Below are 118,574 nucleotides of genomic sequence, written 5' to 3' on the forward strand. Positions count from 1 at the left end.
TTCGAATTATGAGCTGAAACTTTTTGATATTGTACATCAAACATGGATATGTAGCTGCAAATATTTTTAAATTTTTTAAACATGTTTTATGTTATCGAAACGATTGATCTCACCTAAAGGTAAATCCTATACTAGTCTCCTCAATTCTTTTTGTGTTACATCTCAGCGTGCGCGTGTGTGTTGTTTGCTTGTGGTCGATTAGTTTTGTGGGCTACAAAGGGGCTCACTGACCACCACTGGTTGCCACCAAGACTACAATGTGTAATAATACCATAGCCACGCCTCACGTCTGACATCACGCGAGACAAACAAGGGTGTCGCACGAATCTCAAAGGGAACCCTGGATCCAACGACTACAACGGTGAATGAGATCATAATAAAAACTCAGCTAGTTGAGTTTGAGCAAAACCGTTTTAAATTTCGGGCCCGCTAAAAATCAGTCGACTGAGATATAACCAAGTCTCAGCCGACCATGCAACTTTTTTGCCATCATTTACAACATTTTTTCCTACTGGTTGCAACATTCGGCTTGTTGGTTGAAGCATGTCATCCCTCATCGGTTGTAGCACGTCATCTCATCGGTTGCAACATCCTTCATTGACGGTTGTAGCATTTTTTTGCGGTTACTTGTAGCATTTTTGTTAGAACGGTTGTAGCATTTGTTGTTGTTGCCTGCAATACCATCGCAACACTTTTTGTCACCGTTTATAGCATCCAGCCATGCTGCTTGTAGTAAAAAAAACCACGCTGACATCACTCGATTGAGACTTTGTTAAGTTTCAATCGACTGAGGTCTAGACACACCCTTTAAATTTTTATTGGAGCCTCGAAAATTAAGTGGCTCGGCTGATGAGCACGTACAAGCTGGACGTGGGATGCAAGGGGCATGCACCGATGAACATACACATAAATGCACGTACTCCATACATAATTGTACGTACGTCGATCAAATAGTGTACTGTGTAGCAGCAGGCGCCGCGTGGTTGCACGAGACAAATGATGGAAGGGAACAAGGCATTGGAGGCCAGGTGTACGTACATGCCATGCATGCATGCATTTTGTAATGATCCTAGCCGGCCGGCCGGCGGTCGCCCCTGACCCTGCTCCGTGTTGTTTGTTGCTGTGCAGCTGGTCAGGTGTCCGTGCACGCACACTACGGCCGGCAGGGCCTGTCGGCCGGCAACTCCAGCATCCATGCATATCGACATATCGTAGCTGAGCCAAATAATTTCATGGCTGTCGTGACTCGCGAGCGAGAGCAAGGAATATGCAACAATGCAAGGAGGGCGACCGCCGACACGACACGTAGGCATGCAATGCATGCATATGGCCGGCTATGGGCCAAGGTGATGTCCCGTCTCCTTCACATCGATCCAACATCTCCTTTCAATCCTCCTCGCTCTGGTCCGATATGTGATTATTTTTTGAGTTGTTCATTGTTTTCTAGATAACTATCTGCTTATTTCTTTTCTTTTGCAGGAAATTATGAAAGCTTTATTCGAACAAAAGCATTCGCTGAGCAATCAGCCAGAAGGCCAATGATCTGCTTATTTCAAACGGTGCGATATGCGCATCTTGGTTGCCCTTTTCTACGTATATACGTACGTGATACAAGTGGTCGTAAGATTTGTTTCTACACCCTCTACCCTCTGACCGATAATATAAAAACATTTTTGAAGCTAATATAGTTTAAAAAACCATTTTTATATTATGGAAGGAAGAGAGTACTAGTTTAATTTGCAACATCATGACACTACATTACTCCCTTCGTCCAAAAAAACTTGTCCCTAAAATGGATGTACCTAGCACTAACTTGGTGCTAGATACATATCCATTCGGAGGACAAGCTTTTTCATTTTCAGACGAAGGGAGTACATGATACATCCAATGACGAACGAACGAACGGTCCATCGATGGAGGCACTCGAGCAGTGTAGCTAGCAGCAGGCGTCGCACGAGACAATATTAATACTATCTTACATATACATGCAGGAGACAATCTCTCACTAGCTCAGTGAGCCACCCTACCCTGTACGTGTTGCGCAGGTAAGGCGTAGTACAAGCATGCCTTGATTGCATTTCCTATGGATCTATAGACGGTCAGACCATGCACAGCCGGCCGGCAACAGCCATGCATGTGCCGACACAGGCGAGCTTAACTTGCATGGCTGTCGCCCGCCGGTAGAGGCCAACAGGGCCATGCAACGAGGACCCGGCGACACCGGCCCGACACGTAGGCATGCATGCATCCTCATCGTACGGTACAGGTGCATGCATGCATGCATGAATACATATGGCCGGAGCCGGAGCCGGAGCTGGTCCTGGTCCAGGCCGACCGGCGAGGTGACGTCCCGTCCCCATCACAGCTCGTGCGATCATCCATTCATCCATTCATCGGCCTTCACATTCACTGTCCGATCCTCCTCCGGCAGCAGCCTCCTCGTCGTCGTGGACGACGTGGACACGAGCAGCAGCAGCAGCAGGAGGCATAGGCATGGCGCGGCCTCGAGGGTCGAGCACAAGAGACGGAGGCGGCAGCTTGGCCTGCTGGAGCATGTGGACGACCTCGCGCATGGTGGGGCGCTCCACGCTCTGCTCCTGCACGCACAGCATCCCCACGAACAGCGCCTGCGCCGCCTCCCACGCCGGCACGTCGCCGCCCAGCCGCGGGTCCAGAACCGCCTCCACTCCGCCACCATGGCCGACGGCGTCCACCCGGGCGCGCACCCACTGCACCAGGTCCAGGCTGCCGTCCTCTCCCAGGTGCGGGCCCACCGGGCGGTGCCCCGTGATGAGCTCCAGCAAGACCACGCCGAAGCTGTACACGTCGCTCTTCTCGTCCACCTTGAGCGTGTACGCGTACTCTGCAATGCCATGCCATGCGTTACATTGTCAGTGTCAGTGTCAGTGTACATACATAGAGTGTATTGGTATTGACAAAGGAAGATCACGGAGGAAGGACAAAACAAGATGATGGAGAGCTACGTAGGTAGTACTACTAGGTTAGCTAGAGAGGTGAAGGAGTAGTCGATCTCTCTAGGATTCGATCGATCGTCGAAAGCAATTGAACAAAAGCTTGGTCGTGGATTTGATGTAAAGGAAAGCAAGCGAGGGCCGGCTGGGCGGTCATGCCACGTACTTTACTAGTGTTACTAGGATCGATCAGTCTGTGTACACAAAGCAAAGCAAAGCAAAGCAAAAGTGCTACTACTACTAGCACGTAGTCCTAGCTAAAGCCTAACTAAAGTCTAAAGTATATATACGCATGGCAGTAAAAGAGTAACGCAGCTAGACCCGGGCGGGCGGATGATGGATGCTCGCTGGTAATTTCCTAGTAGCTACTCTAGCTAGAGAGAAAGATATGCATGTCAGATGAGGATCGATCAGCATGCATGGATGCGTTGGCCGACCATGCATGGATACACTAGCCACGATATAAACTTTGTAAAGCAATGCACGTGATTGTTGAACTCATGATTAGTGTGGTCAAAGACAAAGAGGGACTTGCTAATCCCTTCCTTTTAGGCATGCAAGCAGCAGTGAGCTAAATATAAGTCTAGAGTATTCTACTGGCAAGCATGTGGGACATTGTGATGCAGGAGCGCTTCGTTTGAGGCAGCAAGGGGTACGTCTAGTCATCATCAGATCTTTCTTTCCTTGTCTCTTTCTTCCTTTCATCACTCGCTCTCTCTCCAACATCGAATCGATCGCCATTCACCATCCATCCATGCATGCCACAGCCATGCCCAACGGACTCGACCAACATACATTGGACGCAGCAGCAGCCATGGACGGACACGACCCGTACCGACGTACCGTACGTACAAACCAAATGCATTCCCCCCCACAAAAACACAAGGAAATTTGATGCTCACCATGCATGCAAAAACTCATCGAGACGTGAGCAACGTTCAAGATGCATGCACCGACAATGAGCAAACAGTAAGTAGTAGCAGTGGAACGTACGTACCTGGCGCGATGTAGCCGTAGGATCCGGCGATGGCGGACATGCACTCGGACGCGGCGCCATGCCGGAGGTACTTGGCCAGCCCGAAGTCCGCCACGTGGGCCTCCATGCCTTGATCAAGCAGGATGTTGTTGGACTTGACGTCCCGGTGCAGGATCGCCGGCGAGCAGTCGTGGTGCAGGTAGCACAGCCCCATCGCCGCCTCCGTCGCCACCCGCAGCCGCGTCGCCCACGCCATCACATTTCCCTCGCCGCCTTCCCCATGCAGCACGTCCCCCAGGCTCCCCTGAGCCATGTACTCGTACACCAGAAGGTTGCTCTTCCCGTCCCCCGACGAGCAGATGGCCAGCAGCCGCACGATGTGCCGGTGCCGGATCCTGCCCAGCGTCCGCACCTCCGCCGAGAACCCGCCGTCGTCCCCTCCCCCGCCCCCCGTCGCCGTGATGCGCTTGACGGCCACGGACTCGCCGCCGGGCATCGTGCCGCGGTACACCGTGCCGGCCCCGCCGCGCCCCACCACGTGGTTCTCCTTCACGCACTGCACCACGTCCGACCACCCGAACGACACCTTCTGCTGGAACGCCGTCATCCGCCACCCGCCGCTGCCCCGCTGCCGCCGCCGCCTCTGCATCGCCGACCGCGTCGTCGCCACCGCCGCCGCCGCGAACGCCACCGAGCAAGCCAGCAGCCCCAGCGCCGCCGCCAGCTTCAGCCGCCCCACCGACGACGTCGTAGACGCGGGCTGCTTGCCGCCGCCGTCCGGCCAGAGGCGCGGCCCGGACATGGACGTCAGGTTGCACGGGTTGGACGACGCGATCGTCGTCCCGCACAGCCGCGGGTTGCCGGCGAACGACGTCGCGTTGAAGTAGGCGAACTGCCCGCTCTGCGGCACCACGCCGGACAGGTCGTTGTGGGAGAAGTCGGCGGCGGTCAGGCTCTTCATCCCGCCCATCTCCGCCGGGACGCCGCCGTCCAGCTTGTTCCACGACACGTTCAGGTAGTTGAGCACCTTGATCTCCGCCAGCCGCGCCCCCGGGATCGCGCCCGTCAGCTGGTTCACGCTCAGGTCCAGGAACGTCAGCGACGTGCACTCGCCGATCTCACCGGGGACCTCGCCGGTGAGGTTGTTGCCGCTCAGGTCCAGCTTCAGCAGCCGCTTCAGCCGACCGACCTCCGGCGGGATCCCGCCGGCGAGCTGGTTGCCGCTGAGGAGAAGCGTCTGCAGCGACGAGAAGCTGCCGACGGACGACGGCAGCGAGCCGTTGAACCTGTTGCTGGACAGGTTCAGCAGCGACAGCATCTTCCTTTCCTCCGCCGGGATGCTGTCGTCCTCTGGAAGATGGCCGGTGAGGTAGTTGCTCTGCAGCTCGACGGTGGTGAGCGCCGGCAGGTAGAGGAATCCGCGAGGGAGCTCGCCGGTGAGGTAGTTGTTGCTGATGCGCACCCGCGTGAGCGTCGGGCAGTCGCCGAGCCCCTCCGGCACCGGGCCGAAGAGGAAGTTGTTGAGGAGGATGAGGATCTGGAGCTGGCCGCGCGCGCACAGCCACCGCGGCACCTCGCCGGTCAGCCTGTTCGTCGACAAGTCCACCTCCTGGAGCGGCGCCGCGCGGCCGAGCGTCGCCGGGATGGAGCCCGTGAAGTTGTTCTGCCACAGCTTGAGCACCTGGAGATGCTCCAGATCGCCGAGGAACTCCGGGACGCCGCCGCGGAAGCGGTTGATGAACATGTTGACGAGCCTGAGCTCCCGGAGCGCGGCGAGCTGCGGCGGGACCTCGCCCGTGAGCGCGTTGTTGGAGACGTCGAGGAAGCGGAGGGCGGTGAGGTTGCCGAGCTCCGGCGGGATGGTGCCGTTGAGCTGGTTGGTCTGGAGGTAGAGCGTGTCGAGCCTGGTGAGCGCGCCGAGCGCCGGCGGGATGCCGCCCTGCAGGCCGCAGCTGGCGAGGTCGAGGTGGACGAGGCTGGCAAGCCTGCCGAGCTCGGCGGGTATGCCGCCGTCGAACTGGTTGAAGTAGCCGAGGAAGAGCTGGCGGAGGGCGGTGAGGTTTCCGAGCTCCGGAGGGATGGCGCCGGTGAGGCTGTTGCCGGCTACAGAGAGGAACTGGACGGCCTCCAAGGAGCCGAAGCTTCGCGGGATGGTGCCGGAGAAGAAGTTGCCGCCGAGGTCGAGGTGGACGAGCGTTTTGACCGGCAGCTTACCGGCGTCCGGGAGCGGGCCGGCGAGGTCGTTGTCGTAGAGGTCGAGCACCTGGAGCGCGGCCATCGCGGAGAGGTCGAGGCGCTGCAGGGTGCCGTTGAACTGGTTGTTGGAGAGGTTGAGGTGGCGGAGGTCCCTGAGCGCGGCGAGGGCGGGGGGCAGGTCGCCGGCGAGCGCGTTGTTGGAGAGGGAGAGGAAGCGGAGGCCGGTGAGGTTGGCGACGGCCGGGGAGAGCGCGCCGGAGAGGTTGTGCGCGGAGAGGTCGAGCGAGACGACGGTGCCGCCGCGGGCGTCGCAGGCGACGGCCGGCCAGGAGCGGCACAGGCCGGCGTGGTTGGCGAGCGTCCAGGAGGCGTGCAGCGCCGGCGGCGAGGAGGTGAAGGAGCCCTTGATGGCCACCAGGGCGGCCGCCTGCCGCTGCCTCCAGTGGGAGTCGGAGTCGGGGTCGGGGCTGGAGGCCGTGGCGACGGCGAGGTGATCGAGGCGGCAGAGCAAGACAAGCACTAGTGCCAGCAGTGGGAGGACGGATGCCGCCATGCGATGGATGGATGGATGGAATGATGGTTGCTCTGCTCTGCTCTTGGGAGGGAGCGGGAGGTGTGTGTGCGTAATGATGAAGACGACTGGGTGGCTAACTCTAGCAGCTCAGGCCTCCATGGATGGATGGATGGATGCTTTTGCTTTCCCTGTGGGTGTGGGAATGGCGGCAAATGGCGATGGGGTTTGGGCTTTGGGGCTTTGATCATGCATGGGGTAGGGTTTCATGCAGTGCAACGTTGCTTTCTCTTCTTTTGGAGGCGAAAGCAAAAGCAACCGAAAGCCATCGAGTGCTCTGCCTCTGGGAATGTTTCAGCTCAGTCTTGGTCAGCACCACCACTGGATTTCGTGCTACCAGAATTAGTTAGTAGCTCAAAAATCACCAACGATCTTTTTTGTTAGTACTACAAAAGATAGGACTACTTTTTAAGAGGGTTCACTAGTTACTTTTTTTATAATGATGTTTATTTTATAAACATTGTTGAAAACATCTGCTTTGGCGCCCGATTACAATCATCAACATAATCCTTTTGGGTGAAAAATCCAGCGCCCCAAAAATTTGGCCCTGCTTTATGGAGCAAAAGCTAACAAACGTGGGACATGTGATCCGTTGCTCCCACCAGATCTTACATCTTTTCTAGGGAATGCCTGTAAATTTTCTAAAACATACTTCATTTTCCCTATTCAATCTTCATTTAAGGAATACTCTTCATATCATATATACGTGAACAGTGGCCGAGCTGTGCACAGACGCCCAAAGTCATGACGAAAACACTAGGTGTGAGGGTAAATTTGGCCCAAGAGGTAAAAATTCCATGCTCCCCTCTAGCTTAGCCGATTCTGGCCCGCCCAACATACTGTCCGTAGCTCCACCATTGCAAGATTCACACATTTCTCTCATTCAGTCCAACTGACAAGCATGGTGAGGGAAGCCATCACCTTTCTATGCCCTCTTGTTACACTACACATGTTGTTCGACCAAACTGAGATTGCTTCATCGCCCAAGTGGATGTGTTCATACTCTTGAGATAATGCCACTCATTTAGTCCAACTGACAAGCATGGTGAAGGTTGCCAAATTCAGGATGTCTCGGAAGAACTTTGACCCGAGTGGAGAGAAGCCCCTATGAAGATGATCAGTAAACACAATGACTTCTTTCGAGCCGGGTTGAGGGGAGTCTTCTAAACCATGTGCTCGCCAGCTAATTTCTTGTTGGGTTGGTAGTAGACCTTGACCCATGAGATCATCTAGCATAAGTTGGGAAACTTGGGATTGCACCCAGTTGCAGGTTGTGGTTTTTGCCATAATGAGTCGCCTAAGCAAACCGAAGAACTGCAGAAGTATAAATGGCGGGTCATTTACGAACAAACGACTTGCCTAGTGATCTATGTGATGAGGCAAGGCAATACAATGGCTATGGTTAAACAAGACACGTCTATAGGTCACAGATAAGCCGCTCGACAAATAAGCCGGTGTGATGAAAAGACGACTTCTAAGTCAGGCGGGTCACATGACACAATCATGAGACGACATGATATGAAGGCACCTTATTCTACACTAAGGACTTCTGTTTTTCAGCTAAGTGTTGAACAAACAGGTTTCCGCTGAGACACCTACAATTACGGACCTACAAAATGGTCTATAAAACAAAATAATTGCTAAACCTAAGGTGAAGCCCTGGAAGCAGTGGTCGTCCTACTTACGGATTCTAAAAGGGATATGCGGCTCTTAGATGCAAAAATGGAATTGAGGCTAGCACCGCTCTATTCCTACAAGGAAGTCATTGGAAACTGGATCTAAACAACAGTAGCAGCGAAGAACCAATGAACCGCGAAGAACTCCGATGAACTACAGCAGGGTAAATGTGGATCTGGAGATGTGTTTCAACATACCTGGACGCAGCAAAAGCTTTGAAGTGGTCTTGGATGGTGTCGACAGCGGTGCGCGCAGGGTCGATGAAGCAGTTAACGTCGCCGGGGCACTCGAGGTCACGCAGCAGCTGAGCTCTGTTCGCAGAGCGGCGCAAGGAAGAAGACGCGAGGAGATAGAAAGGTAAAAGTGAGAAAAGAACCCCCTCGGGCATATTTAAAATGAAAGTAAGGAGGAGAAGAGGCAGGCGCGAAAATCAAGAAGGGGCAGTAACTTTTTGAGTAAGGGACGCCTTGATTTTCGGGATAGACAGATATAAGCAAAGATCCGTTGTGATGTCATGATGAAATTCCTGGTTTTACGGAAGATGACGTCATGGTTTATGAACTTGGAAAAACAACAAGTGCGGATTATCGTAAGCCAGAATCTTGAACCCGGCAATGAAGCGATTCTGGAAAAACAACAAGACTCAAGACCTGACCACGGCAGAAGAGAGAGAAAGGACGAAGGTCGTCCCCTATGCTTTAGACGTAGGCTCTGCAGTATGCTATGCTGTGTACCGCACCTGAAGTGTGCCTTGCCATGAGTTAGTCAAGGGGTACAAGAGTGATCCAGGAATGGATCACATGACAGCGTCGAACTTATCCTTAGTATCTAGTGGACTAAGGAATTTTCTCGATTATGGAGGTGGTAAAAGAGTTCGTCGTAAGGGGTTACGTCGATGCAAACTTTGACACTAATCCGGATGACTCTGAGTAGTAAACCGGATTCGTATAGTAGAGCAGTTATTTGGAATAGTTCCAAGTGGCGCGTGGTAGCTACAACTACAAGATGACATAGAGATTTGTAAAGCACACACGGATCTGAATGTTGTAGACCCGTTGACTAAAACCTCTCTCGTAAGCATAACATGATCAAACCCTAAAACTCATTGAGTGTTAATCACATGGTGATGTGGACTAGATTATTGACTCTAGTAAACTCTTGGGTATTAGTCACATGGCGATGTGAACTTTGAGTGTTAATCACATGGTGATGTGAACTAGATTATTGACTCTAGTGCAAGTGGGAGACTGTTGGAAATATGCCCTAGAGCCAATAATAAAATGGTTATTATTGTATTTCCTTGTTCATGATAATTGTCTGTTGTTCATGCTATAATTGTATTAACTGGAAACCGTAATACATGTGTGAATACATAGACCACAACATGTCCCTAGTAAGCCTCTAGTTGACTAGCTCGTTGATCAATAGATGGTTATGGTTTCTTGACCATGGACATTGGATGTCATTGATAACAGGATCACATCATTAGGAGAATGATGTGATGGACAAGACCCAATCCTAAACATAGCACAAGATCGTGTAGTTCGTTTGCTAAGAGCTTTTCTAATGTCAAGTATCGTTTCCTTAGACCATGAGATTGTGCAACTCCCGGATACCGTAGGAATGCTTTAGGTGTACCAAACGTCACAACGTAACTGGGTGGCTATAAAGGTGCACTACAGGTATCTCCGAAAGTGTCTGTTGGGTTGGCACGAATCGAGACTGGGATTTGTCACTCCGTATGACGGAGAGGTATCTCTGGGCCCACTCGGTAATGCATCATCATAATGAGCTCAATGTGACTAAGGAGTTAGCCACGGGATCATGCGTTACGGAACGAGTAAAGAGACTTGCCGGTAACAAGATTAAACGAGGTATTGGGATACCGACGATCGAATCTCGGGCAAGCAACATGCCGATAGACAAAGGGAATTGTATACGGGATTGATTGAATCCCCGACATCGTGGTTCATCCGATGAGATCATCATGGAACATGTGGGAGCCAATATGGGTATCTAGATCCCGCTATTGGTTATTGGCCCGAGAGGTGTCTCGGTCATGTCTGCATGGTTCCCGAACCCGTAGGGTCTACACACTTAAGGTTCGGTGACGCTAGAGTTGTTATGGGAAATAGTACATGGTTACCGAAGGTTGTTCGGAGTCCCGGATGAGATCCCGGACATGACGAGGAGCTCCGGAATGGTCCGGCGGTGAAGATCGATATATTGGACGAAGGGTATTGGAGTCCGGAAGTGTTCCGGGGGTACCAGGCTATGGCCAGCATGACCAAAAGGTGTTTCGGGAGTCCCGGCAAGTGTTGGAGGGCCTCATGGGCCAAAGGGGAATGGGCAAACCAGCCCACTAAGGGGTGGTGCGCCCCCCCACCCTTTCCCACGTTACTTGGGAGGTGGGGCGCCTCCACCTGGCTTGGGAGGCAAGCCTCCACCTGCTTGGCTTGGGGGCAAGTCTCCCTAGGATTTTCCCTAGGGAGATCCAATCTGCTTGGCCGCCGCCCCTAGGGGAAACCCTAGGGCGCCTCCCCCTCTCCCCTTGCCCCTATATATAGTGGAGGGGTGGGAGGGCAGCCGCACCTCTTCCCTGGCGCAGCCCTCCCTCCTCATACACCTCCTCCTCCTCCTCCTCCGTAGTGCTTAGCGAAGCTCTGCCGAAGAACCACGAGCTCCATTGCCACCACGCCGTCTTGCTGCTGGAGTTCTCCCTCAACTTCTCCTCTCCCCTTGCTGGATCAAGAAGGAGGAGACGTCCCCGGGCTGTACGTGTGTTGAACGCGGAGGCGCCGTCCGTTCGGCGCTAGATCGGATCTTCCGCGATTTGAATCGCTGCGAGTACGACTCCATCAACCGCGTTCTTGTAACGCTTCCGCTTAGCGATCTTCAAGGGTATGAAGATGCACTCCCTCTCTCTCGTTGCTAGCATCTCCTAGATTGATCTTGGTGACACGTAGGAAAATTTTAAATTATTGCTACGTTCCCCAACACTACCATCAGAATTATCATTGTTCTTCTCTTCTTGGTGTCTAATGATATTGAAATCTCCCCCCTACCAACATAGGGAGAGTTTCCGAAGAACAAATGCGAACAAGTTCTGCTAAAAAGGCGGGGCTGAGTTCTGGTTGAGCAGTCCCATAGATTGACACAAGTACCCATTCGAAATCATCAACCTTAGAACGAACTTGCAATTTGACACAGAAATCCCAGCATCAATCCTTTGTTGCTGTTTTGCGGGAAAAGAACTTTTCATTAATCAGCTATGATGATTACATTCAGAATCAACAATGCTAGCTATCTCCATAGGGGAGTTTCGGAGCCAACATGTTGTGCGCTGTTGCGATCGACCCATACAAGCAAGGGTGTGACTCGCCACATTCGCGTGCCTACTAATCTTAGCTAGACTAATGTTCCTTTCTTGAGCCAGAATTCGTCTGATCTCATTAACCTGATATGCATACCTCGATCGATCACCGTCTTTGGATTGAACCAACTTCAGCAGCTCGGCACAATCCGTTTCCACAATCAGCGGCAGGTTCGTCCATTGTAGAGAAAGCCGCAATCCTTCCTCCATGGCTGCCATCTCAGCTTCTAAGGGGTCGCCACAATTAAATAGCGCCCGTGTCGCGGTGAAGATGACACCACCTTCATGATCCTGCAAGATCATCCCAGCCCCAGCCGTACCATTTTCCTTCACAAAAGCACCATCGACATTCACAAAAGCATCAGTCCTTTGGACAGGGATAGAACGCCTATTGACACCCACCATGATCCCCCAGATCAAAGAACGCCGCTCAAAGTTGTTGATGTTGTGCAGGGTAGCGGTCAGTTGCAGGGTAGCGGGCAGGATGCAAGGGAAGTGGCATGGTATACCACTTGCGAAATGAGAATTTTTGCATCAGGGTACCGGTGAAACAAAGACTCTCAATCCACGTGATATGTTCTCAACATACATACACATGCATGCCATCAAAACTGCAGTGTGATCCTACAGGAAAGCAAATAGTAAAATAACTTCCAGTGAGATCCAAATAGTAAAGCTTGTTCTTTTACATACAGTATGAAGCTATAGTTTTGTCAGTTTTGGCAAGTAGAGCGACAAGTCGACCAACTAAAACAGCCGCATGCATGCAGCACCACGCTTTGCTCCTGGCCCGACTGCTCACCAGCTGACGATTCTAGCTCCTCCTAGTACTATAGCTGCGGGCCAGCGGTACACAATTCCAAGCTATACATAGAGCGGGGCCCTAAAAATCAAAAAAAATAATATTTATAGGCATGTAGAAAACTTTTATATGTACCCATCGACCTCTTGAGCGACGAATGAGGCGAAGACGAAGACGACGGTGACAACAACGACAGAGGCCCCGACCTAATGATCAGAGGGTTGTCCATAAGGGATTGGAAGAGACTCGCTGAAGAGTCGTATGACGACTAGGTTTCGAATTTCGTTTTAGTACTTTTATGTAAAATATTTCAAGTTTACACCGAATTTCATTGAGTGAACCTTTCGAATATAAAGTATTTCGGATTTGCAACGAACTTTGACTTTGCTCGGTTAAGTGCTACGGTTCGGTTAGAAACACCATTTTTTTGGAAGAGCAAATGCGCTCTTCTAAAGCATACTTGGCCATTTACTCGTCCAAATTTTAGGGGATGAGCTAGAGTTGCTCTTAAGCGCACTTAGCTGCTTGTTCCTCTTTTAAAGATTTTTAGAGGATTGGTTAGAGATGCTCTAAGGACATCTCTAGCCGGTCCCCTAAATTTTAGAGAAGTAAACGGCTGAATAAACCTAAGTGGAGTATTTTTTACTCCTCTAAGTTTTGGTCATTTCTAGCCGATACCCTAACCTTGGGGGAGTAAAGTTTTGTTTTTTGTCAAATTATTTCAATTCTAGTTACATTGCAACTACATATTAGCACACATATAAAAACCAAAGATAATTGTGAAGGTTCACACAATTCACGAATAATACAAATTCATATTTTAAAAACAAAATTATTCAAATTCAAACACACCACAAGGTTCAGATCAACTAAATAGAATGATAAAAGCACAACTATGAAGTGCTATGGAGATGCCACGACTAATGCTCGACAAGATCATCTTGGAGTGGGGTATCTCTGGATCTTGCGATGCGCTTCGAGGAATCTCTGGATCCTATTTACATCGTGCTCTGGCTCAACAGGATTTCCATTGGTGATGCATCGAAAGTTCTCAGACATGTCTCTCTCATCTTCAATGATCATGTTACGCATGATGATGCAACAAGTCATGATTTTCAATACAAGTCATGATTTGCCATAGATCCTTGGAGTTCCAATACGCGACAAGGCCACGAAAATTTACAAAGCGCTTCTGAAGCACAGCGGAAGGTCTCTCCACATCCTTCCTAGTCTTTCCTCTCCTACGCATAGCTTTGGTCTTATATGACTTTGCTATTGTCGGCGTGTTTTCGCGTGTGTGTGAGTTGGTGTTCGTTGTGTGCATCTTAGTTATGCAAAGGATGGATGTGTGCTCATTTTTGGGGCAAATAAAATCCACCCGTTGTCGAAAAACATCCTTCCTAGTTGACTATTGACGTGTTGGAAATGTGGCCCACGAACGATAGATGTCATTCGCAAGGTAGTAACCCATCGTGTACTCACAACCATTGACAATATAGTGCAAGGAGGAGCATCTCCGGGAACAAGCCTAGCAAACAGTGGTGATCTCGACAACACATTCAGGTAATTGTGAGAGCCAGACAATCTAAAGAATGAATGTCAGATCCATAGATCCTCCGATGTAACAGCCTCAAGAATGATCGTTGCAGTGGCCTTTGTACTGACCTTTCTACCTTGCAGGACAGTTCTTCCAGGTCCAGTGCATGTAGTCAACTGATTCTAGCATCCCTGGCCATCCTCTTTCTTCATTCGCTGCCATAAGCCTCTCGGTGTCCTCCTTGTTGGGTGCCTCAAGTACTTCGGCCCAACGATATCAATCATCGCTTTTGTGAACCTTCAAATGGCCTCCAAGATTGTACCTTGTCCAATGCAGACATAGTCGTCAATTGCATCTCCTGAACACCCATATGCCAGAACACGAGCAATCACAATACACTTCATCATAGGGCTCACAGTTATATCTCTGCATGCATTCCTTCTAAGCTTGAACCAATTGTCATGCTTCTCCACGGATTTTGCAATGGTGAGAAAGAGACTTGTGTGCATTCGAAAGAAGTGGCAAAAAATACTTCTTCAGATTGGCCGGATTAGGGTCCAAATAATCTCTCATAATCTTGGCATGGCCCTCCGCTCTATCATGGTTGAGTTGTATGCGGTGGCCAAACTGTGATCCTCTCCTCGGCCGCTGAATATCATCGTTGAAAATCATGCCAATGAAAATTTTGAAGTCATCATCATCTTCTTCCTCCTCAGATGACGATGAGTTTGGCCGCAACTTTTATTAGAGCTGCCGGGAGGCCGAGTATTTTTGGGCGTCCCCGGGCCTAGGAGTAAAAAAATTACGTGCCTAACGATTTTAGGACTTCTGCTAGGTAGCGGTTAGAGGAGTAAAATGATATTTTTTACTCCGTTTTTAGAGGATCGGCTAGAGATAGAGTTGGACCCTCATCTCAACTTCTTATCCATGGGCACAACACCTCATATGCTCCTCCTCCTCCGATCTGCCTTCCCCATTGCACCTTTACGCTGCCCCTGCTTCGCACGTACTTCCTCCGTTCCTAAATATAAGCCCTTTTAGGCATTTCAAATGAAATACAACCTACCACTAGTAGGAAAAGGGGCTTTTACCCCGGTTCATAAGGGCCTTTAGTCCCGGTTCTGGAACCGGGACTAAAGGGTCGTTACTAATGCCCTAGCCCTTTAGTCCCGGTTCTTACATGAACCGGGACTAAAGGCCGTCCATGTGGCCGGTGCGGGGAGCCCAGGCAGGAGGGCCTTTGGTCCCGGTTGGTGCCACCAACCGGGACCAATAGGCATCCACGCGTCAGCACCTGGCAGGAGCTGAGGTTTTTGTTTTTTTTGAAAGGGGGTGGTTTAGGGGTTTTGGGGGGTTAATTTAGGTGTTTCATATATTGTGTTAGCTAGCTAATTAATAGAGAGAAGTGTCCTCTCTTAACTCCGTGCTTGGTCGACGCTACGTACTATATACGTATGGAGAGGAGTAGACACGCTAGCTAGTAATCAAATGAAGTAAACAGAGATTGTCATGAACATATGCATACAGAGAGAAGTGATATCGACCACCTCTCCTTCTCCGAGATATTGGTCGAACAACAAGTTCTCGTATATCTATCCGACACTACCGGCTACATATATACAATAATTATCTCTTACAATACAATCTCCTAATTATATTGTAGGAACACAGGGTCCACATAGTATTCTCCGTTTTCAGCGATCACGTGGTCAAGGAAGAATGCCGCCAATTCCTCTTGAATTCCTCGCATACGATCTTCTGCTAGGAGTTGATCCCGCTTCCGAAAAATCTAATTTGAAGAAGGGGGTCAATACATATATATATGAATAAATGAAACTCAACACAAATGATGGTAATAAAATAAAATTGTGAATATTATTGCTTACGCACTTCATATTGTTCTTCAGTGTAGCCCCGCTCACAGGTATGGTAGCGGATGGACTCGCAAACGTAGTATCCACAGTAATTATTCCCGGGTTGCTGCCACAACCACTTTACAAGAAATAGAGGTCAATCAAACTGATAAGCAAGCATGCTAAATGGTATTGATCAAACTAGCGCTTGAATCACTAGGAGATGCGCGGAACATGCTACTATAGTACTTACTTTCGGGTGTCTAAATTGCAGCTGGTTCGGCAGTCCCGGGGCTTTTGAGGTGAATTTTCTCCAAACCCTGCCAGACAAAGAAAACAATTACTTGATATCAGGAAATGAACAAAGTTGCTGATATGGTGGATAATGATCGATTTAACTTACTTCTGGAGCATTTGAGTCATGTTCGCATAGTCCTGGGGATCTTTTCGTCTCGAGTCTAAGACGGTTACTACTCCCGGCTCAAGCTTAATCTCTAGGAGAATATAGTGGAAGCTGCGCATGCATGCATAAGTCATCAATTACATTACCATAACCTGGACTAATAAGGGAAACCGAATATGCAGAAGACAGTAACACTCACTTGAAGTTGTAAGGAAAGAGTATTATATCTTTGTTTTGATTTAATACCAACGATTGTAGCAAGTTGGCCTCGGCTTCTTTGGGATGTTTTTCAACCGTATATGCATCTATGAGATTTGTGTTAATGAACCCAATATCACCGATTTGTCTTTTCTTCAATTCGGCGATCTTCAATCTGCATAATATAGTGAGGATAAGTATAAATACATGCAATGAAAGAGCTGACCTATATAGAGAGACTTAATGACAGAAGTAGTACTACTTACAGACAGTAGCAAGTGATCGTTGTTTTATCGAGGGACTTTAGATTGTAAAACTGGAAGAAATCCTCAAATGGAACATTCAGCAGTTCAATTCCAACGAGGTCATGCTCCGGTTTAACTCTCAGCGTCAAAGTACTCATCCCATCAGACTCTCTGCAGGTTTTCATGTACCAATCATGTAGTCTTCGCATCATCGTGCTTAGAGATCTGACATCTTTGACGAGAGGCTTCCCGTAATGGTATTTGTGTTCGTCCACCTCCATGATTTCATAATGTACATCGTCGGGCAGGTAATCTCCAAGATTGCTATAACCGGGCACCATACCCGGATCATTAGCGACGATGTCTTTTGACACCTTGAGCGGGGGGCACGATTGGTTCGCTTGTTCGCCGAGCTGGGCAATTTTTTTCCCAGCTCGTCGTTCTTTCATCCTTTTATCACTGACAGTACTTCCCGACCGCTCCGCTTCGGCATATGCCTTTCCAAGAACGCGCTCATAGTTGCCTCTCGGCGGAGACTTTGGTGGTTTTGTCAGGGCAGCCAGAGTGCGCTTTGCTTTCACCGGATCTACCTTCTCCTCCGGAGGTGGATGTTTCTTTGCTTTGACCCCTTCAAAGAAGTTCTTCACTTCGGCTCGCACGATCTTCGCGTTCTCCTCCTCGGTCCTCTCATATGGTAACTTCTCTGGAGTCTTCAGAGAAGGACCGAATCTGTATTGCCTCCCGCCTCTGGCAGCTGTACTGCTAGACGCCGGCAGAGCAGACGGAGCGGCTGCGGCTGTCTTCTTTCCTTGCTTACGAGGCGGAGGAGAAGGACTACGACGCGCCGGAGCAGCCGCAGCGGCGGCGGGTCTCTTCCGCCCTTGCTGACGAGGCGGAGAAGGAGGAGGCTGGCTGCTCTGGCGCGCCGGCGCTGGCGGAGAAGGAGGCGGAGTGCCGCCACGCGCCGGAGAAGGAGGCTGAGTGCCCTGATCACTCGCCGGAGGAGGAGGCGGAGTGCCCTTACTCGCCGGAGCCGTCCAGTTCGGAAGCTTGATGAGCTCCTTCCGCCATAGGCATGGAGTCTTCAGAGCTAAACCCAGCCGAGTCTCCCCTTCACCGGTAGGGTGGTCAAGCTGGAGGTCCTCAAATCCCTCCGTTATTTCATCCACCATCACCCTAGCATATCCTTCTGGAATCGGCCGGCAGTGGTAGGTTGCGCCGGGTTCAGTAGGTAAAACAGAGCCAACAGCCGCCTTGACTTTCAAGTTCTGCCATTCCGCCATAAGGTGGCAATGTTGAGACTCCGTGATAGCATCCACGGGGTAGCTAGGAGTAGCCGCATGCTCCAGCTGAGGCAGCTCGGTGGAAGCCACGCTGCTTCTACGCTGAGATGGCGGTGTAGCTTCGGGGGCAGTTTCGGCATCTCTATTGCCGTCTCGTTCCTCTAGCACTTGAACCCTTTCGTGCAGACGCTGAATTTGGATCTGCTCCACTTTTTTCCTCCTCTCCTGGGTTTTGTAACCGCCCGCGTCCGGAAAACCAGCCTTCCACGGAACGGAGCCTGGCGTGCCTCGTGTCCGTCCAGGGTGCTCAGGATTCCCGAGGGCCATTGTGAGCTCGTCGTTCTCTCTGTCTGGAACGAACGTCCCTTGCTGCGCTGCATCGATATAGTGCTTAAGCTTCTTGACGGGTATTGCAAGTTGCTCGTCCGTCCAACGACACCTCCCTGATACAGGGTCCAAGGTTCCGCCAGCCCCGAAGAACCAAGTCCGGCAACGGTCTGGCCAGTTCATTGTCTCTGGTTCGATCCCTTTATCAAGCAGATCCCTCTCAGACTTGGCCCACTTAGGCCGGGCTTTGAGGTAGCCACCTGACCCCGTGCGATGGTGAAGCTTCTTCTTCGCAGCATTCTTCTTGTTTGTCGCTGACATCTTCTTACTCTTTTCCGATGTCTTGTGGGCCACAAATGCGGGCCAGTGATCTCTGATCTTCTCATACCGGCCGATGAATTCTGGTGTCTCTTCTTTGTCGACAAACGTTTTCAGCTCATTCTTCCACCTCCTGAATAGGTCTGCCATCTTCTTAAGAGCATGAGACTTGATTAATTGCTCTATAACTGGCTTCTCCGGATCCTCCTCTGGCGGTAGGGTGAAATTTGCCTTCAGCTCAGTCCAAAGATCATCTTTCTGCATATCATTGACATAAGACACCTCAGGGTCTTCCTTCTTAGGCTTATACCATTGGTGGATGCTGATCGGGATCTTGTCCCTAACTAGAACCCCGCACTGAGCAGCAAAAGCATCCTTTGTCCGGAGGGGTTCAATCGGTTGGCCGTCGCGCGCGATTGCTGTGATCTCAAACCTTTCATCCGAGCGCAACTTTCTCTTCGGGCCTCGTCTCTTTACCGCAGTTGTGCTCGATCCGGAGGGCTAGAAAAAAGAAGAAAGACGAGTGTTAATTAATATGTGTACATACCAAAACAATGAATGCATCAATTAGCTAGTCAGCACAGGCTTAACTAATATATTTACCTGGCCGGACTCTGTTCGGTCACCGGAGCCGTCACCACGGGCTCCTTCTTGCACCAGCATTGGGTCACCGGAGCCATCATAATCATGTCTTTCCTCCTCCACTCTTCGATCACCGCAGCCTGCTTCTTCACCCTGTTCTTCCAGACCATCATTGTCGTTAAGATACGACAAGATATCACCTCCGGCTAAGATTATGTCCCCCAACACATCTTCTGCTTGCTCATCTCGTCCGTGCTCCATTGTTTCTGCAAATATTACAACATGGCAATTATTACACAAACATGACAGCAGGTGGATATATTAGTGCAAACGTAGACCTAGCTTATTCCGGGTTTGGGGTGGCCTAGGCAACGCTTCAAGGGTAGGGGCGCGGCGGGAGGGGGTAGGAGACCGACATCGTTTTTTCTAGGGTTTGGGTGTCCTCGAGAGTTTTGGTCGAGCGAGAGGGCCGGGGGGTGCTCCCGTGGTATAAGTTATCACGGTCGAGAGGGGGTATACATATCGACCGTCCATCATGTCGAAGTTATCTGGGAGGGAGTTATATATATCGACAACGACGACATACATACACGGGAAAATAATGTTATCGGGGAGGGGGTATATATCGCCCCCCCCCCACGTGTTGAAGTTATCGGGAGGGGGTTTTATATCGACAACGACGACATACATACACGGGAAAATAATGTTATCGAGGAGGGGGTATATCGACCCCCCTCGTGTTGAAGTTATCCCCCCTCGTGTTGAAGTTATCGGGAGGGGGTAATATCGACAACGACAACATACATACACGGGAAAATAATGTTATCGGGGAGGGGGTATATCGACCCCCCCATGTGTTGAAGTTATCAGGAGGGGGTTATATCGACAACGACGACATATATACACGGGAAAATAATGTTATCGGGGAGGGGGTATATCGACCCCCCCCTCGTGTTGAAGTTATCCCCCCTCGTGTTGAAGTTATCGGGAGGGGTATATATCGACGACGACAGACCCGATAAAACATAAGAAAACGAAGAAGAAATAAAAAGAGGAGAGAAGAAGAAAGGAATAGAGGAGAGGGTTGAAGAAAAAGAAAGAAGAAAAAAAAGAGGAGAAGAAGAAAGGAATAGAGGAGAAGAAGAAAAAATAGATCTTCTTCTCCTCTTCTTTTTCTTCGTTTTCCTCTTCTTATTTATTTCTCCTCTTCTTCCTCTCCTCTTCTTCTTTCTTTCCTCTTCTTATTTTCTTCTTTCCTATCCTTCTTTTTCTTCTTCTTCCCTTCCTAGCTAGATATATAAAACTTTTCTAAAATTGTAACTTTTGCATATATAAAACTTTTCCATGTGGATCATCATTTCTCATATATATCGAATATATATCCATTGTCATATATAAAAACTTTCTATATATGAACAAAAAACTTTCTATGAACAAAGAAACATTTTTGACATATATATTCATACATTTTGAACATCTACATACATACAAAATTTTTTTTGTTCACATATACATTATAGCCACATACACATATACATCACATATGAACAAAAAAATTAAACTAATAAAAATAAAAAAACAGAGCCGGGGCGGCGGCTCTCACAGCGGGGGCGGCTAGGACGATGGCGACGGCGGGGGCGGCGAGGGCGCCGGCGCGCGGGGCCGGGACGGGGCGGGGGCGGCGAGGGCGCCGGCGAGCACGCGCGGGCCGGGCAGGGGGGCTCGGGGCGCCGAGGCGGCGCGCGCGAGCAGGGGAGCACGAGGCGGGGCGGCGCGTGGGGGCAGGGCGACGGCGACGAGCACCGGGCGGCGACCCGTCGAGGCAAGGGCGCGGGGCGACGGCGACGAGGAGCGGGCGGCGACGGCGAGCACGGGCAGCCTGGCGGCGTCGGGGGCAACTGGCGAGGTATGTCGAAAATTTCCTAAGTGTGGACTTATATAGAAAAGCCTTTAGTCCCGGTTCGTGGCACCAACCGGGACTAAAGGTGGGCATTAGTCCCGGTTGGTGCCACCAACCGGGACCAAAGGCCCCTTTTCAGCAGCCCAAAGGGCGGGAAGCGGCGGCCTTTGGTCCCGGTTGGTGGCACCAACCGGGACTAAAGGGGGGCATTGGTCCCGGTTGGTGGCACCAACCGGGACCAAAGGCCTTGCGCTGCCCGCGGCCAAAAGTTTAGTCCCACCTCGCTAGTTGAGAGGGGCTCGGAGTGGTTTATAAGCCCCACTGCGGCTGCCCTCTCGAGCTCCTCTCAAATGCAGGCTTACGGGCCTAATGTCACACTGTGCTGTCTGTTGGCCTATTGGGCCTTCTGCGGGCCTGAATCCTGGCCCAGGTTGGGTTTCTAGTCGTATTCAGGCCGTGGTGGCCCAATAGGTGGCAGTTTTTTTAAAAAAATCCAGTTTTTGGTTCTGTTTTTTGCATTATTTATTTTCTTTTGTTTTTTGCTTTATTTTTTAATTCTTTTTGCTTTTAGGTCAGCAAAATTATAAACTGTCTGTTAGTGCCATTAGTTTTAGAAAACATATAAACTTTCTATTAGTGCCATTAGTTCTTTATGAAAATTCTTTTTGCTGTATTTAGTTTTTTTGTTTTCTTTTTTGCTATATTTATTTTGTTTTGTTTCTACTTACAACAAAAAACTTATTTATTTTATTTTATTTTGTTTCTAATTACTTATTTATTTTACTTTATGATAATTCTTTCTGCTATTAAAGTTTCTATCAAAAAAAGTTCTTTATGAAAATTCTTTTTGCTTTTAATGATTAAAAATAAAAAAGAGGCGCAATGCGCGTTGATTTGCTTCAAGCCTTTCGGAATAGTGTAGACTGCACTGCACATAGCTCGATGCAGTCTACCTTATTCCTCAAGGCTTGAAGCTAAGCAACGTGAGCATTGCGCCTCTTCTTCATCGTCTCTGCACTCAGGGCTTATAAACCGCTCCTAGTGCCTCTCAGCTAGCGAGGTGGGACTAAAAAACTGCTTAGCTAGTAAGAAACTCTAGTACCGGTTCGTGCCACGAACAGGTACTAAAGGTGCTCGTGGGGCCACAGCCTCATTAGTACCGGTTCGTGGCACCAACAGGGACCAAAGGGTGGAATTGGTCCCGGTTCGTGCCACCAACCGGGACCAATGGCCTTGCACAGCGGCGTGGTGGTGAGTTTAGTCCCACCTCGCTAGCTAAGAGAGAGCCGCACCTGTTTATAAGGTGCGGTGCGCCTGAGCTGTCGAGCTCCTCTCTAAAGCAGGCTTACGGGCCTAACCTCTCTGCACTCAGGGCTTATAAAGCATTTCAAATGAACTCTGAAAAGGTTGAAAGTTGGCATGGTATCATCATTTCATCCACATAGCATGTGCAAGAAAGTTGAGAGGGTTACGGCAAAAACTAGATGCACTTCTTGTACAAAACGGACAATGGTATCATACTCGTCTATTACAAAGTTGGCATGGTATCATCATAATAGTTGCGGGAGAAAGTCTTCACTTTTTCTTCGCTTGTGTCATTTGCTTATTGCGCCGTAACCATGGATAATCTTCATCGTTTATCAGGATGCTTGGGTCAGCCTTGACTTTGAAGGGAGGAATTTCATGAAACTTTTCATAATCTTCAGACATGTCTGTCTTGCCCTCCACTCCCACAATGTCCCTTTTTCCTGAAAGAACTATGTGCCGCTTTGGCTCATCGTATGATGTATTCGCTTCCTTATCTTTTCTTTTCCTCGGTCTGGTAGACATGTCCTTCACATAGATAACCTGTGCCACATCATTGGCTAGGACGAACGGTTCGTCAGTGTACCCAAGATTGTTCAGATCCACTGTTGTCATTCCGTACTGTGGGTCTACCTGTACCCCGCCTCCTGACAGATTGACCCATTTGCACTTAAACAAAGGGACCTTAAAATCATGTCCGTAGTCAAGTTCCCATATGTCCATTATGTAACCATAATATGTGTCCTTTCCCCTCTCGGTTGCTGCATCAAAGCGGACACCGCTGTTTTGGTTGGTGCTCTTTTGATCTTGGGCGATCGTGTAAAATGTATTCCCATTTATCTCGTATCCTTTGTAAGTCAATACAGTCGAAGATGGTCCCCTGGACAACGAGTACAACTCATCACAAACAGTGGTGTCACCTCTGAGACGTGTTTCCAACCAACTGCTGAAAGTCCTGATGTGTTCACATGTAATCCAGTCGTCACACTGCTCCGGGTGTTTGGAGCGCAGACTGTTCTTGTGTTCATCGACATACGGGGTCACCAAGGTAGAGTTCTGTAGAACTGTGTAGTGTGCTTCAGACCAAGAATATCCGTCCCTGCATATTATTGAGTCCCCCCTCCAAGCGTGCCTTTTCCAGTCAGTCTCCCCTCATACCGCGATTTAGGGAGACCTATCTTCTTAAGGCCAGGAATGAAGTCAACACAAAACCCAATGACATCCTCTGTTTGATGGCCCATGGAGATGCTTCCTTCTGGCCTAGCGCGGTTACGGACATATTTCTTTAGGACTCCCATGAACCTCTCAAAGGGGAACATATTGTGTAGAAATACGGGCCCCAGAATGACAATCTCGTCGACTAGATGAACTAGGACGTGCGTCATGATATTGAAGAAGGATGGTGGGAACACCAGCTCGAAACTGACAAGACATTGCGCCACATCACTCCTTAGCCTTGGTATGATTTCTGGATCGATCACCTTCTGAGAGATTGCATTGAGGAATGCACATAGCTTCACAATGGCTAATCGGACGTTTTCCGGTAGAAGCCCCCTCAATGCAACCGGAAGCAGTTGCGTCATAATCACGTGGCAGTCATGAGACTTTAGGTTCTGGAACTTTTTCTCTGGCATATTTATTATTCCCTTTATATTCGACGAGAAGCCAGTCGGGACCTTCATACTGAGCAGGCATTCAAAGAAGATTTCTTTCTCTTCTTTCGTAAGAGCGTAGCTGGCAGGACCTTCATACTGCTTCGGAGGCATGCCGTCTTTTTCGTGCAAACGTTGCAGGTCCTCCCGTGCCTCAGGTGTATCTTTTGTCTTCCCATACACGCCCAAGAAGCCTAGCAGGTTCACGCAAAGGTTCTTCGTCACGTGCATCACGTCGATTGAAGAGCGGACCTCTAGCTCTTTCCAGTAGGGTAGGTCCCAAAATATAGATTTCTTCTTCCACATGGGTGCGTGTCCCTCAGCGTCATTCGGAACAGCTAGTCCGCCGGGACCCTTTCCAAAGATTACGTGTAAATCATTGACCATAGCAAGTACGTGATCACCGGTACGCATGGCGGGCTTCTTCCGGTGATCTGCCTCGCCTTTGAAATGCTTGCCTTTCTTTCGACATTGATGGTTGGTCGGAAGAAATCGACGATGGCCCAGGTACACATTCTTCCTGCTTTTGTCCAGGTATATACTTTCAGTGTCATCTAAACAGTGCGTGCATGCGTGGTATCCCTTGTTTGTCTGTCCTGAAAGGTTACTGAGAGCGGGCCAATCGTTGATGGTTACAAACAGCAACGCGTGCAGGTTAAATTCCTCCTGTTTGTGCTCATCCCACGTACGTACACCGTTTCCATTCCACAGCTGTAAAAGTTCTTCAACTAATGGCCTTAGGTACACATCAATGTCGTTGCCGGGTTGCTTAGGGCCTTGGATGAGAACTGGCATCATAATGAACTTCCGCTTCATGCACATCCAAGGAGGAAGGTTATACATACATAGAGTCACGGGCCAGGTGCTGTGATTGCTGCTCTGCTCCCCGAAAGGATTAATGCCATCCGCGCTTAAACCAAACCATACGTTCCTTGGGTCAGCTGCAAACTCAGCCCAGTACTTTCTCTCGATTTTTCTCCACTGCGACCCGTCAGCGGGTGCTCTCAACTTCCCGTCTTTCTTACGGTCCTCACTGTGCCATCGCATCAACTTGGCATGCTCTTCGTTTCTGAACAGACGTTTCAACCGTGGTATTATAGGAGCATACCACATCACCTTCGCAGGAACCCTCTTCCTGGGGGGCTCGCCGTCAACATCACCAGGGTCATCTCGTCTGATCTTATACCGCAATGCACCGCATACCGGGCATGCGTTCAGATCCTTGTACGCACCGCGGTAGAGGATGCAGTCATTAGGGCATGCATGTATCTTCTGCACCTCCAATCCTAGAGGGCATACGACCTTCTTTGCTGCGTATGTACTGTCGGGCAATTCGTTATCCTTTGGAAGCTTCTTCTTCAATATTTTCAATAGCTTCTCAAATCCTTTGTCAGGCACAGCATTCTCTGCCTTCCACTGCAGCAATTCCAGTACGGTACCGAGCTTTGTGTTGCCATCTTCGCAATTGGGGTACAACCCTTTTTTGTGATCCTCTAACATGCGATCGAACTTCAGCTTCTCCTTTTGACTTTCGCATTGCGTCCTTGCATCGACTATGACCCGGCGGAGATCATCATCATCGGGCACTGGTTCCTCTTGATCTTCAGCAGCTTCCCCCCTTGCAGCATCATTGGGCACATCGTCTGGTTCCTCTTGATCTTCAGCAGCTTCCCCCGTTGCAGCATCACCGTATTCAGGGGGCACATAGTTGTCATCGTCCTCTTCTTCTTCGCCGTCTTCCATCATAACCCCCATTTCTCCGTGCCTCGTCCAAACATTATAGTGTGGCATGAAACCCTTGTAAAGCAGGTGGGCGTGAAGGATTTTCCGGTCAGAGTAAGACTTCGTATTCCCACATATAGGGCATGGACAACACATAAAACCATTCTGCTTGTTTGCCTCAGCCACTTCGAGAAAATCATGCACGCCCTTAATGTACTCGGAGGTGTGTCTGTCACCGTACATCCATTGCCGGTTCATCTGCGTGCATTATATATAATTAAGTGTGTCAAAAACCATTACAGAACATCATGAATAGATAATTAAGTGACCAAATTAATAGAAGTTCATCATCACATTAGAACCAAAGTACATACATAGTTCTCATCTAACAACATATATATAGCTCTCCAGAGCATCTAATTAATTAAACCATACATTGAAACTATGTAAAACATTTCAATGCGAAAACAAATGCGATCATAATCGCAACCAAGGTAACAATTGATCCAACGGCATAATGATACCAAGCCTCGGTATGAATGGCATATTTTCTAATCTTTCTAATCTTCAAGCGCATTGCATCCATCTTGATCTTGTGATCATCGACGACATCCGCAACATGCAACTCCAATATCATCTTCTCCTCCTCAATTTTTTTTATTTTTTCCTTCAAGTAATTGTTTTCTTCTTCAACTAAATTTAACCTCTCGACAATAGGGTCGGTTAGAATTTCCGGTTCAACCACCTCCTAGATAAATAAAATCTATGCCACGCTGGTCGGTATATTTGTCATAAACAATAAATGAATCAAATAGTTATAAAAAGATAATATATACCACATCCGAATCATAGACAGGACGAGGGCCGACGGGGGCGGATACCAAAACCATCGCACTATGTAATAAGAAGGAATAAAATAGTAAGAAAATTAGACAAGTATCTATCTAAAGTAAGAATTTTTTTCTTTCAAAAAGAAGATAAGAACAAGAGGCTCACCACGGTGGTGCCGGCGACGAGATCGGCGCGGACGGTCGACGGCGGTGAAGACGGGAATGGGACGTGATGGGCCGCTAAACCTAGACAAATCTCGAGGAAAATGGAGATTTGAGGTCGAGCTTCGAGAGGACAAAGCTTAACTAGTGTGGCTCGGGCATTTCATCGAACACCTCATGTGCATAGGAGGTGAGCTAGAGCACCACAAAGCCCTCCCCTCGCCGGCCAGAGAAAAACAGAGCACTGGAGTGCTCTGCTCGCGGGCGAGGGGTATATATAGGCACCTCATTGGTCCCGGTTCGTGGCATGAACCGATACTAAATCCGGGCCTTCTGTCCCGGTTCATGCCAAGAACCGGGACAAATGGTTGTGGGCCAGGAGAGAGGACCATTAGTCCCGGTTCGTGGCTCGAACCGGGACAAATGGTTCCATACGAACCGGGACCAATGCCCACGAGGCCCCGGCAGGCCCCCTGGGCTCACGAACCGGGACGAATGCCCCCATGGGTCCCGGTTCGTGACTGAACCGGGGCTAATGTGAAAACTGCCCTGTGACCTAAGCCTTGTTTTCTACTAGCGTACGGATATATGTAGACATATTTTAAAATATAGATTCACTCATTCTACTCCGTATGTAGTCATTTGTTGGAATTTCTAGAAAAACTTATATTTGGAAACAGAGGGAGTACAAAAGTATTCACACGCCATGACCTCGAGTTGGAGTTCAAAAAAGGAAGTCCTCGATGGATGATGGCGGGGCTAATGCAAGCCAGATTCGCTGTCGGCGCACCGGGTGGACGCTGGTGACCAACACTAGTAGAAAAAGGGTCAAATGTCAAGCACATTAGTGCTGGTTTGCTTTTGAGCCGGCACTAATGTGTGCATTAGTGCCGGTTCCAACGGCTAGCCGGCCGCTTTCATTAGTACCGGTTCGTGGCCGACCTTTAGCACCGGTTCGTGCCACGGACCGGTACTAAAGTGAGTGGTGGCAGGATGTTGTCAGTCCGGGGCCCCTCCAGCACCTTTAGTACCGGTTCGTGGAACAGAACCGGTGCTAAAGGTCGTCCTACATAAACCCTTCGTCCACCCGAGCTCGCTCTGTTCTTCCCCTTTCCCCTCTCCTCTCTGTTCTTCCCCTCTTCCTCTCGAGCTCATCACACATTTTGCCCAAAATTTGTCAAGATTTGAAGGCCCCCATCCATTCAAATGATCACAAAGGTTAGCAACTTTGTCCTTTCATCTCTCATTGCTAGATTAGCTCTTGCAATGCTTTGTATAGTGATTAATTTATGAGTTTAGTAATTTGGGAGGAAATATATGTGCTAGTATTTGATTTATATGCAATTTGAGGTCAAAAATAACACTTAGTTTGCATATGTAGGTGTGGTTTACTTAGTGCCTTCTAAATCTCCGTCGTAACCACAGTCGATCGCCCGCACCGTTCCGTTGCCGGCACCACCTTGTGGTGAGCCTCCTGTTCATGAATGTTTTACATTACCAAATTGATGTTTGTGTGATTTGGATATATAGTTACTCGTATAATTATCTTACCCGTACGTTGTTTGTTATACATAGTGCCATGGTTTTGATATCCGTCCCTGTCGGCCCTCGTCCTTGTTATGATTCGGATGTGGTATATTCTCTTTTAAAACTAGTTGTTGCATTTCGTGTTTATGACAAATTATGCCCATCAAGTTGACATAGATATTTTTGTCTAGGAGGTTTGTGAACCGGAAATTCCAACCGACCCTATTGTCGAGAGGTTAAATTTAGTTGAAAGAGAAAACGAGTATTTGAAAGAAAAATTGAAAAGAATTGAGGGGGAGAAGATGGAATTGGAGTTGCATGTTGCCTATGTCATCGATGATCACAAGATCAAGATGGAGAAAATGCGCTTGAAGATTAGAAAGATTAGAAAATATGCCATTGATAGTGAGGCTTGGTATCATTATGTTGTTGGATCAATTGTTACCTTAGTTGCGATCTTGATCGCATTTGTTGTTGCATTTAAATTCTTTAGTTAGAGAGTTATTTGTTTGTTGCATTTAAGTCTTGTATGAACTTTATGTATGAACTTGTATTAATTTGGTCTTTTCGGTGTTGTGTAATGAAGATGAGCCGATAATGGATGTACGATGACCGATGCTCTCCCGAGTTCATTAATGGCGTGCAAACTTTTCTGCTTGCGGCTGAGGCAAACAAGCGGGCGGATGGTTTTATGCCTTGTCCATGTTTAGTATGTAAGAATGATCACAATTACTCTACGTCAAGAACCATTCACGTCCACCTGTTTAAGTCCGGTTTCATGCCCCACTATAATGTTTGGACCAAGCACGGAGAAAGAGGGGTTATGATGGAAGACAATGAAGAAGAAGAGGACGACGACAACTATCCTGGCCATGGGTTCCCTGAATACGATGATACAACAATGGGGGAAGAAGCTGAGCCGGCAATGCGGGAAGAAGCTGAAGAAGAGGCATCAGATGAGCCCGCTGATGATCTAGGTCGGGCCATTGCCAATGCAAAGAGAAACTGTGCAAGTGATTTGGAGAAGAAGAAGTTGCAGCGCATGTTAGGGGATCACAAGAAATTGTTGTACCCGAATTGCGAAGCTGACAAGAAAAAGTTGGGCACCACACTGGAATTGCTGCAATGGAAGGCAGAGAATGGTGTATCTGACAAGGGATTTGAAAAGTTGCTGGTAATGATAAAGAATATGCTTCCAAAGGACAACGAATTGCCCGAGAGTACGTACGAAGCAAAGAAGGTTGTCTGCCCTCTAGGGTTAGAGGTGCAGAAGATACATGCATGCCCTAATGACTGCATCCTCTACCGCGGTGAGTACGAGGATTTGAACGCTTGCCCGGTATGCGGTGCATTGCGCTATAAGATCAAATGCGATGACCCTGGTGATGTCGAGGGCGAGCGCCCCAGGAAGAAGATTCCTGCCAAGGTGATGTGGTATGCTCCTATAATACCACGGTTGAAACGTTTGTTCCAAAACAAAGAGCATGCCAAGGCGATGCGATGGCACAGAGAAGACCGTAAGAAAGACGGAAAGTTGAGAGTACCCGCTGACGGGTCGCAGTGGAGAAAAATTGAGAGAAAGTACGGGAAGGAGTTTGCAGATGACGCAAGGAACGTATGGTTTGGTCTAAGCGCAGATGTCATTAATCCTTTTGGGGAGCAGAGCAGCAACCATAGCACCTGGACTGTGACTCTATGTTTGTATAATCTTCCTCCTTGGTTGTGCATGAAGCGGAAGTTCATTATGATGCCAGTGCTCATCCAAGGCCCTAAGCAACCCGGCAACGATATTGATGTGTACCTAAGGCCATTAGTTGAAGAACTCTTACAGCTGTGGAATGGAACAGGTGTACGTGCGTGGGATGAGCACATGGGGGAAGAATTTGACCTAAATGCCTTGCTGTTCGTGACCATCAATGATTGGCCTGCTGTCAGTAACCTTTCAGGACAGACAAACAAGGGATACCACGCATGCACGCACTGTTTGGATGATACCGACAGTATATATTTGGACAATTGTAGGAAGAATGTGTACCTGGTACATCGTCGATTTCTTCCGAGCAGGCATCCCGTAAGAAAGAAAGGCAAGCATTTCAAAGGTGAGGCGGATCACCGGACGAAGCCTCGCCACCATACCGGTGCTGATGTACATGATATGGTCAAGGATTTGAAGGTAGTCTTTGGAAAGGGTCCTGGCGGACAACCTGTTCTGAATGACGCTGACGGACGCGCACCCATGTGGAAGAAGAAATCTATATTTTGGGACCTGCCCTATTGGAAAGACCTAGAGGTCCGCTCTGCAATCGACGTGATGCACGTGACGAAGAATCTTTGCGTGACCCTGCTTGGCTTCTTGGGCGTGTATTGGAAGACAAAAGATACACCTGAGGCACGGGAGGACCAGCAACGTATGCATGGAAAAGACGGCATACATCAGGGTCATGCCAGCTACGCTCTTACCAAAGAGGAGAAGGAAATCTTCTTTGAATGCCTGCTCAGTATTAAGGTACCATCTGGCTTCTCGTCGAATATAAAGGGAATAATAAACATGGCAGAGAAAAAGTTCCAGAACCTAAAGTCTCATAACTGCCACGTGATTATGACGCAACTGCTTCCGGTTGCATTGAGGGGGCTTCTACCGGATAACGTTCGATTAGCCATTGTGAAGCTATGTGCATTCCCCAATGCAATCTCTCAGAAGGTAATCAAGCAAGAAATCATACCAAGGTTAGAGAATAATTTGGTGCAATGTCTTGTCAATTTCGAGTTGGTGTTCCCACCATCCTTCTTCAACATCATGACACACGTCCTAGTTCACCTATGCGAAGAGATTAACGTTTTGGGTCCTGTATTTCTACACAATATGTTCCCCTTTGAGAGGTTCATGGGAGTCTTAAAGAAATATGTTCATAACCGTGCTAGGCCAGAAGGAAGCATCTCCAAGGGCCATGAAAATGAGGAGGTCATTGAGTTTTGTATTGACTTTATTCCTGACCTTAAGCCGATTGCTGTTCCTGAATCGCGGCATAAGGGCAGACTGGATGGAAAAAGCACGCTAGGAGGGAATCAAATAATATGTATGGACGGACATTCTCTCACTGAAGCACACTACACAGTTCTACAGAATTCCGCCTTGGTGGCTCCGTATATGGACGAACACAAGAATTTTCTACGCTCCAAACACCCGGAGCAGTCTGATGACTGGATTACACGTGAACAAACCAGGAGTTTCGCCGGCTGGTTGCAGACACGTACCATGCATGACGCCTCTATTGAAGATGACCTATACTCGCTGTCCCAGTTACCATCTTCGAATATAATGACTTTCAAAGGGTACGAGATAAATGGTAATACATTTTACACGATCGCCCAAGATAAGAAGAGCACCAACCAAAACAGTGGTGTCCGCTTTGATATAATGCAGGCTGAAATGCTCAAGATCACAGTTGGACAACTCCTCGATATCGAGCCCATGTCTCCGCTTAGAGAGAAGGAAATAAAACGGAAATATGTCCGGGGCCAACCTTTGGTCGAGCCCGAGGAGGTCAAGAACCTCCCAACGAGAATGTATGAATTGCATGATTGGTACATGAAAATTACCAAGATTTCCAATCGAGAGTCCCTCATGGTGCAAGTCGAGGAAGATCATTACTTCAATAAGAAAGCTCTGTCCGTTGAGTATTCAGAACTATTTCAGTTATTCAATCAAGATGCACTCGACAAATCCATCGTCAGTTGTTATTGTCTGTAAGTGATTTATTTCTATAATTTAAGTCTCAAGCTAGCTCTAGTGCTCATTGATTGATCATTAATTACCTCTAATTATATATCCTCACTATATATTCTTTTCTGTGGTATTATGCAGGATGAAGATGTATGAATGAAAAAAGCTGGACGCTATGGCATTGGGTTCATTGACCCAAATACCGTTAATGAATACACATGGAAATTGGAATGGTGTAGACAAGATGTAGAGAAATGCATGGTAGAGTTCTTGAAGCGCCTCAATAGCAATGAAGATATACTACTTCCTTACAACTTCGAGTGAGTCACACTGTCTTGTACTACAAATTCTGTTTTTGCTTACTAGCTAGATGTTAATAAGTGTATAGGGTTTAGGGTTATAGTTGATTAGTGTTATGCACATGCCCGCTTAATTTATACATGCAAACGTATGCGCATGCAGTTTCCACTGGATCTTGTTAGACATTAAAGTTGACGAAGGAAAAGTTGAAGTACTGGACTCACTACTTAAAAAAGATAGTGACTACAGCATCGTGAAGGGAATAGTCGACAGGTAATTTCAATCATTATTAACTATATCTCGGCCTATTTAGTTCGTCATTTCCTGATATGAACTTTTTAATAACCCCTTTATTATTTTTTTTTGCCGGCGGGCAGGGCTTGGGCAAAGTACATCAAGGTGACTCCAGGAAAATGGCGACAAAAGCTATGTTGGTATCGACCCAAGGTAAGTAATTAAGTAGTACTAGCTAGCTAGCTACCATCTCTTTAATTCTTGTTTCAATACCGTTAATTAATTAACATGCTTGATTAATTATTATCTGATTAAATTCTATTCTCGTAAAGGCCCTGAAGCAGGCGCCGGGGACTGAAGTGTGTGCATACTACGTTTGCGAGAACATTCGCATGATGGCGTTCGAAAGGAGCAGATCTGATAGACAGGACTGGGTACGTTTGCCAGAACACTATTCACAAATCTTACATGATTGTCGATATCTAGTCACACAACTAATACACATGCATATTGATCTCCTTCTTAACAGTTCAAAGAGGTGCGGGACCAGCTCCTACCAGAGGAGCACATACGAGCACTTCAAGAGGAAATAGCGGGATTTTTGCTCGACCAGGTCATAGATCCCAAAGGAGAATACTATTACCCGCTACCGCCCCATGAACCATTTGTCATCGTGCTCCGAAGTCACCAAGGCAACATGTAGGAGAAATTGTATATATATATACATGTGTATGTATGAATAATTAATGGTGGTTGTGAGACATTCGATTATATATATATATGATCGGTTCTACGAGAAAATCTATTTATATATATGCATAACGTGTACAATATGTAGTATCGTAAAATACCAGCAAACAAAAAATAATTAAATGGAAAACACAAAATTAATGGAACAATAAAAATTAAAACCAAACCCCCCCCCCCTCCCCCAACATTTAGTACCGGTTGGTGCTACCAACCGGTACTAATGGTATACCAGCACCCGGGCCTGGCTCGTGCCACGTGGTGGCATTTTAGCGCCGGTTCATGCCGAACCGGTAGTAAAGGGGGCCTTTAGTCTCCACTCTTTAGTGCCGGTTGCAGAACCGGCACTAAAGACCCTTACGCAGCGACGTGCCGGCGCGGGAGGCGGCGCCCCACCATGCGCGAGGTCGTCCACATGCATGCTCCAGCAGGCCAAGCTGCCGCCTCCATCCATGCACGCTTCTCCACGCGGCGCCATGCCTATGCCTCCCGCTGCTGCTTCTCGTGTCCACGTCGTCCACGACGAGGTAGGGGGATCGGACAGTGAATGCGAAGGCCGATGAATGAATGAATGTGGCAGGAGCTGTGATGGAGACGGGACGTCACCTCGCCGGTCGGCCTGGACCAACTCCGGCCATGCATGCACCTGCTGCATCGAACGTACGTGTCGGGTGGGTGTCGATGAGCCCTCTTACGATCCACAGCCAAATTAATCTCATTAGATCATCCTACGAGATGCATCCGTCAGAGACCGTCCGCCTATCTATCTATCTATCTATCTATCTATCCCTGTGTGTGTGTAAGAACACACAGCAGGTTGAGGCTGTCTGTCTGCTTGCAAGATATTCCTTGCATAGTTTGTCTCAAGCAAACTTTGTCCATCTGTATCTGCATCTCGCCATCTCGTATGTATGCATATATATATTCAGTGAGACATTTCGAGATTTCCAACAGAAAGTGTGTTGATGAACAAATACATCATATATACTACCAGATGTGTCCCTGGTCGTGACGTAATACGTAGAAAGACGGAACATGCAAGCGATGTCAGATGTACTATGTGTACATACATATACATACTACCCCAGAAAAAGATGTATTGTATGTGTCTGTGGAATACGATGGATGTGAGGGAGACGGGACGTCACCTGGCCCGGCGCCGGCCGGCCATGTGCGTGCATGCATGCAGACGACGAGCATGCATATGCATGCGTGCGTACGTGTCGTGTCGGGTCGATGTCGCGCACGCGGCGGTCGTCCTTCCTTCCTCCTTGCATCGACAGACATGCATGCAACTCAAGCCCAGCAGCTACCATGTTCATGATGCCCATGCTGCCGCCCAACCGGCCGGCCGGAGATCATCACGAAACGCATGCATTGCATATACACCTGACCTGCACTGCACAAGGCAGGGTGACCGCCGGCCGGCCGGGCCGCCGGATCATTAGGCCAACTTCACCACGCGACCCCATTCTGTCCGGCCCCGTCCGTTTGGGGTAAAAGGAACAGACCGGTCGGCCCAGCGTGCGACGGCCCGGACCCATCTGATCCGTTTTGTGTCCGGACCGACCCATTTCGAGCGCAAACATGCGTCGGGTTTAGCTCACGGCGGACAACAAACGGACGCGCGCCTCGTCCGCGTCGGGGCCGCGTGGCAGGCGGCCACTTACCTCCCACCCGCCCACATCAATGCGCACGCGCAAGCAGCCCCGCCTGTCATTCGCCCAGGCAAACGGTCGCGGTCCTTCTTAAATGGGAACCCGTGGGCCGGTCGTCGTCCACACTGCCCCACTCCACAACCCGACAACCCCAGACCCCAAACCCTAGCCTCGAACTCGCCGGCAGGACACCCGCAGCCATGGGGCTATGGAACTACGGCCGCAAAGGCAAGCACGACCGCGAGGCTGGCTTCTCGTCGGGACGCCGCCGCGGCTCCGTGAAGAAGGAGGAGTCCGCATCGCCACCGCGTCGGGCCTCCGCGCCGCCCGCGTTCTCCATCGCGCCCACGGCCGCCGGCGAGCGCGACCGGCACTACATCGAGGCGGCCGTATGCCGCCGCTATTGGGAGACGAGGACGCCGCTACGCTGGAGCGACGTCTACCTCCCCAACAATTGGTACTTGTCGGCCAACCGGGTGCCGATCCCGCCGGTCCCGCTGAGCGGCCGTGCACGCCGTGATGAGGCTCGGACTAGCGAGATACTAATTCGCGCGTGTAGATGGTTCACGGCGATGCTTGATCGACAGTTCGTCCCCTGGTTCCTCCTCGCAACCTTCAAGATAATTTTCACCTGTGTATGAAAATACACAAATGAAAATAATGACCCCCTCGGATCAGCACGTAGGCGTTGATGTGATGATCAACCCTCCGTCACTAGTAAATTTACACGATAAAAAAATCACAGATAATACACAAGATATGGCCGCCCATAACTCAGACGTTTTTATGTATATCTCATACTCTAAAATAAAACTCAAAACTCATCCCTACATCGGCCGGGGCCGAGCCCTTTTTGTAGGCGATGCAAACTTATGAAATGGACTCTTCTATAACCAACTAACTAAGGATTTAACTAATTAATTATCGGGCCACATTGATTACCTTGCAACTAACCTTGACTCAAAACGTGTACGTAACTAGTAGCACAACTTGACACTCACGGCTGCCACGTACAAGGAAAACTACAAGTCTATGGAATTCATGTGACCTATCTCTATAGATAAATATACTTGATTAAATAAAACATGGAAACTTATCCTTTGCAGATCTCATCAAATATATTGGCTTGCATGGAGTTTAAAATAGAAGCTGCCGATCCTGATCTTCTCTGGAGGTGTACCAAATGTAGGAATTACATCTTCTGGCTTCGGTATCTCATTAGCATCCGATCTGAACCTTTTGTTGTATTCTTAGGTACATGCACGGTACGACGAGAATCAACATGTACTAATTCCTTCTCATATAGAGGAGCAATTTTTGGTCCACAAAACTGACGCACACGACCATCGTTTCCTCGACATAATTTGGTCGCATGCTTTACATTATTTTCCGCAATTTTTTCATGACTTGACTCATTAAATGGCTCAGGTTCAGTAGGATTATCGATCAATGGTGTCATGCCCGCATCACACCGCCGCCACCTCCTCCCAGACGACCTCTACTACGACGAGAGGTACGCCCCCGACTCGCCCCTGTGGGACACTTGGTTCTGGGATGAGCACGACATGCGGCGGGCGTCCTTCTTCGCCGGCACGTCGATGGGGCCGCGGCGGCCACGTGAGCACCGAGCGGCTGCTCCCCAGGCGCACGGGCGTACGCGGGTGCGCGGCCTCACGCCCACGCCGTCGCCGTCGCCATCTCCATCGCCACCACCACCTCCTCGACGGGCGCGGCAGGAGCGCGCGGGGGGCGTTTTTTTAATTTTGTTTTTATGTTAATTATGGAACTAGGCCGTTTAAGTGGACCGTGAAACTGGGCCGTTTTGTGGCCGTGACCCCTAAATTATGTTTTAAGTTTTTTTAACTACGTTTATTTACTTTTTAGGCATTTTATTTAAGTTTTTTTTGTTTTTTTTAATCACGTCCACCCCGAACATAATTTGGGGTGCGGCCGCGCATTGGGCGCACCCACGATCCAACGGACAAACGCGAACATGAGTGAACCCATTGCCGCCTCAAAGAGACAAAATCCGGCCAAACCAAACGTCCGTTTAGGGTCGTGGGCCTTACAATCTACAAAACGCATGCATGCATGCATGCATTGTGGAGTGGTACACCTGACCTGACCTGATCTGCACTGCTCAGAGTCACAGGCACTGTGTGTAAGACGTGCTGTTCCCTTTGATTGCTTGTCTCCTACCACGACGCCTACCTGCTGGCTGCTACATACTCCACATACGTAACGTATACAGTGCGTACGTACACGATTGTCCACATTATTAACTGCACCCGAAAGGGCCTCCGGTTTCTATAATATTTCAATCTCTCTCAGGGAAGAACAAGTAATGAATGAGCGAGTGGATAGACGATTCTCGTAAATGTCTTGATGGTGGATTGCCTTTCTACCAGCACTCCAAATTGCCCCTTTTTTTTTTTTTTCTGAGGAACAGCACTCCAAATTGCCCAAAGCACGACAATCATCCTAGACTCCTCTGCGGACACATCTTCATGCATGGGAACAAGCCAGTTCTTGGCATTGGGAAGGGCAGATCATATTCCCCGTGCAGGTTGTGGGATAGTGATCAAACCCGCACCCTCGCCCGCGGGAATGGGCCAGTCTGTTCGTGTGTTGTGTGTTTTCTCTGTCTTTTTTGTTTTTTTTCTTCAAATTAATGAAAATTTTCTAAATAATTCTTTGAATTTATGATTTTTCGAAAATGTTGAACAACTTCCAAATTCATTTATTTTTAAAAAAATTTGTGAATATTTTTTGAATTTGAAAACAATTTTGGAAATTCGTGAATATTTTATCAAACTCGTAAACATTGTTTTTGAAAGTCGTGAGCACTTTTAAAATTTTCTCAAATTTTCTCAAATTCATGATTTATTTTATTTCGTGAATTTTTCTGAAATTAGTGAAAAAAAGAACTCATGAATAGTTTTTGTATTCGCAAACATTTTTTTAAAGTCATTAACATTTTTTGAACACACAAGTTTTTTTAATTCATATTTTTGTTTTGAATTAACATTGTGTTGAAGGACGAGCATTTTTAGGAAATCATGAACATTATATAGTTTCCAAATCTGTGAACATTTTATATATAGCAAACATTTTGTGAACTCACGAACATTTTTCAGAATTCACAAACTCTTTTAAAACTAAGAATTGTTTTCAAAAAATTATTTTTTATTTCTGCAGCATCTGATTTTAGTCCGTTTTGGAGGAGAAGCAACAAAATGGGCCGGCCTACAAAGCAGCGTCTCGCCCGTCAGGAGGACTCTTCTCCAACCTAGCCTAGCGCCACCCACCCCAAAAAAACCCAGGAGGCCCGCCGCAGATCAGACAGAGTCCATCCCTGCTGCCTGCTGCCTCCAAAGAAACTCCGACACGATCGACTTGGCCTCCAGAGAAACTCCGACCCTGCTCCAAAGAAAGAAATTATACTACCCTCCGTCCCAAAATTCTTGTCTTAGATTTGTCTAAATGCGGATGTAGATACATCCGCATTTAGACAAATCTAAGACAAGAATTTTGGGACATCCGCATTTAGACAAATCTAAGACAAGAATTTTGGGACGGAGGGAGTATTAAAGCTTTCAATCTGGATCGCCGGAACTGAGGCACAGTACTACTGTACGTTACAAGTGAGTCTTCTTTGCCACCTAATTTTGCTGCTCCTGCTTGCAAAATGCTAATGCTACACACCCCAATTTTCTTCATTCATTCAATTCATACACTCCTCATTCTGTACGTACGTGTGTCGTAGTAATGTTCTTCATTAGTTCTTGCCTGCCTGCACGTCACTCTCTACTCTCAACATAATCTAAGATGTTCCTGCGCACCTTACACTTTTTGATTGACTCATCAACTGTCCACCCACCCATCCACCCATGTATGTGCACAAGCAATTGAATTCAGAATACAATTCATCACAAATTTTATTCTTATAATTGTTTTTGTGCTCCCTTTGATTCTTTTTCAGCTTGTTGCATACTTACATTTGTTGGCTCAATGAATTGGGAATTGAAGCAGACCAGCTCTTGATACGTTACGTATGTGTGCCTGCTTCCTTACATTCGTATCATCATTCATTGAAACACAGGGATTTCTTCTTCTTGCAAGTTAAGGATGACGGCATCCAACGGAAATTCCTCATGTAATTGGTAACCCATTTTGCTTTTTGCCTATTCTATTTCTATTTCCCACACCTACCTTGCTATATGCTTATACATATATCTATATATATATGCTCAACACTTCGGAATTTTTTTAATACACAAGTTCAAATACCCGGTCCTCGGAGGGGGCAGCTGACCAGGGTGATAACCCTTCGAGTCTGTTCACGAACTTCGCCGTGGACAACAACACGTTCGCAGAGGCACGTATCAGGGCTGCTTTCTACCCCAAATTCGAAAATGACAATTCCGATCGAGAGGTTTTTAATCAAGGCTTGCTCTCTAAATCTTCCATTGCTTAATTGCACTTTGGGACTCCCATTTAGATTTTGGGAATGGGATTTTAATTAAAAACCTTTAGTGGGAACCTAACCTTACCCCCTGTTTTGTGATGGCAGACAAGGACTCGGATGATTGAGATGGTGTCGTGTGGCTCAGCTACCATGGAGGTATGTTTGATTTCTTCTTCTTTTGCCGTTTGATTAATTACTGGTTTTATTTTAGCTAACGGCTTGCAGTGATGATGGTTAAAAAGTGTTCACCCTACAAAGATAAGTTTTTCTCCAGGTTACGCTTAAGCATTCAGGATCTCTATTCATGTATGCCGGTCACCGTGGTGGAGCACATTCCAAGAACAGCTTTGGAAATATGTAGGTTCCGCTAGTTTGTCTTGTTGATCTCTGTTTGTTGAGCTGTTTATTTAACTGAATGAAGGTGTAATTCCTTACTTCTTTGGGGATATGTAGCTACACTGCTGTGGGCGTTTTTGTCCTGGACCGTATGTTTCGTGAAGCTTGGGGGAAGGAAGCTCCTAAAAAGCAAGCCGAATTTAATGATGTTATTGAGGTATCCCATGCATCCCGGTGCAACTTTCTTTGATACATACTACTAGTTTATTGGAATTTTAAACACTCATCAAGAATGTTCAGTTTACTATTAGGGCTTTTCATCGGTTGCATTTCTGCTTGTCAGCTGTTTCCTTATCCTGATTTTGCTTCTAGGAAAACCAGATAAACATTTCAATGGAACTTGTGACGGCTGTATTAGGAGACCATGGGCAAAGGCCAAAGGATGATTATGGTATGATGCCCGATTACTTCACCTATTTAACCGTGACATCAATTTTCAGTCCATGAATTTTACCATTCTTGCTAGTCCTTTTTTTGCACAAAATCTCTTTTGAATGCATATTTATATCAGTTTTATTTTGGCCTTTATGCAGCCGTGGTTATAGCTGTAACAGAGTTAGGTCATGGCAAACCAAGGTTCTATTCTACTCCCCAAGTGATTGCCTTTTGTCAAGAATGGCGCCTACCAACAAATCATGTGTGGCTATTTTCCACAAGGTGGTCATCTGACAAGTTTATGTTTCCTACGCCAAAGTATTCGACTGCCTTGCTTGATATAAGTTTCCATCTTCATAATTGTTCTTTTAATGAGACCACAAGAGGGTTAAGCAGTTTGTTGCCATTAATTTAGACTAAATTAGTTATTAATATTCCTTGAGCATGAGCCATTATTATTGCCGTGCCCTTAAAAAGTGCATATCTCTTCAGTCTTCACTGCTGGGTCTTGTTTTAATTTATTAATATTTATCTTTACATCTTTGCAAGGAAATCTGCCACTTCTTTTTTCGCTGCCTACGATGCATTGTGTGAAGAGGGGACTGCCACGCCGGTTTGCACAGCCCTTGGCGAAATAGCTGATATAGCTATACCAGGTAAGTCTACTATCTTGAATAATAATTGCTGTATTACACTCTCACTGCTGTTCTAATATGTTTTCATGTCTCTATTTATTTGTAGGGTCAAAGGATCATGTGATGGTACAGGGTGAGATTCTTGAAGGCCTGGTTGCCCGTATTGTTAGTCGTGAAAGTTTGGTTCAAATGGAACAAGTCTTGAAAAACTTCTCACATCCTCCACTAGATGGAGGTAAGCCAGTAAAATGATGTTGCCTTGTTATCTGTGCCATACAAGAGGGTTTCTGTTTGTTTGCGAAGTTTTCATCTCAATATTAAGGTTCTTGTTCAAAGACTGGCTACTTCTCATTTGTTCGCATACATTTACCATGTGGAAGTGCTAGGCCTGTTAGGATGCTATTGAGCATGGTAACTGAATCAGATCATCATGAATTAAAGATACGAGCAAAATTCTCCATATTCAGCTGTATTTTTCTTAATACGGGAGCGGAAAGGACAGAATAAAAAAATAAGAAAGGAGAAGAAGTGAAATACTGAAAATAAAATACAAAAATTATAGACGTATAGATATATAATAATCCAAGTATTATCCTTGTTTGGTCATCCCCCCTACCTTCTCATGTGATTGCTATAGACGTATAGATAATAATAGCATGTTGCATTTCTGAACCTTCAATTTTTTAAAAGCTTCTTATCTATGCTTTTGTCGTAATAAATATTTTCCGATGCATCTGAACATGTTGTAGGAAATAATTTTTAATGCAGTCGACTTGTGAAGTTGTTAATGCATTAGCTTTTAATTGATTTAGAAAGTTACTCTCCTATGCAGTTGACTCTGATTTAGGGCCAAGTTTACGTGAAATATGCGCCGCTAATAGGTCAGATGAAAACCAGGTACTGTGTAATGTTGTCAAGTACTATTCGCCTTTTTCATGATTCGTCTTAGTATTGTAGTGATTCTATCTTTCTATAACTTATTAATTACATGAACAGCAAATCAAAGAACTTCTCGAAAATGCTGGATCTTCAATGTGTCCAGACCATTCTGATTGGTTTGGAAATAGTGGTCTTGATGCTCAGTCTCGAGACGCTGATGAATCGGTTGTCACTTGCTTTTTGCAAGCACATCCTACTGACAATGCAACTAAGAAATTGCAGGTTAGTAGTTTTTTATCTGTTCCTGTTCAACAGTAAGTACTTTTTACTTACATTGTAAATGTTTTATAACTGCAAATGTCAATAATTCAACAACTAGTACATGATAACTAATTTCTTCTGCACTGTTACAGGAGATGATTCGTGTGATCAAGCAAAGAAATTTCCGTGTAGCACTCAAATGTTACCAAAAAGTTGATTCTCTTTCAAATGATAACTTGTATTACAAGATGGTTATCCATGTGCACAGTGATTATGTTTTTACAAGTTATCGGCAAGAGATGAGGTAAGATTGCAAAGTCAGTGTCGCATACCTAATTAGCTCATTGCAGCACTGGATGTTTTTTTTTGCTTTATGGGATTTATTATCTCTGTTATTAGATTTAATTGGTCATGTACTTTTTAGGAAAAAGCAAGGGTTATGGCCACTGTATAGGGGTAAGATGGACCATGTGACTCAAAATTCTTGTCAATACAATAAGTCAGCGTGGCTTCGACTGACATAGTTTTTCATGATTAGGTTTCTTCGTTGATGTAAACCTGTTCAAGGCGAACAATAGGAAGGCTGCTGAACATCCCAAAGACAGTAACACTTTACTGAAAAATATTGATGGTGACGAGGATTCAAATTTGATGGTCAAACTAAAATTCCTGACTTATAAGGTAACTTCACTGCCATGGTTTCAGCTTCTTTCAGGGCTTAGGTGTTGATGTATGGATACAATGCTGTTACTCTGGATTGCTTGCTTTCCTTTTAACATTTGATTGATGCACCTGTAAAATAAGTATTGCAGTGTCACTATAATTAATGCTGCCTATAAGCTTGGCATATCTGTGTGGTGGCCTTGTTTCCTTTAGAATCTTCTTTGTTAATTCTTGCACGCCGGAGAGTACTGCATCGTATAAGTTTTAACTAATGGATATGCATATGTATCTTCTAACAATTCTCTTACATGACTACCTGCCTGACAGGTAAGGACATTTTTAATTCGGAATGGCCTCTCCACCCTCTTCGAAGATGGCCCATCTGATTATAGAGATGATTGCCTGAGGTATGTCATGTATTCAAATCTCAAAGTAGGAAATGCATATTAGTAGGAAAAGTTAATATCTCTAAAGCGAGGCCGCTCACATGTAGGATGTGGTATTCAAGAATTTTTCTGCCATGTGAAATATGTGTAGTTTTGTCAATTGTGACTAGTTAAAATTTAAATTGAATACAAAGAGTGCTACCTCTGACATCAACGGTCCTGAATGTGTTAATAGGCAAATGGAGAATTGGGGAACATCAGCAAGTAAACAGAAAGAGCTTTGCGAACTGTTGGATGAATGGTATATTACTAACTTCTTTCTCTTCGTTCATAGGAGTTTACCAAACTACATATGTTTCTTTTAATTTAATTGGTTTGCCAAACAAAATAGGGCTGTGTATATTACAAGCAAGTGCGGAAATAAGCCACCCTCGTGCTCAGAGTATCTTAGCGAGGCAGAGCCTTTCCTTGAACAATATGCTAAAGCAAACCAGGATTTGATAGGGGCTCCTGGTGACTTGGTTCAACCGTCTAGTCCTACTACGTCCCTCAATGGTGTTTCAAAACCCGAGGGCCTTATCGTCTTCTTTCCTGGTCATTTCTGTTTTTCCTTATAACAGTTTTTAAGGTTTACGTTTCATCTTGAGTTGCTTTCAGTCATTAGAATAACTGAGGATATTACTCTTAAGCAAGATTAAAAAACTTGATGAATCATCATTCATATAAATCATCTTTTCACTGCCAAGTTTCAATTTAATGATGATTTTCTAATTCCCATTATGTCCTTGTTATATTATTTTGTTCTCCGTCAGGTATACCTGGTTGTGCAAAGTCTGCTCTATGCAAGGAACTATTGAAAATGCCTGGTGGCCTTGGTGATAATCGCACTCTTCATTGTTTGATGGGAGATCTTATTAAAAAAGGTATGCAGCATTTGGCAGTATTCTTTGGTTGAAATGTTTATCATAGGACCAAAATATAGATTCAGTACACTTCTATTTTGCCCTTTTTGCAAACTGTCTGCCCTTACAGGAAAATACTGGAAAAAGGTTGCTGACGACCGGAAAAAGGAACCATTTACAATAACCCTTGCTGACAAAAACGCACCAAATGAGCAAGTGTGGTGGCAGGCAAGATTGCTACTTTCAAATTAGAAGATGGAGTCAATGTTGTTTCTTTCACATGCTACATACAGTTTAGAAAGAAAGAACTGAACTTGTCGTCCATTTATATATTGTAGATTGAGAATATGTGTGGGACCACAAAAGCGGCTGCTGTTCCTGTTGTTCCTGATTCTGAAGGTAATTAATTATCTGTATGCTTTATTAATTTGTTTTTTTTCATGCTTTTTCTGCTACTTGACACAAAAAACAAGTATGTACAAAACCCCAGATTATTTAGATTCTACTAGAAGAATGTCATTCCCGTCTTCACTGTCTATATCTCTATTTATGAAGCGTTTGTAATTTTTCTTCATTTCCTTGAAACCGATACAAATCCATTTTCTTTTGAAGCTCTTGCTGTTTTCATGTTTCCTGTGCTCCAGAGGGTCAATCATGAGGTATACTAATCCATTTTCTCTTGAAGCTCTTGCTGTTATCTTGTTTGCTGCATATTGTAAATTTCTGTCCTCTAACGTGTTATGACTATATACCTACATATAAAGGGAAATCTGGACAAGGCATCACCGACTGCTGGTAAAGTTTTGCTAAAGTTTTACAACCTCTATGATGACAAGGTATGCCCTTTCCCAAAAATACAGTTTCAGATCATATTGGAATGTTATACCATGTTGTTATCAATGTTACGTTCAAGAAAAATGCACTTCCAGAATCGAAGAGAATTCAAAGGCCGACTGCATGAGCGTTTCGGCTACTTGGTTAAGATGCCTCTCCTCAAGCCAGATAGGTAGAGATTTTCACATATTCCTCAAGCCCGAGAAACATGCCGTGATGAGACTGCCTGCCTTCATTTTCGGTTTTTAAAAAAACTGCTACTTGGCTTCTCCTATTTTTAGAGCTCCATTGCCTGGTGATGTCAAAAGTATCTTAGACGAGGGGCTTAGCTTATTCATATTGCATCGAAGCAGGCATTTAAGAAGGTACGGAACTGTTACCTCTTAACCCCTGAGTACAAATTAAGCTACTGCTGTGTCAGCTGATAATGTTCGCAAAACTAGTGTGGAATAGTCAAATAGTCATCAAAATCATGATTCTTTATAATCTGGCTGATTTGATCAATAATGTCGAATCAGAGTGGAGCCATCAGAATGGGCACAGTGGGAGGAGAGGTTGCGCGAGATCTTGTTTGAGAATGCTGATTATCTTAAATCCATTCAGGTAAACATATCCCATGTATTTATTTGTCAGTGAAAATCTGTATTCTTTTCAGGAAACACTTAACTTTATGGACTGACGTGTTCTGTTGATTTGAATCGATGTACATACACTAGGCTTACAAGAGAACACACACAAACCCTAAACTTGGTGTGAAATACCATATATTAATTGTACCACCGTCTCTACTTTCGGCACCTCACATTTGGGCACCAACCTCATCCATTGGCTCTGATTTAGGCACCTCACATTTGGGCACCCTTTTTACAGTCACAAGTTTGGAATATTAGCCTTAACATTTAATCTCATCTCTGATTTAGCAATAGCAATTGAGATGACTTTACATTGCTATGTGAGGTGCTTTGATCAGGGAGTTATTGGCTAGCAATAGCATTCACCGATCCTGCCTACCAAAAGTCTGAAACCATCAAAGTTTACAATTTCAGCGCACAGAAAGATGATGCTTTTGTTCCCTGAGGAAAAAGATAATTGATTTCTTTGGCTCTAATGTCTAGGTTCCGTTTGAGGCTGCGGTGAAAGAAGTAGTGGAACAGTTAAAGGCCGTGGCAAAAGGTGATATCAAACCACCTGATACTGCGAAGCGGAGGTCCGGCAATATCGTTTTTGCTGCTGTTACGTTATCCCCGGCAGATGTATTGGGCCTTGTCCGGAAGGTAACAAGTGTATGCTCATCTTATATGGTAGTCTCCAATAAGATGTATTGGACGATGCTCTGAATCTAACCGGATCATGCATATTGCACAACTGAACTCAACAGGTTGCAGAGAAGGACACTGATGTCGACAATTTTCTCAACGGCCTAAAATTAGAGGATAGCCTGAAGAACAAGGTGCATGTCACCCTCGCCCACAAAAGGGCCCAATACAAAATATGCAAAGCTTTAGGCTTTTCGGTGACTCCGGATGAAAACGTTCGGTGGCTCCGAGTTGTGTGACCTAAGCACTTTACACTTTGGTATCACCGACTGAAACTATTTGGAAATTCTGAACAAGTTGCACTAGGACAAAGGGCCAACTCGGTGAGACCAAGGTTTTAGGTTTTTAGGCAACGACGATGTCATGGATGAATCGGTGACTCCGGGTGTGAATGGTTCGGTGAGTCCGACTAGTATTTAGGGTTTGTGACCGTGGGAGTGTGAGAATCTGTACGAGGCTTTTGGAGCTTGATCTCTAAATACTTGAGCAGTGAATCCATTATCACAACCTTATTTCCTTTTTGATAGTATTGGCATATCTATGGACTCAATGTCTTGGACCATAAATATAAAAAGGAGTCTTGAGGCTTGACCAACACTTGTCCTTAGCATCTTGAGGGGTAGTTGAACTTTAATGAAATATACTCAAGCAAAACATTAGTCCAACAATATGTATGTTGACATGAATACCAAAACCATCAGGGAGTGGACGTGCTTTCACTCTTCTTCCTTGACTTGACAACATATCAAGGCTGATGTTCGTACAACACCACGACCTTTTCTGATGGCTGATGTTCCACAAGTAATCTGAGTCGTGATTTGGTTTGGTAATGTTAAAATCCTGATGTCAGATTTCTAATCATGGCAAATTGAACGTTTTTTTAATCATGGCAGCGTGTTTTCATTTATGTTTTGGTTGGGATGAGAAATGGGGAGGTGCTTATTATAGGCGGCCGGAGAGCGGCGTTGCATCCTGAAAAAGCTCATGGCCGCTCGAATTAAGAAGGAGGCAGGCAGGCAGACGTAGGTAACAATGGCGACCTCACATCTCTAATACGCATGGACAGGACAAGCTTAAGGTAGGGGCCGGGAGAAGATGCAGCATGTCGATCCATCAATAGCAGCTAGCTATTACTAACTAGCAAAACAAATTTACAAAGGTCGATCAATGACCAAGATGCACGGCCATTACGTCGCCGCCGCCTTCGCCGCCGTGGTGGTGGTGCTCCTCCTCCCCGGCTGCCTCGATGCCTACCCGGACCCGGATGAGGTAGTCGTCGTCGACGTGGGGGCGCTGGAGGAGGGCAGCAGCTGCTACTTCCCGATGACGGCGCCGGTGGTGCCGGAGTCCCCCGAGGCGCGCCGCGAGCACTACCGAGCCATTGCGGCCAAGGACCTGGCTCGGCACCGGCGGATGGCCAGGAGGAGGCAGCTGGCGGCGTCGGGCATGCCGGATCTTTTGGCGGCCACGAGCGGGAGCGGGAGCGGCACGCCCCTGTCCACGTTCGAGCTGCCGATGCAGAGCGCCCTGGACTCGATGGACGTGGGCATGTACCTGGTGACGGTGCACTTCGGCACGCCGGCGGTGGCCTTCAGCATGGCCCTGGACACCGCCAACGACCTGACCTGGCTCAACTGCCGCCTCCGCGGCCACCGGCGGCACAGGGACAGGGGCAACGCCAACGCCAAGACCATGTCCCTGGAGCAGGCGCTGGAGCCACCCTTGGTGAAGAAGACCTGGTACCGTCCGGCGCGGTCGTCGTCGTGGCGGCGGTACCGGTGCTCCATGCGGGACAGCTGCGCCCGTTTCCCGCACGTTGCGTGCAAGACGCCCAACCACAACGAGTCGTGCAGCTACCACCAGCAGCTGCAGGACGGCACGAATACCCGCGGCATCTTCGGGCGCGAGACGGCGACGGTGGCGGTGTCGGGCGGGAGGCAGGCGCGGCTGCCGGGGCTGGTGCTGGGGTGCTCCACGTTCGAGGCCGGCGGGACCGTGGACGCGCACGACGGCGTGCTCACGCTGGGCAACGCCAACGTGTCCTTCAGCAAGATCGCCGGGAAGAGCTTCCAGGGCCTCTTCTCCTTCTGCCTGCTGGCCACGCACAGCGGCCGCGACGCCTTCAGCTACCTCACCTTCGGGCCCAACCCGGCCATGGTGGCCGGCGCCGGGTTCGGCGAGACAGACATCGTGTACATGCAGAACGAACCGTCCATGGGCGTGCAAGTCACGGGCGTCTTCGTCAACGGGCAGCGCCTCAACATCCCGCCGGAGGTGTGGAACTACCGCGTTCACGGCGGGCTCAACCTGGACACGGGCACCTCCGTGTCGTCGCTGCTGGAGCCGGCGTACGGCACGGTCACGCGAGCGCTGGCGAGCCTCCTAGACCCAAAGCTGGAGAAGGCGGCGGAGGAGGTGATCCCGTTCGAGCACTGCTACAAGTGGGACGGCAAGAACCCGGCGCCGGAAGCCATTGTGCCAAAGGTGGAGCTGGTGTTGATGGGCGGCGCGAGGCTGGAGCCGAGCCCCAAAGGCGTGCTCATGCCGGAGGTGGTGCCCGGGATCGCCTGCATCGGCTTCTTTAAACGGGAGGCGGGGCCCAACATCCTCGGCAACGTGCACATGCAAGAGCACATCTGGGAGTTCGACGACGTCAAGGGCAAGCTCCGGTTCAAGAAGGACAAGTGCACCACCCACATTAATATTTCTCCTCCTAATGCTAATCCCAAACCCAATCCCAATCCCAATCCCAATCCCACCAACAACTAATCAAAAACCATCTTCTCTGTATGTATGTATTCATGTATCATATCATTCATCTCTCATCTGTATGTATGTATGTAATCCGAAAACCGAATCTTTTCTGAATCCATTCCCCCTCTCCCTCGGCATCCCTAGCTGGTGCAGAGTCCGGAACAACTGAAATATTCTTTCAATTTTTAAGATAAAACTTAATTTGTACAAGGTCCTCCTCCTAGTGATGCAAACAAACAAAAAACGACGTCTAGCTCCGCCGGCCTTCGCCAATGGCATGCCCGAATGGCGTCTAGGCTACCTATGGCCAGGCACACGTGACTAGGTCACATAGATACCGGAACATGTCAACGAGAAAGAACAACAAAACCGGTTACAAGGAGACAGTATACGGAGCATGAGAATTACTCAAGAGGATATCGATATATATATATATATATATATATATATATATATATATATATATATATATATATATATATATATATATATATATATAGGAATAGCACATGATAACCACGGGTTCACTCGAATATCATTCGTGTATTATAGGTATCAATATGGATATCCACGATACCGCTATTGATCATTGAACGAAAGGGTGTTTATGTTCATGTCTATGTTTTACCAAACCTATAGGGTCACACGCTTAAGGGATTCACGATTTGATGACTATTATTGGAGTAAGAGTTGTGAGAAAATATTCACGAAATAGTTTCAGGAATATTAGAAATAGTTTCAAGAGAAACCGAATGTGTTCTGGGGATACCGGAAGAGATTCGGGGTTTACCGGAAATTGATATATAGGTGGAAAATGTATATGAAGATATTAAATTTAAAATAAAAGGTTCTAATAATTTAATATTAACATGCCAAAGAAAATACTAAAAGGCCTAGTGGTAGAGAGTTATTGGCCCTAGGGCCCAATAACATATGTGGTGCCATAGACTTCGCCGTTTCGGAGAGTGAAAAAAGTCATTTTTTCCAAAAATGCTCAAAACTAAGATCTAATACCAGAAATGGATCAGCGTTGTTCATACGAATCCAACAAGCCCAAGAATGTCAATTCTGAGTTTGTATGAAGAAAAGGCGGCCGATTTACCAAATAGGGCCATAGCACGGTCGTACGGAAGTGAATCAAGCCCAAAAGTTGCCTCTCCAAACGGGACTCTTCATCGATTTTGTCCCCTTTTATTCCTACGACTTCCTTAGTCTTTAAGAGATGTTTTGGGAGAGGATAAGGCTCACCTAGAGCCCTTGATTACGGGAGAGCTCTTATAGACACACTTTCAAACTTAGCCATCGCATCAATCTCATCTCTGAAATTCATCAAGCTTCATATCCACGTCCAGTCGTCATCCACATCCAGAACAACATGCGTTGTTGCAACCCCTGTAAGACCTGGCCTGGCTCACCTGCCACCTCTGCAGCCACTGGTGGCACAGTGGCAGGGCCAAGACTGTTAGCTAATCTAGATGTTGGGTTTAGACTAGTTTGTTTTTCTGTCGAATAAACAGGATGCATGAGCCGCGACGTGTGCGTGCCATGCAAGTAGCTAGCATGGGACGGCTGGACATGGTCACCACGATCGGCCCGGTAGTCTTGCAGGTGGCTTAGGAGGCACGATCGGCTCTCGTGGGATGGCGCGAGCACGGCGGATCATGGCGCATAGATAGGATCGCTACCTGCCTCTCCTTCCTTGTAACAGAATAAATAGCTGAAAGAAAAAAATGAGAAAACTCGCAAGATTGCACGCGGCGCAAAACCATTGTCTCCTCTCTGATTATGAGCTTAGATTGCTAACAAGTGGTATCAGAGCCTCGTTTAGCGATCCCGGCGATCATGTCCGATCACGGAGAACAGCCGGACACGGCTGCAGCGACGGTTGCAGCTGGCCTCAACGGAGGCACGGGCAGGTCGGCACGCTCGGAGACTCCACCACGGGAGCGTAGCCGCGGGCGAATCCGCGTCAGGCGGGAGCGGAAGGTGGTGATCCACCAGGCGGCGGCTACAGAGCGCTCGCCGTTCGTGCCGGGCGTCGGCACCACGTTCCCGACCCTCACCTCGACCAACTACATCGAGTGGTCGCTGGTGATGAAGGTACACCTGGAGTCCTAGGGGCTCTAGGACGCGATCGAGGGAAACGCGCAAGACGTGCGCGACGACAAGGCGGCGCTCGGCGTCCTTCTCCGAGCCGTTCCGCCAGAGATGCTCGGTGTCCTCGTCGTCAAGGAGACGACCAAGGCTGCCTGGGACACCATCAAGGTCATGCGGATGGGAGTGCACCGTGTGCGTGAAGCCACCGCACAAGGTCTCCATGCGGAATTTGAGCAGATCGCTTTCCACGACGGCGAGACCATCGACGCCTTTGGGATGCGGATCACCAGCCTCGTCAACCAGCTGCGCACCCTCGGCAACAACGTCGAGGAGGTATGCGTCGTGCAGAAGTTTTTGTGTGTTGTTCCCCCCGGTACTCGCATATCGCAGTGGCGAACTGGCGATCGAAACCCTTTTTGACCTGAGGACGATCTTGATACGTCTCCAACGTATCTATAATTTTTTATTGTTCCATGCTATATATATTCTGTTTTGGATGTTTAATGGGCTTTATTATACACTTTTATATTATTTTTGGGACTAACCTACTAACCCAAGGCCCAGTGCAAATTGCTTTTTTTTGCCTATTTCAGTGTTTCGCAGAAAAGGAATATCAAACGGAGTCCAAACGAAATGAAACCTTCGGGAGAGTTATTTTTGGAACAAACGTGATCCAGAGGACTTGGAGTGGACGTCAAGAAATGAACGAGGAGACCACGAGGCAGAGAGGCGCGCCCCCCACCCTCGTGGGCCCCTCGTGGCTCCACCGACCTACTTCTTCCTCCTATATATACCTACGTACCCCGAAACCATCCAGGAGCACCACGAAACCATATTTCCACTGCCGCAACCTTCTGTACCCGTGAGATCCCATCTTGGGGCCTTTTTCGGCGCTCCGCCGGAGGGGGCATCGATCACGGAGGGCTTCTACATCAACACCATAGCCTCTCCGATGATGTGTGAGTAGTTTACCTCAGACCTTCGGGTCCATAGTTATTAGCTAGATGGCTTCTTCTCTCTCTTTGGATCTCAATACAAATTTCTCCTTGATCTTCAGCCTCCAGTTCGGCTTTTGCAGCGGCCAACTGTGTTTGGTTCAGCTCGAGGTCCTCGGACAGTTTCTTACTATGTACCCTCGAAGCCTACAAAATATCACAAATACATATACTCACAGATCCTTAACTCGGCCGTCCCGCCCGAATCAAGGCTCGGGGGCTACTGGGTTAGGATTTATGTTAGGTTTTCAAAACCAATCTCGTACCTGCATGTTGGTGGACAGGAGGTTGGCGATCCCCTCAAGACCTGTATGGGCTGCTCCGAGGTATGCGTCCACCGAATTAACCGCATTGAATTCCTGTTCGGAAAATGCGACATGACGCAAGGATTCCTTCCGTCGTCAATGATTCATCACACTTTCAACTTTGAAATTGGTAACTGAGACATCCTCAGGATCCTCTAGAGGTTGTTCTGCAGTAAAATCTCCCACGTTGACCCCGGCCCATGCCGAGGATCCCAATCCGGGATTACGCCCTGACACCTCCTAGACGTCTTCGGACGATGGTGGTGGTGCCCTTCTTCTGTAGGTTTCATTAATGTCACGGGTGCCCGCGGTGCAACTGATACGTCTCCAACGTATCTATAATTTTTGCTTGTTCCATGCTATTATATTATCATTCTTGGATGTTTTATAATCATTTTATAGCAACTTTATATCATTTTTTAGGACTAACCTATTGACATAGTGCCCAGTGTCAGTTGCTGTTTTTTGCTTGTTTTTTTACTTCGCATAATATCAGTACCAAACGGAGTCCAAACGCAACGAAACTTTTTGGGGATTTATTTTGGACCAGAAGACACCTTGGGGGCCAAGAAAGCACCAGAGGGGATCCCCGTGGGGAACACAAGAAACCTGGGCACGCTGGGAGGCCCCCACGGAGGTCTCCTGCATCGCCTCTTCGTCCTACAAATTCCAAAATATTCCAGAAACCCTAGGGGAGTCGACGAAACATAATTCCAGCCGCCGCAAGTTCCAGAACCACGAGATCAAATCTAACACCATCACGGAGGGGTTCATCATCCTCATTGGTGCCTCTCCGATGATGCGTGTGTAGTCCACCATAGACCTAAGGGTCCATAGGCAATAGCTAGATGGCTTCCTCTCTCTTTTTGCTTCTCAATACAATGGTCTCTTGGAGATCTATTTGATGTAACTCTTTTTGCGGTGTGTTTGTTGGGATCCGATGAACTTTGAGTTTATGATCAGATCTATATCCATGAATATTATTTGAGTTTCCTTTGATCTCTTATATGCATGATTATTTATAGCCTCGTATTTCTTCTTTGAATCTTTGGTTTAGTTAGGCCAACTAGATCGATTTTTCTTGCCATGGGAAGAGGTGCTTTGTGATGGGTTCGATCTTGCGTGTCCTCTCCCAGTGACAGAAGGGGCAGCGAGGCATGCATGTATCGTTGCTATTAAGGATAACTAGATGGGGTCTATTCCTACATGAATAGATCTTGTCTACATCATGTCATCGTTATTATTGCATTACTCCGTTTCTCCATGAACTTAATGCACTAGACGCATGCTGGATAGCGGTCGATGTGTGGAGTAATAGTAGTAGATGCAGGCAGGATTCGGTCTATTGCTCGATGTTTCCGGGTTTAAACCTTTCATGGAACTAATGCTGCATCACCTCGTCTGTGAAGCCCATCGGGTATGCGGCGCCTCTGACCCGGGCTACATCGCGCCGGAGATCGGCTATCATCCAAGCGCGGTGCTGCTCCCGGGCTCTATCGTTTATATCGCGCCAGGCTTGGTATCCGTCCCATCCAGCGGGAGCGTACCCTCTAGATAGATGGATCTTGTATGGCCTGTTCTGGTGGTTAAGCCGTGCCGAAGTCGTATGGGTCTTCCGGTTGCATTGGCTCCTTGCCTCTTCGGTGAGGGGGGCAGGTGGATATTCGGCTTCTATAGTCGTCATGTCCCGTCCTTGAGGGGGGCGATCGGCTGTTCTGCCTGAGTATGTCTGGGGGTATAGGCTCAAGGGCCTCGTCGTCGAATTGTGGCAGTAGGTGCCGTTTTGGGTAGCTTTTGGTTTGGTCCTGCCACTAATTGCCGAAGCCTTCTTCGGCTGCCAAGACCATCGTCCACCTGTCGTTGAGGGTGTTCTATTCGCCTTTTAGCTGTTGCTGCTTCTTTTTTAAGCTTCGGGCGATGGCTATTAGTTGTGTTTAAACCGTTCCTGTTCCAGAAGGTCTTCGGGGACGATGAAGTCCTCGGCTCCGAGGCTTTCCTCATCCTCGAAAAGAGGAAGGTAGATGCTCTCCTCGGAGTCGTTGAGGTCATCGGGGTCACCCTGGTCCTCGTGCTCTTCCAAGCCATCAGGTTGCTGCTCGGGGGTGACGTGGTCGCCGAGGTCTTCCATGTTGTCCGGGGTATCATTATCTCTGGTGTCCTGTTGCTTTCCCCACTCTTACACCCCCTGGATCGTCTGCGCGGTCGTCCGCGTTTGGGCGCCTCCTCGCCGGGCTTATCGTCGTTCCTTCTGGGGTTATCGTCGTCGTTCTTCCCGGTGGTGTTATCACCCTTATCGTTGGGGGTGTCCACCATGTAGACGTCACACGTGAAAGTGGTAGTCCACTTTCCGGTGTTGGGGGTGGTTGGGGAATTTGCGTTATAGGCCATGGCATCGACGTCCTCGGCCTCCTCAGAGATGTAGTCCAACATATCAGTTAAATCTTTGACAGTGGCTACTAAGTGGGTGGTCTGTGGGATGTAAAATTTCCTGTGGAGCGCCTCCGGTCTAATCTGATTGTAGACCGAAGATGGCCCATATGCAATGCTTATCGACTGGATCCGATCTAGTGTCTCATTTGAAAGCGAGAGGTCGGCCGGGTTCGTCTTGTGGCGTCTATCGGAGTTATCCTCCGACGTGACCTCACAGAGGGCATGTTCGAGGGCTGATTCCTGGTTTCTGGATTCTGGGGTCGGATCCGAGCTCAAGGTTGGATCCGAGGTGAGGGTCGCTCCGGAGGCGGGGCGAAGAAGAGGATCCGAAGTTGAAGCTTCGGGATTTGCTGGTTCCTCAGGTGAAGCTGAGAACCCGGTAAAGATCGGATTGCCCCGGGCGTTAGTGACGTACTCTAGGCCGCCGAACCTGATTCCCTGCCCAGGGGCGAAACTATCGACCTGGTCAAGGTGACCCGTCGAATTGGCGTGTAGAACGACGCTGCCGAATGCGAAAAGCTGGCCGGGGATGAAGATGTCCCTGGTGCGGATGTCATCGCCGATGACTAGGGGAGCCATTAATCCTTCGGTGATCCGACAGCTGAACTCTCAATGAAGCACCGATGTCGGTGTCAAAACCGGCGAATCTCGGGTAGGGGTTCCCGAGCTGTGGATCTTGGATCAATGGGGAACAAGGAACACAGGGACAATATTTATTCAGGTTCGGTCCCTCTCGGAGAGGTAAAACCCTACATCCTGCTTGATTATATTGATGTGTGTATACTGTTACAGAGTTGATCTACCACGAGATCGCATGAACAAAACCCTAGGTGAGTAGGATGATGGTTCTTCTAGCCTCTACGGACTAAACCCTCTGGTTTATATAGACACCAGGGGTACCTAGGGTTACACATGGTCGGTTGCCATCACGGAATAATCGTGCCGATTCTACCATCTTGACTTGGAGGACACACCAAGGCTTTGGAGGTTTCCTTCCTGAACTACACAGAGTCACCTTATAGCTCGGCCTTCCAATAATAATCACAGAGCGGCCCACCTGTCCGGCCCATAAAAGATAGAACGGCAACCCGAGGATCCCCTAGTTCAGGACTCCCTCACTCCGGTCCTGACGTTTTTTACAGCTAAAGTTGTCATCCGAAAAGAAAAAACAAACAAAAAAAAAACTGGAACTTGCTATCTGGAAAGAAAATCGCCATGCTTGACAACTAAAGTTGTCATCCTCTCGCGTCACTAAATTTGCTATCAAAAACTTTGGAATTGGCATGTGTTGGTGCCACACGTGTGGCACTTATCAGGGTCCTTTGTCCATCATGGATAGCGGCATACTCTCTGAATAGTTTCAATATAGGCATAGTTTCGGTCTCATGTGGCTCTACTGTTTCCTATATGTCCTTTTTATTTCTTATCATCAGGTTATGCTAGTGCGCATCCTAATCATGCAGAGGCCGCATTCTATCAGCTTGATGCTGCATTATGAGTGAGTTAACAAAAAAGACTCCCTCTTCCTCATCGGGAACAAACAGACACAATATGCAGACGAACTTACTGAGTGTGTTCATTTATTCACTCATTATTTTCACCGGGCATTGCTTACAACAAAAATGTAATGGTATATCTTCTCTCTGAACTGAAATACACAGACAGACATATATATATATGTATGTAGTCAGAAGAGCCAATTCATTGTTGTACTTGTAGGGTGAAAAACAAAATAAATATAAAAAAGTCGAGTTAGTGATCTGAATCTGAATCTGAGACGGTATTGCTTGATCCATGTAGTAGGATATGTGCTAGCTGGAAAGAAACAAACAGACAGACAGACAGGCCCATTCATCAAGTTGAGGAGCAGTTCAGCCACCCCTGGAACTGGAGTTGGAGTTGGAGTTGAAATTGGGTCTCTTGAGCTTGACAATGAATTCTTTGTCGTCGTCGTCGCTGCTGTACTCGACTCTTCTCTTGGCCTTGGCGGCGGTATGATCCGTGTTGTGACGCGCTGTGGAAGAAGAAGAAACCACTGGTGCCGGTTTCTTCCAGGTCTCTGCAGGTTTGTTGTTGTTGTGTTTGCTGACAGTGTTGGAATTTGACGACTTGATCGGGGTCCCTGATTTGATCTGCTGCTGCCGTTTGAGCTTTCTGTCATAGGCTTTCTTGGCTCTCTCCGGAGATAACAGCCCATGCTCCATTAACCTGCGAAGAGGTTTTATGTATGTCGTGTCTGTCAGATAAGTATCACATACATACATACATACATTGCAGAGCAATGGTGTGGTGGTATAACATATTGCTGCAGTAAAAAACTAGTAGTAGGTGATTCTGTAAGCCCGTCCGTGAGGTCAGGCCTGAATGATGTTGCTGTAGTAAAATATTGGTGGAGTAGTAAATTTGGAAGAGGATACATTTTTTGAAGTGTGTGTGAATGAGGGAGGGGTAATTCAGAGTGAAGTTGTTTGTGAAGACCACTAGTGTAATTAGGTAGCTAGGTGTGTGCAGGGAGGGAGGGAAGCTAGCTAAGGATTTGAGTGACATTCAGAGAAATCAATGGATGCATCGATGAGAACAGTCCTAGTAACTGAGTAACTGGGTGGGGATAACTTGACTTGTGGACAAGCAAGCAAGCACTAGTAAGTAGTAAGTGGTGATTAATTGGTGGAGCAGAGCAGAGAAGAGCAGAGGTGAGATGGGGTTGGTAGGTACCAGAATTCGGCCATGTCGCTGGATGGGATCTGCTTGGAGAGCGATTCGTAGAAGATCCGAAGGGGCTCCCTCTGCCAGCCCAGCCAAGAGAAATTGATTGCAAAAATGGTTCCCAAATCAGATGCTTGAACTGAAAGCATACATGAAAGAAGAATTTGAGGGAATCACCTCCTCTGGGATATCGAACTTCTGGCCGGTGAGGGAGAAGACCTTCTTGGCGGCCTTGCCCTTGCCCTTGCCCCGCCCGCTAGCTGTAGTAGCAGCTGCTTTCTTGGCGCTGGCGGTGGCCGCGGCGAGCTTGGCCCTGGAGGCGGCCAGCGATATGGATCTCCCGGCTCCGCCGCCTCCTACTCCTTTACCCTGCACGCACGGCAAGCCAAGCAAATCAAAAGAGAAGAATCAGCACTTGTAATTGTTTGTTTAGGTGAGGAGAGGAGAGGAGATGTAATCCATCCCATCCTCTTACTTAGTGCTGCTGCTGCAGGGCAATTACTAGTATGTATGTATGTAGTGTATTATTAGCAAGGCAATTGAGGTTGCAATTGATGTCAGATTCGATTGGATTCTATATCTGGTCTGGTGAATTATCATCTTATCTTTATCTAGCAGGAGGAGTATCTATGTATGAGTCTATGAGATGATGATGAAGAAGTAGGTAGGGTTGAGCAGAGGAACAGAGAGAGAGAGAGAGAGAGAGAGAGAGAGAGAGACCTCGAATCTGGCCTTGGAGAAGGAGGAGGACGACATGGCTCCGGCAGCTCGCAGCTCAAGCAAGAGAAATTCAGATCAACAAGAAGAAGAGGAAAGGGGAAATTCAGATCAGTATCCTGCTTCTGCTGTGCTGTCCCAAGGAGAAGCATATAAATAAATAATAGGGGAGGGCACGCGCTTGGCGTGGGTTTCAGTGCGACACGGACAGAAACTTCCTTTCCTTTCCCCCATCGCACCCATAAACACTGTTTTTTTTTTCCTTCAATCCAATCCCTTTGGTGGGTAGGCTTTGCTAGGCCCGGCCCAACCTACCCAGCCAGCCCAGCCAAGCTCCTTTTTTTTTCTTTTGCGGGCAGCTAAGCCCACCACTCCTTTTTTTCTTTTGACCGCAGCTAAGCCCACCACTCTTTTGTTTTTTCTTTTATGCGGCCATGTCTGGGAGACGGTGGAGGGCCATGCAGCATCGGCCTCGAGTGGGCATGGAGGGACAACAAGGGAGGGAGCAATGGGGGAGGGGAGCACCGCCGCCTTTGCAGTTGCATTTTGCCCAAACCCGATTCCGGAGGAGCGAGACTTGGAGGGGTCATTTCTAACACTGATTTTGGTCTGAGGAAGGTGAGGGGGTGGAGTTAGGGATGCGGATCTACTAGGTCATCCCGTGCAGCGGCGGTGTCGATGTGCAGGGATGCCAGGAGGTTGACAGTCATATGCAGGGGGATAGGCAGCATTTTTGACAACATGCAGGGTAGGGAGGCTGAAGTTGCATGGACAAAGGACACGAGGTGCCCACACACATGGTATGATTTTTTCCTATATATAGAATCAGACCGCCATTGTTTTTCTTTTGTTTATAAAATGAAATGAATGTGCTCCATGCAACTCGGGGGGTTTTGGTGATGGTTTTGCATGAGATACAACTATTTTACGGTCATAAACTCTTTTTTTGGGTGCAATTTTGTTGCTTCAAAGCATGAGTTCGCCTGCAATCTTCAAAGCATAGAAGTGCTTCGGTTTTACTAAATTCATGGGGGATTTTAATTCAGTGATCTGCAGTTTACCTTTTTTATTTGTTACTCTACAAACCGATGCCTACTATCATGGAACTACTTTCAAATAGTTGCTCCAGTTTTTAACATGGTTGCCTGGAATTACAAGGAAAGTTGCTTTAATTTTTACGGAATTGATAGGGGCTTCTTCCGGTTATCTTCAGTCTACCATCTTTATTTTGTGTCATTCCCATACTGATTCTTACTGTCAGGGAACTGTTCGCAACTAGTTGCTCCTATTTTTATCACGAGTTGCCTACAATTACAATTACAGTTGCTTCAATTTTTTAGTGATGCAGGATATGGTGATTTATGGGCCTAACTTATTACCACTACAGATTGATTGGGTAATTCTATTCCTAACAGAGCTTCTGAACCCCGTTGGCTGTAACTAGAGTGCACATGGAGCAAAGGAGTTGAGGTCCCGGTGAGCAGTGGAAGACTCCTTTTTAGCTGGTTAGCAGGTAGGCACCATTAGTCATCTTCTTGAAAGTAAAGATGTAGCTGGTGATGTAGAGATGTAGTTGTTGCAGTTCTGAAAGTAGCTATTTCTGAATACCTCCCTTTGGCCTAGCTCCATCTAGCACAAGTTTAGAGTGAAAATTAGATTGCCAGTGTCGGAGTAAATGACCACGGGTAGCCTCATCTGCTCCCCATGGCGATTCAAGACATCGGGGCTGGCTGCGCCCCTCAAGCCTCGAAGACGAAGAGCCACCTTCTCAAGGCCAGCTGGTCCAAACGGCCGGCTGCTAGAGGGCGGCAGTTCCCAGAAGACCGCCTTGAGGTCGGCCGACTCCTACCAGGCAGCCTCCAGAGAGGCCGGCTCCCAGGAGGCGGCCCCCCTCCGCCCCCTTGAAGTTTGCACCCTATTAAGACAACGAGACGGGGCGTGGCTACAGTGCAGCCTGCCACCCCCAAATTCAGGGCAGAGCGTGGCCACAGTGCGGCGTACTGGGTCGACATCCCTCGCCCGGCGTGGCACTGTTGCCACGCAGCCCATGACATCACCCATAACGGGGGAGGCCATGCCCCCACTACGGGCTGTCGGTACGGCCTGCGGACAGCAGGCCCTACCTGTCAGCGAGAAGCCAGAAGGCGGTGAGCCTCAACCAGTCGGCGCGGGGGAGGCCGACTCTTAGCAGGCGGCCCTCCCCCTCCCTCAAAGTCTGTGCGCCATTAATCAGAAGAGACGGGGAGTGGCTATAGTGAATGCCCGCCAGGCGGCGGTACTGTAGCCACGCCTCCCCCGACAAAGCACACGTCATCAATGGCATTGCCACAGTACTCAGCAGCCGGCAGGACCCCCCATCGGCGAGCACGGCCTGTCGGCCAAGTACAAGACAGCCGACGGGACCCACCAGGCGGCGGGCCCCGGCGGCCGGCGGAGAAGCCGGCGACCACAGACAATGACATCCGGGTCCTACACCCGGCCAGATTACCTTTGTAACCCTGGGGGGTAGGCCTATATAAACCCTCCAGGGCACCCATGCAAAGGGTTCAGACCTCAGTCTACCCACACACACGTATAGGGAGAGGAAGCTAGGGCTAGCCTTGTTCTTCCTCCCCCTCTAGAGAAACAGCTCAAGGAGCAAGCTTGTAGCCACCATTGTTGCTTGAGTAATCATGCGGAGACCCCGCAGAGCAGGAGTAGGGGTGTTATCTCCTAGGAGAGCCCCAAACCTGGGTAAGATTCGCCGGCGGGCATGTTTGCGCCTTATCCCGTTTCCTGGCACCGACGACGTATTATTAGCCCCCTCCATGATAAGCCATCCTTTGGCATATGTCGCACGACACCCCCGGCATTTGGCGCCCACCGTGGGGCTAGGTGGACCGTCGTCCGGAGATCTGTTCTGGACGGGAACCTTGTTCCTCCCTAGCGAGCGCAGCCAGCCCGGCAAGCCTGATGGCGTTTGCGCCGATGCGCTGCATGGCGTTGAGCTCGCCTGCGCGGCGAGCTGCCTCGCTGACCTCATCGGCGAGATCCGCCTCCCCGACGATCCCGCGCCTGACACGGGAGCAGCCAGCTCCAAGAGCTGCCTTGTCGACCTCCTTGGCAAGCTTCACCTCGCCAATGAGCCCTTCTCCGACCTGGAGTCGATCGGCTCCACCGACCCGATGCTTGTCGACTCCGACACAGCATCCCTCGACGCTTTCCCACCAACGTGGTGATCATCGACGACCCGCTTCCTCGCGCCGATAGCGGCGGCAGCACCATCACGGAAGTGCTCTTCATCAGCCACGACGGAGCCTCTGGCGGGGGTGCCCAAGACCCACTACAGGCGGTGCTACGGGACTTGTCTGCGCCCCTTGCAGAAGACGCCGACACCGAGACGCTAGAAGCCTGCCGCGTCTTGCTCGTTGAGAGCGCCAAGAAATTGGCATCCATGACACGCCTTTCCGAGGCCTACCGGCGCGAGATCGACCGCGCTGTTGGGGAAAGCGTCGCCAACATGTTCGGGGTACACCACCCTGTCTACGCCACGCCCATGGAGAACATACGAGCTGCCCAGGCGGCAGCAGATGAGCTGGACCACCTAGAGGGCGAAGAGCGTCGCCACATGACGGAGCGCATTCTGCAGCTCATCGACGCGGCTGTTGCGCATCAAGAAGCCGGCCGCCGCGTGCCAGAGCCCGGCGCGCACCACGAGAATCCCCCCCCCCCCCCCCCCCCCCGAGATCAAGGCGCGACCTCCCGGACGCCGACAGACGGCGCCCGTGACCAGAGAAACCGAGAGCCGGCTGCTAGCCGCAGCCGGACGCGTATCACCATCGAGCGCGACCAAGACGGCCGCCCAAGAGCAGTGGAACGACGGGGCGATCTTCCGCCTCCTCCTCCTCCTCGCAGGGAGAGGTGCGCTTCCCCGCCGCCTGTTGAGCACCCGACTCTCGGCGACCGGCTGGGCCGCCGAGAAGGAGTCGGAGAGAATGACGCCCACCACCGAATCGACCGCCTCGCTCGGTCCCAGGCGCTAGAAGAAGAGGATGCAATCGGCCCACCTTGTTTCGGCCCCCGCATTCGCGACGAGCCCTTTCCCAAAGGGTTCTCGCTCCCAAGAGACACGCCCAAGTACAATGGCTCCGTGAAGCCGGAAGATTGGCTAGTTGACTACTCCACTACAGTCAACATAGCAAACGGCAACAAGTGCGTAGCCGTAAAGTACATTCCGCTCATGTTCTAGGGCACGGCCCGGACATGGCTGAACAGCCTGAAGCCGTACACCGTCAACAGCTGGGTAGATTTCACCGAAGTCTTCATCCGCAACTTCACCAGCACCTACAAGCGGCCACCCAAGCCTCGCCAGCTTTCTCTGTGCGTCCAAGGCCCCACCAAGTTACCCGCGACTACCTAACGCGGTGGGCCGAACTGCACAACTCCTGCGAAGGGGTGCACGAGGTGCAAGCCATAGAGTACTTCACCGCTGGTGCCGAGAGGGCACCCTGCTCAAGCACAAGCTCCTCTGCGACGAGCCGGCCACACTCGACGAACTGCTGATCATAGCAGACAAGTACGCCACTGCCGACTCCTCAATGAAGTCAGAGCTCCAGGTGGACGCAGCCGGGAAGGTGCTTCCTCAGGCTCCTCGAACGCCGGCTGGTGACAACAGCCGACGCCAGCAACAGAATGACAACAAGCGCAAGGCCCCGCAGCCGGCTTCCACCAGCCGGCAGGTGGCGACAGTTGAGGACCAGCAGCCTGAAGGAGAACCACTTCCCAATCGCCGGAAGGGCGGCAAGCCAGCTTGGTTGCTCGCTTTCTCCTTTGAGCAGACTCTTGATGCTCCCTGCAAGCTCCATAGTGGCGTGAAGCCATCCAACCATACGACCCGGAAATGCCACTGGCTCGTCCGCATCGCCAAGGGAGAAGGACTGCCTCCTCCACCTGCCGGCCCGCTGGCTCCGCCTCCTCAGCAGCCGGCTGCCCGTCCAGCAGTCGGTGCAATCCAGGATGAATTCCCTGAAGAACATGGTGCCTACGTTGTCTTCACCACCGTGGCCAACGATAGACACAGCCGACGTCAGCAGCACCGTGAAGTGAATGCAGTTGCCTCAACTGCTCCAGAGTTCATGCATTGGTCTGAGAAGCCTATCAGCTGGAGCCGTGCTGACCACCCGGAAGTGATGCCTTCCCCGGGTTCCTATGCCTTGGTGCTGGATGCCACCCTTGCAACAGAGAGGCGAGCTGCTCGCTTCTCCTGGATCCTGATAGATGGCGGTAGCAGCATCAACATCCTTTACCGCGATACCATGGAGAAGTTGAACATCAAAGAGAAGTAGCTGATGCCCAGTCGGACTGTGTTTCATGGCGTTGTGCCCGGCCTTTCCTGCTCACCAATCGGCAAGATCAAGATAGATGTCATCTTTGGGGACAAGAATCACTTCCGCCGCGAGGCAATTTGGTTTGAGGTGGTGGAGCTAGAGAGCCCTTACCACGCGCTCTTAGGCCGGCCAGCTCTAGCCAAGTTCATGGCAGTGCCACATTATGCCTACCTCAAGATGAAGATGCCAGGAACCAAGGGCATTATCACGATCAGTGGGGACTATGAGAAGTCGTCCGCCTGTGCTGCAGCCAACAGCTGGCTGGCCGAGTCCCTTGTGATTGCTACTGAGAAGAAGCTCCTGGACCGGGTGGTGGCCATGGCCAGCAAGCAGCCGGACCTGCCACCAGAACCCAAAGAGTCAGAGATCTAGGGCTCCTTCCAGCCGGCCAAAGAAACAAAGAAGATTCCCTTGGACCCTGAGCACCCGGAGAGGCACGCTGTCATAAGTGCCAACCTTGATAGCAAATAGGAAAGCGAGCTCATCGATTTCCTCCATGAGAATCAAGACATCTTTGCATGGTCTCCCAAAGACATGCTGGGTGTACCGACGGATTTCGCCGAGCACAAGCTACATGTCAGAGCAGATGCCAAACCAGTCAAAAAACCCCTCCACCGACTGTCGGAGGAGAAGAGAAGAATCATCAGAGAAGAGATCGCCCGCCTGTTGGCAGCCGGCTTCATTATGGAAGTTTTCTTCCCAGAATGGCTGGCCAATCCAGTCCTTGTAATGAAGAAGAACAACAAGTGGCGCATGTGCATTGATTACACCAGTCTCAACAAAGCCTGCCTTTGCATTGCCTCGGATTGACCAAGTGATAGACTCCAAAGCCGGATGCGAGTTGTTGAGCTTTTTGGATGCCTACTCAGGATACCACCAGATCAAGTTGAACCCGGCAGACCGCCTGAAGACCGCCTTCATCACACCATTCGGAGCTTTCTGCTACCTGACCATGACATTCGGTTTGAGAAATGCCGGTGCCACGTTTCAGCGTTGCATGCAGAAGTGCCTCCTCAAGCAACTCGGCAGGAATGCCCACGTCTATGTAGACGATATTGTGGTGAAGAAGGAGAAGCGCGGTACCCTCTTGGAAGATCTCAAAGGAACATTCGAAAATCTGCGCCGGTTTCAGATCAAGCTCAACCTAGAGAAATGCGTCTTTGGAGTACTAGCCGGCCATCTCCTTGGCTTCCTGGTCTCAGAGCGTGGCATTGAGTGCAACCCTGTGAAAATCAAGGCCATCGAGAGGATGGAGAGACCCACCCGACTAAGAGACGTCCAGAAATTCACCAGCTGTTTGGCATCCATCAACCGTTTCATCAGTCGACTGGGCGAGAAGGCTCTTCCCCTGTACCATCTCATGAAGAAAACCACTCATTTTGAGTGGAACGACAAGGCAGACGAAGCTTTTCTCCAACTCAAGAAAATGTTGACCACACCGCCTGTTCTGGCCGCTCCGGCTGCTAAGGAGCCCATGCTCCTCTACATCGCCGCCGCCAGCTGGGTGGTCAGCACGGTCGTGGTGGTAGAGCGCAAAGAAGACGGCAGAGCACAGCCGGTCCAGAGGCCCGTGTACTATTTGAGCGAGGTGCTGTCAACCTCAAAGCAGAACTACCCTCACTACCAGAAGATGTGTTACGGCGTGCACTTTGCCGCCAAGAAGCTGAAGCCATACTTTTAAGGACACCCAATCACGGTTGTCTGCACTGCCCCACTTGCTGAGATCATTGGCAACAGAGATGCATCAGGCCGAGTGACCAAATGGGCCATTGAGTTGGCCCCCTACACCATCTTCTACCAGCCACGCACCGCCATCAAGTCCCAAGCACTGGCCGACTTCCTCGTTGACTGGGCCAAGACCCAGTACCTGCCGCCAGCTCCGGAATCCACTCATTGGCAGATGCATTTCGATGGCTCGAAGATGCGCACCGATTTGGGAGCCGGCATCGTCCTTACCTCTCCCAAAGGCGACAAGCTCAGATATGCATTGCAAATCCACTTCGCCGCCTCCAACAACGTGGCCGAGTATGAGGCGCTCGTGCAAGGGCTCTGGCTGGCCAAAGAACTCGGCATCCGCCGGATCCTGTGCTACGGCGACTCAGATTTGGTGGTCCAACAGTCATCTGGCGACTGGGATGCCAAAGATGCAAACATGGCAAGTTACCGCTTCCTCGTTCAGCAGCTTAGCGGATATTTTGAGGGGTGCGAGTTCCTTCACGTGCCATGAAACAACAACAAACAGGCTGATGCCCTGGCACGGATCGGCTCCACCCGTCAAGCAATACCAGCCGGCATCTCCCTTCAGTGCCTCCACAAGCCGTCGATCAAGCCTTCTCCAGAATCTGAGTCCATCTTCGTGCTGGCTCCTCCCGAAGCAGTCAGATCTGACTCGGGGGCTACAGCAGCCGGCCCGGGGACTTCGGCAGGCGGCCCGGGGACTGCAGCAGTCGCACCCGGCCCGGGGGCTGCAGCAGTCGGCCCGGGGACTTCAACGATGCAGCAAGCGGCAACCAACTGCGACCCGCCGCCTCCCAACCCAACCGCCCTAGTACAAGTAGCCGTAGTGGCAGTAGAAGATATTCAAGCACCATGATGGGCACAACCCATCCTCAAGTTTCTGGTGAACAGAGAGTTGTTGGCCGATGAGATCTCAGCCCGGCAAGTGCGGCGCCGAGCAGGAGCCTATACGATAGTAAACAGAGAGCTTGTCAGACGCAGCGTGACTGGGGTCTTCCAGCGCTGCGTAGAACCAGAGAAGGGTCAAGCAATCCTCAAAGATATCCACCAAGGCGAGTGCGGCCACCACGCGACCTCCAGATCCCTTGTTGCCAAAGCTTTCCGCCATGGTTTCTTCTGGCCGACTGCTTTGGAAGACGCCAAGGAGTTGGTCAAACATTGCAAAGGGTGCCAGAAGTTCAGCTCCAAGCAACATCTTCCGGCTTCTGCACTCAAGACCATCCCCCTCACTTGGCCCTTTGCCGTGTGGGGGCTAGATATGGTGGGACCATTCAAGACAGCACGCGGCGGCATGACCCATCTGCTTGTCGCCGTGGACAAATTCACCAAATGGATTGAAGCAAAGCCAATCAAGAAACTGAATGGTCCGACTGCTGTGACCTTCATCGCAGATATCACCGTACAATACGGTGTGCCACACAGCATCATCACCGACAACGGCACAAACTTTGCCAAGGGAGCCTTGGCTCATTTCTGCGCGATGCAGGGCATCCGACTGGACTTAGCGTCCGTTGCCCATCCGCAGTCAAACGGCCAAGTCGAGCGAGCAAACGGCCTCATCCTCTCCGGCATCAAGCCCCGACTAGTCGAGCCACTGGAGCGGTCGGCCGGCTGCTGGATCGACGAGCTGTCGGCCGTCCTCTGGAGCCTCCGCACCACTCCGAACAAATCAACCGGCTTCACTCCGTTCTTTCTCGTGTGCGGTGCCGAGGCCGTCATCCCAACCGACATTGAGTTTGACTCACCTCGCATCACCATGTACACGGAGGCGGAGGCAAAAGAAGCACGCGAAGATGGCGTCGATCTACTGGAAGAGGGCCGGCTATTGGCACTCAGCCGGTCCGCCATCTACCAGCAGAGTTTGTGCCGCTACCACAGTGGGAAGGTCAAGCCAAGATCCTTCCAAGAGGGAGACCTTGTGCTCTAGCTGATCCAGCGAACAGCCGGCTAGCACAAGCTCTCGGCCCCTTGGGAAGGCCCATTCATCATCAGTAAAGCATTGGGCAACGACTCCTACTACCTGATCGATGTGCAGAAGCCCGGAGCACGCAAGAGAGACGACTCCGGCAAGGAATCAGAGCACCCATGGAACGCAAATCTCCTCCGAAGATTTTACGGTTGATTCTGTATGTACCATGCTACCTTTTGTATTAAGCGCTAAGACATCGGGTCCCTCGAGGAGCACTCGAGGGGCTACCCTTTTTATCTATATGATAAGTTCTATGCCTATGAATGTGTCATTTCATTATTTTGCCTGGCACCGGGTTTGACCAGTCGGCCCGGAGGCTTGCCGCCTTGTGCTATGCCAATGCTACCTGCAGTCGGATAAGTAGTGTGCCGGCACCTAAGCCCTCTCTTGCCATAAGCCGCAGCTCGCAGACCGACTGACCGGCTGGCAAGAGTTAAAGGCAGGAAACGGTGCCACACGAAATATGGCTAAGGACCACAGCATTCGCATAGGCCACGCCGGCTCCTCGCCTCGCCGACCGGCTGTTGAATAGCCGGCCGGCTGGTTTCTAATTAACTTGCTACGCTCTACCTACGGCTAAAGTACTTGCCTTCCCAAAAAAACGGGCAAGTACTTGACCAAGCCACAGACCGCAGAGCGGCTGTCCGGTTGGCAAGACGGCAGCCAAGGGAAGGCGGCAAAGGAAAAAGCCAAAGGAGCAGAAAAGCAAGACAAGTCGGAAATCGGCAAAGACAATTTACATAGCAAAAGGCCCTCGGCCAGCATTCAACAGAGTTTGAATACACCCCCAGCGGGTGGAACTGCGCAGACTTAACAATTTTTGTTCAAGAGATTACAAAACAGGAAAAGAAAAAGATAACTTGGCCACCTAGGCCAGAGGAGCAGCAGCCGGATCGGAGGGGTCGGCGGAGGTCAAGGCTGTGGTGGAGCGGCCGCCTGGTTGGTCTCGGCCTGGTCAGCACCAGCAGCAGTCGGCTCGTCGGCGCGCCGCCCGTTGGTCGAGACTTGGTCGGGCTGAGGCCGACTGTCGTCTCCACCATCTGGCGCATCGTCTTCGTCGTCCTCATCCTCCTCCTCACCTTCATTGCTGGAGGCGATCACCTCCACCGACTCCTTGTCGTCTTCTGGGTTCAACCCGAACCAGTTGGGCGATGCCTCGGCGCCCTCCTCAGTTAGCTCGGGGAGGAAGACACTGGTGTACGTGTACACGGCTATAGCCGCGGTGCAACGATAGAGGTCGGCGCCACCACCGCCAGCTCTTCGGCAACTTCAGCACGGAGGGTGGCCAACTGGTCTAGGTTTAGCCCAGGGTACCACCCCTTGACGAACTCTAGGGCCCATCGTGCGCCTGCCCAGGCTGCGGAGCCCTTCCACGCCTCAATGCGGCCGATGGCCACCTCTAACCAGTTAGAGGTCCGACTGAGGGTGCGCAGAGTTGGAGCACCTGGCCACAGGGCGGAGACCACCTGGGCTTCGGCGCGCTGCAGACGGCGGAGAGCCCGATGCACCGGCTGGAGACGAGCTTGGACAGCGAGCAGCTGCTCGGCGAGAGTTCGGGGGGCGTTGGGCACGATTTCCGCACCAACCAGCCTCCGCTCGTCACGGTGAGCCTCGACGGCTTGGCTGGCGGCGACGGCGTGACCAAGGAAATACTCTGCACAAGAAGAAAAAATAAGTATGAAGCCAGAACCGGCTCACAGGACAAGTCGGCAGGCAGATGAAAGAGAAGGACAACTCACCATCGAGCACTGGCGGCGACGGCGTGACCAAGGAAATACTCTGCACAAGAAGAAAAAAGAAGTATGAAGCCAGAAGCCGGCTCACAGGACAAGTCGGCAGGCAGAAGAAAGAGAAGGACAACTCACCATCGAGCATGTCTTCGATCTCGTCGTAGCCGTCCGACAAGGCCTCCCTCTCGACCCAGTTCAAGCACCGAGTCTCAAACTCGGCCTGGAGGGCCTCCTCCGCGTCCTTGAGCTTCTGCAGCTCCGCCTGGTGTTGGTCCGCCTGGTCAGCCAGCTGCTTGGCCAGGCGGTCGCGCTCTTGCTCTATCTTGCTGCGCTCCTCCTCCTTGGCATGCGGCGTGGTTTGAGCCTCGCCCAGTTGCTGCCGTAAGGTGGCGTTGGCTTCTGCAGAAGACAAGAAAGAAAAGACGATCAACAAATCAACAAAGAAAGAAGTAGTTGCCGGAAGATCTGACCCGACTGCTTAGCAGTCAGCCTGAATCTCGGGGGCTACACCCCGCGGGTGCGCTGGCGCGCCCCCGCGAGACTAAGGATTGAACGATTCAACGAAAGAAAAAAGAAAAGTGGTCGCCGGAAGATCCGACCCGACTGCTCAGCAGTCGGGCCGATTCTCGGGGGCTACACCCGGCAGGTGCGCTGGCACGCCCCCGCGAGAACGAAGAGCGGAGTGCTTACTCCGGCTATTAGCCAAAGTAGTGGTCTGCTTGACCAGCTCCTGGACCTGGGAGTTAAAGGCGGCCACACGAATGTTGTGGTAATGCTACGACAAAGACAACAGAAGAAAAGAAAGGGTTAGCACTCAGAACTTACCTTTAAGTTCCGAGCCGCCTGCGCAACAGCCGGCACGGAACTCGGGGGCTACACCCAGTGGGTGCGCTGGCGCGCCCCACAGAAGAATTCAAGAAAATTACAAGAATCAGGAACAAGCAGTCAAGGAGCATACCAGGACGGCGGCTCGCAACGCCAGGAACGTCTGCGTATAGTTCTGGAGGGCGGTGCCTTGGGCCTGAAGCAGAGACTGGACTTTATGCGCAGCCTTGTTCAGGATGCTCATCCCACCCCCAGACGTCCACTCTCGCAGGACGGCACTAGTGGCCTCCGCCTCTGGGGCCGACGAGCTCGAGGCCGCGGCGCTGAAGTCGCTTTCGCGGCACGCCAGCGCGCCGGAGTGCGAACAACGGGGGTCGCCCCACCACCAGCTCGCCGCCGACTTGAGGCATTGGCGGCACGACAGACCGACTGCCCTGGACCTCGGCAGTCGGCGCTTGCTGGAGCACCTCCGTCCTCAAGACTGTGGAGTCACCCCTTCCCTCTCCATGACCGGCTGCTCATCGCCGGTTCTCCCAGTCGGCGCCGGGATCTCTGGTGCAGGCGGCGCGGAGCGCAGGGGGACGACAAGCTGTGGCGTCTAGTCGTACGTGGCGTTCTCCGCCCGCGCCCTGGTGACTGCGTCCGCCCGCTCCTTAGTCGCGGCGTCGGCCTGGGCCTTGGCGACTGCGTCGGCTTCTTCCTGTGCCGCCTTGGCCGTCGCCACCTTCTGTCGCTCCGCCTCCTCCCGCTCCCCACGCGCCTCCCGCGCGTTCCGCTCCATTGCCGCCTGGAGCTCGACGCGCGGGTCCACGCGGCGGGTGTTGGCGGAGCCCTCCGTCCCTCCGATGATGGAGGCGGAGGACAACCGCTCAAGGGAGAGCGGGACCCTGTTCAAGCAAGACAAGAAGAACTCAGAGGGAGTTTGCAACAAAGACAAAGGAAAACACAAGAAAAGACAAGCTCTTACGCGGACACCGTTGGCGGCTACTTCGGGGCCCTCTGGAACCGGGCCGCCTTCGCGGCGGCCTCCTCCCGCCTGGTCGCTATGGCCGAGCCCTTGGGTTTCTTCGGCTGGCCGCCTTGCAGCTGTGAGCCGGCTCGGTGCTATGGTGTGCCACCTGGTGGAGTCGACGCTGCTGAGGAGCTCGCCCCGCCTTGTCGGCGACCAGCGGGCGGCGCAGCACGTGCTCCTCGTCGTCATCGTCCGGCTAGTCTTCGAGGCTGCCTCCTCCTCCGGAGCCGCCTGCTCCGTCACCACCGCCTGTGGCGTCGTCTTCTTCCATGGTGGCCGCCCCCAAGTCGGGGTCGTCCGCATCACTCACAGATCGGTCCGGCAGGTACTCCTGGCCCTGCTCCAGGGCGTCGGCTGCCGGCTGGGTCGTGAGGAGCTACATCGTGACCAACTAATCAGGCGGCAAAGCAGGGCCCGACAAACAAAAGAGAAAAAAGAGTTAAGAGCTTACCGCAGGCAGCGGGTGTGCGCGGGAATACGGCCGCTTGCCGAACTGCCACTCCTACTCTGAGAGTTTGCAGTTCGAGATCTCATTGACCAGACGGGCCACCTTCATGGTCGGCATCTCCCTAGTGGACATCCGGCACGGGTCTCGATGCCCACTCATCCGGCTGATCAGATGGGGCCGGTGTCGTGGTACTAAGACTGATAGTAGAATAGGGGGGTAGTATGGAGAGGTAAGATCCTAGCTATGGCGAAGTTGTACACACGAGTTTTACGAGTTCAGACCCTTCTCAGAAGAAGTAACAGCCCTACGTCTCGGAGCCCGGAGGTGGTCGACTGAATTATGCGTATGTGTGTTTACAGGGGTGTGAACCCTTGTGCATGTGGAGGGGGTGGCTTATATAGAGTGCGCCAGGACCCCAGCCAGCCCACGTTACAAGGGATTTAAGGTACATCAAGAGAGGGGCGTTACTAGTAACGCTAGTAATAAAGAGTCATAATGACCATTAAAGCTATGGTGTAATGTCCAACCGTTGCAGTGTTGAGTGGCTTTAGATCTTCTGGCGGTCGAGTGACGGTCTCCATGGTCGAGTGACTTCGAGTCTTCCGAGTGGAATGTTTCGTGGTCGAGTGGATGGTGACTCCTCTTCGAATGCTTCTGGTTTTAAGGTGATGTCCTTGGGAAGGGTATCTAGGTCCGGCCTATGACCCTACCCTAGGTACATAGCTTCATCATTAGCCCCCGAATGGATCGGGGTTTGAGTGGAGAAGGAGTTGGAAATACTTCCGATTCACTTTTCGCGCTTCGGATGTGTCTTGTTCGGATCGACGGACCAGCATGATGACACCAACTTCTTTTTCAGTTGCCTTGGTCCATTCCTGGTTTTGTCGAGTGAACTTTTGCTGAAAGAGCTTCGAGTGTTAATATGGAGAAGATCTTCCGTCTGACAGGTTGTTCTGCTATCCGCGGATCTCGCGGGATTCGAGTTTTGGGAAGCGCGCGGGGCGGAGGAGGCCGCAGTAATCGGGCTGGATAAGGCAGGGTTGCCTCAATTTCCGCGCCACCTTTTTCTCCACGTATCGCGCGCGCGACTGTTGCGGGATTTGATAAGATCGTCCGGGCCTACAGGTCAGTCACTCGGAAGCAACCTCATATAAGGCGCCGGACTGGGGTTTTTTGAACAGTGCGCCCTCATTCTTCTTCCTTCCTCTCAATTTTCCACACTGCGTCCGTTCCTGCTCTAGCGCCGCCGCTCCGTTCGAGCTCTATTCGCTGCGATGGGGAAAGAGAAGACGGAGGCCCTGGAGCGCGTGAAGAAGATGACGGCGAAGGCGAAGGGGAAGAAGACCAGCCGGGGCGGATCCTCATTAGGTCTGGTCTGTCGCGCGGCTGGATCCAGGGCGACTGGATCCGGTCGACGATCCGCCAGGACGACATCGATGATCTGGCGGAGGAGGGACTGATTCCCCACGGATCTACGCGGCTCCCGGGGAATGAGACTGAGCCTCGACCGTAGGAGGGTGAGTGCGTCCTCCTCGCCACCCACATCGACCGCGGGTTTTCTTTGCCTCTGCACCCTTTTTTCTGAGCTTTCTTGAACTTCTTTGGGGCACAACTTCACCACTATTCCCCCAACACCATTGTGTACTTTGCTGCTTTTGTGTCTCTGTGCGAAAATTTCTTGGGTTGTCGACCACACTGGGGCCTCTTCAAGCACATTTTCACGTGTCGTTCCCAGTCGGTCAAAAAGGCCAATCCGAGTGACGAGAAGACAAGAGTAATTCAGATGTGTGGGGGTCTTGGAATTCAAATGAGGGGTAAGAGCTCTTTCCCAGCCATAATCCTTCCCGAGTCAGTCCGAGGGTGGCAGTCGACCTGGTTTTACTGCAAAGACCAGCCGACTCCAGGACAGTCGACTGGACTTCCTCCCTTTTCCATGGCTCGCGTGGAGAAGCCCTCCGCCTTGAAAGTGACCCCGGGGGAGAAAGCGGAGGTGAAGGTGCTGGTTGAGCGAGTGGTCTACCTCATCCGTGAGGGCGTGACCGGTATGGATCTGCTGGAAGTCTTCCTCAGACGACGTATTCAGCCACTTCAGGCCCGTGACCATCCGATGTGGATGTATTCGGGCATTGAAGATTCCACTCGGGTGCATCCAGAAGAAGTCGACGAGGACACGGTGGAGAAGTGGTTGAGGGGTATCACTGGCAACAAAGATAACCCCAGAGGGGCCAGGAGAATCCCTCCACTCGACCAATCCTATGAACCAGACAAGGTCCAACTCTGAATTACCGAGTGTTATCTTGATTTATCATGCAATTGTTTATGATCCACCGACTGATTTTGTCCTACTTGTTTTCTTCTAGGCCCTTACTGAGATGTACTCGATGCCCAACGGAGAGCAGGAGCAGGACCCGGAAGGGGAGGCAAAAGGAGGTGAAAGTGGCGAATGGCATTCTGACGGCGAAGGGGACGAGGAGAGCGGCGACCCGAGTGATGAAGAAGAGGTCGACTCACCTCCCTGCTGGGAAAGGCGGTCCAAGCTCACCCACGATCCGGCAAGCGCCCGCGACAAGGCGACCGTTCAGACCGGGCAGTCGTCTAAGCGTCCTCAGACGTCGTCTCCGGCGCCGACTGAAAAGGCTCCGAAGCAGTCCAAGGTTGTAGTGCAGAAGACCCGGAAAGCGCTGCCCAGAATCAAAATCGACATCCCTGTTGCCTCTGCGTGAGTGTCCTGTCTTCATTTTATCCGAAGTTTTGTGCTGTCTATCTTTGTTTAGTTTGACTGAATGAATCTTGAAACTGGTAGTGCTGCTACCTCTGGGACCTATGCTTACAAAAACGAGGATGAGGATGTGGAAGATGCGGTCACCTCCAACCCGAGTATAACCTTCGTGGTCTTGTCTTTGTTTTGTCGATTGAACTGCGGTATAACCAACGAGGATGAATTTTTGGCGACTGATCTTTTTGCAGCTCCTCCCAACATCATTGACCTCCCAGACGACGAAGAAGACGAGCCACCGAGACCCTTGGGAAGGCAAAGCAAGAAAACGTCTACTGGCAAGACGCCTCAGTCGACGCCGGTGGCGGAACCGGTGGTCCAAGAGGCTGGTGATGCCAATCGGACCTCTGTCACCTTCGCTATCCCACTATCGAGTGCTCAGCCTTCTGCATCAGCCGCGCAGGCTTCAGGCAATCCACCTTCACTTTTTGCCACACATCACGTCCCAGAGGACCAGGTGGGTGCTGCCAGAGAAGCCATACGCCAGGCGAGCATCATGATGGAGCAGATGAAGACGGTCCGGGAAGCCAGCCAAGCCGCCTATGACGCCAGCTCCGCACTTCAGAGCAACGTCCAGGTTAGCAGGTTGTCGACTGGCTCTTTTGGCTTGTTGCTTGTTCTGTTAGGATATGCTATCTGAAAATATTTCCTTAAGGAATCTTTGCATCTGTCTGTGTTTCGTATCCGTACACCCACTGGGTGTTTTAACTTGCCACTGAACAAATTTGTATCTTGAGTCGACTAGGTTGTGTCGGCTGGATCTTTGAACCAGTGAGGGCACGCTGAGTGCACCCAGTGGGTGTAGTCCCCGAGACTATAGTGGACTGCGGGCAGTCGATTGTAGTCTTAGAATTTGAATTTCCTCACTCGGTCTGGTCGGACCATGTCGAGTGGAACTTGAACAAGTGGGGGCACGCTAAGTGCGCCCACTGGGTGTAGTCCCCGAGACCGTGGTCGACTGCTGGCAGTCGACTATGGTCTGAAAACTTTCTTCTCTTTTTTTTGCACTCGTGCTGGACAGACCATGTCGAGTGTAAACTGGACCAGTGGGGGCACGCTAAGTGCACCCACTGGGTGTAGTCCCCGAGACTACTGTTGGATGTTTGATTCGGCAGTAGTCTTAGAATTTGTTGACTTTAATGCTTTACTCTCCGAAATAACCAATCTTTTCATCTGTCGACTGACTTGCTCTTTGGTTGCAGAAATCTTGTGAACTCGGAGTTCGTTTTGCTGAATTGGAGAAGAAACAGATTCAACTCAACCTCGATCTGGAACTGGCCAAGACAAATCTACAGAAGGCCAAGGATGAAGCTGCTGGTAAGAAAAAACTTGTCGATTGATTTGTCTCTGTACCAGATTCTATTTTACTTTTTCTAAACCGAGCGCTGTTTCCTTCAGAGAAAATGAATCAAGCATTGGCGAAAAAGGACCAAGATCTTGCGGCCACCCAGAAAGCAGCTGACGAGAAAACTGCACTCGCCGAACAGAAGCTAGCTTCAATCCGCAAGCTGGAGGAAGAAAACGCCAGGCTGAAAACTGCCCTTGATGAAGCCAATAAGGAAGCGACTCGCCTGAAGAAGGACAAGAACAATCTGAACGAGAAGATGGAAGGCATTGCTCGCAGGAGGGACGACCTGGAGAATTATCTGGGAGGTCTTGCCAAGAAGCTGTTCATCATGCTTGAAGGTATTCTCTTCGACCCGACTGACTCGTTACTGTCGACTCGACATTCAATCACTGACTCACTTTTGAACTGTATGCTCAGAATTTTGCCGGAACTTCGAGGAAGAGACTGGGCAAATTGAGACAAGTTTGGACCCCATCCATTCTTCGGTGAAGGACAAGGCTGCCATGAATGTACTCCGACTGGAATCTCGTGTTGCTGGTGTTGTTGATTATCTTGCTCTTCTGAAGGTCGCAACGTCGCGGATCGACACAACACTCTGGCCAGGGGCAACGCTCCAGAATGACCTCGAGTCTCTGATGACTCGACTTAACGAGATTCCCGGTCGAGTGCAAGAATGGAAGAAGTCTTCTGCCCGGTGCGGCGCTGATGTGGCTCTGTCTTTGGTTCGTGTCCACTGCAAGGAAGCGCGAGAAGAGAAGCTGGCAGCGATCAAGGTTGCCAACACCAAGAAGCATGACTTCCAATCCTTCATGGAGACCTTCATTGCTGCCGCCACTCGGATTGCCGACGGAATTGACCTGGACGAATTCATCGAGCCTGCCAGCCCTCCTCCTGCGGAGTGAACAAACTTTTATGCTCCACCTTAAATTTGCCTCGGGATGCCGAGTGATTTTTGTAACCGTTAGACTCCTTCGGGCTTGATGCCCGAGTATTTTAATCCGCGGTCGGAACCTTAGGATTTATCTGGATTTGGTTTATCTCCGAATATGCTTGTGCTTGCCCTCGAGTGGAATTTACTCTTCACTTGGAACATTTTTGTACTTGAGATGCAGCTCTGGGGAGGAGTTTCCAGTCGACCTGCACTTCGTCATCCTTGCGGATCGGGATGGAGCGCACGTTGTACTTGTGGCGCAGCTCCAAAGGAGAAGTTTGCAGTCGACCTGCACCTCGTCGTCCTTGCGGATCGGGATGGAGCGCATGTTGTACTTGTGGCGCAGCTCCGAAGGAGAAGGTTGCAGTCGACCTGCACCTCGTCGTCCTTGCGGATCGGGATGGAGCGCACGTTGTACTTGTGGTGCAGCTCCGAAGGAGAAGGTTGCAGTCGACCTGCATCTCGCCGTCCTTACGGATCGGGATGGAGCACACGTTGTACTTGTGGCGCAGCTCCGAAGCAGAAGGTTGCAGTCGACCTGCACCTCGTCGTCCTTGCGGATAGGGATGTGTTTTGAACTTAGGCGAGTACTGGACTGCAGCTAAGCCCCCGAGTGGGACGGTTGCTCTCCACTCGGTAGGATTTTACAAACTTAGGCAAGTACTAGACTGCAGCTAAGCCCCCGAGTGAGAGGGTTTCTCTCCACTCGGTAGGATTTTGCAAACTTAGACGAGTACTGGACTGCAGCTAAGCCCCCAAGTGAGAGGCTTGCTCACCACTCGGTAGGATTTTACAAACTTAGGCAAGTACTGGACTGCAGCTAAGCCCCCGAGTGGGAGGGTTGCTCTCCACTCGGTAGGATTTTACAAACTTAGGCGAGTACTGGACTGCAGCTAAGCCCCCGAGTGAGAGGCTTGCTCACCACTCGGTAGGATTTTACAAACTTAGGTGAGTACTGGACTGCAGCTAAGCCCCCGAGTGAGAGACTTGCTCACCACTCGATAGGATTTTACAAACTTAGGCGAGTACTGGACTGCAGCTAAGCCCCCGAGTGAGAGGCTTGCTCACCACTCGGTAGGATTTTACAAACTTAGGCGAGTACTGGACTGCAGCTAAGCCCCCGAGTGAGAGGGTTGCTCACCACTCGGTAGGATTTTACAAACTTAGGCAAGTACTGGACTGCAGCTAAGCCCCCGAGTGGGAGGGTTGCTCTCCACTCGGTAGGATTTTACAAACTTAGGCGAGTACCGGACTGCAGCTAAGCCCCCGAGTGAGAGGCTTGCTCACCACTCGGTAGGATTTTACAAACTTAGGCGATTACTGGACTGCAGCTAAGCCCCCGAGTGAGAGGCTTGCTCATCACTCGATAGGATTTTACAAACTTAGGCGAGTACTGGACTGCAGCTAAGCCCCCGAGTGAGAGGCTTGCTCACCACTCGGTAGGATTTTACAAACTTAGGCGAGTACTGGACTGCAACTAAGCCCTCGAGTGAGAGGGTTGCTCTCCACTCGGTAGGATTTTACAAACTTAGGCGAGTACTGGACTGCAGCTAAGCCCCCGAGTGAGAGGCTTGCTCACCACTCGGTAGGATTTTACAAACTTAGGCGAGTACTGGACTGCAGCTAAGCCCCCGAGTGAGAGGGTTGCTCTCCACTCGGTAGGATTTTTCAAACTTAGGCGAGTACTGGACTGCAGCTAAGCCCCCGAGTGGGAGGGTTGCTCTCCACTCGGTAGGATTTTACAAACTTAGGCGAGTACTGGACTGCAGCTAAGCCCCCGAGTGAGAGGGTTGCTCTCCACTTGGTAGGATTTTTCAAACTTAGGCGAAACGGATTCGCGGCTAAGCCCCCGAGTGTGAGTCTTGCTCACCACTCGGTAGGATTTTTCAAACTTAGGCGAAACGGATTCGCGGCTAAGTCACCCACTGGGGGATTTCAGACACATGTATAAGCAGCGACAATCATTTTAAGAAGACTATAAAACTCTTGTCTCTAATAAACAAACTTCATAGGTATTTCTTATTACAACTCAACAGAATGAGCGCTTAAGTATAAAAGGGGTGGAGCAGCTCCGCATTCCAAGCCCGTGGCTCGTCTTTCTGATGTTCGACATTGTAAAGATGGTATGCCCCATTGTGGAGCACTCTAGTGATGATGAAGGGACCTTCCCAAGCAGGGGCGAGCTTGTGTGGTTTCTGCTGATCCACTCGAAGAACCAAGTCTCCCTCTTGAAATGCTCGACCTCTCACATTTCTGGCGTGGAATCGACGCAAGTCTTGCTGATAAATGGTCGACAGGATTAAGGCCATCTCTCTTTCCTCTTCTAGGAGATCAACTGCGTCTTGCCGAGCCTGTTCTGCTTCATCCTCAGAGAAGAGCTCGACTCGGGGTGCATTGTGAAGCAAGTCACTCGGTAGAACAGCTTCAACTCCATAGACCAAGAAGAATGGAGTTCGGCCAGTCGACCGATTGGGAGTCGTCCTCAATCCCCAAAGAACTGATGGAAGTTCATCGACCTAGGCGCCTGCTGCATGCTTGAGATCACACATCAATCGGGGTTTCAGTCCTTTGAGAATCAAGGCATTTTCTCTTTCCGCTTGTCCATTCGACTGAGGGTGGGCGACTAAAGCATAGTCGACTCGAGTGCCTTGGGAAGCACAGAAGGCTCTGAACTCATTAGAATCGAAGCTCGACCCGTTGTCAGTGATGATGCTGTGCGGAACCCCATATCTGAATGTCAACTCTCTGGTGAAGCTGACGGCAGTACTGGCTTCAAGATTCTTGATAGGCTTGGCTTCAATCCATTAGGTAAACTTGTCGACTGCTACAAGCACATGAGTGAAGCCGCTCCTGCCAGTCCTCAGGGGCCCAACTATATCTAACCCCCAAACAGCAAAAGGCCAAACGAGTGGAATGGTCTTCAGGGCTGATGCAAGCTTGTGGGACATGTTGGAGTAAAACTGGCAGCCTTCACATTTATCGACTATATCTTTCGCCATTTCATTTGCTCGTGGCCAATAAAATCCAGCTCAGTATGCTTTGGCCATGATGGTATGAGAGGACGCATGGTGGCCACAGGTCCCCGAGTGGATGTCGTTGAGGATCACTCGACCTTCTTCTGGTGTTATGCACTTCTGGCTGGCTCCAGTCACACTTTCTCTGAACAGCTGTCCTCTTATCACAGTAAAGGCTTTGGATCGACGGAGGATCTGTCGGGCCTCCTCTTCATCCTCTGGGAGTTCCTTCCTAAGGATATACGCAATGTATGGCACTGTCCAGTCGGAAGTTATGACCAAAACCTCCATGATCAAGTCGACCACGGCTGGGACTTCGACTTCAGTCGGATCTGTGGCACTTTTAGGCTGTGGGGGCTCTTCAGTGAAAGGATCTTCTTGAACCGAAGGTGTATGAATGTGTTCCAAAAACACATTGCTGGGAATGGCTTCCCTCTTGGAACCTATCTTCGCCAAATCATCGGCTGCTTGATTTTTCAGTCGGGGTATATGATGGAGCTCCAACCCCTCAAACTTCTTTTCCAACTTCCTCACTGCATTACAGTAACCAGTCATAGCTGGGCTTCTGACGTCCCACTCCTTCATCACTTGATTGACTACCAAATCTGAGTCGCCGTAGACCATGAGGCGACGGACGCCGAGTGAAATGGCCATACGTAACACATAAGAGTGCTTCATATTCAGCTTCGTTATTGGAGGAATCAAAGTGAATCTGGAGAACATATCTGAGCTTGTCTCCTCGGGGGGATACCAGTACCACCCCAGCACCGGAACCATTCAGCATCTTGGAGCCATCAAAGAACATGGTCCAATGCTCCGAGTGGACTTGAGTTGGCAGCTTCTCTTCGATCCACTCGGCGAGGAAATTTGCTATTGCTTGGGACTTGACAGCTTTCTTTGCCTCAAACTTGATATCCAAGGGAAGAAGTTCAATCGCCCACTTTGCCACTCGACCAGTTGCATCTCTGTTGTTCAAAATCTCTGATAATGGAGCATCACTGACGACTGTAATGGAGTGGTCAGAGAAATAGTGTGCAACCTTCTTCGTGGTCATATAAATCCCATAGACAAGCTTCTGATAATGTGGATATCTTTGCTTGGATGGAGTCAGAACTTCAGAAACATAATATACTGGGCGCTGAACTTTATAAGCTTCTCCTTCTTCTTCCCGCTCGACCGTAAGTACTGTACTGACAACTTGTCCAGTGGCTGCAATGTAAAGCAGTAAAGGCTCTTTGCTGATTGGGGCAGCAAGCACCGGCTGGGTGGAAAGCAGGGCTTTGAGCTCTTCAAACGCTGCATCAGTTTCGGGAGTCCACTCGAACTTATCAGACTTCCTCATCAGTCGGTAAAGAGGCAATGCCTTTTCACCGAGGCGAGAAATGAATCGACTTAAGGCGGCCAAACAACCAGTAAGGTTCTGGACATCGTGCACACGCACAGGGCGTTTCATCCGGAGTATAGCACCAACTTTCTCTGGGTTAGCATCGATCCCTCGTTCGGAAACGAGGAAACCGAGTAATTTTCCGCCAGGAACTCCGAATGTGCACTTTGATGGATTAAGCTTGATATCATACCTTCTGAGGTTGGCAAAAGTTTCAGCAAGGTCAGCCAACATGTCAGAACCCTTACGTGACTTGACCACAATGTCATCCATGTACGCTTCCACATTCCGACTGATTTGAGTAAGCAAGCACTTCTGAATCATCCTCATGAATGTGGCTCCAGCGTTCTTCAGGCCGAATGGCATGGTGACATAACAGAAGCACCCGAATGGAGTGATGAAAGCCGTTTTTATCTCATCGGGTCCATACAGTCGGATCTGATGATACCCGGAATAGGCGTCCAAAAAGGACAAGCGCTCACACCCCGCAGTCGAGTCGACTATTTGGTCGATGCGGGGGAGAGGAAAATGATCTTTCGGGCAGGCCCGATTGACATGCTTGAAGTCAATGCACATGCAAAGTGAGTTGTCCTTCTTGGGGACCATGACAACATTGGCGAGCCACTCGGAGTGGTAAATCTCTCGGATAAACTCAGCTGCCAGGAGCCGAGCCACTTCTTCACCAATTGCTTTTCTCTTCTGTATGGCGGACCGTCGAAGATGTTCCTTGACTGGTTTCACTTTTGGGTCGACTCGCAAACGGTGCTCAGCCAGCCCCCTGGGAACACCCGGCATGTCAGAAGGTTTCCATGCAAAGATGTCCCAGTTCTCACGGAGGAACTGGATGAGCGCTTCTTCCTATTTGGAGTCAAGTGTTGTCGAAATGTGAGTCGGAGCAGCATTGGGATCGGTCGGGTGAATATGAATCGGCTTCGTTTCACCAGACGACTGAAATGCAGAGTCTTTGGCAGGCTTCTTGGCTCGTAGCAAAACACTCGGATCTGCATTTTTCTGGTACTCTTGCAATTCTACTACCGCCATTTGTGCATCGGCGATCTTTGAGCCCTTCTAGAAGCACTCTTCCGCCTTCTGCCAATTGCCAGTGATAGTGATCACTCCTCTGGGACCAGGCATCTTCAGTTTGAGGTACACGTAACATGGTCGAGCCATAAAACATGCATATGCAGGTCTACCCAGAATAGCGTGATAAGCACTCTGGAAATCCACGACTTCAAACGTCAACTTTTCCTTGCGGTAATTTTTGGAATCACCGAAAACCACGTCAAGGGCGATCTGGCTGAGTGATTCAGCCTTCTTTCCAGGTATGACGCCATGGAAACTCATATTGCTTTCACTGAGCTTGGACATCGGAATGCCCATTCCCTTCAAGGTCTCTGCATACAGGATATTTAGGCCACTACCACCATCCATCAGCACTTTAGTCAGTCGAGTGCCTTCAACAACTGGGTCGACCACCAGCGCTTACCTCCCAGGGGTGGCTATACATGCTGGGTAGTCAGACTGGTCGAATGTGATGGCAGTCTGGGACCACTTCAGATAATTGGGTGTCGCCGGAGCAACCATATTCACCTCTCTGTTTATAACTTTCAATCGACTTTTGCTTTCAACATCAGCAAAAATCATCAGAGTGGAATTGACGTTGGGAAAACCATCATCATCTTCTTCTTTATCTTCACCCTTGTCCGACTCCTTTTCCTTCTCCTTGGGCTGTTTCTCTCCGAGCTGTTGAATCAGGAGCTGACATTGTCGAGTGGTGTGTTTGGGGTAAATCAGGTTACCCTCCTCATCTTTCTTGGTATGAATGTGACAGGGTAAATCCAGCACATCATTTCCATCTTGATCTTTCACTTTCTTGGGATTCCACGGCCCTTTGGGCTTCCCCTTGAACTTTCCTTGAGTCACGGCTAAGGCTTCACCAGGAGCAGCTGGCTCGGCTTTGCGCTTCTGCTTCCGACTGGAGTTCCCTCCTCCGGTTTCGTGGGCGACTGTTTTGTGCTTGCCACTCCGGAGCCGATCCTCCTCTTCACCATTAGCATATTTGGTGGCAATTTCCATCATCCGACTCAGAGACATATCTCCAGTCCGACCGAACTTCAGATTCAATTCTCGATACTTGACACCTTCCTTGAAGGCACAAACTGCTGGGTGATCTGACACATTCTCCACCGTTTGGTGCAACGTGATCCATCTCTGGATATAATCTCTCAAGGTTTCATTCGGTTTCTGCACACAAGACTGCAACTCTGTTAACCCTGCTGGTTGTTTGCATGTACCTTCAAAGGTCCTAACAAACACTCGGGCGAGTTCCTCCCAACTATATATGCTGCCCGGGGCCAACTGATTCAACCACGCTCTGGTCGAGCCTTCCAACATCAAAGGAAGGTGCTTCATGGCCACTTCATCATTGCTGCCACCAATCTGAACAGCCACTCGGTAGTCCTCAAGCCAAGTGTCAGGCTTGGACTCACCAGTGAACTTGCTGACTCCAGTCGCCAACCTGAAGTTGGGAGGAATCACTGCAGCCTTGATGGCTCTGCTGAAACACTCGGGACCTGAAACATGCACTCTGCTGCCGGTCGGGTAATCTCTGTCATGGCCTTCTCTGTGCGCTCTGTTCCTGTCAACCAGACCTTGAACGAGAATAGATCTCGCATCAAAGCCCGGCTCCCGGGGGTCGACTGGAATCCTTCGCCCACCACTGTGAGGGCGTCTGTCATCATGCTGCCGAGGCACGTATGACCCACTCCTTGGGGGAGGCGTGGGCACTCAACGTCGATCATCATGGTCGAGTCGGTGATCATACTGCTCACGATTTCTGTACTGATCTCGTCGGTCTCCACGTCCCTCACGCCTCGGGGGCGATCTTGGGCTGTGAACCGACTGGACTGTGTCTGCTACAACAGATCTGCTATCAATCCTATTCCGCGACTGAGATACTGCTATGTTTTGTTCTCCCGCTGCCCGAAGTAAAGCCCTGATCTGCATCAAACCTCTGCCAGCTTCTGACTGGGAGGGCTGAATCGACTCTGCTATTCGGGCTGCAGCTGTGAGATTCTGGATCGGAGTTCGGTATACCTGAGTTGGAGGTGGAAAAAGTTGTCGTCGACTGGACTCAGGAATCCGCTACCGAGCACGCTCGTCGAGTGCGTGCTGGAGATTCTCCAGTCGGGTGCGCTTAGCCAAGTTGGCCAAGCGCGCCTCCTCCAAGGCCCGGGCCTCGGAGGTTTCTCCAACGATAGGAGTGTGAAGCGCATCCATGTTACGGCGACGAAGTTCCTCCCTCTGCTGCGAAGAGAGGGGCTCGGGGCGGTACTCCTCGTGGACGTGCGACGGATCGCCTCCGCCATCGCCACCGTCGTCATGGGGGAAGCCAGGAGGACTGCGCGGTCTGTTAACCATCAGGACTTCCGCCGCGGGGTCGCTGCTGTCGCACTCGGATGCAGTCTCGACGGAGCCAGTCGAACAGGCCGCAGAGAGTTTCGTCGGGCTCGATTGCCGCGACTTGCGGGGTGGCCGACTGGCGAGCCACCACGTGCCTCACCCACCGCTGGAGCCGCGACCGACTGGAACGCTTGCGCCGGCGGGCAGCAGGGAGCGAGGATGCCACAGGAGCCGATCGATACTGAGTCGACGGCTGCCGCAGAAGGACGCCGCGGACGCACGCGCGAAAGTGCGTTGCCCCGCGGACGGGGAGCGCCTCGACGTCGAGTGGAGCCTCTTGGAGCCAAGCGAAGTCGTCGGCGACGAACACGAGCGCGCCGAGATGGATCTCGCGGCCCTAGGCCAATCCTCTACCAGAAACCATGATGATGGGGATCGGAAAAATTGCAACTTCTCCAATAAGTCGCTAAGACACCTGCCCCAAGGTGGGCACCAACTGTCGTGGTAGTAAGACTGACAGTAGAATAGGGGGTAGTATGGAGAGGCAAGATCCTAGCTATGGCGAAGTTGTACACACGAGTTTTACGAGTTCAGGCCCTTCTCAGAAGAAGTAACAGCCCTACGTCTCGGAGCCCGGAGGCAGTCGACTGAATTATGCGTATGTGTGTTTACAGGGGTGCGAACCCTTGTGCATGTGGAGGGGGTGGCTTATATAGAGTGTGCCAGGACCCCAGCCAGCCCACGTTACAAGGGATTTAAGGTACATCAAGAGAGGGGCGTTACTGGTAATGCTAGTAATAAAGAGTCATAATGACCATTAAAGCTATGGTGTAATGTCCGACCATTGCAGTGTTGAGTGGCTTTAGATCTTCTGGCGGTCGAGTGACGGTCTCCATGGTCGAGTGACTTCGAGTCTTCCGAGTGGAATGTTTCGTGGTCGAGTGGATGGTGAATCCTCTTCGAATGCTTCTGGTTTTAAGGTGATGTCCTTGGGAAGGGTATCTAGGTCCGGCTTATGACCCTACCCTAGGTACATAGCTTCATCAGCCGGGCTTGAAGAGGGACAACCCGGCGCTCCACAAAGGCGGTCAGCAAGTCCAAGGCTTTGAGCCCCTCCAACTCCGTCATCACCCTGAGCCGGGCGACGGCGGCGGTGGAGGCGGCCGACAGCGTCCTCGGCTTGAAGGTCCAGTTGGTGCGAGGCTCAGCCGGCGGGCCAGCTTCATAAGCCGGCAGGTTGACGAAGTCGATCGCCGGGTTGACGTTCTTGACATAGAAGTATGATTTTTGCCACAGCTTGACGGACTGCGTCAAGCTGATGGCCGGGAAGCAATTCCCAGCACCCGGGCGTCGCGCCGCGACGAAGGCTCCGCACTGAGCCGCCTCATTCTTGGCGGCGGTGCCGAGCTTGGTGTAGAAGAATTCCCCCCAGAGCTCGAGAGTGGGGAGAACGCCGAGGTAGCCTTCACAGAGCGTGACGAAGGCCGACAGCAGCACCACCGTGTTCGGTGTGAGGTGGTGCGGCTGGAGTCGGTAGAATTGAAGAAAGGAAATGAGAAAGCCGCTCACTGGCAGACCGAAGCCGCGAAGGAAGTGCGACCGAAAGATGACACGTTCGCCATCCTCCGGCGCCGGTGAAATCTCCTTCGCGTGCAGAACACGTGCCCGAACGTAGCCCTCGCCGGGCAGCTACCGCGTGTTGCAGAGGAAAGTGATGTGGTCTTTGAGGACGTTCGAGTTGTCCCAGTCACCGCCCCGCTCGCGTGCCATGGGAGCTCGAGGTCAACGGAGGCATGGCACGGCAACGAGTGCACAAGGCCACGGCAGCGGCGCGGCGGAGAGGATGGGCTCGGTGACGACAGGCCACGGCAGCACTTCAGCACGATGCGGGAATGCAACGGCAGCGAAGGAGAAGAGGAGGAAGGAAATGGCGAAGGGAGAGGAGGGCGCGCGTACTAGCGCCGCTCCCCTCCTCCCCCTACTTATAGCCCCGGGCTACGAAGCCGAGGGGATGGGGCGTGGGGATCGTGGGATTAACTGTGCCCATGACCCCACGACCCTGCATTTACCACGCGGTAACGGCGCGAAGTAATTGCGCCACGGAATCCAAACCGTCCGCCTCGGCCACACCGGATCAGCGCACGCACCGAGGCCTGGTAGTGGCGGGCCCCAGCCTGCGGCGACGTCCCATCGCGCGCGTGGGCTGGCAGGCCGGCCCGGTTGGCTGGTGCCGCGTGGCACGCATGCATCGGGCGGCGAGCTTGGCGCCTGGCAGGCACGCCACCAGGCTCCCACCGCGATGTTTCAAAATCATCAGGTGGCCTGCCTGGCCACGGCCGGCTCCTAGCAGCCGGCACTCCAGAAGACGAGGAAAGCATGATCGATCAAACCACTCGGAGTAGGAAGCTGCTGAGGCTCCTCGCCTTTTCAGCCACGGCGCCCCACCAGCTTCGGGGACTACTGTCGGAGTAAATGACCACGGATAGCGTCATCTGCTCCCCATGGCAATTCAAGACATCGGGGCTGGCTGCGCCCCTCAAGCCTTGAAGATGAAGAGCCGCCTTCTCAAGGCCAGCTAGTCCAAGCGGTCGGCTGCTAGAGGGCGGCAGTTCCCAGAAGACCGCCTTGAGGTGGGTCGACTCCTACCAGGCGGCCTCCAGGGAGGCCGGCTCCCAGGAGGCAGCTGATACGTCTCCGTCATATCTACTTTTCCAAACACTTTTGCCCTTGTTTTGGACTCTAACTTGCATGATTTGAATGGAACTAACCCGGACTAACGCTGTTTTCAGCAGAATTGCCATGGTGTTATTTTTGTGCAGAAACAAAAGTTCTCGGAATGACCTGAAACTTCACGGAGATTATTTTTGGAAATAATAAAAAATACTGGCGAAAGAATCAATGCCAGGGGGCCCAACCCTGTCCATGAGGGTGGGGGCACACCTGCCCCCTGGGCGCACCCCTGCCTCGTGGGCCCCCTGGTGCTCCACCGACCTCAACTCCAACTCTATATATTCGTGTTCGGGGAGAAAAAAATCAGAGAGAAGGATTCATCGCGTTTTACGATACGGAGCCGCCGCCAAGCCCTAATCTCTCTCAGGAGGGCTGATCTGGAGTCCGTTCGGGGCTCCGGAGAGGGGAATCCGTCGCCGTTGTCATCATCAACCATCCTCCATCACCAATTTCATGATGCTCACCGTCGTGCATGAGTAATTCCATCGTAGGCTTGCTGGACGGTGATGGGTTGGATGAGATTTATCATGTAATCGAGTTAGTTTTGTTAGGGTTTGATCCCTAGTAACCATTATGTTCTGAGATTGTTGTTGCTATGACTTTGCTATGCTTAATGCTTGTCACTAGGGTCCGAGTGCCATGATTTCAGATCTGAACCTATTATGTTTTCATGAATATATTTGAGTTCTTGATCCTATCTTGCAAGTCAATAGTCACCTACTATGTGTTATGATCCGGCAACCCCGAAGTGACAATAATTGGGACCACTCCCGGTGATGACCGTAGTTTGAGGAGTTCATGTATTCACTATGTGTTAATGCTTTGGTCCGGTACTCTATTAAAGGAGGCCTTAATATCCCTTAGTTTCCAATAGGACCCCGCTGCCACGGGAGGGTAGGACAAAAGATGTCATGCAAGTTCTTTTCCATAAGCACGTATGACTATATTCGGAATACATGCCTACATTACATTGATGAATTGGAGCTAGTTCTGTGTCACCCTATGTTATAACTGTTACATGATGAACCGCATCCGGCATAATTATCCATCATCGATCCAATGCCTACGAGCTTTTCAAATATTGTTCTTCGCTTAGTTACTTGACCGTTGCCAATGTTACAATTACTACAAAACTATCACTGTTACTTTTGCCACCGTTACCGCTACTATCATACTACTTTGCTACTAAATACTTTGCTGCAGATATTAAGTTATCCAGGTGTGGTTGAATTGACAACTCAAATACTAATACTTGAGAATATTCTTTGGCTCCGCTTGTGTCGAATCAATAAATTTGGGTTGAATACTCTACCCTCGAAAACTGTTGCGATCCCCTATACTTGTGGGTTATCAAGACTATTTTCTGGCGCCGTTGCCGGGGAGCATAGCTCTATTCTTTGAGTCACTTGGGATTTATATCTGCTGATCACTATGAGGAACTTGAAAGACGAGAAAACCAAAATTTATCCCTCAACTACGAGGGGAGGTAAGGAACTGCCATCTAGCTCTGCACTTGATTCTCCTTCTGTTTTGAGTAAACTTGCGACACCTAAACCTGCTTCTCCTATTAATTCTGATATGTCGCATGTTATTGATGATGTCACTTCTGCTATGCATGATACTTATGATGAAACTACTTCTATGCTTGATAATACTGTGCCACTAGGTGAATTTCTGGATGAACAACTTGCTAGGGCTAGAGAGAATGAAATTATTAAAACTGATAATATTGATGAAAGTGATGATGAAGATTCTCCCCCTAAATATGAATTGCCTGTTGTGCCTGAGGGTTATGTTATGGATGAAGAAACTGCTAGAGACTTTCTTGCTTGCAATGATAGGAGTGATCTTAAGAAATTATTAGCTAAGCTGAAAGAAAAATCTCTGAATGCTAGAATGAAATATGACCCTGCTTTTGCTACTTCACCTATCTTTGTTACTGATAAGGATTATGATTTCTCTGTCGACCCTGAGATAATTACTTTGGTTGAATCTGATCCTTTCTATGGCTATGAATCTGAAACTGCTGTGGCACATCTTACTAAATTAAATGATATAGCCACCCTGTTCACTAATGATGAGAAAATTCGCTATTACTATATCCTTAAATTATTTCCGGTCTCATTAAAGGGTGATGCTAAGACATGGTTTAATTCTCTTGATCCTGGTTGTGTGCGTAGTCCCCAGGATATGATCTATTACTTCTCTGCTAAATATTTCCATGCTCATAAGAAACAAGCTGCTTTAAGGGATATATATAATTTTGTGCAAATTGAAGAAGAGAGTCTCCCACAAGCTTGGGGGAGGCTTCTCCAATTACTTAATGCTTTGCCTGATCATCCTCTTAAGAAAAATGAAATACTTGATATCTTTTATAATGGACTAACCGATGCTTCCAGAGACCACCTGGATAGTTGTGCTGGTTGTGTTTTCAGGGAAAGAACTGTCGATCAGGCTGAATTGCTATTGAATAATATGTTGACAAATGAAAATAATTGGACACTTCCTGAACTAACTCCTAAGCCAACTCCGAAGAAAAGGGGTGTTCTATTTCTCAGTCCTGAAGATATGCAAGAGGCAAAGAAATCTATGAAAGAAAAAGGTATAAAAGCTGAAGATGTTAAGAATTTACCTCCTGTTGAAGAAATACATGGTCTTAATTTACCGCCTGTTGAAGAAACATATGGTCTTGATAACCTGACACAGGTAGTAAAGGTAAATTCTCTCTATAGATATGATAAAGCTGAAATACCGCCTACTAAGTTTGCTAGCCAATGCCTGGATGAGTTTGATAATTTTATGGTTAAGCAAGAAGATTTCAATGCTTATTTTGGTAGACAATTAAAACGCAATGCTTATATGATTGAACACTTGAGTGATTATATGTCTAGTGTTAAAGGTGAACTTAAACTTATTAGTAAACATGCTTCTATGGTTACCACTCAAGTAGAACAAGTACTTAAAGCTCAGAATGATTTGCTCAATGAAATGAATAGTAAGAATAATGACTTTGCTGTTAGAGTTGCAACTAGAGGGGGTAAAATGACTCAGGAACCTTTGTATCCTGAGGGCCACCCTAAGAGAATTGAGCAAGATTCTCAGAGAAATAATGTAGATGCACCTAGTCCTTCTAAGAGGGAGAAAATGAAAAATGATAGGACTTTGCATGCTTCTAGTGAACCTGTTGTTGACACACCTGAGAATCCCAATGATATTTCTATTTCTAATGCCGAAACACAATCTGGTAATGAACATGAACCTAGTGATAATATTAATGATGATGCTCAACCTAGCAATGATAATGATGCAGAGATTGAACCTGCTGTTGATCTTGATAATCCACAATCAAAGAATCAACGTTATGATAAGAGAGACTTTGTTGCTAGGAAGCACGGTAAAGAAAGAGAGCCATGGGTTCAGAAACCCTTGCCTTTCCCTCCCAAACCATCCAAGAAAAAGGATGATGAGGAATTTGAGCGCTTTGCTGAAATGATTAGACCTATCTTTTTGCGTATCCGATTAACTGGTATGCTCAAAATGAATCCTTATGCTAAATACATGAAAGAAATTGTTACTAATAAAAGAAAGATACCGGAAGCTGAAATTTCCACCATGCTTGCTAATTACACTTTTAAGGGTGGAATACCTAAGAAACTAGGAGATCCTGGAGTACCAACTATACCATGCTCCATTAAAAGAAACTATGTTAAAAATGCTTTATGTGATCTTGGAGCCGGTGTTAGTTTTATGCCTCTCTCTTTATATCGTAGACTTGATTTGAATAAGTTGACACCTACTGAAATATCTTTGCAAATGGTTGATAAATCAACTGCTATACATGTCGGTATTTGTGAGGTTGTGCCTATTGTGGTTGCAAACGTTACTATCTTAACGGACTTTGTTATTCTTGATATTCCCGAGGACGATAGCATGTTTATTATTCTTGGAAGACCCTTTTTGAATACTGCAGGGGCTGTTATTGATTGCAACAAAGGCAATGTCACTTTTCATGTTAATGGCAATGAGCATACGGTAGACGAGGAAACAACCGCAAGTTCATAGTATAAACTCTATTGGAAAAATTCCATCGATTATTTTTTGGAGGTTTTGAATTTCCTCTATCTACTGTCAAAAAGAGATATGATATTCTTATTATTGGGGACGTGCATATCCCCGTTGAGGTAACCTAGTGCTATTCGAAAATTCTCCGGTTTCATGCAATTCAGAATGAGTTTGTTAACAAGACTTGATCAACCTTGTTAGTGGATTCCTTTTGATGAACATGAGATGGGTGAAGTTAGAAAGCACAACCTTCTGTACCCTCCCTTTACTTTCTATTATTTAGTTGAAATAAAGTAAAAATAGTTTTTTTGTCTGTTTTCTTAATTATCCGTGCAATAAAAAATACCCTGGAAATAAAAGTTCTCCAAATGCCCCGAAATTGAAATATGATTTTTTCTGGAATATTTGAAAATATCTGGCATTGAGAACACAGCAGGGGGAGCAAGCACCTGGCCACGAGGGTCCAGGGCGTTGATACGTCTCCGTCGTATATACTTTTCCACACTTTTGCCCTTGTTTTGGACTCTAACTTGCATGATTTGAATGGAACTAACCCGGACTGGCGTTGTTTTCAGCAGAATTGCCATGGTGTTATTTTTGTGCAGAAACAAAAGTTCTCGGAATGACCTGAAACTTCACGTAGATTATTTTTGGAAATAATAAAAAAATACTGGCGAAAGAATCAAGGCCAGGGGGCCCACACCCTGTCCATGAGGGTGGGGGCGCGCCTGCCCCCCTGGGCGCGCCCCCTGCCTCGTGGGCCCCCTAGTGCTCCACCGACCTCAACTCCAACTCTATATATTCGTGTTCGGGGAGAAAAAAAATCAGAGAGAAGGATTCATTGCGTTTTACGATACGGAGCCGCCGCCAAGCCCTAATCTCTCTCGGGAGGGCTGATTTGGAGTCCGTTCGGGGCTCCGGAGAGGGGAATCCGTCGTCGTCGTCATCATCAACCATCCTCCATCACCAATTTCATGATGCTCACCGCCGTGCGTGAGTAATTCCATCGTAGGCTTGCTAGACGGTGATGGGTTGGATGAGATTTATCATGTAATCGAGTTAGTTTTGTTAGGGTTTGATCCCTAGTATCCATTATGTTTTGAGATTGATGTTGCTATGACTTTGCTATGCTTAATGCTTGTCACTAGGGCCCGAGTGCCATGATTTCAGATCTGAACCTATTATGTTTTCATGAATATATGTGAGTTCTTGATCCTATCTTGCAAGTCAATAGTCACCTACTATGTGTTATGATCCGGCAACCCCGAAGTGACAATAATCGGGACCACTCCCGGTGATGACCGTAGTTTGAGGAGTTCATGTATTCACTATGTGTTAATGCTTTGGTCTGGTACTCTATTAAAAGGAGGCCTTAATATCCCTTAGTTTGCATTAGGACCCCACTGCCACGGGAGGGTAGGACAAAAGATGTCATGCAAGTTCTTTTCCATAAGCATGTATGACTATATTCGGAATACATGCCTACATTACATTGATGAATTGGAGCTAGTTCTGTGTCACCCTATGTTATAACTGTTACATGATGAACCGCATCCGGCATAATTATCCATCACCGATCCAATGCCTACGAGCTTTTCACATATTGTTCTTCGCTCAGTTACTTTACCGTTGCCACTGTTACAATTACTACAAAACTATCATTGTAACTTTTGCCACCATTACCGCTACTATCATACTACTTTGCTACTAAATACTTTGCTGCAGATATTAAGTTATCCAGGTGTGGTTCAATTGACAACTCAACTGCTAATACTTGAGAATATTCTTTGGCTCCCCTTGTGTCGAATCAATAAATTTGGGTTGAATACTCTACCCTCGAAAACTGTTGTGATCCCCTATACTTGTGGGTTATCAGCGGCCCCCTCCGCCCCCTTGAAGTTTGCACCCCATTAAGACGACGAGACGGGGCGTGGCTACAGTGCTGCCTGCCACCCCCGAATCCAGGGCAGAGCATGGCCACAGTGCGACGTACTGGGCGGACATCCCTCGCCCGGCACGGCACTGTTGCCACGCAGCCCATGACATCACCCATAACGGGGGAGGCCATGCCCCCACTACGGGCCATCGGTACGGCCTGTGGACAGCAGGCCCTACCTGTCAGCGAGAAGCCAGAAGGCGGCGAGCCTCAACCAGTCGGCGCGGGGGAGGCCGACTCCTAGCAGGCGGCCCTCCCCCTCCCTCAAAGTCTGTGCGCCATTAATCAGAAGAGACGGGGAGTGGCTACAGTTAATGCCCGCCAGGCGGCGGTACTGTAGCCACGCCTCCCTCGACAAAGCACACGTCATCAGTGGCATTGCCACAGTACTCAGCAGCCGGCAGGACCCGCCATCGGCGAGCACGGCCTGTCGGCCAAGTACGAGACAGCCGGCGGGACCCACCAGGCGGCGGTCCCCAGCGGCCGGCAGAGAAGCCGGCGACCACAGACACGGACAGCCGGGTCCTACACCTGGCTAGATTACCTTTGTACCCCTGGGGGGTAGGCCTATATAAACCCTCCAGGGCACTCATGCAAAGGGTTCAGACCTTAGTCCACCCACACCCACGTATAGACAGAGGAAGCTAGGGCTAGCCTTGTTCTTCTTCCCCCTCTAGAGAAACAGCTCAAGGAGCAAGCTTGTTGCCACCATTGTTGCTTGAGTGATCATGCGGAGACCCCGCAGAGCAGGAGCAGGGGTGTTATCTCCTAGGAGAGCCCCGAACCTGGGTAAGATTCGCCGGCGGGCATGTTTGCGCCTTATCCCGTTTCCTGGCACCGGCGACGTATTATTAGTCCCCCTCCATGATAAGCCATCCTTTGGCATATGTCGCACGACACCCCCGACAGCCTGCATTACTCTCCACCAAAAAAATTTCGAGCCAAGGACACATTCAGATTTATGATGTAACTACTAGTGTACTAAATGTGTATATATGATCAGTATAAATAGTCTATATTATGGAATTAGTTCGCACAAGATATATGTAGCGCTAGAGTGAACTTCGTATAATCAATATTAATAGGAATAATAGTATTTTCCTAATAGACGTTCTGAACTTGCGTTGGTTGTACCTAGAGTGTAGATGGAACAACGGAGTCGAGTCGAGGCCCCGTGGTGAGTCGTGCCCAAATTATGGTTCCAATCCATGTAAGAGTTTGGAGCTAGCAAGTAGGTGGGTACCATTAGTCCTTGTCTTGTTGTAGGCATTCTAGCTATATATTTTCAATGCTCGATTCGTGACCTGCTCACTCGAATGGAAGCTATCTCTTGGCCAACCTGGTGATTAATTTGTGTGCCAGTATTGTTGAATGTTCTTTTGGTCGTTCTATTCTTGATTGCATGTGCTAGTTAAGAATTTCCTTTGGATCCTACACATAGCCACATAGGTCTTCCATTATTTTTGCCTGTAGTCGTCGGCTGCGTTGTTGAATACGTAAAACATTGTGTGATTTCAGAAAAACTATCACACAACAAAAAACACACACAAAAGATACCATAGTTTCCCTACATAGTTTGCATCCCTTTTTTATGCACAATACATGAAAGATAACATAGTTGCCCACAATGAACCATACAGTTGCCTAAAACCACGTATCCCATTTCCCAAGCTCATGAACAGAAACATTACCAAGACCACGATTTGGACAACATCTAAAGGTTTTAGATACCTTATAATTAAGTTTGTGTCAAAGTGGTGCGTCAAGAATTTCTTCTCTTTGGGTGGGATCCCTTGGTATGATCGTAAACACTTGGCGAATGATCATAGACGGTAGCGGGGTGGAGCTGGTCATGGGGACATAACTAAAACCATGAAGTTTTTATGAGATTAAGTTTATCTGTGAACCCCTAATAAGCAAACATGTGTATGTTCTTTATCCCTTTTTCAGGTGTCATAGTTGCCCACAATCAACTATACAGTTGCCTAGAACCATGTATCTAGTTGCCCAATCCTCATGAACAGAAACATTACCAAGACCAAGGTAATAATGAAGATCACCCAAGTCCTTGAGAGCAAACTCCAACTTTAGATCTTTAAGCAAACAAGTGGTAGCATTTGAATTTGAACTAGCAATAATTATATCATCGACATAAACAAGCACAAATATAGTGATATTGTCTTTATTGTAAAAGAACAATGAGGTATCTGCTTTAGATGGTGTGAACCCAAGTTGTTGTAACTACATGCTCAATCTTGAGTACCAAGCTCTTGGGGCTTGTTTCAAACCATACAAAGCTTTATCCAACTTACAGACATAATGTGGTGTGATTTGATCCTCATATCCTGGTGGCTGCCGCATGAACACTTCCCTCAAGAACACCATGAAGAAACGTGTTTTGAACATCTAGATGTCGTAAACACCATCCTCTGGTAAATAGCAATAGACAATACAAGTCGAATAGTAGCTGACTTAACAACAGGACTAAATGTATCTTCATACTCAATACCAAACCTCTATTTGAAACCTTTGGCAACTAGTCTAGCCTTGTATCTATCTATGTTTCCATCAAATTTTCTCTTTATTTTGTACACCCATTTACAATCTATGACATTGTTACCCTTCCTTGGTGGTACTAAATGCCAAGTTTTATTTTTCGTGAGTGCATCATATTCATTATCCATAGCCTCTTTCCAATCTTTATGAGCAAGAGCATCATGCAAGTGAGTTGGTTCACCAACACTACTAAGAAAAGCACGTTTGATTCTCTCATACCTTATCGTACCATCAGTGTATTCTTTGTCATTGATAATACCTGACTGCGATCTAGTGTGCCGGCGAGAAGACCGGTGAAGAATTGATGTTGTAGGCGCAGAAGATCCCGTTGCAGAATGTTCTGTAGGATCCGGCGCAGAAGATCCCGGCTCCCGATCCGAGGGGGTAGCAATCCTGACGCCTCAGGTGTCCCGCTATCGGCGGCTGGCTCGATCCGCGGGCTCCCAGCGCGACTCGCAGCGCCGCGTGGGTTGGCGGGGTCCACCATGTGTGGGCTGTTGGCCACACCCACAGCTGGGCTGGCGGGCTCCACGCTATCGTCTGCCCGATTGGCTGCATGCGAGAGGAGGGGATCCACCTCGGGTCGCTCGCCAGCGAAGGTAGGACTGGCGCAAGGATCAGCATCGGATCGCGCGCTGCTGTCAGGTGAATCAGCTGTGGATCCTGTGCCGGTTTTGTCCTGATCTGTACACATAAAATGATGACCCAAATCTACACATACATCATCAGAACCACAATTTTCTATGGAATTTTTCACATGATCAGTTTTATTTAATTCACCCCCGTGATCTGGAAGGAGTGATATTTCAGCATGAAGAAGGGCTCCTGCATTGGGACGAAGTTTGGCAAATGGAAAAAGTGTTTCATCAAAAACAACATCTCTAGAAATATAAATAACGTCCAGTTGCAATCTCTAGGCATTTATACCCTTTATGGAGATTACTATAGCCAAGAAAAACACACTGAGTGGAACGAAGCTCAAGTTTATGACGATTGTATGGACGTAAATTGGGGTAGCAAGCACACCCAAAAAATTTGAGATAGTTGTAGTCAGGTTTTTGATGATATAATCGCTCCAATGGAGTGGAATTGTCAATAAATTTACTAGGAAGACGATTAATAAGATAGGTGGCAGTAATGAACGCTTCATCCCAATACTTGAGAGGCATGAATGCATGGGCAAGTAGGGAGAGACCAACTTCAACAATGTGGCGATGTTTCCGCTCAGCGGAGCCATTTTGTTGGTGAGCATGAGGACAAGATACATGATGTTCAATGCCTATGCTACGAAAGAAAGAGTTGAGCTTCTCATACTCCCCTCCCCAGTCACTCTGGACTATCAAAATTTTCTGTCAAAGTGTCTTCCAACAAGTTTTTGGAACTCTTGAGACACAGAGAAAACTTCAGATTTGTACTTAAGCAAATAAATCCAAGTAAACTTGCTATAGTCATCAATGAAATTGACATAATATTTTTTTTCTTCCAAAAGAATCTCTGGCATGACCCCATACATCACTGAAAATAAGTTCTAAAGGAGCATGAGACACACTATTTGACTTAGGATAAGGGAGTTGATGACTCTTGGCACATTGACAAGCTTCACAAACAGACTCACTAATTTGACTATGTGACAATGGGAGATTGCCTTTATTGACTACTTGTTTGACTATGATCGATGATGGATGTCCTAATATTTGATGCCACCTTGCCAAGGAGGGCTTGATGACGGAGTAGACTTGACGATGCTTGCGACTAAGTGCTCCGGATGTGATGGTGTAGAGGCCTCCAATGCATCTACCGTGATGGAGGAGTTCCCTCGTTGCCCGGTCCTTTCTAAAAAAGTAACGAGGGTGAGTTTCAAAGAAGACATTATTATCAGTGGCTAAACAAGACATGGATGCAAGGTTTTCTCGGCTTGTGGAACATGAAGGACATCTTTTAAGACTAGATCATGTTTAAGAGTAGGGGAATTAATAAAAGCTTGACCAATGTGTTGAATATACATACCTCCACTGCTTGCGGTGTGAATTTGATCATTGTCGAGGTACTTTTCACGAAGATCAAGTTGCTCTAGTTCACTTGTGACATGAACCGTTGCACCAGAATCAACGTACCATACTCCTTCTCCTCCTTGCTCACGCATGGCTACAGCAACATGACGAGCATCGGGGACATAATCTTCATCATAGCGGTGCCAGCAGTTGAAAGGATCGAGATGGACCTAGAGGGGGGTGAATAGGTACAATTACAAATTTTAATTATTACTTAGCAATTTTAGGAAATAATGCGGAATATGAAAGTGAGCCTAACAATTGCAAGTATGATGCTAAGAGCTAAGCAGGGTAAACAAGTAATTCAACTATGTGAGTAAGCACGCACAATATGATATAAGTAAGGACTAAGAGACAAGTAACCACATGTAGAGAGTTAGGGTTAGGAATAACCGAACTCCAAGAGACGAGGATGTATGCCGATGTTCACTTCCTTGGAGGGAAGCTATGTCACCGTTAGAGAGGTGGATGTTACCACGAAGACACACCAACGCCATGAAGGCTCACCCTATTCTCCCTTTGAGACAACACCACGAAGGCGTTTCTCAACCACTAGTGGTAGACCTTGGGGTGATCTCCAAACCCTCACAAACTTTCCGGGGGGTAATCACAACGATCGATTCCTCTCTGAATGACTCCTACCGCCTAGGAGTTTCCAACCTCCAAGAGTAACAAGAACGATGGGAAAAGCTCAAGAACTTGCTCAAATCACGAATTCCTTTGGTGAGAAGAAGGGGAAGGAGTGGATCTATCACTTGATTGGAGAACTTCTCTCAAATGTTCCCAAATCCCTTGGGGATCTAGGATTTGGTGTAGGGGATCAAGAGAGAGAGAGAGTGAAACGTGTTCTTGGAAAGCTCAAAGTGAATGGTCATCCTTATCCCGTGGAGGGAGAAGGCTATATATAGTAGTAGTGTAAAAACTGACCATTGAGCCACTTAACGTACTTCAGTTGTCGGACGTCCGGTGGCACAGACTGGACCGGATGTCCGAACTGGCCGTCGGTCGTTCGGTCGCTGGGAATCCACCAGGCCACGAAGCAGCACGAGACACACAGCCACCGGACGTCCGGAAAGAGTCGGTCGTCCGGTGACCGGTCGTCCGGTGAGGACCGGAAATCCGTTAAAAGTATTCTGCTGAGGATGTACCGGATTTCCGGAGAGAAACGGAGGACCAGATATCCGCTATTTTCTTTCTGTGAAGATGCACCGGACATCCGGAGAGAGCCAGATGCCCGGTCGACTGTGAGGGGTCGGACGTCCATAGAGTTCCGGACGTCCGGTGATAACAGAGCACACTAGCTCAGGTTCACAACAGATTTTGTGCACAAAGTAGTGGAAGAACTAGAGATGAAACAGAGATGTTGTGAGAGGATACTTTGTGGGTTTTGAGCAAGTCTTTCACGAAATCCAATGATCCCCTCTTAATAGTACGGGGTCCCTATACTCAAGAACAAACCGAAAAAGAGTCAAAGCTATTGTCTTGTATCTCTGCTCTTGAGTGATATATATTTGTCCGTAGTCATGATCCTCACACGGCCCTTGAGACTTATTCCTGAGATATACTTGATAAACATGATTAGTCCCCTATATGCATGTTGTCATCAACATCAAAATAAGATTAAGGGCATGATTGCACTTTCAATCTCCCCCTTTTTGGTAGTTGATGACAACATACATGCACTTCTCAATATGTTAAAAAAAACTTTTGAATATCAAAAGGATTTGTTGCGGAGCTCCCCCTAAACATGTGCATAAATAAAATAAGCATGAGGAGAGCTCCCCCTCAATTTGATACCAAACCAACCAAATCTCATAAAGTAAACATGATACCAAAATACCATAATAGGCTCAATATATAGGTGCATTACTCAACCCATAAGGTTCATCACTCATAGCATATAGTGCATAAAACGACAATAAACATAACATGGTTCGATACAAGCTAATATCACAGCATTACATAATAGATAAGTGCCTACTCCCCCTTGGAATCAAGTACCCAAAAGGGGCGAAGAGAAACAGCCAGAACATCATAAAACAGTATCATCATCATCATCATGAGCACCACTGCCACCAGCCTCGTCAAAGAAATCAGACCAATCAGGACCCGAGGGAAAGCCAAAGTCAGAAGGTGGTTCCTCAGGAAGACGGTCGTCATCACTCACATCGAAAACTCCGAAGTCTCTCAAACGAGCCTTCAGAGCATTCTTGGAAGTGAACAGGCGAGTGACAACATCGTGATTTTGGGAGCAGTGAAAGGTAAAAGCCTTCATCATGGCAGAGTGTGCCTTCCCAAGAAAGCGAGCAATGCGCCCAAATGATGCGGATCTGGAAGGAGCAGTAGGAGAAGTAGGAGGAATGCTAGCAGCAGTTCAGCGAGCATTAGCAGAAGAGGAAGAGTCCTTGGGGACCCAATCATCCTCCATGTGAGCTGGAATGACCCACCGCTCATGCAAGTGAGTGCGGACAATGGGAAGTGGAGCCACACTCTCGATGAATGCCTGAAGAAAGGGAGCATGAGGAAAGGCCCGCTTGTGCTGAAGACAAGCGAGACGGATCTCATGCCACAGAAAATGAGGGACATTGATCTTCCCTTTGGGAGACGCATAGAGGCGATGCATGAGATCCATGCAGTAGTTATTGTAAGACCCCTTGTCACCCATCTTGGGATAAATGGTGCGAATGACACAGTGAAAGATAATGAAGAAAGGAGAACGCCAAATGGAGACTTGGTTCAGACCCTTCTTTTTCTCCTCATTAGTAATTTCATCTATGGGTTTGAGAAGATCCGCACATGCCTCAATGCCCTTGGGCCTATGGTTGGGGTCATCCTTATGAATTTTGAAACCAGTGTCAGGAAAATCAAGGGCAATGACAAATTGAGAATAAGAAGCCGTAAGCACGGTGTCGGAGGCCATCCAAGTGACAGTGTTATTTGGACGAAAGAAGCATGTGGCATAGAACTGATGAATGGTGATACGTCTCCAACGTATCTATAATGTTTGATTGTTCCATGCTATATTATATTCTATTTTGGACATTACTGGGCTTTATTATACACTTTTATATTATTTTTGGGACTAACCTATTAACCGGAGGCCCAGCCTAGAATTATTGGTTTTTGCCTATTTCAGAGTTTCGCAGAAAAAGAATATCAAACGGAGTCCAAACGGAATGAAACCTTCGGGAACGTGATTTTCGAACGAACGTGATCCAGAGGACTTGGACCCTACGTCAAGACATCAACCAGGAGGGCACGAGGTAGGGGGGCGTGCCTACCCCCCAGGGCGCGCCCTCCACCCTCGTGGGCCCCATGTTGCTCCATCGACGTACTTCTTCCTCCTATATATACCCACGTACCCCCAAACTACCAGATACGGAGCCAAAACCTAATTCCACCGCCGCAACCTTCTGTACCCGTGAGATCCCATCTTGGGGCCTTTTCCGGAGCTCCGCCGGAGGGGGCATCGATCACGGAGGGCTTCTACATCAACACCATAGCCTCTCCGATGATGTGTGAGTAGTTTACCTCGGACCTTCGGGTCCATAGTTATTAGCTAGATGGCTTCTTCTCTCTTTTTGGATCTCAATACAATGTTCTCCCCCTCTCTTGTGGAGATCTATTCGATGTAATCTTCTTTTGCGGTGTGTTTGTTGAGACCGATGAATTGTGGGTTTTATGATCAAGTTTATCTATGAACAATATTTGAATCTTCTCTGAATTCTTTTATGTATGATGGTTATCTTTGCAAGTCTCTTCGAATTATTAGTTTGGTTTGGCCTACTAGATTGATCTTTCTTGCAATAGGAGAAGTGCTTAGCTTTGGGTTCAATCTTGCGGTGTCCTTTCCCAGTGACAGTAGGGGCAGCAAGGCACGTATTGTATTGTTGCCATCGAGGATAACAAGATGGGGTTTATATCATATTTTGACTATATACTGCAAGGCAACAGCCTCACAGTCCTTTATTAATAACTAGAAGAAAGCAGTATAGTTACAATTATACAAATTTATAGAAAAAAGAGAGAAAAGATACTTACAAGCAAAGAGGCTAAGAAAGGTTAACTATCCAAGACAGTAAACTATCTTTATATTTACACCTAATCCTATGAGACAGAAGAGAAATGTCATGGATAAAGTTCCTTCTCCATGCTCTAAAAGAAGGTTGCTCATTTCTGAAGATCTTCCCATTCCTTTGTGTCCAAATATTCCAAGTAGCAGTGAAGACAACTGATTGAGCCATCTCATATGTGGTTTGGTCCGGTTGAACGGACCAAGAAATCCCAAGATAGTTCCAAACCCTTTGGCTAAAATTGCAAGCAAAGAAAAGATGAGCCCGATCTTCATGTTGTTCAAGGTTGCATAGCACACATGTGTCATCCTGGATGATCCAATGACGACGTTGCATCATATCCCTAGTGTTCAAACGATCCATTAATAAAAGCCAGCCAAACACTTTGAACTTGAGTGTGCATGCACACTTCCAAATCCATTTAAAGATGGGGTCAACCACTAGGTGTGAGAAGCAAGAGTCATAGTATATCTTTGACATAAAAACACCAGACTTCGAAGGCCACTTCCAAATGTCATTGCTCTCACCATCCAGAATGATCATAGGCAGCAGGGCCTGGAGCTGAGTTAATTCTGAGTAGGCCTCCTGTGACAGAGGCAAATGGAAATGATCCAAGACATCAGGCCACTCCATAAACTCCTTGACAGTGATTGCATCATCAACTACAAATGAATGTAGCCTCGGGAAACAGCCGTGTAAAAGAACAACATGATTTCCCAGCTGCCAACGGTCGAGCCAAAAAAGCACCGTGTCGCCTACATGAACTTGTGGAACAGCAAGCTTGCAGAAATCAGGGTATAAACGCATGACATCACGCCACCAAAAGGAGCCACAGATCAGGGTGCTTTGAGGTGGTGACGATGCATAATAAGTGTCCCAAATTAATGATACCCAAGGCACATCCACTTTATTATAGAACTTGAAGAGATGCTTTAGTAACAAAGCCTCATTTTGAATGCCCAAGTTAAGAACACCCAAACCGCCGAATTTCTTAGGGCGACAGACTAAATCCCAAGCCGTCAATGATTGACGCGGGTTATCCGTGTTGCCCCTCCACAGACATTGCCTCATCATTCGCTCTAACTGCTGCAAAATGCCCTTGGGAAGAGATAAGGTACACAAGAAGTATATTGGCATGGAACACAACACTGACTGTAGAAGTTGCAGTCGGCTTCCTTGATTTAGCAGGCATGAGGAAGCAGATAAGCGTCGCTCAACGCGATCAACCAGAGGCAGCAGAACATAGATTGTAGGCCTAGAAGTTCCCATTGGCAAGCCTAAATACGTGAATGGCATTGACCCAACATCGCATCCGAGCAAAGAAGCCACCCTAGCACCTTCCGCATCAGTCATGTTTATTGGAATGAGCGAGGACTTGCTAAAGTTTACACGTAGTCCTGTTGACACCGCAAAAGTGTCAAGCATCTCCTTAAAAGCAATAAGCTGATCATCGATCGCAGGCAGAACAATTAAAGTGTCGTCGGCATATTGTACAATCGGGTAGTCGCTGGAGTTGGTTGGGATTGGCAGTGAGAGGATATTCCTGGAGCACATCTCATTGACTACAAATTGCAATAAGTCAACCGCAATCACAAAGAGCAACGGTGAGAGAGGATCCCCCTGACGCACGCCCGTTCTGCAAACAAAGTGATTGCCAGGCACGCCGTTGAGAAGCACAGAAGAAGATCCCGTAAACAATATGCTATTGATCCATCCAGTCCACCGGCAGTCAAAACCCTTGCTTTGTAAAATTCTGAGAATAAGTTCATGCTCAATTGTGTCCAAGGCCTTCGTGAAATCCAGCTTAAGAAGGACGATGGGTCGCTTCGAAGCTTTGCATTGGTGTATATACTCAAAACACCAGGCCAGGCAGTCTTGAATAGAACGACACCGAAGAAATCCATATTGATTGCGGTGGATGCATCTTAGAATCACTTTCTGAAGGCGGTTAGCAAGCAGCTTAGTTAAAAACTTCAAGCACGTGTTGGTCAACGAGATGGGCCTAAAGTCTCCAACAACTTCAGGGCTCAGCTTTTTGGGTATCAGAGTAATTAATGAAGTATTAAGACATTCCAGATTGCATCTGCCCTCATAGAACTCCTGCACAAGTTGCATGAAATCCTCCTTTTTTAGGATTGGCCAACACTTCTTTAAGAACAAACCAGAAAAACCATCGGGGCCAGGAGCACGATCCGGTGGCATGTTCTTAATGACAGATTCAACCTCGGAATCAGAGAAAGGTTGGGATAAATCCTCAAGGCCATCAACACGCGCAATTAAGGTGTCCAAGTCAAAACCCATGCGGATTCCTTTTGCCTTTCCCATTCTCTGATTAAAATCAGACCAAAACATGCCAGCTAGTTGTTGATGATCCGAGACCACATCACCTTCTGCATTCTTAATTGAAGAAATTGTGTTTCTCCGAAACCTTTCGGTGGCCATGGCATGGAAAAATTTCAAATTTTCCTCACCAACTTTAATGCTGCGTATAGTACAACGTTGCTTCCAATATACAAATTGCCAATGTAAGATATCCTCAAGATGCAATTTGACAACTCGCCTGAAATTAAACTCCGGCCTAGACAAAGGCCTAAACTCCTCCAGTCCATCAAAGTAAAGGATCACTTTGTTACAGTCAGAAATGAGCGCCTTAACTGTGGACAGATTGAGGTGCCATTGCTTGAGGGCATATCGAAGAGCCTTGAATTTAGAGGAAATAGTTAAGGCAGCCGAGGATCTGGCCACAGACTTGCTCCAAACTTGGGCAACACAATCATAAAAGCCAGGCAACTCAATCCAATAATTTTCAAAGCGAAAGACTTTAGCCTTACGAATAGCAGTAGCAATCAAGACCACGCACGGGACATGATCAGAGGCCGTGCGTGCAAGCGGCAGAACTAGCGTGTTGGGATGATCCGAAGTCCATGCAACTGAAGTAAAAAACCAGTCAATCTGTTCAAGTAAAGGTTCAGATTGCATATTGGACCAAGTGAATTGTCGTCCCTTAATTGGTAGCTCAACAAGACCCAAGTGGCCAATCACTTCATTAAACAGAAAGATATCGTTGACATTACCCCCAGGTAGGTTACGATTTTCCAACGACCGCATAAGATTGAAATCGCCCAAAAGCAGCCAATTATCATCACAATTGATGTCAAGATTGTATAACCATTGCACAAAATCATCGCGGGCAGGACCCTGGCAAGGGCCGTAAACTGACACAAGTGTCCAAACTTCAGAATTATGCTTAGAGCGGAATTCCAGAATAATGCCATACTGCCGTGGCTCAATTAATTTACCCTCAAAGAAAGAGGAGTTCCAAATGATGACCATGCCAGCCGAGGCACCCACCGAAGGCACATACGAAAAATTGTCAAAACGTCATGGACAAAACTTCCTAATAAACCTGTGATCAATATGCATGCACTTCGTTTCTTGGAGACAGACCACAGAGCAGCCACTTTCATCAATCTTTTGTTTAACCGCTAATTGCCGTGCTTCAGAATTAAGACCACGCACGTTCCAACATAAAACCTTCCAGTCTTTAAACCCGGACTGGTTCATTACAAACCATAATAGAAAGCAACAAAAGTAGATCACGCAATGACCTACACTGACCAACTAAGCATAGCCATGGGAGAGAGAACCCAAAATGAAAACATAAATAGAGATAGATGACGTTTAAAGCGGTACGCCATGGACCATAAAGCTGTCCGATGCAACTAATCATCAGAACTCTTGTTGCTGGAGGAGGTAGAAGGATCAGCCTCAAGCTTATCCTTGGAGATCTTCTCAGGAGCAATACGCAGACGTGCCCCGATACGCTGAAGATCAGTAATAGGTGTTGGTGGAGGCACTGTCGGGTTCCCCTCCGGCTATGAAGAGCTGGTTCGCCGCCTCTTGAAAGAACGCTGGGTCTTGATCTGTTGGGAGCCTCTGCTTGGGGATCTGTGAAAGCCATCACATAGCGCACTTAGACGTGCACTGCGGCGCACCTCTGTATCTACCAAGATTTTAGCAGATCTTGGTTTTCGGCCACGCTTGGTGGACACCTCAGGGACAGCAGAGAACTCAAAGGACTCGGTGACAGGATTAGAGAGATCATCAAAGCAAAGAGCCTTTGCAACTGGTCTCCTAACTGGAGAAGTCTGGCGTGGAAGGCTGTAAGAGGATTCCGGCGGAGGCTGCAGAGAGAAGACTTAGACAGCAGCAGGGAGCCAAATGCAGTCTTGAACACAAACTGCGGGATTTCAGCAGTGAAAATAGCCGGCAAGAACTTCTGGAAAGTGCGTTGCCATTGCATAACAGGTGGCAGAACAGGGCCAAATACAGTGAGAACTTGCCCAAAATGAAGAGGAGGCTGCATAGGGGCCGCTGGTTGCTGCAAGATCGCCATATCATCAACTGGTTGAGCATTAACAGAATCCTCCGAAACTTGCAGAATGATAGATTCCTGCGACTGGTTCACCTCAACATGATTTTCATCCACAAGCTCCTACTGCTCATGCAGATCATCATGTGGAGCCTCCTGGTGATGTGGTTCATGATCGTGAGCCGGTGGTGGTAATTCATCCCAACCAATTTCAGGAAATTCCGGCATAACCCAATTGTGGTTCTTAAATTGCAGATGCCCAGGGAGTGGGTGAGGGTTGCCATTGAAGGGCATCGGATCCTCATCATGTGGCAAGATATCAGCAAAGTGTGCAGAGAATATGTATATCGGGGCAGACCAAGAAATGCGCGAACCCCCAAAGTCAGCAAACTCTCGGTAGACCACATCACGCGGCACTAAGGTAGTTGCCGGAAAAGAAACGTACGCCAAAGTACGAACAAGCAGAGGATCATCCTGGTGCCAGTGATGGAAACGGCCAAAAGTACTGATTGCATCTGCAATATACTGCGTGCGCCTATAATCCAGGGGTATTCCAACAATCATAACCCATCCCCGATGAAAACCCTGAATAGCTCTGAAATTAATACCCTCATCATGTGGCACAAAGCGAACAAATCTATCATTGTCAAGTTGGAACGGAGGATGATCTACTAGAGCCTGCCTAGCAACCGGACTACGGAAACGCAAGAGTCCAACTCCTTGAATCCAAGGCTGAGCATCAAGAACAGCACGGCCAAGATTGTTGACAACTAAATCACTTACCATATTTCTGAAGATGGGAACTTCTTCAGGCAGGGGAGCAGGCTCGACGATGGCAATGGCGTATTCTTCATGCTGACGATCAGGAGCCACTGCTGGAGAGTAGAAGGTGCGTGGATGACGCCGCGGACCACCGTCGATGATCTCGAAACCCGGCGGGACGAAAGGCGTGGGGTCGAGGGCGAAGGTGGCCATTGCTGGATGCGATGAAGGAGCTGATGGCGGGGTAGGATCCGCGATGGATAATGGTGAAGCTAAGCTGGGTGGTGGTGGCGAGGTAGGTGGCGGTGGCGTGGTGGGCGGTGGCTCGGCGGGCAATGGCGGAAGCGATGGGGTGGCAGGCGTGATGGGACTGGGCAAAGACCCCAGAGGGTTATGTGAGGGGGAAACCGAGGCGTCGGGCGAGTATATCTCCACTGACCGACCCGGCGAATCAGGATTGACCCGTGGGACCCACTTGTAAGCCAGAGAAGGCGCAGAGTCAGAGCATCCTTTGGCCCTGTGGCCCAATCTAAAGCATCGACGGCAACGGACCTACTTGGTGCATGATCTGGTATGATGAGACATAGATAAGCAGTTCTGGCACTTCCAAACGTTGAACACAATATCATCAATAATATCATTAACCTTAGTAGAAACACCAGGAGAGTCCGGTCGGTCAGCATCCATAATCAGTTGAGAATAATTTCCAATCGCAGAAACAGAATTATCCAAAATATCCACTGATGGTTGGGGAGTAGATAGGGCCGAAGAAACCAAACATTGGATTGGAGAGCCATGTTGGGCCGGTGATCCATGTTGGGCCGGGGATTCCGGTGCAACGCAACCAGATGACACGGTACCAAACGTAACCTGCAACTCATTGCCTAAACAGATCGGTGTAATTCCGGAAATCACGGCAGTATTCTTGGCAGGGATGTTGATCGTTCCGAAAGAGATGGGTGGCGTCGCCACCAGCCACTGAAGGCTGCTCGCCGGCGGTGATGGCATGATCACCTTCTCAATAGGATTAAGTTCATAGCCGGCCTCAGAAACCATATCAACACAGAGCTGAGTAGCTGGGTATCTATAACCCTTACAAGCTGGATACTGTTGGAACGTGGCAAAAGAGGTTTTCTTCCTTGTCGATGAACCCGATCTAAGAGAGGACTTTGACGGTGGTTTATGCATAGCAATCAAACCCAAAGTAGCACGCTTTTTGGAGGGACTAACCAAAATCCACTCAGCATCACACTCCTTTCTCCAGATCTCTAACTCACGTTTCCAATTTGGACCACCATTCCCCCAAACATGAAAATAACATTTGAAATGCGGGCATGCAAACGATCTCAACTGGAGAATGCAAAGGCCAACTTGCTTGCAGGAAACAATGAAAGAAAATACCTTGTCCTTGATGAGTTGAACCGACAAATCAATGGCAGATCCCCCAATCGCTGATTCCAAAGCAGCCGCCACAGAATCCTCATCAAGACGGAAATCATGCCGGCTAAAGGACACAACCATAATGAAATGGCTCGTGTCATCCGAGGGATGAACAGATCTCCCACAAGAAATGAAAACCTTATCTGCAAAGTTGGAGCCCGCCGAGAAATCCAAATCCAACGTTGATCCACCAAAGGTACCCATAGGAGATGGGTGTAGCCGTGTAGATCAAAGCACGCCGGAGTAGATGAGTGGGGAAGATCCACAATTCACTGGCTAGAAGTGTAGATCGCCGGAAACCTAGGACGTGGGGTGGGAGGGTGGGTGGGTGGGAGAGGAGCCATTCGTTTCGTCGGGTTTATATCATATTGCATGAGTTTATCCCTCTACATCATGTCATGTTGCTTAAAGTGTTACTCTATTCTTATGAACTTAATACTCTAGATGCATGCTGGATAGCGGTCGATTTGTGGAGTAATAGTAGTAGATGCAGGCAGGAGTCGGTCTACTTGTCTCGGACATGATGCCTATATACATGATCATACCTAGATATTCTCATAACTATGCTCAATTCTGTCAATTGCTCAACAGTAATTTGTTTACCCACCGTAATACTTATGCTCTTGAGAGAAGCCACTAGTGAAACCTATGGCCCCCGGGTCTATTCTCCATCATATTTATTCTCCCGACAACAAGCTATTTCTGGCACCGTTTTTATTTTGTTTTCTTTACTTTGCATCTTCATCATAAAAATACCAAAAATATTATCTTATCATATCTATCAGATCTCACTCTCGTAAGTGACCGTGAAGGGATTGACAACCCCTTTATTGCGTTGGTTGCGAGGATTTATTTGTTTGTGTAGGTGCGAGGGACTCGTGCGTGGCCTCCTACTGGATTGATACCTTGGTTCTCAAAAACTGAGGGAAATACTTACGCTACTTTGCTGCATCACCCTTTCCTCTTCAAGGGAAAACCAACGCAGTGCTCAAGAGGTAGCAAATGGCAGCTTGGTTAAAATCGTGCTGGAATGTAAATGGAGCAGCAAGACCAGATGACTCGATGAGCTCAATAGCCCCCGGATATTTCACTGGATGAGCACGAATATGCTCTAAGTCAATGCATACATGCAGAGACAGAAGACAGACCCTTAGGAATGATGACAGTGGTAAAAATGTCTGCCTGGATGTTAGTGCGAAAGCGATCGTCCTGAGAGTCGCTAGCAACCGAAAATTGGTCAACATCACGATGAAACTTAAGGTAGGAAGCAATGGGAACCTCGTTGAACCTTTTAACTTTGCGTCCGAGAGGTAGAGGAGGTTCAAGAGAGATGCGACGGGCATCACCTTGAGGTTGCACCGGAGGAGGAGGAGGAGGCTTGAAACTGGGCCTCCGAGTGCCCGGCTTGGGTGCAGTGGTGCGAATAGCAACAAACTCAGCCCGCTCCATATGTTCTAGCTCATCCTCATACTCGAATTCCTCCGTTGAGGAGTCGCTAGCAGGGCTGTGAGGCTGGGCGGCACGCTTCCGAGGACGAGCCCGTTCTTGTGAATCATCGGAACCACCACGACGAGACGGACGAGAGGACCCACATGGGGCCTCCTTGCGTGCAGAGTGCTTGGTCCTCGGCATCCTGACCTAGAGGAGGAGGGAGACCCAAATCAACAACCCACCTCCATAGATCGAAGGAGAATCGATTGATGAGAGGAGGAGAAGAAGGGTGCTACCTCGGAGGGAAGAATGAGACGGAGGGAGATGCATGGGGTGGTGCCGGAGGCGCGACGGCAACCGGGGCGACGCAGGCGGCACTGAGATGACGAGGGGCACGGTCGGCGCGCGACCGCAGCGAGGAGAGGCGAGACAGGGGTGTGTGGCGCCGACGGACGAGGAAAAAGGGAATCGAGCGATTTAGGTTAAACTACCCCAAACGCACCCCGCCCTATATATATGGGCCAGAAAATGACCAGATGACCGGTGCGTTACAGACGTCTGGTGCCAGAGAGGAATCGCCAGATGAGCCAGGTACCGGACGATCGGAAAAACACGGACATCCGATGTGAGGAGACAGAGCCAAAATTAACGGAAGTCCGGTCATACCGGACGTCCGGCAAGAGGGGATCAGAATGAATTTTATGGACGTCCGAAAAGTACCGGACGACCGGAAGCTCTCAGCAATTGAGAAATACAAGGAATGTTTTGGTGCCAATGACAATGGTAGTGAGATGATTATTTCAGTATGAAGTAAGTGGAAAAGACACAATATTAAGCAGTGAATATCCTACACCTGAAAAACAAACCTCTCAGATAATGTACTAACCAATAAGAGTGGTGGCCGATGCCACCATGTTTGAGTATATGTGACATGACACTGCAAGGATTTGAACTTTGGGTGCATAATCACTACTCCATCATTTAAAGCACCATATTTAGAATAACATGGTATCTTTGAGAGTGTTTGTTCTATTTATGCATTACATAGGGTGAGAGTACTCATGAGTTGAGTGTCTCCCCCTAAATATATGCCTACATCAAGACAAGACATGAGATAAATGTATGGATGGGTACTAGATTTCACATAATATTGTCAAGCTCCACGATACCAAGTTCACGCCTAAGTTGACAAAACCTTGCTTCATCCAATGGCTTGGTGAAAATGTTTGCGAGTTGCATATCCGTGCCAACATGAGCAATATCAATGTCACCCTTTTCCACATGATCTCTCAAGAAATGATACCGAATATCAATGTGCTTGGTGCGGGTATGATCTTTGGGATTCTCAGCAATATTGATGGCACTTTCATTATCACATAGAAAGAGGCACATGTCTATAGGTGATACTGTAATCCTTCAAAGTTTGCCTCATCCATAGTAATTGAGTTGCACAACTGGCGGCTGCAATGTATTCGGCTTCGGCGGTGGAGAGGGCAACACAATTTTGTTTCTTCGAGGACCAACTTACCAAAGAGCGTCCAAGAAATTGGCATGCACCGGAGGTGGACTTACGATCCACTTTGTCTCCAGCCCAATCCGCATCCGTCTACCTAATGAGATCAAACTTAGCATCCTTGGGGTACCATAGACCCAACTTTGGGGTGTGAACAAGGTATCTAAGAATATGCTTAACCGCCTTATGATGACGTTCCCTAGGGAAAGCTTGAAATCTAGCACACATGCATACACTGAACATGATGTCTGGTCTAGATGCACAAAGATAAAGCAATGAACCAATCATAGAGTGGTAAGTAGATGGGTCGAAAGGGATACCGTTTGTGTCTTCAGTGAGTACAATTTTGGTTGGCATGGGTGTCTTACATGGACTAGCATCTGACATGCCAAACTTTTCTAGAATATCCTTGAGGTACTTTGCTTGAGACAAGACAATTCAATCTTGAAATTGTTGAATTTGGAATCCGAGAAAGAACTTCAAATCTGCATTGAGTGACATCTCAAAGTTCTTGGTCATGGAACCCGCAAACTTCTTGCACAAATGAATGTTAGGAGAACCAAAAATGATATCATCTACATAGATTTGGCATAGATCAAATCACCTTTGTCCCTCATAGTAAAAAGAGTGGGATCGATCACCCCTCTCACAAAACCATCCCCGCGTAAAAACTTCTTAAGATGATCATACCAAGCACGAGGTGCTTGTTTGAGGCCATACAAAGCGTTATGAAGTTTATACACATAGTCCTTGTGATCGGGATCAATGAACCCAGGTGGTTGTGATACATATACTTCTTCTTGTAGAGGACCGTTAAGGAAAGCACTCTTTGAAGGAAATATGCCCTAGAGGCAATAATAAAGTTCTTATTTATATTTCCTTATATCATGATAAATGTTTATTATTCATGCTAGAATTGTATTAACCGGAAACTTAGTACATGCGTGAATACATAGACAAACAGAGTGTCCCTAGTATGCCTCTACTTGACTAGCTCGTTAATCAAAGATGGTTAAGTTTCCTAGCTATAGACATGTGTTTTCATTTGATGAACGGGATCACATCATTAGAGAATGATGTGATGGACAAGACCCATCTGTTAGCTTAGCACTATGATCGTTTAGTTTATTGTTATTGCTTTCTTCATGACTTATACATGTTCCTATGACTATGAGATTATGCAACTCCCGAATACCGGAGGAACACTTAGTGTGCTATCAAATGTCACAACGTAACTGGGTGATTATAAAGATGCTCTACAGGTGTCTCCGATGGTGTTTGTTGAGTTGGCATAGATCGAGATTAGGATTTGTCACTCCGATTGTCGGAGAGGTATCTCTGGGCCCTCTCGGTAATGCACATCACTATAAGCCTTGCAAGCAATGTGACTAATAAGTTAGTTGCGGGATGATGCATTAGAGAACGAGTAAAGAGACTTGCCGGTAATGAGATTGAACTAGGTATGATGATACCGACGATCGAATCTCGGGCAAGTAACATACCAATGACAAAGGGAACAACGTATCTTCTTATGCGGTTTGACCGATAAATATCTTAGTAGAATATGTAGGAGCCAATATGAGCATCCAGGTTCCGTTATTGGTTATTGACCGGAGATGTGTCTCGGTCATGTCTACATAGTTCTCAAACCCGTAGGGTCCGCACGCTTAACGTTCGATGACGATTTGTATTATGAGTTTATGTGATTTGATGACCGAAGGTTGTTCGGAGTCCCGCATGAGATCATGGACGTGACGAGGAGTCTCGAAATGGTCGAGCAATAAAGATTCATATATTGGAAGGTTACATTCAGACACCGGAAGTGTTCTGGGTAGTTTCGGATAAAACCGGAATGCCGGGGGGTTAGCGGAACCCCCCGGGGAAGTAATGGGCCTTAGTGGGCGTTAGGGGAGAGGGAGGGCAGCGGCCAGGTGGTGCCGCCCCCCCCCCCCAAGGGGAGTCCGAATAGGACTAGGGGAAGGGGCGCGACCCCTCTTTCCCTCTCCCTCTCCCTCTCCTTCCTTATTCTCCTACTTGGACTAGGAAAGGGGGGAGCCGATTCCTACTTGGATTAGGACTCCCCCCTTGGGCACGCCTCTAGGGGCCGGCCGGCCTCCTCCCTCCCTCCTCTATATACGGGGGGGAGGGGGCACCCCATAGACACACAAGTTGATCTTTAGCCGTGTGCGGTGCCTCCCTTCACAGTTTTCCACCTCGGTCATATTGTCATAGTGCTTAGGCGAAGCCCTGCGTCAGTAACTTCATCATCACCATCACCACACCGTCGTGCTGACGAAACTCTCCCTCGGCCTCAACGGGATCAAGAGTTCGAGGGACGTCACCGAGTTAAACGTGTGCAGATCGCGGAGGTGCCGTGCGTTCGGTACTTGGATCGGTTGGATCGCGAAGACGTTCAACTACATCAACCGCGTTACTAAACGCTTCCGCTTTCGGTCTACGAGGGTACGTGGGCACACTCTCCCGCTTGTTCCTATGCTTCTCCTGGATAGATCTTGCGTGATCGTAGGAAAATTTTGAAATACTACGTTCCCCAACAGGGGCATCCGAGCCAGGTCTATGCGTAGATGTTATATGCATGAGTAGAACACAAAGAGTTGTGGGCGATAATAGTCATACTGCTTACCAGCATGTCATACTTTGATTCGGCAGTATTGTTGGATGAAGCGGCCCAGACCGACATTACATGACCACGTTCATGAGACTGGTTCTACCGCTGTGCTTTGCACACAGGTGGCTAGTGGGTGTCTGTTTCTCCAACTTTAGTTGAATCGAGTGTGACTACGCCCGGTCCTTGTTGAAGGTTAAAACAGCACACTTGACGAAAAATCGTTGTGGTTTTTGATGCATAGGTAAGAACGGTTCTTGCTAAGCCCGTAGCAGCCACGTAAAATTTGCAACAACAAAGTAGAGGACGTCTAACTTGTTTTCGCAGGGCTTGCTGTGATGTGATATGGTCAAGACGTGATGATATATAAATTGTTGTATGAGATGATCATGTTTTGTAACAGTTATCGGCAACTGGCAGGAGCCATATGGTTGTCGCTTTATTGTATGAAATGCAATCGCCATGTAATTGCTTTACTTTATCACTAAGCGGTAGCGATAGTCGTAGAAGCAATAGTTGGCGGGACGACAACGATGCTTCGATGGAGATCAAGGTGTCAAGCCGGTGACGATGGTGATCATGACAGTGCTTTGGAGATGGAGATCAAAGGCACAAGATGATGATGGACATATCATATCACTTACACTGATTGCATGTGATGTTTATCCTTTATGCATCTTATTTTGCTTAGTCCGGCAGCATTATAAGATGATCTCTCACTAAATTTCAAGGTACAAGTGTTCTCCCTAAGTATGCATCGTTGCGATAGTTTGTCGTGTCGAGACACCACGTGATGATCGGGTGTGATAAGCTCTACGTTCACATACAACGGGTGCAAGCCAATTTTGCACACGCAGAATACTCAAGTTAAACTTGACGAGCCTAGCATATGCAGATATGGCCTTGGAACACTAAGACCGAAAGGTCGAGCGTGAATCATATAGTAGATATGATCAACATATTGATGTTCACCATTGAAAACTACTCCATCTCACGTGATGATCGGACATGGTTTAGTTGATATGGATCACGTGATCACTTAGATGATTAGAGGGATGTCTATCTAACTGGGAGTTCTTAAGTAATATGATTAATTGAACTTTAATTTATCATGAACTTAGTACCTGATAGTATTTTGCAAGTCTATGTTGTTGTAGATAAATGGCCCGTGCTACTGTTCCATTGAATTTTAATGCGTTCCTAGAGAAAGCTAAGTTGAAAGATGATGGTAGCAACTACACGGACTGGGTTCGTAACTTGAGGATTATCCTCATTGCTGCACAGAAGAATTACATCCTGGAAGCACCGCTAGGTGCAAGACCCGCTGCAGGAGTAACACCAGACGTTGTGAACGCCTGGCAGAGCAAAGCTGTTGACTACTCGATAGTTCAGTGTGCCATGTTTTACGGCTTAGAACCGGGACTTCAATGACGTTTTGAATGTCATGGAGCATATGAGATGTTCCAGGAGTTGAAGTTAATATTTCAAGCAAATGCCCGGATTGAGAGATATGAAGTCTGCAATAAGTTCTAAAGCTGCAAAATGGAGGAGAATAGTTCTGTCAGTGAACATATACTCAGAATGTCTGGGTACCACAATCACTTGACTCAGTTGGGAGTTAATGTTCCGGTTGATAGTGTCATTGACAGAGTTCTTCAATCACTGCCACCAAGCTACAAAAGCTTCATGATGAACTATAATATGCAAGGGATGGACAAGACAATTCCCGAGCTCTTCGCAATGCTAAAAGCTGTGGAGGTAGAAATCAAGAAGGAGCATCAAGTGTTGATGGTTAACAAGACCACTAGTTTCAAGAAAAAGGGAAAAGGGAAGAAGGGGAACTTCAAGAAGAACGGCAAGCAAGTTGCTACTCAAGTGAAGAAGCCCATGCCTGGACCTAAGCCTGAGACTGAGTGCTTCTACTGCAAAGGGACTGGTCACTGGAAGCGGAACTGCCCCAAGTATTTGGCGGATAAGAAGAATGGCAAAGTGAATGGTATATTTGATATACATGTTATTGATGTGTACCTTACTAATGCTCGTAGTAGCACCTGGGTATTTGATACTGGTTCTGTTGCTCATATTTGCAACTCGAAACAGGGGCTACGGATTAAGCGAAGATTGGCTAAGGATGAGTTGACGATGCGCGTGGGAAATGGTTCCAAAGTCGATGTGATCGCCGTCGGCACACTACCTCTACATCTACCTTCGGGATAGTTTTAGACATGAATAATTGTTATTTGGTGCCAGCGTTAAGCATGAACATTATATCTGGATCTTGTTTGATGCGAGACGGTTATTCATTTAAATCGGAGAATAATGGTTGTTCTATTTATATGAGTAATATCTTTTATGGTCATGCACCCTTGATGAGTGGTCTATTTTTATTGAATCTCGATAGTAGTGATACACATATTCATAGTATTGAAGCCAAAAGATATAAGTTTAATAATGATAGTGCAACTTATTTGTGGCACTGCCATTTAGGTCATATTGGTGTAAAGCGCATGAAGAAACTCCATGCTGATGGGCTTTTGGAATCACTTGATTATGAATCACTTGATGCTTGCGAACCATGCCTCATGGGCAAGATGACTAAGACTCCGTTCTCCGGAACAATGGAGCGAGCAACAGACTTATTGGAAATAATACATACTGATGTATGCGGTCAGATGAGTGTTGATGCTCGCGGCGGGTATCGTTATTTTCTGACCTTCATAGATGATTTGAGCTGATATGGGTATATCTACTTAATGAAACATAAGTCTGAAACATTTGAAAAGTTCAAAGAATTTCAGAGTGAAGTGGAAAATTATCGTAACAAGAAAATAAAGTTTCTACGATCTGATCGTGGAGGTGAATATTTGAGTTACGAGTTTGGTCTTCATTTGAAACAATGTAGAATAGTTTCGCAACTCACGCCACCCGGAACACCACAGCGTAATGGTGTGTCCAAACGTCGTAATTGTACTTTATTAGATATGGTGCGATCTATGATGTCTCTTACTGATTTACCGCTATCGTTTTGGGGTTATGCTTTAGAGACGGCTGCATTCATGTTAAATAGGGCACCATCTAAATCCGTTGAGATGACACCATATGAACTGTGGTTTGGCAAGAAACCCAAGTTGCTGTTTCTTAAAGTTTGGGGCTGCGATGCTTATGTGAAAAAGCTTCAACCTGATAAGCTCGAACCCAAATTGGAGAAATGTATCTTCATAGGATACCCAAAGGAGACTGTTGGGTACACCTTCTATCACAGATCCGAAGGCAAGATATTCGTTGCTAAGAATGGACCCTTTCTAGAGAAGGAGTTTCTCTCGAAAGAAGTGAGTGGGAGGAAAGTAGAACTTGATGAGGTAACTGTACCTGCTCCCTTATTGGAAAGTAGTTCATCACAGAAATCGGTTCCAGTGATTCCTACACCAATTAGTGAGGAAGCTAATGATGATGATCATGAAACTTCTGATCAAGTTACTACCGAACCTCGTAGGTCAACCAGAGTAAGATCCACACCAGAGTGGTATGGTAATCCTGTTCTGGAAGTCATGTTACTTGACCATGATGAACCTACGAACTATGAGGAAGCGATGATGAGCCCAGATTCCACGAAATGGCTTGAGGCCATGAAATCTAAGATGGGATCCATGTATGAGAACAAAGTATGGACTTTGGTCGACTTGCCCGATGATCGGCAATCCATAGAGAATAATTGGATCTTCAAGAAGAAGATTGACGCTAACGGTAATGTTATTGTCTACAAAGCTTGACTTGTTGCGAAAGGTTTTCGACAAGTTCAAGGAGTTGACTACGATGAGACCTTCTCACCCGTAGCGATGCATAAGTCCGTCGGAATCATGTTAGCAATTGCCGCATTTTATGATTATGAAATTTGGCAAATGGATGTCAAAACTGCATTCCTTAATGGATATCTTAAAGAAGAGTTGCATATGATGCAACCAGAAGGTTTTGTCGATCCAAAAGGTGCTAACAAAGTGTGCAAGCTCCAGCGATCCATTTATGGACTGGTGCAAGCCTCTTGGAGTTGGAATATACACTTTGATAGTGTGATCAAAGCATATGGTTTTATACAGACTCTTGGAGAAGCCTGTATTTATAAAGAAGTGAGTGGGAGCTCTCTAGCATTTCTGATATTATGTGTGGATGACATATTGTTGATCCGAAATAATACGGAATTTCTAGATAGCATTAAAAGGATACTTGAATAAGAATTTTTCAATGAAAGACCTCGGTGAAGCTGCTTATATATTGGGCATCAAGATCTATAGAAATAGATCAAGACGCTTAATTGGACTTTCACAAAGCACATACCTTGATAAAGTTTTGAAGAAGTTCAAAATGGATCAAGCAAAGAAAGGGTTCTTGCCTGTGTTACAAGGTGTGAAGTTGAGACAGACTCAATGCCCGACCACTGCAGAAGATAGAGAGAAAATGAAAGTCATTCCCTATGCTTCAGCCATAGGTTCTATCATGTATGCAATGCTGTGTACCAGACCTGATGTGTGCCTTGCTATTAGTTTAGCAGGGAGGTACCAAATTAATCCAGGAGTGGATCACTAGACAGCGGTCAAGAACATCCTGAAATACCTGAAAAGGACTAAGGATATGTTTCTCATTTATGGAGGTGACAAAGAGCTCGTTGTAAATGGTTACGTCGATGCAAGCTTTGACACTGATCCGGATGACTCTAAGTCACAAAACGGATACGTATTTATATTGAATGGAGGAGCTATAAGTTGGTGCTGTTACAAGCAGAGCGTCATGGCGGTATCTACGTGTGAAGCGGAGTACATAGCTGCTTCAGAAGCAGCAAATGAAGGAGTCTAGATGAAGGAGTTCATATCTGATCTAGGTGTCATTCCTAGT

The 118,574-nt window shown here is 48.6% G+C and overlaps 4 protein-coding genes across 4 annotated transcripts; 2 read left to right on the forward strand and 2 right to left on the reverse strand.

Moving 5' to 3' along the window:
• Positions 1–1,931: 1,931 nt before the first annotated feature.
• LOC123183431 (leucine-rich repeat receptor-like serine/threonine-protein kinase BAM3) lies at positions 1,932–6,931 on the reverse strand. The gene is made up of 2 exons (XM_044596242.1): positions 3,970–6,931; positions 1,932–2,863 (listed from the first exon to the last, which is right to left on the reverse strand). The coding sequence occupies exons 1-2, from the start codon at positions 6,695–6,697 to the stop codon at positions 2,391–2,393; spliced, it is 3,201 nt and encodes a 1,066-aa protein (XP_044452177.1). The 5' UTR covers positions 6,698–6,931; the 3' UTR covers positions 1,932–2,390.
• A 1,609-nt stretch (positions 6,932–8,540) lies between these two features.
• Positions 8,541–46,614, forward strand: LOC123161717 (tRNA ligase 1-like). The gene is made up of 28 exons (XM_044579526.1): positions 8,541–8,749; positions 39,177–39,230; positions 39,356–39,509; positions 39,648–39,698; positions 39,817–39,899; positions 39,996–40,095; positions 40,251–40,329; positions 40,472–40,595; positions 40,863–40,969; positions 41,055–41,183; positions 41,781–41,845; positions 41,945–42,109; positions 42,241–42,392; positions 42,513–42,544; positions 42,627–42,769; positions 43,079–43,158; positions 43,373–43,438; positions 43,529–43,731; positions 43,950–44,060; positions 44,170–44,267; positions 44,378–44,439; positions 44,623–44,698; positions 44,804–44,875; positions 44,969–45,045; positions 45,155–45,238; positions 45,392–45,476; positions 45,989–46,147; positions 46,252–46,614. The coding sequence occupies exons 1-28, from the start codon at positions 8,541–8,543 to the stop codon at positions 46,426–46,428; spliced, it is 2,997 nt and encodes a 998-aa protein (XP_044435461.1). The 3' UTR covers positions 46,429–46,614.
• Positions 46,615–47,220: 606 nt separating this feature from the next.
• Positions 47,221–49,059, forward strand: LOC123179735 (aspartic proteinase NANA, chloroplast-like). Its single transcript, XM_044591607.1, has one exon. The coding sequence runs from the start codon at positions 47,357–47,359 to the stop codon at positions 48,956–48,958; it is 1,602 nt and encodes a 533-aa protein (XP_044447542.1). The 5' UTR covers positions 47,221–47,356; the 3' UTR covers positions 48,959–49,059.
• A 7,263-nt stretch (positions 49,060–56,322) lies between these two features.
• On the reverse strand, positions 56,323–58,394 carry LOC123183432 (uncharacterized). The gene is made up of 4 exons (XM_044596243.1): positions 58,197–58,394; positions 57,654–57,845; positions 57,486–57,556; positions 56,323–56,978 (listed from the first exon to the last, which is right to left on the reverse strand). Exons 1-4 carry the CDS (start codon positions 58,230–58,232, stop codon positions 56,642–56,644), a joined length of 636 nt encoding a protein of 211 aa, XP_044452178.1. The 5' UTR covers positions 58,233–58,394; the 3' UTR covers positions 56,323–56,641.
• Positions 58,395–118,574: the final 60,180 nt, after the last annotated feature.

This window comes from Triticum aestivum, chromosome 1D, assembly GCF_018294505.1.
Source record: "Triticum aestivum cultivar Chinese Spring chromosome 1D, IWGSC CS RefSeq v2.1, whole genome shotgun sequence".
NCBI lineage: Eukaryota > Viridiplantae > Streptophyta > Magnoliopsida > Poales > Poaceae > Triticum > Triticum aestivum.

What these genes read in the sequence shown, in the direction of transcription:
- LOC123183431 (XM_044596242.1), bottom strand. Translation starts at nt 6,697, where the DNA reads ATGGCGGCATCCGTCCTCCCACTGCTGGCACTAGTGCTTGTCTTGCTC. An exon ending in CTACGGCTACATCGCGCCAG is followed by an intron (nt 2,864 to 3,969) that starts GTACGTACGTTC and finishes ATGGCATTGCAG; the next exon opens with AGTACGCGTACACGCTCAAG.
- LOC123179735 (XM_044591607.1), top strand. Translation starts at nt 47,357, where the DNA reads ATGACCAAGATGCACGGCCATTACGTCGCCGCCGCCTTCGCCGCCGTG.
- LOC123183432 (XM_044596243.1), bottom strand. Translation starts at nt 58,232, where the DNA reads ATGTCGTCCTCCTCCTTCTCCAAGGCCAGATTCGAG. An exon ending in TCTCCAAGGCCAGATTCGAG is followed by an intron (nt 57,846 to 58,196) that starts GTCTCTCTCTCT and finishes CCGTGCGTGCAG; the next exon opens with GGTAAAGGAGTAGGAGGCGG. An exon ending in AGCGACATGGCCGAATTCTG is followed by an intron (nt 56,979 to 57,485) that starts GTACCTACCAAC and finishes ACCTCTTCGCAG; the next exon opens with GTTAATGGAGCATGGGCTGT.
- LOC123161717 (XM_044579526.1), top strand. Translation starts at nt 8,541, where the DNA reads ATGAACTACAGCAGGGTAAATGTGGATCTGGAGATGTGTTTCAACATA. An exon ending in GTGGCTCAGCTACCATGGAG is followed by an intron (nt 39,699 to 39,816) that starts GTATGTTTGATT and finishes GTTTTTCTCCAG; the next exon opens with GTTACGCTTAAGCATTCAGG. An exon ending in ACAACCTCTATGATGACAAG is followed by an intron (nt 44,876 to 44,968) that starts GTATGCCCTTTC and finishes ATGCACTTCCAG; the next exon opens with AATCGAAGAGAATTCAAAGG.